The following is a 121,896-nucleotide window of genomic DNA, read 5'->3' as shown; positions in this document are numbered from 1 at the left end:
TATGTATGTGATCATTTCACAAAACAAAAATAACTTTGGTAATATAACGGGAACCATTCTCTATTTGGATGATGTGTGGGCCCCATAGTCGGTTGTGTTCTTGTTTTTTTTCTCTGAAAGTTGTTCTTCCTTATTACTAGGGTCAATGTTGATGTAGTTGTCAAATGGTGACTAACAGTCTGTGTGGTTTTGTCAAATTTTGTCTAGAAGTTGTAATTCCTTGTTAAATTATGCATTCTGAAATAGATTATGAAATTAACTCTTCAAAACATTCTGCATTTGTATAGATTCTATAATAGTGTTTTTTTATTTTGCAAGGTCTACGAGTTTCGCGCACCTATCGTTTGGAATAAGGGTCACGCCGTCCAATATATTCAAGGAAAGCTTGGTGTAGAAGATCCTTTCTCCATATACATTGGAGACGACCAGACAGACGAGGACGCCTTCCAGGTATTCTTTCTGAACAATATGTGTCATTCGATGATATTTTATATAATTTCTCTAATATGTCTTTATAATTTAGGTTCTCCGTGAAAGAAAGAACGGGATTGGGATTCTCGTTTCGGAGGCCAGCAGGACAACCAGGGCCTTCTTTTCACTGAGAGACCCTTCTCAGGTGATATTTCTAATCCATGCACATATATTTGTGACTCTTGTGTTGCATGTCATACTTAACCCCCTCCTTTTTTTTGCTGTCAGGTTATGGAGTTTCTGAAGATGCTCGTGAGCTGGAAGCGTAACTGTTAGGGCCCAGGAGCCGGGCCCAGCTCAGGAGCAGCCGCCGGCCCCGGCATGGATCACGTACCAGCGCAGCGCAGGGGGTGGCGCTCAAGTGGCTAGGGGCCACAATATTGCTTTCCTTTTATGTCATTTAATTTCCCTAGTCTGAGACAATTGTAAGTTAAATACCCGTATACTCTGGTTTGGAAAAGAATAAGGCTGAGGATTAATCTCAGTTGGCCTCACGGGCCATCCCAAACCTTTGCGCCTCCCCTCTCTCTGCCCTCACAAGCTGCCGCCGCCTCTTCACTCACTACAACACATGTGAACTTCTGTGACGTTCCATTTATGTCACTTAAAGTGCTATTTTCATTATATTTCATAATCTATGACGTTTGCGTGACGAAAATCGTTTCGTCGCCTATACCATGTAATAAAAGGTCTTCTGCAACGAAAACAATTTTTTTCGTCATAAATTTTATGATGATTATTCTATCATCACTAATTTGTGACGCTCATTTTTCGTCATAATTAATACCAAGAAACGTTACAAAACTGTATGTTTGGATGACTGTACATGTGCCACGTAGGATTTCATAAAATTTTTATCTCATATGATGTGGCGATGATTAGGATATGATGTTGCATCTTCATTATGACAATTTGATTCATCATAAAATATTTGAAATATTAGATTCTATCCCTTTTTCAATCTTATTATTTGATTTGGGTCGAGATAAACAATATATTCATTCAAAACAGCAAGTCACTTCACATAATATTTATTGCAGCCTAACATAACTTGTCCTCTCCTTGCTTCTTCAAACTTTCAATCTCTCCCCTTTAATTCTCCCTTGCAGCTTCAGATTCCTAGAACTTCAGCTTCAAGTCTTCTAGTCCGCTTTGCTGGTCATCCATTTTCTCTTGATGTGCTGTTGAACGCTGCCCCTCTTATTCTACTTCATCAGAAAAATAATGCAGACAACAAAAATAGCTAATTAAGAAATATTATGTAGGTATATCATATAGAAAAACATGAAATTATGTGCTGCCATCTAAAGCATAATGAACCAAAGAACAAATTTTGCTCTTCAATATAATTATCTAAAAACATAGCAAATAAACATCTAGGATCAATAGAAACAACTGCAGGCACAAGACTGTTGAAATGGACATGTCATTCAAGTTATTGTTTCTTCCAACAAGTACTGATAGCGCCTAATTCATTTTAAGTCATAACACATTAGAAGACTGCCATAATTGTAGAAGACTGTAGAAGACTGTCATTTCAATATCTAGAATATTTGCTAGCAACCAAACTGCAGTGGCTTTGCCATCTTGGAGGCCAAGCATATCCAATATAGATACTTCTGGAAATCTCTTATTGCATTTAGAGAAAGAGCGAGACCATGACCCTTGGGGTTGCTAGCATGGTGTGCTCGAGGTTGTGATGTTTTATACCAATCAGATAACAAGAAGAGGAAGTACCGAAGCTATGAGAAATCTTACCAAAACAGCAAGCCAAGAAATTTAGATTTGTTAGTTCTTCTTTGTTGCCTTGGCACATCATAAGAAGCCATTCATTTTGAATCAATCCTCAACAAACCTGCCACAAAAGCCAACTGATTAATAACTTTATTACTCTAGTGGCTTAAGATCCTCAGCACAATCTTATTGGTGGTCTTGGCCTAAAAATCACAATATTTGTCATATCCCAAAGAGTGCAGCCAATAGACATTTACGATTTGCAGTTATTTTCAGACATTCATGCTGGCATCAAAACAGATAAAGTTATAAATGAATGATAGATCAATCTTACAATCACATAGATATGTTGCATTACCTTCTGGAGGATAGGCTTGGTCTGACTACCATATCCATACCCTTTTTTATACTGAGTTGCATTTTTGCAGAGTGTGCTTCCTGCACACCTTGTTCTTGCAGTTAGTCTCCTTGGTCTTAGGATGTTCACCTGTATAACATGTGAAAAAAAGCACAGGTTAAACAACAATTCCTATCCTTAGCACCTGAAGATTAAACCATACATGAGTTCTCAATATGGCTGTATAAACAAGTTTAATATAAGTTGGAAAGGAAATTGAAAACATAAATCAGAGCTTATAGATCTTCAGAACATGTGCATTATAGTTGCCATCATAATAAGGCTAACTCAGAATTTATGAAAGAAATTATATTCTGGTAACGTAAGAGTTTCAGGGAGTTGTTTTAATAGTGGCAAAACTCCAACTTAACACAAGTGACCATATGATCAATGGGCAATGCCTCAATAGTATTCAAAATATTCTCAGCTTTCAGGCTACCAAGAGACTAGGAGATACTTAAGAAAAGAAAGGGTCCATCTTAAAGGGGTGTTGCCTGACGGGGGGGGGGGGGGGGGGGGGGACCGAGGAAGGCAGCCAGGCAGGAAGCCGGGGTTAGGGGTCAGCTGTAAATCTCCATTTGATTGTGTCAAGTTGGGAAGGTTGGAGGCAAATGGTCTGAAGTTGTGTCCATAGGTGAACAAACTGTGTTAAGGCTTGCTCAATATTAATTTTTCTGAGACCCCTCATCCACCCGCGCTGTTCCAGAGCTTTTGCAACTGACATGTTCTTCCGCCATGCCTACCTGTAACAATCCGGAGCTAAATCTTTAGTTGCCTGTCCATTGAGCCAACGATCTTTCCAAAATTTTGTCATCTCTCCATTTCCGATCGTGATGGTGGCGAAATAATTCCTGTTCATCATGCCTGTCCATGGTCTTGACTGTTCGGTCTATTGGAGCCACGGCCAGCGCATCCGCAGAGCGCGATTGAAACAAGACAGATCCTTGACCCCTAATCCTTCCAATCTTTTTTCTTTGTTCACCTTTTTCCAATTGACCAAGCAGCTGCCTTTCCGTGCATCATCGGCTCTCTTCCAAGGGAAGTTTCTTCGAATTCGGTCAATCCGCTTGATGGCCCATTTAGATAATGGGAAGGATGTCATGTGGAAGGTGGCAGGGTGGCAGCATGAGTTGTGTCGCTTGAAGTGGTCAGTAGTCAATGGAATCTCCAGTCCAGATGTACTGAATTTGACAAACAAGCAAAGTTTATCCCTTCCAAATTAATTAATTAAATGCTTAATTTAGTCTGCAATGCTACTGGAGATCATATAACTCTTCAAACAGTGATGAGCAGGGCGCTATCTATTTTCATGAATACCACGAAGACATATCTGATTTTATTAAACTGTGGTTTGCAGTTTAGTTCAGCACTCTGTCTTTGTTATGCCTACCAGCCTGAATTGTTAAGCCTGAGTATCTTAAACAACTCAAGGGCACCGACCAGAAGCTAGCAATTAGTATCAGCCAACTTTGACTGAGCACATGGGAACCTAACCTTCTTAGCTACTACATTAGTAAGCAATTTTTTAGCACTAACAAATTGCCAAGAGTACGTTATTGAACAGTAGAAGAAAGAATACGGATTACCTGCTGAGGATTTGGGAATCATTTGCGAGGGCGCCAATGATCCATCCAGAAGATGGCTCTGGAACATGGCATCCAGCAGGCCATAGCTGAAATAGAGCAGGAACGAATGGCCCGGCATATCATATCGGTGGAACGAATGGCCCGGCATATCATATCGGTGGCCGTCCTTGAAATCGATACGATACGTTCGACCAATTCGCCATGAGTGTACTTGAGCTGGTTCGCCAAGCCGCCTCCCAAGATTGCCGTTCTAAGGAATCCCCGGATCGGCCAATTCGCCAATTCCTGCGGTTGGCTAAGCACAAGTCGAGGAATCACCCGATGCCGTGCCGGTGGAGCCGAGCATCTGACATTGTTGAAACTGGTAGGTGTAGAAGAAGTTGCTGGCCCATGCGGCGGGGAGGACGAGCCGCATCTTCCAGATGGCCAAGATCTTGAGGATCTCGGCGTCCTCGCCAGCCGCGCCGGTCGTCGCGGCGTCAGAGCGGCTGCAGTTGCAGATACAAATATACAATGCCCCCCTTGGCCGCCTAGTGGCGCGCGGCGCTGGAGCTGAGCATGAACCCCTCCTCGTCGGTATGGGAGCTCCCAGGGAGTGGCGGTGTGGGCGGGTACCTGGCGGCTGGCGCGGAATCCCGGCGGGCCGACGTCGAGCGCGGCCAGGGCCGGGACCACGGGCGGCGTGTCCGGGAGCTGCGGTGGCGGCGGGCGGTGATTGGCTTCGCCGGGTCCCGGCGTCTTCCTGGGCCCTCCCTTGAGCGGCCGAGCTTCAAGGCAAACAAGGTACTGAGCACAAGTACTAGTTCGAGCCGAGCAAATAGAGTCCTTTATATGTACTGTACTAGAACATGATGCGCGCTCTGCGCGCCCCATCATTAATTTCATTTAGTGTCTCTAACATGAATGAATCTAAATTATTTAGAAACGTGATCCGAATTGGCATGGTGCATCAACCAACACTTCAAATATTTGATTCTTTAGTAATGTCATTCATCAAATTGACATTTGAATACATCTATCCTTGAATTCATTTGTTTTCTGCGGTCAAACACAAGCACACGACTCCAACCATTTCGACAGCAATACATTATGCCGGAGACACCATTTATTTTTCTCTCTTGCACCTACAACTTGAGAATACTTATAGGGCTTGGTAGGAAACTGGGCCACAATGAAGAGAACCTCGTCTTTCCTGGGTTGTGCTTTGAAGAAGTTCCTGTTGTCAAACGCCAGGTGCCACTTGCAACCATCTCGTGCCTGTCAGAAAACAAAACAAGATTCTTTCTTCTCACAAGCAACTACATGCTCTGTCAGAAGTGGGGAAAACCAAAAAATCGTCATGATAAAACTGGGAGTTTCAGCCAGTTTTAAAATTCTGAAGCCTCTCATAGCTATTGTGCGATCATTCGTTCTTCCTAGACAATTATTCATTCTAACAGTGAAGTGATGCTCGAGGCACCACTGGCAATCCTAGTTCATCCTCCTGCAGCACATAAGATAAGAACCAAGCAACCCTTAGCACTATTCAACTAAACAAACTTCTACACGATTAAGTGGTTCATGTAAAACAGTTTGTTTTAGTTTTGGCAAACAATCATAAAGCAAACCCTAAAACAATGTTCTGCAAGGCATCAAATTATATAGTGCAAATTCATGGAATACTCAAAATACAATATAATCCAATAAAATTTATTCTTCTCTTCACCCAACCAACTATTGCATCAGATCAAAGATATTTTGAATTGCATGCTGGATTGTTCCCCGGGGAAAAAACATCAGAACAGTAGTAACCTAAGTTGAGAATGTTGTGCAAATAAATCACCTGTCCACCTGCTTCGACTGCTGCAGGCCGGCAGGTAAATTGAGGTCGGTAGTAAAATCAGTTTTTGATTGAAGATATGGCAGCACTGCAGCAGACTCAAACTCCCTATCAGACTCCAAAGCATCCAGCTCTGCAATTTCGAAGCAAAAAAAAATGATAAGCAAATCAAACTGAGAATTCTCTTCTTAAAGTAGACAATAAACATCACTGGCTCAATGGTAAAGAAGAGTTGACATCATTACTATTACGTGTTTCCTAAGACAATTGAGCCTGACAGCAGTTCCTTATGTCGAGCTTGCTGCTATTTCAGATTACCTCACAGTTATTTAGAACAACAACCCGCTAGGCTAATGTGGAACTAATTCCCTCCTTGTTCATCCAATCAGCCAAGGGCCTTTCTCTACAAACCCCACTTGAAAACAAGCAGCGAAAGAGCATCACAAGAAAAACACAGGTTGTTGAATTAAAGCACCAAATGAAAAAGCAGATAACCACAAAGCACAAGCTAATAAGCAGGTACATGCAGGAAATCAATATCCTGTGTTGGCTGACGCGCCTGCCTAAATGTAGATAGCAGATACCAAGAAGCCCTTCGATTAGGTCAAGCTGAGATGTGAGAGTACCTGCACTGTAAATTCAAGGAATTTCTTCAGTAAACTGAGGAATAACATATTGTGGCTAAAGAATGGCACAAAGACTAAACATGGAGTTAGTGTCACATACAAAATGTGTATCCTAAAGTTTCCGATTTGCATGATAATTAGATAAAAAATATTAAAGTATCATTTCATTTAACAAAAAGAGAAATGAAGACTTTGTAGTTTTGAGAAAGGTCAAACCATTAAATATCAACGATACATAGTCCTGTACTGTATTGATCAAATCCAATGTAGCAGTACTGCCAACTGCATTGTCTGAATTTAGCAAAAAAAATTGTAGTTTGAACACCATTGACAAACGACTGTACACAATTGTCATTTTAACAAACAAATGTAGGTAAGTTTCAATTTGTTTCCTCTCAGCTTGCTATTTTTCAGCTAGAATTCAAATCAGATGACCAATATAGGAATATAGGATCACTGAAACTGGTCTGAGTTCCATCTTTACTCCTTATAAACATGTTAAGAATATAAAAAAAGAGGAGGTAAAAGGTCATACCTCAAAGCCTTGTGATCCTTGATGGAGCAAAGAGGCCTAGCCTGATACTCCTGGACCTTGTCGACGTCTCACCAATTCCGGCATCCACTCCATCCTTGCCAGTGATTTGCTTGAGCTCCAATAGAGGTGTTCATCGTATGAGCTGAAGAAATCATGAACACAAACAATTAATCTGTCATCGCTTGAGCTCCATCAGAGGTGCCAACCAAAGCAAGCAGCCTAGCTTATAAGATAAACTAGCATAATTCGAGTGCCACACAGATCATAAGGTAGCATAACTCCAGCGCCACTCAGATCAACAATAACATGTAACCTTTCCACACTCCATTAGCTACCAGAGTAAACAACAATCCATGCCAGAGTCGTTGCAATAAACCAAAACCAAAACCAGAGCACACAGACTATGATGCACATTGACACACTGATTTCTTTAAGAAATACCATGATATGAAACTAAGATGGACATTGACACACTGATTTCTTCCATCAGTCGATTTCCAAGTACCTAGGTTTGAGAACTGAGGATCTTTCAATTATTTTACACAAGGTTTAATGTATTTTTTAGAATAACTAATCACAGGTTTTTCTTCATAAAACTAATCACAGGTTATACAGTGTTAGCAAATCCCACTCCCGCAACGAATGGTAAGAAAGGGGTGAGAGGTCAGGGCCTCAGGGGTGGGTTCGGACCTGAGGAAGGTGTCGACGTCGGTGGAGGATGAGCCGACATCATCGACCTCCGGCCTCGAACTGGAGCTCTTCCATGTCCAGCTCCAGGATCTGGTCGATCTGCCTCTGCTCCCTCTCCAAGATCCAGTTCAGCTCCGCCATTTCGCTGCCGCCGCAGGACGCGCGAGGTTAGAAGCGGGTTGCAGGGGAAGCTCGGCAGGAATCGGGGGCAAAGGAGAAAAGTGTGAGGGAGGGGAGAAGAGGAGCACGATGCGGCACGTCGATCTGGTCTCGATGCCGCGTTTCTCGCAGACCGCCAAGGAGGACGCGGTGGACCGGGACCTGGTCCTCGCAGGCGCCGAGGCCGCGCGCCACCGGACGCAGCCGCGGGCCGAGGATCCTGGGTGGTGCGCCTTCGCGACCGCCGGGCGCCGAGGCCGGCACATGCGGGGCCGCGGGACGCCGACGTCGGCCATGCTGGGCCGCGTGGCCGCGTGCCCAGGCCGGCCGCGCCAGATCTGGATGCCTTGGGAGCGAGTGGGTCTGCGGCGGCAGCGGCGGCGATGGAGAGCAGCGGTGGAGGCAGACGGGGAGGTAGAGGGGGAGGCGGCGGCGGTGGAGAGCTGGGAGAGAGAGACGGGGAGGAGGGTGAGGGGGTAGGGTTCGGGTTGCGGGGGGGTTTTCTGGAAAACTGCTTTGCGGGGGTTATTGTAAAATTAACAACGGTCTCGAATTTTTTTTGTTCTTCGCAACAAAATAAAGTTTAAGACGAGGTCATATATGCAAAATAATATAACGGGATTACTATGGGACTTGGACGAGCTGGACTTCGATGTGATTCTAAGAAAATTGAAGGACTTTTTTGTAAAATGGCTAGAGCGGGCAGAGCATGCACACTCGCTGCGCCCTCCCACACGGAGAGGCCACATCGACAAGAAGGACGCCCGAAACGCGGAGGCGCGAGGGATGTCGAGCTCTCATTAAGAAACCCGATACGCTTATGTAAGGCTTTGTTTAGTTGCCGTTTGAAAATTTTGTTTAGTTGCCGTTTGAAAATTTTTGAAAGGAATTTTTTTTACATTTGAAGTACTAAATATAAACTAATCACAAAATTAATTACAGAATTCGTCTGTAAATCGCGAGATAAATTTAATGAGCCTAATTAATCCGTCATTAGAGGTTGTTACTATAGCAATTTAGCGTCTAATCACAGTCTAATTAGGTTTATTAAATTCATCTTGCGATTTATAGGCAAACTGTGCAATGTGTTTTTTATTTCGTTTAGATTTAATTCTCCATGCAGGTGCCGGATTTTTTTTTGGAATTTTGAACTTTGTAATAAGTTGATCGTTACGTGTATGGTCTAAAAAATTCGATAGCACGAGTATACTCTCATCCAAACTTTTGGTTATCTTTGCCGTCCATATTCCGTACCTTGACATATGGGACCAACTGATGAAAATGACGCCTCTCGAACTCTCTCCTTTCCTCTGCTACAGTTGGGAGAGGTGAAAAGGAGGCCGCCCGTGCTCCCGCCGGCGAGGCCGTTGATCTCCCCCGCCTCCGGTGGCCTTTTAGGCCTTGGATGTGAGGGGGATCTCCGGTTCTCAGCCCGGTGGTGTAGATTAGGTACTAGCTTGTCTAGGTTTGTGTTTCCAGGTAGGTGTCCAAGCGGCGTCGGCGAGGTGATGACGGCGGCGTCGGCAAGGCGATGACGGCGGCGGCGCGATGGAATAAGTCCCTCCAGCTCCTTCATCGTCTCGGCGATGTTTCCTCCGGCATCGGCGAGGGGCTAGTGAGGGTGGGGTCCCATGGAGCGGGGTGCCTCGTTGACGCGAGGTTTCTTCTGGTCCTTCGTGATTCCAAGGTAGGAGTTGGCTTCCAGATGTTCCAGCAAGGTACGTCTGTGAAGCTCTGGAGGGGGATGGCTGCTGGTTTGTTGGTTACGTGGTGGGTGGATCTGGACTTGTTCTTTGCTATTCGTCGGCGAGGAGGGCAGATCCACGGTCAAAGGAGCTTGGGGTGCGTCCCCGGCCAATGCGCTTTCTTCGTTCTCTTCTATTGCGGCTCGATTCAAAGCTTTGCAGCGATGGAGTTCCTTTTGACCTCGGTGTTCACGTCGTCTTCTTTTGGCCCTGACCATGGGCACGGCGGAGGACGGCGGCGGCGGCGGCGGCGGCGACAGCGTGTGCAAAAGATCTGCTGGACCTAGTTGTAATTTTCTCTTTTGTCAAGGTCTTTTGTGCAAATGTATGTGGACAGCTGTTTCCTCTCTATGGTTCTAGTAGGTGCCTGTATGGTCCTGGTCTTGTACACGTATGATGTTGGTTTAATACAGGTACTGTTTTATCAAAAAAAAAAACTGATAAAATGACCATATTGCCCCCCCATGCATTGCTGGCTTCTCCTTCCTCTCTCGTTCTCACACAAAGTACACGAAAGCCAACCGCTCCCTCTTCGTAACCTAGCAGATCCGCGCCGCCGGTGTACAGCGGGGTTTTTATATTTTTACCATTATAACAGATGAAGCTTATCAGATTATCACTCTTAGAATAACACCTACAACTATACCATCGGAGAGAAGTTTTAGTTATATTTTTACCACATTTGCTGATGTGGCACGCCATGTCAGCCCCACACGTTGGCACCCTGTCAATAGACTCAGGTGAAATGTCCTTCCTGCCCATGATCTACTCCTCTCTTCCCCTCTCCGATAGTTGGGTTCCGCAGCTCATCTCACTTACATGTGGACCCACATGTAAGTTTTGTCTCCTACCTCTGGCGCTTGAAGATCGGGCGAATGGCTGCTTGAGGCGGCGCAGCTGGCCGGGCCGCGGGCGAACTCGGGCAGAGCGGACGCACGCGACCCGATGTGTGCGCCCGTGCGCCAAGCCCCCCCCGGCCGCCCTACCACTCTGCCGGCGCGTGGCTTTTGCTCGGGCGGTGGGCGGCACGTGGAGTTCCCCCAAGGGGCGTGCGACTTGGGATGGGGTTTCCACCACATGTGCTGCGGCCAGCGCGGGCCACGACTTCATGGCCATAAAACCCGCTTGCCAAGTGCCACCCTCTCCTCTCCATAACAAGCGACGCCCAGCTCCGCCCGGCACTGGCTCGCTCGCTTCGCGCTTGCCGCCCGCCTCCCCTATGGCCCAACGTGCTCCTCGTAGTTCGCCCGGCCACCTACACCGCCTGGCGAAGCTCGCCGGCCCGGGCTTCAGGCGGCCATTGGCCTTCGGTCTTCAGGTGCCGGAGGTAGGAGACGGAACTTACATGTGGGGCCCAGATGGAAGTGAGATGAGTTGCGGGACCCAGCTGTCGGAGAGGGAGCTAGAGGAGGGCAGGAAGGACATTTCACCTGAGCCTATTGACAAGGTGCCAGCGTGTGGGGCTGACATGGCGTGCCACATCAGTAAATGTGGTAAAAATATAACTCAAACTTCTCTCTACTGGTATAGTTATAGGTGTCATTCTAAGAGTGATAATTTGATGAGCGCCATCCGTTATAACATAATGGTAAAAATGTAAAAAAACCCGTGTACAGCAGGGCGCCACCGCCGGTCGCTGGGAGGTCCCGCCCGAGGGCACGCGCAGGGCGCCACCGCCGGCCGCTGGGAGCTCCCGCGGTGAGTAGGAGCGCCGAGCTCGGTGCGCCCCTCCACGCATTCCGCGCGGCGCTAGCGGCCGAGCGCGAGGCCGCTTCAGCCTCCGTGCCGTCCGGCACGGGCGAGGAGGGAGGGGGAGATGGCGGCGTAGGAGATCTGGGCGTTGGCCCTAGTGCCCGCTGCGCGGGATGCCGATGGTCTCGGCGAAAAAAAAGAGAAGAGAGGGGAGGGGGAAAAAGGGGAAAAGATAGGCTTGCTGGGTTCGAACCGCGGGCGCTGCGGCGTCGCACGCGGGAGGGAGGCGGGGGAGCGGGGGGACGCGTTGAAGCCGGCGCGGATCCTTAAAACACAGATTGTTGGATGGTGTTGAAGCTTTCCAGGCTGAGATCTGGACCATCAATTTTCATAGAGGCAATTTTTTTAGGGACGAATTCGTGGGTGCACAAAGACGCAGCTCCTCAGTGGGGTAGATTTTCTAAGTGGCCTTAGCAAAAGAGACTTAGTGCTTTAGGGGATGGATATGTACAGAGATTATTTTATTTGTCATTCCTAATAAATGCATGCCATGCAAGTTAAAAGATTATTTTATTTTTAACATTTCACACGTCTCATGTGACAGCTGATAGACTCTCCTTTTGTCTGGAACCAGCAACAACCTAGTGTAGGCACGACTTCAGCTTTTCGAGATCATCGCTGTCAAATTTGTGAGCGCGTTCTCTTTCCCTCCTCCTGTTGTGCTGATGCACTAGATTTTAGGAAATGCTTTTTGGTTAATCCTCATGTATGCTCAGGCATGTTTTGAGATTGTATTTTTTTGTTGCTATCAGTTGGATGTATGCTATCATTTGGATGGATGAAAAATTGGCTATCATTTTTTTGCTATCAGTTGGCATATGCTATCAACATATCATTTTTTTTCAAAGTTACTGAAACTTATTGTAGAGTAGCACTTGTTGACTGATGAAAAATCGTGCACTTCTTCCTCTTTGCCTGAGTGCCCCTTAGCTAGCTTTTTCTCTCTTTTTTGCCATTTAACTTTTGATCTTGGTGGATTGTTTTGACTGCATCCCGACGTCATCTTCATCAATGTGGGCGATTCTGGGCTTTTCGATTCAGGTGCTCTTCCTTTGTTTGGGGTTTAATCTGGGGTGGGTGGGTTGTATATTCATGTTGCTATTAATTTGGGTTTCAGGAATGGAGCTTCGGTTCGGCTCCTGAATGTGAAATGATTGTCTCGTTCTTTTTCACATCATAATAAGCATTTCAATACTTTTCAGTAGTTCCCTATACAGAATTATATCAATTACTAGAAAACATTTTATGAAGCATTTCAGTACTTTCCAGTAGGCAAATACATCAAAAACTAGAAGTATTTTCAGAACTAGGCAATAATATTATTAGGAATTGGGCAATGATATTATTCTTCATAGGCAATAATATGGATTACAATAGGTATTGTTTCTGCAGAAGGTTACATGCTGCTTTTTGCATGCTCAGTCGCAGAAGCTGATGAATCATCATGTGGCAATTGTTGTAGCATAAAGTACAGCAGTGTGGATTGTTGATGCATATGTACAGAGCAGCTGCATCAGCACAAATTGTTGTGCTTGCGCCACAGCTGCAACATCATTAGATGCTAAATGAACTAGCAAATTATTCATTCTAGTGTTGTCTATCAATGTCTAAAATCTGATGTTCACCATGCCCATCTTGTGATTTGTACATGTTCGCTATGCATTATATTCTTTTCTTAAAAGCATTGGTCATGGCGTGGTCACAAAGGGAAGCAAATGTGGATGTAGTGCAAATGCACAAATATCATATTATAGTATGCATACTAGAATTAATTGTTTCCAAGATCCGAATTAGTTATGATCATTGCATTTGCGGTTCATATGGTTGTGTCCAGAGAATACAAATATTTGAAATTGCTCATTTTTAGTTTAGCATTTGTGTTCTCATCTAGCATTTATTATGTTCAGATAATAAATTGCCCGCCTCGGGAGAGGCAACGAACCCGCAGGTGGGGCCACTACTGTGAGCAACTTGGCTGCTTCTGGCACCCAGTGGTGCGCGCCGCAAGGGTCTTGTCCTGCATCGTCCATCCTTTGGGTCACCTGCTGCGTCATCACGTTTGGACCTGCACATGACTCACGGTAGATGCTTAGTAGCGTGCCCACGGGTCCCAAATCCTGTTGGTTGTAATCCTTTGAGATAGACAGCTAGGTTCAGTGAACGGAGCTCAAGGGGCCGGCCTTTAGGTTAAGAGAAAGTCCGGACCTCCAGGTTCCTAGTCCTAGGTACTACGGCACTCATTCACAGGAGGTGGTGCGTGCAGGCTTAGGGTACGGAACCAGGCTAAGCGGCTACACGGCTCCGGACCTCCCCGGAGAATGAGTGCGCTTCCCTGAACCTACAGGTTCCAGGGGTCCGAACCCCTCTATTACATGAGGGGTCTCGAGCTAAGTCACTAACTAGCCAACTCAATTCGGACCACAATCACCGCACAAGAGTAAGAAGCCACGTGGGGGTTAGCGCAAACAGAATGCGTAGATTGAAATTGGAATGTAACATCCTTAGAGGCGAACTGAGAATAAACTTTTCCTTTATAACTAGATGTACATGAGATGTGCGATGTAAGCCAGAACACGGGTTTATGAGGCCGGAGCTGTCCGGACCTCCGGGCCCCCAGTCTTAGGTACTACGGTACTCGCCCTAGGGAGGTAGAGCATGCAGGCTTAGGGTACGGAACCAGGCTAAGCGGCTACACGGCTCCGGACCTCCCCGGAGGGTGAATACGCTTCCCTGAACCTGGTTCGCAGAGGTCCGGACCCCTCCACGGGGGAGGCTCACCGGACTGGACCACACGGAAGTACTACCTAGTTACAAAGGAAAAGACTTTATTCCCTGCTGGGCCTCTAAGGGTAGAACTTACAGAGATGTAGAGTCGGGGGTGCGACCGGAATCGGCTTTCCGCCGGAGCGGGATTGGTGCGACCGGAGTCGGCTTTCCGCCGGAGCGGGCTTGGTGCGACCGGAGTCGGCTTTCCGCCGGAGCGGGCTTGGTGCGACCGGAGTCGGCTTTCCGCCGGAGCGGGCTTCCTCACATGAGTGAGGTATGCTGCGAGCTAGGATTTGTCTCTCCGCCGCTCGCAGCTTGTGAGGGGGCCCTTGATGGGCGCCCTGACTCTTGCCGGCGAGCAGCGCTTGGAGCAGGAAGGCGAGAGGCGTGTGGCGCGGATGATGCCACACCCACTGTCATCTCCACGTCGTCCACACGAACCATGGAGACGAGGAAGAGATGAACTGCGACCAGCTAAATACCCCTACCTGGCGCGCCAAATGTCGTGGTGCTGCAAACCACAGCCGGGTGGCGGAAGGCACCCGCCCTAACCCAGAGGGTGTGTACTCGGGGGTTAGCTAGTCCTAGTTAAATCTCTCTCAAGAACACGATGAACACAGCAAGATTTAGAGTGGTTCGGGCCGCCGGAGCGTAATACCCTACGTCCACTGTGTGTTGTATTGCCTCCCCACGAGAGTGTGAGAGCTGCGAGAGCTTGTGTGTCCGGAGAGCTTGTTTGAGAGATCTCTCCCTGCTAGAAGGAGGGCGTGCTCTCCCTTTTATATGTCCAAGGGGAGCACGTACACTGAGCGGGGCCCCGACATGTGGACCCGGCGATGTATTATAAACTACACTTTGGCCTTCAATGCCTCAGATCCGGAGATCTTGTCGTCGGCTTCCGTGCGTAGCTTTTGACCAGGGATGGTCTTGAGCTGTCCTGTCAGAGTAGAGTCTAGCCTCTGCAGCCGCGCGTCGAGATCATGATGAAGCGCCGAACTACTGACTCAGTCCACTGTAGCAACGTGCACTGTTACTCCTAGTTAGTAGCTGGTCATCATGACTCGTCGCTCATGCGCGCGGCGCTGAGTCTTTAATGCTTACCTTGGTAACTGACGAGCCGCCTCGGTAACTGGCGATCCACAATGTGGACTGACAAAAACTGCCCCATGCCCAGCGGCAGCAGAGCACGCCTCAACCACTCGCACTTAATGCGGGTGGGTGAGGGAGCTTCCAGCGGAAGGCTTGCGCCCGCGTCTGCGTGGCCCGCGTCTGCGTGACACGTGGCGGCTCCGGACCCCTCCCGGGCAGCTAGCTGAGCCGAGAGCTCACGGGGGTCCGGATAGGCACGTGAGGTCCCGGACCCATCTGCGGGAGTCCGGATGGCACGTGGAGGTCCCGGACCCACGTGCGGGGGTCCGGGTCCGCGGCAATAGGAACTGAGTATTTCCACCTCTGGGACACGTGGTGACACCGGACCCGTCCCCGAGTGGGAAGCGGGTCCGGGACCGTTGGTCCGGTGAGATGGAGTCGGACCCCAGGGGTCCGGCTGCTCAGCTCCTTAGGGCGTAGTTACGGATAACTACGCGAGTCTTGGCACAGTAGGAGTGGGTACCCCAGTTGCAGGGTACCGACAATTGCATTTGCGGTTCATATGGTTGTGTCCAGAGAATACAAATATTTGAAATTGCTCATTTTTAGTTTAGCATTTGTGTTCTCATCTAGCATTTATTATGTTCAGATTACCTGCCACCTCTTATTTCTACTGATTCAATTCTTGCTTCATTCTGATTATAGGGGAGGCCTGAAGACATGTTTCCTATAGTTTAGATGACAGTCCCTTCATTGTTCAAAATGCATTATTTTTTGCCTGCAAGTTTCCTCATGGAATCACCAACGTAACATGCTCTTTACCTTGGTGTTTGGTGGCCTAAAAGTTCATTAGATGACAATCGGTACATCTCCCAGACTTGATTCTATGTGTCTTGATCGTGAACCTAGTTGTTGTGATCTCATGAACTTATTTTGTTGTAACTTCGTTGATTGTGGTGTACTTTCTTGGAATAATAATGACATGTCATTTGTTCTATGATGAAATGGGTCTGCATGAACGTCCAACATGTAATGGACATATGTAACATCCAGGTTTCAGACACGTTGTGGTCCGAGACTGACATGCTGGAGAACTAGAAATGGACATGTGGTCCCCAATAAGATTCGGGACACGTGTATAAATTGTAACGGGCACGTGGCTCAACATGAAAATGACACGTGGCAAAGCCTAAGAAGGGCATGCTGCCAGTAAAAAAATGACATGTGTGAGAACGAGGATGCGACATGTGGTCGAGCGAGAGTGGCATGCGGGCTAGCTTGAAGATGCCATGTGTCAAAACCATGAAGAGACATGTGGCCAAATCAGAAAGGGACATGTGGACAAAACAACAAGCCCCGTGTAACAAGCGAGTCGTCACGTGGTTGAATAAGAAAGTGACATGTGGATAAGCTGCAAGATGCCACGTCTCTCAACCCGAAGGCACCACTTGGCCGAACAGGAAAATGGCGCATGGACATGTGGCGAAACATCTAGGAGGGGACATGTGGCGGAACAAGAACGTGCCACGAGGACATGGAGGAAGGCACCATGTGTTCGAACCTAGATGCGACACGTGGCCCAATAGCGAACATGACATGTGGACAAGTAAAAAAAATGACACATGTCAGAATCAGGATGACACGTGAAACATGAAAGTGAAACGTGGGCAAGCCGGAACACGACACGTGGTCGCCTGGTGGCTCCTGAATTTCGGCACGTGGCTTTTCCCTAGCTCGCCACGTGTCCGTCTACTAGCAAAACATGCTTCCGGCACGGAGCCTAATGGTGTTAACGGCGTGCCATGCGACTTGCCAGCGCGGACGGAGATACGTGGATTCGGATGTCCGGTGATATTTTTACTACGCATTACAGGAGCAAAAACGGTTCGGTGATGAAAGTGGCTTCGTCATAAGAAAAAATAGTTCCGTGACGTTAATGTTAGAGGGCAATACGTCGCGGCACACCTAACTTGACGCGGCTACTCTGAAGAATCAGAATTTGTCATTAAATCGTCATTAAATGTTTTCTACGACATATTTGGCTTGTACGGTGACGACGACTGTTTGTCATTGAAGCAACTATTTCCTCTAGTGTTAGACCTAAATTTTAGTTCGTGGATAAAATAAAGATGAATTATGCTCTAAAAACAAATGAAGGTAGTAGTCTCGTACATATGTAAGATCCAGCAAATTATTGTGAGTAGGAATCAAAATTTTTTTGCATGCTATTTAATTACTAGCTCCAAAAGAATGCGATATTGACCATTGCAAAACAAATCATAAAATTTAATTCCTCCGATAGCAATATATAGAAGCAATGAACTGACCCAAATTCCCTCTCTACTTTTTTGGGCGAGATATAAAGTTGTGATCGTTTAGTAGGTATTACAGAGCGCATATTTATTCGTATTAATTGTATTACATTAAGCGAATATTTATTCGTATTAATTGTATTTCATTAATTCGTACGATATTTTCCTGGAGTTCATGCACTCCCTTCAAGTATATATTGCATCCACCTAGTACATTTTTCTAACCATTACAATACATCACATAATACTCAAAAGTAACCTATTTCATTCATCAGCAACACATCTATGGCGAAAGCTACTAAGCTGTTCCTCAGCAGTGTGATCCTTCTTCTCTATACTGGCCTCTTCATCCAAGGTTTGTATTATCATCTCAATAGAAGGAAATAAATATTCATAGTCAAGAGGAGGAAAACTATTTTACCATGTTGTAAAAAAAATCAAGTTTTCATATATACGTCATGGGAAAATGTTCATTATAATACATGCATGTCAACGAGTAAAGTAAAAGTGATATGTGTTTTCCTTAAAATTATTTCACAAGCATATGCACGAATTTGAATTACCATGGTGTAAGCATGTAGAGTTACACACACAGAGATGTATCAACTGTCAATTACCACCTGATTTCATACAAAAAATTTACATATAAAGTATTTGCGACAAACAGGTGCAAGTGAGTATGGTGATGTCATGGAACACATCCCTGTCCGGTCCATGAAGACACTCGATCCACGGGTTTCTTTGGCTAGCACTAGGAAAATTTGTGGACCATGCAATTGTTGCCCGGGGAATTCTAACTGCTATTCTGCAAAATGTTGTTATTTGAGTACATGTAACGGGGGTGGACCAACTGGGGGTTGCATAACAAGGATCCTAGCTTGCAACTGTAATAATTGCGTGTAACCTATGCTTTCATTTTTACCATGATATATGGATGCCAATAAATAGAAAATATTGAGGTGATCCTCTACATGTCACCGCTGCTGTTCTTGTCGAACCTAGAGAGACCTTCTGCAATATATTGGTAAGAACACTTTAATGTTTTATCGAGCACATACAAAAATAGATTTTCCAATTATCCAACATGTAGATGATAGGATTGCTAATAACTTTGGCAGATAAAGGGAATTGACGTGCCTAAAGGGATTATTGCAAATATATAGAACATGAATAGATCTATTAAGGCTATGACTGTTGGAGCATCTCCACATATGCCTAAACAAATTTCAAAAATTAAAATTTGGAACTCAATCAATAAACATTTTCTTCAACAGTGACCCAATCACGGTGCTAAAATTCACGAACGGTGCCTAGTCGGATTGGTTTGGAGGCCTCAGTAGCACTTTCTAGGTCTTGAGTTCATCTTCCGGTGCGAGGGAATTTCTGTCTGAGGTTTAAAAAAATTATCTCACCTACCTACACATTAAAGCACATAGAAACATGTCTCTACTCACCCCTGTCCATTCTCACACAGCTTACTATATGGGTTGCAGCACCCGTGTAAAGGTAGGGCAGAGGTACATTTTCGGTCTTCTTTTTACTCGCTTGCCCCAGTAGGATCAAGTTTTTTACGGTGCCAAAATTCTAGGCCAATTTTCCGCCGAAGGGGTGCGCTCCCGATCAGTACGGTACTGTGGAGATGCGGTGCAATAGGTCCTGGCAGCGATGCTAGCACCCACCCGTAGCTGCATCTCGCGGTCGTCGCAGTGTCCGATGCTAGCACTCGTTTTTTTTTTGGAGAAACCATAGCTTTCATTCATTAAACAGGAGGGTTACAATCACTCTACAAAGAGGATAAAAGAAAGCTAGGAGGGTGATCCTGCCATAAAAGACTAGGCCTAGACTGAGACACTTGCTTAGCACAGAGATGGGCAACATTGTTGGCCGATCTCATTACATGAGCAAAACAAAAGGAAGCGGCTGCACCATCTCCTCTATGTCCTGTAGAATGACAGCAATCTCCGATAGTTGTTGTCGACGCGAATTCCACAGAGAAACAAGCTGCAGCGAGTCCGTCTCCATGATCAAATCTCTGATCTCGCCCATGTTAAGAGCCAAGCGTAGGCCATCGCGACACGCTTCAGCTTCTGTGACCAAGGCTGAGGATGTAGAAGGCAACCATCTAGCTGAAGCGGCGAGAAAAGAATCATCAGAAGTTCTCAACACAGCGCCCGTTGATCCTTTCATTTCTGCTGCTTGAAAACCACCATCACAGTTGAGCTTCACTACACCTTCTGGTGGGGGTTGCCAGTTATCTGCACTGGTGGTTGGCCCCCTTCGAGTATTTTGCTGCACTATTAATAGGTAATAACACGCATCCATTGCCAGTCAATCGCTAATGCAGGGTTAATTGGATTCTTCCCATGATGGTAATCATTGCGTGTGTTCCACAGGGACCACGTGCCAGAAGAACTATTCCGTCATCCTCTCGGATGCTAGCACCCGGTTCGGACACACGGTCTAACATTTATCTATACTTCCGACCCTGTTCCATTCCACCGGCGCGGTTCCCTGTCCCTAGCGGCGATTCGGTTCACCGGCGGTGCGGCACGCACGGCGCCTTGCTGCAGGATGGGCAGCAGATGCCTCCGCGGCTCGTGGCTCGCCCTACGATCGTCCTGTAGGATAAGGGATGGCAGGCGGCTGTCACCCAGAGCCCACGCTCGTCGGCGGGTACTCATCAGTTCGCCGGATTGAGCTTCAGGCCTGTGTCTGCTGCCTCTGATGATGATGATGAAAGCTTCTATGGAAAGAAGACGGTCGTCGCGAGCCGTGGCCCCCTCTTCGAATCGAGACCCGGTACCCTCGAATCTCTGATTCCCCTCCGCCGCCCTGCCCAAAGCCGGCCTCGGGTCGGGAAGGGGTTGGACGAGGGGACTGCGGGCCGCCCGTTCCACGAGCGCCGCCGATCTCGGGTTGGACGAGGTGCTCAACTTCGGTGGCTTCGGCGGCGGGGGTGAAGGGGAGGAGGCTGGTGGGGGCGACGGCCAGCCGGCGACGACGTAGTACAAGTCCAAGAACCTTTAGGCCGAGCGGAGGCGCCGCGGCAGCCTAACAGCCACATCCTCGCGGTCAGGGCCGTCGTGCCCAACATCACCAAGGTACCATATTAGGCTCATCGTGGCGATGCTTCTCCTTTCACTCATCCGCATGCACACATTCAGCCAATGGACATTAACTTCGATTTCTTCTTCTTTTCGAACAACGACATCCACTGAAGATGAACTTATTTTTTTGAATTTGGAATAATAATGATGCAAAATTTCATTTATTCTGCTACACTTGAGTTCAGGTGCCCTGACCCTTTTCCCTTTTGTTCCGATGAGCAAGGAGTCCACCCTGTCGGATGCGATCGACCGCATAAAGAAGCTCCAGAACCAGGTCCTTGAACTCCTTGGACATGAGTTTTTCTGTCATGTGCTTAGATTCTTGAGGTTATCCTGGTCTGGGCCCTAGGCTTGTAGGCTGTTGGTCACTTGGTCCTGTGTGCGGCAATTCTGTGTAGCAAAGCTTTAGTTCCTTTGACCTTTTACTAGTGGATATGAGCTTCTGTGACACTATGTGGTTATTAGTAATGGCCGTTAAAACATTCACAGGTCAATTCTGTGAGTGACCCTTGCTTTTGTTTACTCCTTTTTCATTTGGATCTTGATGATGACCTGAGCAATGTGTCACTGTGTTTAATCTTTTAAGGAAGCCAATCTGTTATAAGCTCTTTTTATATGCTTTTGTGAGAGTTCATGTAGTCACGTGATATGTCAAAGTTGGTTCTGCTTCATGCATTAGAAATAATTTCAGATTTCTCACAGTAAATGTTTTTGCAAATAATAGGCTTATCCAATGACCTTTTGTCTTGGTTTTTCTTCTTCTTCTGTGGCAGATTATGTGATGAAGCAACAAGTGCTCTTGATAGGACTACTGAAGCCTCAATTTTGAATTCTCTGAAATCTTTATCCGTTGGCCGAGCATCAACTTTTATTGCTCATCAACTCACAACTGCAATGCAGTGTGATCAGGTATGCTTTTGCAACTTCTCAAGATTCAAGAAACCTCAGTACTCTTTGAACTCATCTATTTTCCAGACTATATATAACTACAAAGCTTCCCAGTACACTCTAGAGTGGCAACTGCTTGTTGATTTCATCTTTTCTCTGATATTTTGATGAGTCCTGTTTCAAGTTTGAACTTAAAGATAATTGTTTCGGAGAATGGGAATTTAATAGAACAAGGACCCCATGATGCTCTTCTGTCAAAGGTTGGGCGATATGCGGAATTGTGTTTTCATTAGGACAGCAGTGATGCCATTGACCCTGCTGTAGTTAACCTAGAGGTTTGATTGACAGTGTATACTTTTCCTTTCTGCAAGGGAAAGTCTCGTACCTGAGAGGGGAGCAGGTTTCAACTTATCTGCGCCTTGTAAATGGAGTAGGATTTTAGATATGTGGGGACGTAATTCTTTTTCCCCTTCGAGATTATATAGACAATCCCGGCTGTTTTTTTCATGGCAATGTAACATTTCTTTAGCACAAGGAATAAGACTAGTAAATATTTATTTGTCTTGGCTCAATTATCATTTTGGTACAGATGCTATTACTGTGTAAATGTATTACCATTTTGCTTGCCATGCGGTCAAATTCAGCCAATAATTGGCTGGGCGTTGTTATCAGCATGTTCTGGCATCGTTCATGTTTTCAGTTCCTCAAGCATGGCTTCCACACGCCTATACAAGTAGACATTGTTACAGTTTTCTCTCTTTTTCTCAAGCATGGCTTCCACACGCCTATACAAGTAGAAATTGTTACAGTTTTCTCCTTTTTTAGAGAGAACTGTTGCAGTTTTTCTCGCTAACATATCGAGCTTTCTTTGGATTTCCAAAAGTGTGCAGGTTCATTCCGCTTGCAGCCTTGCACCAGCAAAAGCTGCAAAGTCAGCACTGCAGCAGAACGTGTTGCAATACTACACAGATGGCAACTCTATATGATGGTCTAGGCCTCTTAATTTGAGTTAAACCAGACCATAACCTGCAGCAACACCTTAGTGCACAGCTGTTTGTGTGCTGTTGCCACGTGGCCCAATATTTCTTTTTTTTCGCGAATGTGCCTGAGAATGTATTTCGTTAAGAGGAATTACAAACTTTAATAGACAGGGGCTATTAAGATGGAAACAGAGCATCACCAAGCAAGTGGTGAGCGACCCGAACAACAACGGGAGGGCGCTCGAAGAGCCAACGGTGGGCGGATGATGATGGCGAGGAGCCCGCCGATGACCACTCCACAACCTATCTAGGCATGTACAACAGTCCAGACAGCTGCTGTCTGTTTGACACACACAGACAGCGAAACAGACAGCTTGTACAATGGGTTGTCTATTTAGCTGTCTGCAAAGTATTTAATTAACTCTTTGACACATGAATCATGGTGATCCAATACAGAATTTGATCTTTGTAGCTATTGTGTTGCATATATGAGTGAATACACAATATATCAAATAATTCATATGGCTCTTATATTAATCATGTATATAATATATGTTTATATGTAAATGAATACATGACATGATATAATAATAAAGTCATTGCCCGTCTTGGACATGTTGCTCTAGTTTCCCCTTCACACGGCATACATGTAGCCACTACACATGAATGGTTCACACGGCATCCACTATATGGCATTAGTTCACACAACATCAGTTCAAACCGAGCTCAGCCTGACAGTTCAGTTCAAAACCGAACTGGCTAATCCAGAATGTTGCTTCAGGATTGTCGGTGCCCTGACCCGGCGGTCCGGACCCAACCAGTAATGATGCTGCGTGTTCCTCGTCCCAGATGTTGATGCAAGAGGCAATACAGTAACGCACGGGTTTATCCTGGTTCCGGCCGTGGGGCCGTACGTCTAGCAAAGGGGTGTGCGAGAGCACTGTACTATCTTGCACCGGGGGTGCCTGTAGTAGGGGTACAAGCAAGGCGAGAGAGGGAGGGAAGCTCCCAAGTCTCTGCTATAGGAGGAGTTGATTGAGGCGAGTGCCAATATCGGGGTTCAAAGGAGCGTATGTGCTCTGCTAGTAGTGCGAGGCGTTCTTTTTCGCGCCCTTTTTTCTACCGAGTGGGCCGACCCCCCTTTTATAGACACAAGGATGGACGGTGTACATGCACAGGGGATCATGGAAGTCGTCGTCTTCTCCCCAAATCGCGGGGATGCAGTGATCGAGTACTGTGAGAAGCACACTGTGGGGTATGGCGCCGGTCATGGCAGTCGTCCTGGGCATCGTCCTTGACTCCATCTCACCGGACCAACGGTCCCGGACCCGCTTCCCGCTCGGGGACGGGTCCGGTGTCACCACGTGTCCCAGAGGTGGAAAATACTCAGCACCTGTGGCCGCGGACCCGGACCCCCGCAGGTGGGTCCGGGACCTCCACGTGCTATCCGGACTCCCGCGGATGGGCCCGGGACCTCCACATGCCTATCCGGACCCACGTGAGCTCTCGGCTCAGCTAGCTGCTCGGGAGGGGTCCGGAGGCGCCGCGTGTCACGCAGACGCGGGCGCGGGCGGCGTGGTCGTTACTGTGGGAGGTACCGTCGTCCAGGCGTGGCGTGGCGGCGTCCCGAGGGTCCTACAGGCCGGGGTCTTGTCCCGGTCAAGACCGGAGCCGCTTCCGAGGGTCGTGCCCATACCATTCGAGGGCTCCGCGGAAGGGAAAGTACGAAGGAGGTATGAGGAGTTGGCAGTATAGTAGCTGGAGCAGTGCCGAGCACGTCTTGTACTGCGTCGCAGGTTCCCACAGTATAGTAGCTGGAGCAGTGCCGAGCACGTCTTGTACTGCGTCGCAGGTTCCCACAGTGTCGCCACAGTATCCGGAATGGCGGAGCAGTGACCGGAGTTGGCGGATGTGACTCCGGTCACCGCCACTGTGGGGAATGGCGGCCTGACGCCATCTGACCCAGGCGCTGTGGAGGAGTGCTTGTCCTGCATTTTGGAGGAACAAATTTATGAATAGAACGAAAGTGTAAATAAACCAGAATGTTAAAGTAACATCATGACATGCCACGGTTCATATATGTTGTATAGCCTGTTTGTCCTGCATTTTGGAGGAACAAATTCATGAATAGAACTTAAGTTCTATTACTGCATACTTATATAAGTTTGAACATGTTATCTTAGGTATATATATAGTAAATTAGAAAATGCATACATAATTTTCCATTTATGTATTTGTTAGGCCCTAAATCCCTGATAGCTTCCTTTGCAGTATAGCACAATTCAAATAGGTAGTACAATCGTAATGCACAGTTTAGCAAAGTATAGCACAAGTAGATCACAAGCAGCTATTTAAATATGAATTCCATGAAAAAATTAGTTCAATACATAAGTGATGCAAGTAGCAAAGACCAACCTCGAGATTGGGCATCATGTGGAGTATTGTGAACTGCTGGTCAGGCAAACAAGAACACAAATGTTTCCTGCAGAAAAATCCTATTTCAATTTACCCTAAAACTTATGGAAGAACACCATAACCCGAACAAATCCATCTTGCTTGTTTCCTGAAAATAAGAATAGGCATTGGTCGATGGATTTTAATATCAGGCATATATGCACAGCATTTCACCACAAAGTAAACAACTCTGCAAGACTTCCCTAGCCAATTAAAAACTGAGCATGGGGTTGGACCTCGGCGTATCCTGCAGAGCTCCTTCATTTCTAGGCCTTCCTTCTTTGCCCATGTGGAAGGCTGCAGCACATGGGAACGTTTTGTTAGTGCCACAACACATGATCCTAATCCATGATTGAATCTGAATTAAGACACGATACATATATATTTACTGAAAATCACTAATCAAATTAGAACATAGAAAACTATACAGATAAATTTGTATAGAAAACTAATCAAACCAGCTTCACAGGATTGCAAAGGATGTGCCGAAATTTAAAGTCATGCTTTCTAAGATAATTTTGTAATTAGCAAAATGACCTTGTGCTTGACCCAAAACTCAGCCATGTGGTCTGTTCAAGTGAGAAACCAAGAGGTAGATCCAGCAAACAGTAGAGTCGCCATTAGGAGTGGCAAGAGCACAACCTGCTACAAGCAGCACAACTGGTACATCACTTGCCTGATAACCACCCTTGCCAATGTTGTATGGATCCACCCTTGCCGAAAAAAAGTCTGTGGCACATTCATTTCAAAGCGGCTGATATAATATCAAATGTATCAAAGAATTACTTAAACTATGACAATTCACAGAGCTGCAACCAGCATAACGCATGAGTCAAAGAAATGAGATAAGCCATGAATCAAAGAACTCAGCACAAACTGCAAGCTTTTTTAAATAATATGTATGAAAACAATTATAAATAATGCATAGCACTGCAGCTTACATCTGACTCTGAGCTAGCCTTGACATCAACTGTCAACTTCTTGTTCTTAATCTGGGTTTGAAGCTCGCTAAATATGGAATCATTTTTTCTTGTTCCTGCAGCTGTGATTGCCTGTATGCAAAATCAATATCACCACCACAAAGAAAAAAATTATAAGTGCTATATGAAGATGCGCTGATCCAACACTGTATTCTAGTGCTACATACTACATTAATCTACTTGGTAAGCAGTCCCTAACTCACAAGCATTTACTAAAGTTTTGTTTCATTCATCTACCTGGGCACCGTTCAAGAGCAAGAATCTCTACTAATAAATACTATCGACGGAGGCCCACTATCAGCAGGAAACAAGAAATCCTATGCTTGATGAATAACCAAGATCCTTCATTGGTTGTCTGATCAGGAGGAGAGGAATCAAAATTCACAGGAAGATAATCTCACCTCGCCCCAACTCAAGTTGCAGGGCGCGCAGCTGGAGACGATGCCGTCGTGAGGGCAGGCCACAGAAGTCGCCGAGGGCGTCGCGAGTGCGCCACAGATGGATGCAGGGGGCAGGGCACCACAGGAGTTCCTAGGGTTTCCGCCACCCGCCGCGATTCGTATCCGAGAGGAGGGTCCGGGACCTTGGGCCGGCGACGCGTCGAGGAAGGGGGGGGTGACGGCGGTCGGGGAAGGAGAAGGAGAAGGGGGCCAGTAGGAATTTGAGAAGGGGAAGGGCCTGCGGCGGCAAGCGGCGAGGAGGAGCGCCGAGCTCGGCGCGCCCCTCCACGCGTTCCGCGCGGCGCTAGCGGCCGAGTGCGAGGCTGCTTCAGCCTCCGTGCTGCCCGGCACGGGCGAGAGGCGCCCGCCGCGGGTATGCTGGAGCGCGCGGTGGCGGCTGGCGCGGCGAGGGCGGCTGCGGTGAGTGGCGCGAGCAAGCGACTCGGGCGGGCGAGGAGGGAGGGGGAGATGGCGGCGTAGGAGATCTGGGCGTTGGCCCTAGCGCCCGCTGCGCGGGATGCCGATGGTCTCGGTGAAAAAAAAAAGAGAAGAGAGGGGAGGGGAAAAAGGGAAAAAGAGAGGCTTGCTGGGTTCGAACCGCGGGCGCTGCGGCGTCGCGCGCGGGAGGGAGGCGGGGAGCGGGGGGACGCGTTGAAGCCGGCGCGGATCCTTAAAACACAGATCGTTGGATGGCGTTGAAGCTTTCCAGGCTGAGATCTGGACCATCAATTTTCATAGAGGCAATTTTTTTAGGGACAAATTCGTGGGTGCACAAAGACGCAGCTCCTCAGTGGGGCAGATTTTCTAAGTGGCATTAGCAAAAGAAACTTCGTGCTTTAGGGGATGGATATGTACAGAGATTATTTCATTTTTCATTCCTAATAAATGCATGCCATGCAAGTTAAAAGATTATTTTATTTTTAACATTTCACACGTCTCATGTGACAGCTGATAGACTCTCCTTTTGTCTGGAACCAGCAACAACTAGTGTAGGCACGACTTCAGCTTTTCGAGATCATCGCTGTCAAATTTGTGAGCGCATTCTCTTCCCCTCCTCCTGTTGTGCTGATGCACTAGATTTTAGGAAATGCTTTTTGGTTAATCCTCATGTATGCTCAGGCATGTTTTGAGATTGTATTTTTTTGTTGCTATCAGTTGGATGTATGCTATCATTTGGATGGATGAAAAATTGGCTATCATTTTTTTGCTATCAGTTGGCATATGCTATCAACATATCATTTTTTTTCAAAGTTACTGAAACTTATTGTAGAGTAGCACTTGTTGACTGATGAAAAATCGTGCACTTCTTCCTCTTTGCCTGAGTGCACCTTAGCTAGCTTTTTCTCTCTTTTTTGCCATTTAACTTTTGATCTTGGTGGATTGTTTTGACTGCATCCCGACGTCATCTTCATCAATGTGGGCGATTCTGGGCTTTTCGATTCAGTTGCTCTTCCTTTGTTTGGGGTTTAATCTGGGGTGGGTGGGTTGTATATTCATGTTGCTATTAATTTGGGTTTCAGGAATGGAGCTTCAGTTCGGCTCCTGAATGTGAAATGATTGTCTCGTTCTTTTTCACATCATAATAAGCATTTCAATACTTTTCAGCAGTTCCCTATACATAATTATATCAATTACTAGAAAACATTTTATGAAGCATTTCAGTACTTTCCAATAGGCAAATACATAAAAAACTAGAAGTATTTTCAGAACTAGGCAATAATATTGGTAGGAACTGGGCAATGATATTATTCTTCATAGGCAATAATATGGATTACAATATGTATTGTTTCTGCAGAAGGTTACATGCTGCTTTTTGCATGCTCAGTTGCAGAAGCTGATGAATCATCATGTGGCAATTGTTGTAGCATAAAGGACTGCAGTGTGGATTGTTGATGCATATGTACAGAGCAGCTGCATCAGCAAAAATTGTTGTGCTTGTGCCACAGCTGCAACATCATTAGATGCTAAATCAACTAGCAAATTATTCATTCTAGTGTTATGTCTATCAATGTCTAAAATTTGATGTTCACCAGGCCCATCTTGTGATTTGTACATGTTCGCTATGCATTATATTCTTTTCTTAAAAGCATTGGTCATGGCGTGGTCACGAAGGGAAGCAAATGTGGATGTAGTGCAAATGCACAAATATCATATTATAGTATGCATACTAGAATTAATTGTTTCCAAGATCCGAATTAGTTATGATCATTGCTGTCGTGGTGCTGCAAACCACAGCCGGGTGGCGGAAGGCACCCGCCCTAGCCCAGAGGGTGTGTACTCGGGGTTAGCTAGTCCTAGTTAAATCTCTCTCAAGAACACGATGAACACAACAAGATTTAGAGTGGTTCGGGCCGCCGGAGCGTAATACCCTACGTCCACTGTGTGTTGTATTGCCTCCCCACGAGAGTGTGAGAGCTGCGAGAGCTTGTGTGTCCGGAGAGTTTGTTCGAGAGATCTCTCCCTGCTAGAAGGAGGGCGTGCTCTCCCTTTTATATGTCCAAGGGGAGCACGTACACTGAGCGGGGCCCCGACATGTGGACCCGGCGATGTATTATAAACTACACTTTGGCCTTCAATGCCTCAGATCCGGAGATCTTGTCGTCGGCTTCCGTGCGTAGCTTCTGACCAGGGATGGTCTTGAGCTGTCCTGTCAGAGTAGAGTCTAGCCTCTGCAGCCGCGCGTCGAGATCATGATGAAGCGCCGAACAACTGACTCAGTCCACTGTAGCAACGTGCACTGTTACTCTTAGTCAGTAGCTGGTCATCATGACTCGTCGCTCATGCGCGCGGCGCTGAGTCTTTAATGCTTGCCTTGGTAACTGACGAGCCGCCTCGGTAACGGGCGATCCACAATGTGGACTGACAAAAGCTGCCCCGTGCCCAGCGGCAGCAGAGCACGCCTCAACCACTCGCACTTAATGCGGGTGGGTGAGGGAGCTTCCAGCGGAAGGCTTGCGCCCGCGTCTGCGTGGCCCGCGTCTGCGTGACACGTGGCGGCTCCGGACCCCTCCCGGGCAGCTAGCTGAGCCGAAAGCTCACGGGGGTCCGAATAGGCACGTGGAGGTCCCGGACCCATCTGCGGGAGTCCGGATGGCACGTGGAGGTCCCGGACCCACGTGCGGGGGTCCGGGTCCGCGGCAATAGGAACTGAGTATTTCCACCTCTGGGACACGTGGTGACACCGGACCCGTCCCCGAGTGGGAAGCGGGTCCGGGACCGTTGGTCCGGTGAGATGGAGTCGGACCCCAGGGGTCCGGCTGCTCAGCTCCTTAGGGCGTAGTTACGGATAACTACGCGAGTCTTGGCACAGTAGGAGTGGGTACCCTAGTTGCAGGGTACTGACAGAGGCCCCCGGGCCCGCCTCGGGAGAGGCAACGAACCCGCAGGTGGGGCCACTACTGTGAGCAACTTGGCTGCTTCTGGCGCCCAGTGGTGCGCGCCGCAAGGGTCTTGTCCTGCGTCGTCCATCCTTTGGGTCACCTGCTACGTCATCACGTTTGGACCTGCACATGACTCACGGTAGATGCTTAGTAGCGTGCCCACGGGTCCCAAATCCTGTTGGTTGTAATCCTTTGAGATAGACAGCTAGGTTCAGTGAACGGAGCTCAAGGGGCCGGCCTTTAGGTTAAGAGAAAGTCCGGACCTCCAGGTTCCTAGTCCTAGGTACTACGGCACTCATTCACAGGAGGTGGTGCGTGCAGGCTTAGGGTACGGAACCAGGCTAAGCGGCTACACGGCTCCGGACCTCCCCGGAGAATGAGTGCGCTTCCCTGAACCTACAGGTTCCAGGGGTCCGAACCCCTCTATTACATGAGGGGTCTCGAGCTAAGTCACTAACTAGCCAACTCAATTCGGACCACAATCACCGCACAAGAGTAAGAAGCCACGTGGGGGTTAGCGCAAACAGAATGCGTAGATTGAAATTGGAATGTAACATCCTTAGAGGCGAACTGAGAATAAACTTTTCCTTTATAACTAGATGTACATGAGATGTGCGATGTAAGCCAGAACACGGGTTTATGAGGCCGGAGCTGTCCGGACCTCCGGGCCCCCAGTCTTAGGTACTACGGTACTCGCCCTAGGGAGGTAGAGCATGCAGGCTTAGGGTACGGAACCAGGCTAAGCGGCTACACGGCTCCGGACCTCCCCGGAGGGTGAATACGCTTCCCTGAACCTGGTTCGCAGAGGTCCGGACCCCTCCACGGGGGAGGCTCACCGGACTGGACCACACGGAAGTACTACCTAGTTACAAAGGAAAAGACTTTATTCCCTGCTGGGCCTCTAAGGGTAGAACTTACAGAGATGTAGAGTCGGGGGTGCGACCGGAATCGGCTTTCCGCCGGAGCGGGATTGGTGCGACCGGAGTCGGCTTTCCGCCGGAGCGGGCTTGGTGCGACCGGAGTCGGCTTTCCGCCGGAGCGGGCTTGGTGCGACCGGAGTCGGCTTTCCGCCGGAGCGGGCTTCCTCACATGAGTGAGGTATGCTGCGAGCTAGGATTTGTCTCTCCGCCGCTCGCAGCTTGTGAGGGGGCCCTTGATGGGCGCCCTGACTCTTGCCGGCGAGCAGCGCTTGGAGCAGGAAGGCGAGAGGCGTGTGGCGCGGATGATGCCACACCCACTGTCATCTCCACGTCGTCCACACGAACCATGGAGACGAGGAAGAGATGAACTGCGACCAGCTAAATACCCCTACCTGGCGCGCCAAATGTCGTGGTGCTGCAAACCACAGCCGGGTGGCGGAAGGCACCCGCCCTAACCCAGAGGGTGTGTACTCGGGGGTTAGCTAGTCCTAGTTAAATCTCTCTCAAGAACACGATGAACACAGCAAGATTTAGAGTGGTTCGGGCCGCCGGAGCGTAATACCCTACGTCCACTGTGTGTTGTATTGCCTCCCCACGAGAGTGTGAGAGCTGCGAGAGCTTGTGTGTCCGGAGAGCTTGTTTGAGAGATCTCTCCCTGCTAGAAGGAGGGCGTGCTCTCCCTTTTATATGTCCAAGGGGAGCACGTACACTGAGCGGGGCCCCGACATGTGGACCCGGCGATGTATTATAAACTACACTTTGGCCTTCAATGCCTCAGATCCGGAGATCTTGTCGTCGGCTTCCGTGCGTAGCTTTTGACCAGGGATGGTCTTGAGCTGTCCTGTCAGAGTAGAGTCTAGCCTCTGCAGCCGCGCGTCGAGATCATGATGAAGCGCCGAACTACTGACTCAGTCCACTGTAGCAACGTGCACTGTTACTCCTAGTTAGTAGCTGGTCATCATGACTCGTCGCTCATGCGCGCGGCGCTGAGTCTTTAATGCTTACCTTGGTAACTGACGAGCCGCCTCGGTAACTGGCGATCCACAATGTGGACTGACAAAAACTGCCCCATGCCCAGCGGCAGCAGAGCACGCCTCAACCACTCGCACTTAATGCGGGTGGGTGAGGGAGCTTCCAGCGGAAGGCTTGCGCCCGCGTCTGCGTGGCCCGCGTCTGCGTGACACGTGGCGGCTCCGGACCCCTCCCGGGCAGCTAGCTGAGCCGAGAGCTCACGGGGGTCCGGATAGGCACGTGAGGTCCCGGACCCATCTGCGGGAGTCCGGATGGCACGTGGAGGTCCCGGACCCACGTGCGGGGGTCCGGGTCCGCGGCAATAGGAACTGAGTATTTCCACCTCTGGGACACGTGGTGACACCGGACCCGTCCCCGAGTGGGAAGCGGGTCCGGGACCGTTGGTCCGGTGAGATGGAGTCGGACCCCAGGGGTCCGGCTGCTCAGCTCCTTAGGGCGTAGTTACGGATAACTACGCGAGTCTTGGCACAGTAGGAGTGGGTACCCCAGTTGCAGGGTACCGACAATTGCATTTGCGGTTCATATGGTTGTGTCCAGAGAATACAAATATTTGAAATTGCTCATTTTTAGTTTAGCATTTGTGTTCTCATCTAGCATTTATTATGTTCAGATTACCTGCCACCACTTATTTCTACTGATTCAATTCTTGCTTCATTCTGATTATAGGGGAGGCCTGAAGACATGTTTCCTATAGTTTAGATGACAGTCCCTTCATTGTTCAAAATGCATTATTTTTTGCCTGCAAGTTTCCTCATGGAATCACCAACGTAACATGCTCTTTACCTTGGTGTTTGGTGGCCTAAAAGTTCATTAGATGACAATCGGTACATCTCCCAGACTTGATTCTATGTGTCTTGATCGTGAACCTAGTTGTTGTGATCTCATGAACTTATTTTGTTGTAACTTCGTTGATTGTGGTGTACTTTCTTGGAATAATAATGACATGTCATTTGTTCTATGATGAAATGGGTCTGCATGAACGTCCAACATGTAATGGACATATGTAACATCCAGGTTTCAGACACGTTGTGGTCCGAGACTGACATGCTGGAGAACTAGAAATGGACATGTGGTCCCCAATAAGATTCGGGACACGTGTATAAATTGTAACGGGCACGTGGCTCAACATGAAAATGACACGTGGCAAAGCCTAAGAAGGGCATGCTGCCAGTAAAAAAATGACATGTGTGAGAACGAGGATGCGACATGTGGTCGAGCGAGAGTGGCATGCGGGCTAGCTTGAAGATGCCATGTGTCAAAACCATGAGGAGACATGTGGCCAAATCAGAAAGGGACATGTGGACAAAACAACAAGCCCCGTGTAACAAGCGAGTCGTCACGTGGTTGAATAAGAAAGTGACATGTGGATAAGCTGCAAGATGCCACGTCTCTCAACCCGAAGGCACCACTTGGCCGAACAGGAAAATGGTGCATGGACATGTGGCGAAACATCTAGGAGGGGACATGTGGCGGAACAAGAACGTGCCACGAGGACATGGAGGAAGGCACCATGTGTTCGAACCTAGATGCGACACGTGGCCCAATAGCGAACATGACATGTGGACAAGTAAAAAAAATGACACATGTCAGAATCAGGATGACACGTGAAACATGAAAGTGAAACGTGGGCAAGCCGGAACACGACACGTGGTCGCCTGGTGGCTCCTGAATTTCGGCACGTGGCTTTTCCCTAGCTCGCCACGTGTCCGTCTACTAGCGAAACATGCTTCCGGCACGGAGCCTAATGGTGTTAACGGCGTGCCATGCGACTTGCCAACGCGGACGGAGATACGTGGATTCGGATGTCCGGTGATATTTTTACTACGCATTACAGGAGCAAAAACGGTTCGGTGATGAAAGTGGCTTCGTCATAAGAAAAAATAGTTCCGTGACGTTAATGTTAGAGGGCAATACGTCGCGGCACACCTAACTTGACGCGGCTACTCTGAAGAATCAGAATTTGTCATTAAATCGTCATTAAATGTTTTCTACGACATATTTGGCTTGTACGGTGACGACGACTGTTTGTCATTGAAGCAACTATTTCCTCTAGTGTTAGACCTAAATTTTAGTTCGTGGATAAAATAAAGATGAATTATGCTCTAAAAACAAATGAAGGTAGTAGTCTCGTACATATGTAAGATCCAGCAAATTATTGTGAGTAGGAATCAAAATTTTTTTGCATGCTATTTAATTACTAGCTCCAAAAGAATGCGATATTGACCATTGCAAAACAAATCATAAAATTTAATTCCTCCGATAGCAATATATAGAAGCAATGAACTGACCCAAATTCCCTCTCTACTTTTTTGGGCGAGATATAAAGTTGTGATCGTTTAGTAGGTATTACAGAGCGCATATTTATTCGTATTAATTGTATTACATTAAGCGAATATTTATTCGTATTAATTGTATTTCATTAATTCGTACGATATTTTCCTGGAGTTCATGCACTCCCTTCAAGTATATATTGCATCCACCTAGTACATTTTTCTAACCATTACAATACATCACATAATACTCAAAAGTAACCTATTTCATTCATCAGCAACACATCTATGGCGAAAGCTACAAAGCTGTTCCTCAGCAGTGTGATCCTTCTTCTCTATACTGGCCTCTTCATCCAAGGTTTGTATTATCATCTCAATAGAAGGAAATAAATATTCATAGTCAAGAGGAGGAAAACTATTTTACCATGTTGTAAAAAAAATCAAGTTTTCATATATACGTCATGGGAAAATGTTCATTATAATACATGCATGTCAACGAGTAAAGTAAAAGTGATATGTGTTTTCCTTAAAATTATTTCACAAGCATATGCACGAATTTGAATTACCATGGTGTAAGCATGTAGAGTTACACACACAGAGATGTATCAACTGTCAATTACCACCTGATTTCATACAAAAAATTTACATATAAAGTATTTGCGACAAACAGGTGCAAGTGAGTATGGTGATGTCATGGAACACATCCCTGTCCGGTCCATGAAGACACTCGATCCACGGGTTTCTTTGGCTAGCACTAGGAAAATTTGTGGACCATGCAATTGTTGCCCGGGGAATTCTAACTGCTATTCTGCAAAATGTTGTTATTTGAGTACATGTAACGGGGGTGGACCAACTGGGGGTTGCATAACAAGGATCCTAGCTTGCAACTGTAATAATTGCGTGTAACCTATGCTTTCATTTTTACCATGATATATGGATGCCAATAAATAGAAAATATTGAGGTGATCCTCTACATGTCACCGCTGCTGTTCTTGTCGAACCTAGAGAGACCTTCTGCAATATATTGGTAAGAACACTTTAATGTTTTATCGAGCACATACAAAAATAGATTTTCCAATTATCCAACATGTAGATGATAGGATTGCTAATAACTTTGGCAGATAAAGGGAATTGACGTGCCTAAAGGGATTATTGCAAATATATAGAACATGAATAGATCTATTAAGGCTATGACTGTTGGAGCATCTCCACATATGCCTAAACAAATTTCAAAAATTAAAATTTGGAACTCAATCAATAAACATTTTCTTCAACAGTGACCCAATCACGGTGCTAAAATTCACGAACGGTGCCTAGTCGGATTGGTTTGGAGGCCTCAGTAGCACTTTCTAGGTCTTGAGTTCATCTTCCGGTGCGAGGGAATTTCTGTCTGAGGTTTAAAAAAATTATCTCACCTACCTACACATTAAAGCACATAGAAATATGTCTCTACTCACCCCTGTCCATTCTCACACAGCTTACTATATGGGTTGCAGCACCCGTGTAAAGGTAGGGCAGAGGTACATTTTCGGTCTTCTTTTTACTCGCTTGCCCCAGTAGGATCAAGTTTTTTACGGTGCCAAAATTCTAGGCCAATTTTCCGCCGAAGGGGTGCGCTCCCGATCAGTACGGTACTGTGGAGATGCGGTGCAATAGGTCCTGGCAGCGATGCTAGCACCCACCCGTAGCTGCATCTCGCGGTCGTCGCAGTGTCCGATGCTAGCACTCGTTTTTTTTTGGAGAAACCATAGCTTTCATTCATTAAACAGGAGGGTTACAATCACTCTACAAAGAGGATAAAAGAAAGCTAGGAGGGTGATCCTACCATAAAAGACTAGGCCTAGACTGAGACGCCTGCTTAGCACAGAGATGGGCAGCATTGTTGGCCGATCTCGTTACATGAGCAAAACAAAAGGAAGTAAGCGGCTGCACCATCTCCTCTATGTCCTGTAGAATGACAGCAATCTCCGATAGTTGTTGTCGACGCGAATTCCACAGAGAAACAAGCTGCAGCGAGTCCGTCTCCATGATCAAATCTCTGATCTCGCCCATGTTAAGAGCCAAGCGTAGGCCATCGCGACACGCTTCAGCTTCTATGACCAAGGCTGAGGATGTAGAAGGCAACCATCTAGCTGAAGCGGCGAGGAAAGAACCATCAAAAGTTCTCAACACAGCGCCCATTGATCCTTTCATTTCTGCTGCTTGAAAACCACCATCACAGTTGAGCTTCACTACACCTTCTGGTGGGGGTTGCCAGCTATCTGCCCTGGTGGTTGGCCCCCTTCGAGTATTTTGCTGCATTATTAATAGGTGATAACACGCATCCATTGCCCAGGCAATCGCTAATGCAGGATTAATTGGTTTCTTTCCATGATGGTAATCATTGCGTGTGTTCCCTTTCCACAGCGACCACATGCCACATAGAAGAACTATTCTGTCATCCTCTCAGATGCTAGCACCCGGTCCGGACACACGGTCTAACATTTATCTATACTTCCGACTCTGTTCCATTCCACCGGCGCGGTTCCCTGTCCCTAGCGGCGATTCGGTTCACCGGCGGTGCGGCACGCACGGCGCCTTGCTGCAGGATGGGCAGCAGATGCCTCCGCGGCTCGTGGCTCGCCCTATGATCGTCCTGTAGGATAAGGGATGGCAGGCGGCTGTCACCCAGAGCCCACGCTCGTCGGCGGGTACTCATCCGTTCGCCGGATTGAGCCCCCCCCTGCTCGACTACTTGACGACAACGGCCCTCGCGAGTCGTGGCCCCCTCTTCGAATCGAGACCCGGTACCCTCGAATCTCTGATTCCCCTCCGCCGCCCTGCCCAAAGACGGCCTCGGGTCGGGATGGGGTTGGACGAGGGGGCTGCGGGCCGCCCGTTCCACAAGCGCCGCCGATCTCGGGTTGGACAAGGTGCTCAACTTCGGTGTCTTCGGCGGCGGGGGTGAAGGGGAGGAGGCTGGTGGGGGCGACGGCCAGCCGGCGACGGCGTAGTACAAGTCCAAGGCCGAGCGGAGGCGCCGTGGCAGCCTAACAGCCACATCCTCGCGGTCAGGGCCGTCGTGCCCAACATCACCAAGGTACCATATTAGGCTCATCGTGGCGATGCTTCTCCTTTCACTCATCCGCATGCACATATTCAGCCAATGGACATTAACTTCGATTTCTTCTTCTTTTCGAACAACGACATCCACTGAAGATGAACTTACTTTTCTGAATTTGGAATAATAATGATGCAAAATTTCATTTATTCTGCTACACTTGGAGTTCAGGTGCCCTGACCCTTTTCCCTTTTGTTCCGATGAGCAAGGAGTCCACCCTGTCGGATGCGATCGACCGCATAAAGAAGCTCCAGAACCAGGTCCTTGAACTCCTTGGACATGAGTTTTTCTGTCATGTGCTTAGATTCTTGAGGTTATCCTGGTCTGGGCCCTAGGCTTGTAGGCTGTTGGTCACTTGGTCCTGTGTGCGGCAATTCTGTGTAGCAAAGCTTTAGTTCCTTTGACCTTTTACTAGTGGATATGAGCTTCTGTGACACTATGTGGTTATTAGTAATGGCCGTTAAAACATTCACAGGTCAATTCTGTGAGTGACCCTTGCTTTTGTTTACTCCTTTTTCATTTGGATCTTGATGATGACCTGAGCAATGTGTCACTGTGTTTAATCTTTTAAGGAAGCCAATCTGTTATAAGCTCTTTTTATATGCTTTTGTGAGAGTTCATGTAGTCACGTGATATGTCAAAGTTGGTTCTGCTTCATGCATTAGAAATAATTTCAGATTTCTCACAGTAAATGTTTTTGCAAATAATAGGCTTATCCAATGACCTTTTGTCTTGGTTTTTCTTCTTCTTCTGTGGCAGATTATGTGATGAAGCAACAAGTGCTCTTGATAGGACTACTGAAGCCTCAATTTTGAATTCTCTGAAATCTTTATCTGTTGGCCGAGCATCAACTTTTATTGCTCATCAACTCACAACTGCAATGCAGTGTGATCAGGTATGCTTTTGCAACTTCTCAAGATTCAAGAAACCTCAGTACTCTTTGAACTCATCTATTTTCCAGACTATATATAACTACAAAGCTTCCCAGTACACTCTAGAGTGGCAACTGCTTGTTGATTTCATCTTTTCTCTGATATTTTGATGAGTCCTGTTTCAAGTTTGAACTTAAAGATAATTGTTTCGGAGAATGGGAATTTAATAGAACAAGGACCCCATGATGCTCTTCTGTCAAAGGTTGGGCGATATGCGGAATTGTGTTTTCATTAGGACAGCAGTGATGCCATTGACCCTGCTGTAGTTAACCTAGAGGTTTGATTGACAGTGTATACTTTTCCTTTCTGCAAGGGAAACAGTCTCGTACCTGAGAGGGGAGCAGGTTTCAACTTATCTGCGCCTTGTAAATGGAGTAGGATTTTAGATATGTGGGGACGTAATTCTTTTTCCCCTTCGAGATTATATAGACAATCCCGGCTGTTTTTTTCATGGCAATGTAACATTTCTTTAGCACAAGGAATAAGACTAGTAAATATTTATTTGTCTTGGCCCAATTATCATTTTGGTACAGATGCTATTACTGTGTAAATGTATTACCATTTTGCTTGCCATGCGGTCAATTTCAGCCAATAATTGGCTGGGCGTTGTTATCAGCATGTTCTGGCATCGTTCATGTTTTCAGTTCCTCAAGCATGGCTTCCACACGCCTATACAAGTAGACATTGTTACAGTTTTCTCTTTTTTTCTCAAGCATGGCTTCCACACGCCTATACAAGTAGAAATTGTTACAGTTTTCTCCTTTTTTAGAGAGAGAACTGTTGCAGTTTTTCTCGCTAACATATCGTGCTTTCTTTGGATTTCCAAAAGTGTGCAGGTTCATTCCGCTTGCAGCCTTGCACCAGCAAAAGCTGCAAAGTCAGCACTGCAGCAGAACGTGTTGCAATACTACACAGATGGCAACTCTATATGATGGTCTAGGGCCTCTTAATTTGAGTTAAACCAGACCATAACCTGCAGCAACACCTTAGCGCACAGCTGTTTGTGTGCTGTTGCCACGTGGCCCAATATTTCTTTTTTTCGCGAACGTGCCTGAGAATGTATTTCATTAAGAGGAATTACAAACTTTAATAGATAGGGGCTATTAAGATGGAAACAGAGCATCACCAAGCAAGTGGTGAGCGACCCGAACAACAACGGGAGGGCGCTCGAAGAGCCAACGGTGGGCGGATGATGACGGCGAGGAGCCCGCCGATGACCACTCCACAACCTATCTGGGCATGTACAACAGTCCAGACAGCTACTGTCTGTTTGACACATAAACAGCTTGTACAATGGGTTGTCTATTTAGCTGTCTGCAAAGTATTTAATTCACTCTTTGACACATGAATCATGGTGATCCAATACAGAATTTGATCTTTGTAGCTATTGTGTTGCATATATGAGAGAATACACAATATATCAAATAATTCATATGACTCTTATATTAATCATGTATATAATATATGTTTATATGTATATGAATACATGACATGATATAATAATAAAGTCATTGCCCGTCTTGGACATGTTGCTCTAGTTTCCCCTTCACACGGCATACATGTAGCCACTACACATGAATGGTTCACACGGCATCCACTATATGGCATTAGTTCACACAACATCAGTTCAAACCGAGCTCAGCCTGACAGTTCCGTTCAAAACCGAACTGGCTAATCCAGAATGTTGCTTCAGGATTGTCGGTGCCCTGACCCGGCGGTCCGGACCCAACCAGTAATGATGCTGCGTGTTTCTCGTCCCAGATGTTGATGCAAGATGCAATACAGTAACGCACGGGTTTATCCTGGTTCCGGCCGTGGCACCGTACGTCCAGCAAAGGGGTGTGCGAGAGCACTATACTATCTTGCACCGGGGGTGCCTGTAGTAGGGGTACAAGCGAGGTGAGAGAGGGAGGAAAGCTCACAAGTCTCTACTAGAGGAAGAGTTGATTGAGGCGAGTGCCAATATCGGGGTTCAAAGGAGCGTATGTGCTCTACTAGTAGTGTGAGACATTCTTTTTCGCGTCCTTTTTTCTACTGAGTGGGCCGACCCCCCCTTTTATAGACACAAGGAGGGACGGTGTACATGCACAGGGGATCATGGAAGTCATCGTCTTCTCCCCGAATCGCGGGGGTGCAGTGATCGAGTACTGTGAGAAGTACACTGTGGGTATGGCGCCGGTCGTGGCAGTTGTCCTGAGCATCGTCCTTGACTCCATCTCACTGGACCAACGGTCCCGGACCCGCTTCCCGCTCGGGTACGGGTCCGGTGTCACCACGTGTCCCAGAGGTGGAAAATGCTCAGCACCTGTGACCGCGGACCTGGACCCCCGCAGGTGGGTCCGGGACCTCCACGTGCTATCCGGACTCCCGCGGATGGGCCCGGGACCTCCACATGCCTATCCGGACTCCCGCGGATGGGCCCGGGACCTCCACATGGCTATCCGGACCCCCCGTGAGCTCTCGGCTCAGCTAGATGCTCGGGAGGGGTCCGGAGGCGCTGCGTGTCACGCAGACGCGGGCGCGGGCGATGTGGTCGTTACTGTGGGAGGTACCGTCCTCCAGGCGTGGCGTGGCGGCGTCCCAAGGGTCCTACAAGCCGGGGTCTTGTCCCGGTCAAGGCCGGAGCCGCTTCCGAGGGTCGTGCCCATGCCGTTCGAGGGCTCCGCGGAAGGGAAAGTACGAAGGAGGTATGGGGAGTTGGCAGTATAGTAGCTGGAGCAGTGCCGAGCACGTCTTGTACTGCGTCGCAGGATCCCACAGTGTCGTCACATCGTCCGGAATGGCGGAGCAGTGACCGGAGTTGGCGGACAAGACTCCGGTCACCGCCACTGTGGGGAATGGCAGCCTGACGCCATCTGACCCGGGCGTTGTGGAGGAGTGGTTGACATTGATGCCTCCGTACGGCGGGCGGGTGAGCGGAAGGGCCGTTTGTCCCTTCCGCCGAAGGGTGGCCTCGAGCGAGGCGGAGACGATCCGCTCTCTCGAGAGCAGGCTCGCTGCCCTCGAGCGAGGCGGAGACGTGGGGCGCGGTCGAGGGCTCCGGCGGAGAGCCCTCGAGCAAGGCGGTGATCACCCCACGAGTCCGAGGGGGGTACGGATGGGCCGTACTGCGTACGTGAGCCGCGTGCTGGGCTTCTTTGAGTCCTTTCCTTTCTTCCAGATTGGAAGGAGGCTGCAGGCCTTTGTGGGCCCGGTTGCCCAGCATGCGTTTGCATTTTTAGGGCGATTTTAGTCCCCTGATTAGGGTGCCCCTAATCATGGTACCGACAAGGATGTTCCTACTCCCTAAGTCCCGTAAATTGAGCCATAGTGATAAAAATTGAGACCAACTGCCTAGATTTTACACCAAAAAATCATTGTCACATCGAGCTGCTGTCGAAGAAGCCGCCGGCATCGTCGAAGAACCAGCTCCTGTCGGTGAAGGAAATCGGAGGATTAGCTGCACCATGTCCACTTCACTCGCTCCGTTCTGCTCCGGCACATAGGCTGACTATATAACTAGTTTTCTCGTCATGTTTCACAAGGGCTGACTTTATAACTTGAATCTCCCACAAAAAAGAGCAAAAAGGTGAAGCCTTTTTCTATTTCAACTCCCTGGAAACAAATCAGAGTAAGATGAACAGCAGCACTAATAATTTGAAAAGATCAGAGTAGTCATTGCAGAATAAGTTGTTGTGTACAAAAAATGCATAGTTCATTTAAAAAAAACAAGTACAAACACATGTGAACTAAAAAGAAGGCCAAAACTACAACAACAATCTTCAGAAACAAGGAGAGACATGAAAACTACAGCATGACAGTGATTCAGTACTTAAACATAGTATAACAGATCTGAGCTCATGATATAGTCATTCAAGTCTAAAATAATTAGTAAGCTCAACCGCAACCATCCATCCAATGCAACTAGCCTAGCGATAATTGCATAACAAATTCTTTCATTATCTAGGAAAAGCTATTTTGAAAATTGGGACTCGATCGAACAAAATGAACATACATTACTGCATAAAATTTAAATATTTGCATATTCTTTGCTAATTCAGTTACCATTGCACATGGCCATACCATGTTCGCCACAGGTTCAGACATCCAGTCTTTCAAAGCATTATGGCAGTTGTCAGGTTTAGTAATTCTCAATCACAGTGCCATATAATTCAGACTAGCATCACAAGTTCAAACTTCAGAGCAGCGGTACAAGGAAAACAATCACCATACATAACAGTTTTCATGTTTAGTCTTTGAAAGACTAAGAGCAATAGAGCATTATAGGTTCGTATGTTCATGTCACGTTAGTCTGTCACACCAAAGCATTATGGTTCAGAGTTTAAATTACAAGTTCAGACAGACTTTCATAGCATCACTACACGGCAACAGCAGTCTACCAGGAAAAAAGTTTGGTCAAGCATATAAGTGAAGCATCATACCTAGCTTTTTGGCATTTGGTCGAACAGGTTGCTGGCGTCGCGGATGGACTCCTTGCCGCTGGAGCTTGGGACTGCAATGTCTGCCAAAGTTGGACTCCTTGTCGGGAACTCAAGCAATTTGGCTGACCTGTACACGGTCGTGCTCGCAGCGAGTCCCTCTTGGATGTATGCTCGTCCTGGAGGAGGTGCAGAGGAGGGCACTATGCGTTGTAGTGTCTGCTCCCTCGTGCTCTGCCGCCGCACGCCTCAATCCCCACTGCTCCGGCACCGCAGCACCGCCGCCGGTCTTCCCAGCCGGCGCTGCCGCTTCCTTTCGCCGCGCCGAGCGTCCTCTCCGTGTCGCCGCCGCAGCGGCTCTCCGCTCTCGAGCCGCCGCCAATTTCTCATCCTCCCATGCTAGGGTTTGCGCTGCGCCACATGTTAGGGTGGGAAATGATTCAGGATCTAGAAGGAAGGGGGCAGGGGCATACAGGGAGAAGGAAGCGCGCTCGATTTTGCCGCGAAAATGGATTCGGCGCGCGCGCCCCTGCCCGCGCACGGGATCCTGGTGGTCGTCGACGACTCGCCTCCGCTGCTACAACGCGTGCTCGGTGCCGTCGACCATCGGAGCACGAGCCCCCGCTGTCGACGAAGGAGGCGACGGCTCTGCTCTCTCTCCACATTCAATCGGCTGACGAACTGCGTATTTTGCTGCGTTCGATGTAAGACGACGGCATCGGCTCACCGTTGTACATGCCCTCTGGATGTCGCTTGTCGCCCACCGAAGCCACCCCGCCGCGCGCCCAGCTTGTTATGGACACGGGCCTTGGCCGTGCCGACGCTGGGCGGCATGGTTCGAGGCGAAGACGGAGGAAGCGCAGCCGGCCGCGCCCGCAGCTTGTGCACGGCTTGCCGGCTCGGCCAGTGGAAGGGCGCGTTCCTGCTCGTCAACACCTTGGTCGCCGCGAGCGGGTCTTCGCCCCTAATGCCGTTGCGACGGAGCGGCGCAACCAACGCCGAGGGCCACACCGCACGCCGGTGCACCTGTAGAAAATGGTGGAACAGACACCTGATTCTCAGGTGCTGGGTTACGTGTTAATATAAAGCTAGGAACAGCCCCTAGCGTGGCTTGTACAAGAAGAAGGTATAAAGACTTGACTTGTAAGTCAAGAACAACAACAAAATAGAAACATATCTATCCGAACTACCTGAATACATGCGTGGTGTATCTTAACACCCTCCCTCAATCACAACTGCTCCTGAAGATTGAGATTGTTCCTGAATAAGTTCAATTGTCGAACAGCTAGTGCTTTAGTGAAACCATCAGTCACCTGATCAGCAGTGCTAATGAATCGAACATCCAGCTGTTTCAAATTAACTTGTTCTCTGACAAAATGATAATCAATTTCAATGTGCTTTGTCCGAGCATGGAACACATGATTCTCAGATAAATATTTGGCACCAATATTATCACACCAAAGACATGCTGCTTTAGGATGTGGAATTCCTAATTCATCATGCAACTTGTGGACCCACATTACCTCAGCTGTAGCATTAGCCATGGCCTTATACTCAGCCTCAGTGCTTGATCGAGACACTGTGGCTTGTTTCCGTGCGCTCCAGGACATGAGATTACTACCAAGGAAGATCACAAAGCCTCCTGTGGAACGACGACCATCAAGACATCCTGCCCAATCAGCATCAGAAAATGCACTGACCAACATAGACTTTGATCGACCAATCTTCAAGCCTAGATGGATTGTTCTTTTTACATATCTGATAATTCTTTTGACTGCAGCCCAATGCACAGTCGTCGGTGAGTGAAGGAATTGGCAAACCTTATTAACAGAGAAAGAGATATCAGATAGTGTTAATGTGAGGTACTGGAGTGCGCCCACAACACTTCTGTATCTGGTAGAGTCATCCGGACCGAGTGAATCCCCCTCACGAACCGATAGTTTCTCTGTCGTGGATAGAGGTGAGGAAATAGGTTTACACAATTCCATCCCAACCTTCTCAAGAATACTAGTAGCATCGCGTTCCTGAGTAAGCAATAGTTCACCATTCGAGCGCTTGACCTCAATGCCAAGAAAATAATGAAGATCCCCCAAATCTTTAATGGCAAACTCTTGTTCCAACTCGCGAAGAAGAGCAACTGCAATATCATTAGAAGAACTGGCAACAATGATGTCATCCACATAAACCAATATAAAGACTGTGTGTTGCCCTTTGCGAAAGTAAAACAGGGATGTGTCTGCCTTAGAAGGTAGAAACCCCATGGACTACAGCTTAGTGCTCAGCCGAGAGTACCAGGCACGGGGAGCTTGTTTCAATCCATAAAGAGACTTATCAAGTTTGCAGACATGATAAGGAAACTGTCTATATCTTGATACCTTGGAGGCTGACGCATATACACCCCTTCTTCAAGAAAACCATGTAAGAAGGAATTCTGTACATCCAGTTGCCGAAGAGACCACCCCTGAGAAACAGCAATAAAAAGCACAAGGCGAATAGTAGCCGCCTTAACAACTGGACTAAATGTATCCTCATAATCAATGCCGTAGTGCTGCTTGAAATCTTTAGCAACAAGTCGTGCCTTATAACGGTCGATGGAACCATCAGCCTTCTTTTTGACTTTATACACCCACTTGCAATCTATGACATTCCGCCCTTTCTGAGGTGGAACAAGGTGCCAAGTCTTATTTTTAAGAAGTACATCAAACTCAACATCCATAGCAAGTTTCCAATGCTTGTTAGCCAAAGCAGCTTGAAGGTTAGATGGTTCATCATCAACAGTAGCCAGATGAGCATAGCGAATGGTTCCATCAGTATAAGTCTTAGGCTTGCGAATACCTCGTGAAAGACGTGTAGCAGGTCGCTGAGGCACAGGGGATGAACCAGAATCCGGCGCCGCAGAGGATCCAGGGCGATCAGATGAACTCAGCGCCTGATCCGAGGAGGATCGCTGCAGCACATCCGCTTGCTGGGCCGGCGCAGGCTGAGACGGCCCACCAGACTGTGGAGCCGGGCCAGATGGCGCACAAGGAGTAGACACAGGTGGATCGGGCGCAGAGGCAGGCGACACGATGGGCGTCGGGCCGCCAGGTGTCGCTCCCTAGTTGGCCGCCACGGATGCTGCGATGTCGGGCGCGACAGCAGCAGGATCAGGGGGCGATCCCGGAGTCGATTCGCGCGGAGGAGCTGCAGGCGAACCAACTCCGTATCCAGTGCCGTTGTTGTTTCCTGATAAAAGGAAATAGCGGTGATCCATATCCATATGTGTACCAAACAAAGGATCTACCGGCCCTGCTTGATCTCCGATGACCCCTATAGACTCAAAGCCATTGTTAGACTCAGGAAATAAGATCAAATCAGAATCACAGTTGTTGCACCCTGGATTAACAAGATTTTCAGGGAGAAGGAGGATTTCCGAGCATAGGCGAGCACCGGCTTTAGGATGCATAGATGCAAACGGAAAGATTGTTTCATCAAAAACCACATCCCGAGAAATGTACACGTGGCCTTCCTTTACATCTAGACACTTAAACCACCCTTATGCGGGTTGCTATAACCAAGAAACACACACTGTGTTGAACGAAACTGAAGTTTCCGAGAATTATATGGGCGTAGATTAGGCTAGCACGCACACCCAAACGTACGGAGCATAGTGTAGTCAGGTGTTTGATTATGGAGGTGCTCAAGAGGAGTGTCATTGTTGATGACTTTGGATGGAAGTCTGTTAATAAGATATGTGGCCGTAATGAATGCCTCATCCCAAAACTTGAGAGGCATGGAACTGTGAGCAAGGAGTGAAAGACCAACTTCAACAATGTGACGATGCTTGCGTTCAGCGGAGCCATTCTGTTGATGCGCATATGGACAAGACACATGATGTGAGATGCCAATGCGCTGGAAAAAAGAATTTAGTTTTTGGTATTCCCCTCCCCAATCAGTTTGCATGGCCACAATTTTTCGATCAAACATACATTCAACAAGGTTTTGGAAGTCATGGAATTGCTGAAAGACTTCGGATTTATGGCGCAACAAGTAAATCCGAAGTGGAAGCTGGTCCCCATACATCCGAAAAGACTAGTTCTAGAGGAGCACTAGAGACACTAGTGGATTTCGGATATGGAAGCTGGTGACTCTTGCCTTTTTGACAAGCATCACAAACGGAGTCGTTATTTAGTTCAGGAACAAAAGGAACTTTATTCTTGTTCGGCACTTGGCGAACAAAGACCGCAGAGGGATGACCTAGGCGAGAGTGCCACCGGGAGGCCGGCAACTTGGTGACACCATGCGCTTGTTTATTGTAGAACGGCTTCAAGGGATAGAGGCCCACTTCGCACCTCCCTCTAAGTAGAACCTTCTTCGTTGTGTGGTCCTTGATAAGAAAATAAGATGGATGAAACTCAAAGAAGGCATCATTATCGCGGGCAAGCTTGTGAACAGAGACAAGATTTTTGCTTGCTTGAGGAACATAAAGAACATTATTAAGAACAAGATTCTTGCTAGGGGTGCGAACAAGACTGCGACCAATTTGATCTATCTCCATACCTGAGCCGTTGGCGGTGTGGACTTGATCGCCACCATGGTACTTGTCCCTCACGGACAGCTTCTCCAGATCGCCCGTGATGTGATCAGTCGAACCGGAATCAGAATACCAGTTTGTGTCGATGCCATACGAAGAAGTGGTCGCAGCAGACGCAGACTTGGCGTTAGATGGCCCCTGGTATGAAGCATCAAAGCGCTTGTAGCAGCGCAGAACCGTGTGGCCCTCCTTGCCACACAGTTGACAGACAGGGCGCTCAGATGAATCTGAGCCACGCCCTCCGGATCCACGACCGCAGCCACGACCACTACGGCCACGGCCACGGTTGTTGCCAGTGCCACGGCCACCACGAGAAGCAAGATTTGCAGATGATCCTGAGCCATGACCGAAGAGAAGAGCACAGCGTTGTTCAAAGGATGAAAGCTGTGTAAACAACTCACCAAGAGTGATTGGCTCAGTACGGTCTGCAACAGCCGACACCACAGGATTGTACTCGATGTCGAGGCCCGATAGGATGTACGACGCGACTTCTTCATCATCAAGTCGCTTCCCAGCAGATGCCATGTCATCTGCCAGGGACTTCATCTTGGTGAAGTATTCCGCGATGGAGGAGGAGCCCTTGTGCGCATTGGCTAAAGCCATGCGGGTGTTGATGACCCGAGCACGAGATTGGGATGCAAACATCCCCTCGATGGACTCCCAGACGGCGGCGGCAGTTGGGAGCGCCGCCACTTGCGCGAGAATGTCGCGTGACAGCTAGGAGAGCAGATAGTTGAGAATCTGCTGGTCCTTCGCGACCCAGACGTCGTAGTCGGGGTTGGGGATCTTGTCGTCGGGCTTCTCAGGAGTCTTGGCAATGGTCTTGGGAGGAACGGTCGTCGCCGAGCTGAGGAAGTGCGTGACTTGGGCGCCCTTGAGCGCAGAGAGGACCTGAGCCTTCCACAGTGTGTGATTGTTGCGGGTGAGTTTCTCGGTCACGGGATAACCGAGAGAGGGAACAAAAGCAAGCACAGAGGAGGAAGAACTCGCCATGGATCAGGTCGAAAAAAGAACCGAGCTCTGATTACCATGTAGAAAATGGTGGAACGAGACACCTTCTAAGGTGCTCGGTTACGTGTTAATATAAAGCTAGGAACAGCCCCTAGCGTGGCTTGTACAAGAAGAAGGTACAAAGACTTGACTTGTAAGTCAAGAACAACAACAAAATAGAAACCTATCTATTCGAACTACCTAAATACATGCGTGGTGTATCTTAACAGCACCAACACCACGGCCCTAGGGTGATGGAGCACCCGGCTCCGCACCGCCGTCCCCACTGCTTCTCATCTCCTAATGCTGACGGGTGGCGTGAGGTCCTACCCCGGCGGACGGATGACTACAGTGCCGATGCCGGGCGCCACCCCGCCCACCAGCCGCCTCCGCGTTGAGCTCTTCCGGCGGAGCTGAGCGGCTGATGCCTGAACTATCTCTCTTACAAACACCACCGTGCAGATTGCAGGCTACCAACAAGGTGTCTCCGCTGCCTCGGGCTCCGGCATATTGCTCGCAACTGCAAATGGCCGCGTTCACCACGAACCAGCAACTCGGTTGCCCGTGGCCACGACGGCCCATCGTCGGCTATCGCTGCACATGCTGGTGGCGGGCGACGACGACGTCGTTCGAGACACCTGAGGCGGACTAGGGACAGCAACTCGGGTGCCCCAATCGGCTCGTCTGGTGATGCGGCAGCTCAGGCCGCTCACGGTGACCAGGTCTTGGGGCCATGGCTGCTCGCGACCATTCTGTTGTGGCCTCGTGACACACCCACCAGTCGCTACACCACGGATGACCTGATGCTAGAGGAGTTCGCTGCTTCATTCTTGTGCCTGGGTGCTGCTCTGGCAGCCGCTCGGCTCGAGGATGAGCCACCGGCGGAGGTGTCCTACACCATCGGCCTTCCTGTAAGGCAGCAGATGCCGCCCCAGCACACGCCGATTTGGTGCTGCAGACGCCACCACCGCGCCCCACTTTGTGGATTGCGGACTCGCCTCCGGGGGTCATCTCTGCAGGAGCACACACGTGTCGGTGCTGCATCGGGGCATGATGGGGACTGCCCGCCGGTGGACGTTGTTCCTCCCGGTACACCGTTGGTGGATGCCCACCTGATCATGGACCACGATGCTGCCTCCGCCAACCGCCTCGAGCCCTTCATCAACAAAGTGACGAGTAAGATTGCCTCCCTGCTGATCCGTGAACCGCCCAAGCAAGCGCCTGCAAAGGTCGTACTACTGCGGCGAAGCAAGCGCCAGGCGGCTCAAAGCCTCTCTCGGGTGCCTGTTTCTAAGCAAGGTGAGATCCTAGTCATGCGGCGTCTGGGTTTGGTCACCGTGGGGGCAACGCCAAATGCCTCAGCAGTGAAGGCCTATGAGGATCTCTACAAGCCCGATGCTTCCAACGTCAAGGCGCTAGTAGCAATCTTCAACAACGACGTCGGGATTGAGTCGTGCCGGCAGCGGCGGAAGCGCAAGCTAGCTTCCTAGGCTGATTCGCTGCCTTCTCTGATTGTTTATCACTTGTGTAATATCGAACTCTAGTTTCTCTCGCTAGGATTGTCCAGCCCACGGCGGTAATCCTGTAGACCATATCCTAGAGCGCTCGTTTGAAGCGCGTTGTCTGTAACAAACCTTTCTACCTTAACACAAAGATGCACAAGTCTTTTGTGCATTTGATAAAAAAATAATTGATTTCTTAAGAACATTTTTTGCGAATTGTTGGATGGAGAGTTTGTTTTTTCTCTTCCAAAAAGTTTTTAGCGAGGTTCCGTAACTAGCTTGAACTGGCATAGTAGACAATAGACATATGGCATGGCAAAAATAGAATAGAATAAATAATATCCTTTTATTCTTATTAATGCGTCCAAATTCCTCAAATGTCCATGAGACCATGAGTAGTATGTGTACAGATATACGTGTATAGCTATAGCTGGACAGAGGGATTGCAGATAGATAGATATGTACTCCAGTATACAGCTAGGATAGAGATAGATATCCTAGAGATATATTTTTAATTTATTAAATTTTATGAATGAAAATTCGACATACAGGTTGCTTGTACGTTGTATGTATACGTAGAATAAAAAATAATTAAAAATTAAGCCAGCCAGCCCGGCAAACCCGGTGACACGTTTAATTTCCAGTGGGCGCGCTGCATGACAAACGTGGGCACATGCTGGGCCCGCACGTCAGCCGCGCTCTCTCCGTTCCACTGGCTGGCAAAAGGAAACGTGGGAGAGCGCAGTGCCCAGAGCAGAGCAGCCGACGAGGAGCCTCCATCTTTCCGTTTCCTGACCCCCGCCTCGCCGCCGCCGCAAAACTCGCCCTCCTGTCCTCTCCCCGTCGCGCTCAGATCCACCAGAGACCTCGTCGTCCAGACACGCCGGGCAGCTCTCTCTCCCGCCGCCGCTGCCGCCCATTTCCGTCGTCGTTCTGCGCCGCGTGCGCGCGCGTCGTGGGAGGCGGCTCCGGGTTTGTTTCGCGGAGTGTTTAGCTAGCTCGCGCGGGCCGGCCGGCTCCGTTCGCCGCTCCGGAGGGGATGAGCAGCTGGAAGATGCTCGGGGGCGAACCGCCGGAGGTCGCCGACGAGTGTTGCTACGTGTGCAAGGACGGCGGCGACGACCTCCGCCCCTGCGACTTCAGGTGAGCCCTCGCGAGGATTGTCTCGACTGCCGTCGTCGTGTGTCGCGCGCTGATGAATTGAACATGCATGTTTATTCCGTGATCGTCCGCGCTGCATGCAGCTCTGATCTGTCATGCAGCATGGCGTCCGAGCTCCGATCCGAGCGCAGCGCATGGAACGGCGAGAGGAGGAAGAAGCGTGAAGCGTTAGCTGGGCTGGCGGAGCGTTAAGGCCTTATGGGCCTGTATCTGTCATTCTAGGCCGCGCTCAGTTTTCAGGCCCGTTCGTTGGGAGAGCAAGTGGCGCCGGGCCGGTCATGCCGAGGCGCCGAGCCGGCGGCCGGCGCTGCCAGCCAGGATGGGTGAGGAGGCCGCCGTGCCGTCGGATCTCGGGTCACGCCGTCGGGGAGGTGGCGGCGGCGGCGCGCTCGGTGTCGAAACCATACGAGACGAGAGGGAGGGGCTCGGAAGAGAGGCCACGGGTTCATTTCCCGCCGTTGCGTGACGTGACGCGCCACGCGCGTGCGACGCGACCTGTTCGGTCGGGTTTTCCCGCGTTTCCGCGCCGCCGCCGGACAGGGGGGACACCGGTCGCGTGGGCGGAGGAGCGAAACGAAACCGGCGAGGGACGAGCCGCGGCCCGTGGGCCGTGGACGCCTGGACGGAGGAGGCAGGGAGCGGCGCTGCGGCGGTGGCCGTACGTCAGCGCGTCCAGTCGTCCACGCCCAAGTGTGCGAAGGCAAGGCCAATGCCAAAATGAGACGTGCGGGCTGCAATTCTATTTTTCTACATGAAAAAAATGCTGTGAAATTACAGCCGTTTGTTTTCTTATATGCCTTGATGAATTGCTTGTGTATGAACTCCTTCAGTTTTGAATCTTGATTATTTCTACATCTTTGCTGGCTTGGGAATGAATGTCACCTCGTCAATTTGGCTCATCATCAGTTTCGTTTGATCCAGTCGCTGCCAACAGATCCTCACTTTTCCTCGTGATGCTTTCCAGGAACTGCCCGAAGGCGTACCATCCGCACTGTTGGGAGGACAAACATGGCTCTTTTCCTAGTCACGGCGAGCAACTCATTTGTGGTATGCACTCTTGTGATGCCCTCTTTACTTTTCCTGGCATGAATGCATAGATTCTCAAGGTTTCCTTTTACCTTCATTAAACAACGAGATGTTGCTTTGGATCGTGAATTTTTGTTTGTCCTGGGTTTTACCTAGCTCTGCAATGCTCCAATCTATGGGCTTACGACTTACAGACTGCGTATTATTAGCTTCTATATGGAGCGACCCCTAATGGTATTGATACTTGGGCCTAATTTTTGATATGTACAGATTGGCACATATGTTTCAACTGCAGACGGAGTTCTCATTTTCAGTGTCTGTGCTGTCCTATATCGGTTTGCCATGACTGCCTTGGCAAAGTTGGATTTGTTGAGTTGAGAATGCAGAAAAAAGGATTTTGTACCAGCTGTTTGAACAAGGCTATCTTGATTGAGAAGAATACTGATCCTGATCCTCATTGGGTGAGTGTATGCATATACCATTTTTTTTCTATTGGGTTTCCATTAGCCAATTCTGCAAAGAATTTCACTGTATGTATATTTGTTAGTTATCCCCCCGTGTAATCCATGCTGTCTTTTTAGGAAGGATGCTAGGGTTGTTTGGAATTCATAGCAAAATTCGATTTCACTGCTCCAATATAATTTCTCATTGTGCTCTCTGACAAATTTCATGTTTATCTCTAGGTACGGAGTGATTTCAGCAAGGCAGAGATCGATGAAATTTTGTTTAAAGACTACTGGGAAGATGTTAAAGACAGAGAACATTTGAATTTGGTTTACCTGGAAGAAGCTCATGTTATTCTTAATAGAAAGCTTGACCGTAATAGAACAGATTCAGAGAAATTTCCAGATGAAGATAACACGTCAGATACACATATGTTTGCTGAAAATGCTTCCGTTGAGAAAACTATTTCTTTCGACTCTAAGGGCAAACAGAATAAAGCGAACACATCACTAAAGAAGGGCAAGACGAACAAGAAAACATATATTGGTTGGGGTTCTGAAGAGCTAATGCAATTCTTGTCAAGTTTTGGAGAAGACACATCGAAATCTCTTGATGAAGCTGAAATCATTGGAGTTATCATGGCCTACATCAAAAACAAGAATTTGTTCAAGAATAATAAGAAGTCTTTCCTATGTGATGATAAGTTGCACCTTTTGTTTGGGAGAAGAAAAGTGAGTTGCAAAAGTATCCGTAGGTTGCTAGCAGTTCATCTAGCTGCAAATGATGTTTCAGAGGATGAAACTTTGTATGATTCTGAAGATGATGATGTTGCAATTACGAAAAATAAACCTCATTTCGACGGTTCTGAACATGATGATGGTCGAATTATGAAAAAGAAACCTCGGAATAGTCTGGAATTGAAGATTGCTGATAGAGTTTCAGAAAGAAACAAGAGATGTTTTGCCTCTCTTAATGAGAATAACATAAAACTTATTTATCTGAGAAGATCTTTAGTTATTAATCTTTTGGATCATCCAGACACATTTGATCAGAAAGTTGTTGGCTGTTTTGTTAGAGTGAAGAATGCCCCCAAGGCCCACATCTACGAAATGCCTAAAAAGCCATATCAGCTTGGGCTAGTGACAGGTAAAAAAGGTCAATTGCAAGCATTCTTTCTCTTTTTTTTTTGAAAACTGCAAGCATTCTTTCTTACCCTGATGGTCTAGCTTCTTTAATTTGTTAAGCATGCACGGAATGTTTATATTAGTAAAAGCACGATTCATATTTAATATTTTGCAAACATCTCTCTAACCTGTTCCTGGAATATGTCATTACAGGCATTAAGAAATCTTCAGAAGAATACAAGATGAAAGACACATGTACCAATATTCTCTTATGTGTTACTGGTTTGTGGGATGATGTCAGGATCTCCATGCTTTCAGACGAGGACTTTGCAGAGGTATTATTTTCATAGTCCACTGGGTTAATTGTTATTGACGGAAACAAATTAGTACTACCTCAGTTTTAGAGTAGGTTATATCATTATTAAATAGAGTAGTTTGGAGGGCATTTGTTCATCTATTGTCTATATTTCTTCACTTGTAAAGATGTGGTGAAATAAGTATGCTTTTTTCCCTCTGTAACTAACAGGAGGAATGTGATGATCTTGTTTCTTTGGTAAAGAAGGGACTTCTAGAAAGGCCTACCATTGTAAGATCGCATTCTGAAACCTTTGTTCTCCTTAATTCAATGCTTTACCATGTGATTTACTGGATGAGTGGAGTTGTTGAAATACAATATTTCTTTTAGCTATCATATTTACTACAATGAGGGTATTTTCTTTATCTGCATGTGTTGCATGTATGTATCCATTTATTGTGTCCATGCTATCAAATTCACTTGGCCAATTACTAACGCTACTCTATGACTTTCAAAACAATCACCAGTTCCTCTAGCATATTCCAATTTTAATGTAAAATGATATTTGATAAACAAGTACATCAGGAAGATTTATGCTCCTTGTGCTCTATGTGTAATTAGATTGCCATTTCCATTTCTTTTGCTGCTCTTCTCTTGGACATTTAAACCCGTGTAAATACTGAGGAGTTTGGAGGAAGAACAAACCAGGATATTTAGAGAAATGAAATTTAATAGTCCCTATGCTACCTGGAATACCCATACATCTTTTCAACAGAAGGGTATAAAATGTTGAGTTTTGCATAAATGTTACTTTGTTTATTTTTACTAAGGGTTGTCTATTAAGTTGTCTCAAGGTTGCTTGTTGTGCCTAAGACCACCTATAAGATGGCACCAAAGTACTTGCCCTAATGTGCATATGCTAGGTTCCTATTTCAGTGCTCTGAGTTCCCTCTTTTTGACAGGCTGCACTGGAGGAGAAGGTGGCAACTGTACATACAGACATAGTAAATCATGTAAGTGCACTCAGAAATCAATAGATACCACTGGTTCAATACATGCATATTGATAAATGAGAAAAAAACTTAGTTAGTAATTGGTTATCCAGATCAATCAAAAGTAGTGACTTTGTAACTTCTACGGGAGGCCATAGAACACCAAGTTCAAAAGATTCCTGACTTTTTTTTAGGAGTGTCCACACCAACCTTAGTTTGCTTTGAAACTTGTTGACGTAATTTATTAATGCTCTTTCTTTTTTGAAACTTCATTATCTATACACTTCCATTGTCCTGTAGCTGGCAAACATAATTTTGGAAGTTCTATATAGGTCCTAGTGGGCATGGTGCTTACAAAATATATTAACATTTTTTTGCACTATTAGATAGCATTTGAAGTCTGAAAGGAAAATTGTGAGGTTTCAAAACTTCTTTAGTCTTACCATTTTAGTAATCTACCCTTGCTTTCCATATGTATTTTCATGTATCCATTCCAATTGACCAAATTTCCATTTTTCAGTGGATTGACAGAGAACTTGTGAGACTGGAAAGAGCGATTGATAGAGCAAATATAAAAGGGTGGAGACAGGAATATCCTTTGCAGATTGATTGTCGTGCTCATATATTAATAAACTTATATTTTAATTCTAGGATGTCATTTTGCTTTCCTGTAGTACATTTTCTTGGACTACTTAAGAAACTTCCTCAAGGTTTCTTCCTTGACTGATATTTCTGTTACATTTGAGGAACTAATGCACCAGAAGGAGCTGCTAAGCACAGAAGCTGAAAGGATGCGCCGCCTTGAAGAGGTTCCAGAAATTACTGCAGAGACAGAACCGGACGGAAATGAAACGGAACATGAAGTTGCAGCAAGCAACTCTCCTCAAGATAATAGAGGTGCAAATTAAATTCATGAAATTTTTCTTCTTAAAAACTGTTTCTATCTATATGTTTTACGTTCATAATACCTAAGTTGTTACTACTTGATCAAACATCTCACAAGGGAATACCAGACACGTTTAGTTTAGGTGAAATGTAGCTATTTTACTTTGTCAGTGCATCATTTTCATGGTGAAGTAGCAATGGAAATCCTTTGTTACAGTTTCTTTAGCTTTGTAAAATTATGAAAAAGCTTGATAAATATTAAATGTAATGTCATTCCTGGAAATATCCCATTTTTCCATTTAACAGTACTTGTAATGTACTATTCAGGTGAGCGTATTTGGCAAGGTTATGCCTAATCCACACTGCACCTTTTCTTATCGGATATGAGGCGCATAGTTTAGAAGCCAAGTAAAAAAAATATTTATAGTATTTTCATTGCGCTGTTCAAAATATAAAAAGTAACAAAAAATAATAATTTATGTATTTTATTGTACTGATGTGGGGTTAAGCTTTTTCTTTGGGCATGTTTTGCCTCTTTAAAATTTAAATAGCATTTAAAAATGCTCCATTTATAGCTCTATTTGTTTCCCATAGATGGTTAACTATTAAGTCAACTGATGAAAAGTTTGTTTGATTTCTAGTTCTAGGTAATACAAATACCTCCTTACGTCCCTTGTCTCTAGGAGCAAAACAGCAAGTAGCTAATTCTTTGACTGATTTTCAAGAGCATACCAATTGTACTGTATTAAATGTTCTTCTCCACCACTATATTTCTAGCTTGCATAGTTCCTATTCTACACCTTACTTCCATATTACATATAACTAATGGTGGGTTTGCATCTGCAGGTGCAGCAGAGGATCTAGGTAATACAAACACCTTCTTACCACCCTTGTCTCTGGGAGTAAAAGAAGTAGTAGCTAATTTTGTACGTGATCATCAAGAGGAGTCACCTAAAGGTGAATTGAAACTATGACATGAGTTTTACTAATTTATTTTGTTTAGTTGCTATTTTAGACCTTAATTTCGTATTGGATCTAATTAATGGTCTATTTCTATCTCCTGGTGCAGTAGAGAACGTACTCAAAAGTTTCAAATGTTTAAGAGTCCATGAGGAGAAATTGATTGAAGGTTTGTATTTATTTTTTATGAAGAAAATGTATGAAATTTACTAAATACATTTTAGAAATGTTCATACTATCCATGTGTTATATATGTTTCCGTCAAAAGAATATGTGTCTTTACATATCAATATAATACATATTAGACAATTTATGTGTTATGAATTTTAAGACATCTCTAATGTGCCATCATGGATACTCTCCGTACTCAATATTTCCTCGTAGTTTCATAGTATGGTTTGCTTTTCTACAGATGTTGCTAAAACCTTTTCTTTTGATATGGTTTGCCCCTTAAAGTTCCGCTAGCATCTAGCAACTCAAAATTCTAACCTCTAATTGTTTTCCCTAAATGATTATGACTAGCTATTCACAACTTTATTACAAGATTTTTCTGATCTCTAGGTAATATAAACACCTTATTACTACCCTTTTCACCTGGAGTAATGGAAGGAGCTAGTTCTTCAAATGATCTTCAAGTGCAACCAACGAAAGGTGAATTAAATCGATCATGTTATTTTTACTATGTTACACCCCTTGTTCAATTGCGATTCAAGACCTTAATTTGGTATTATATCTAAAAAATAGTGTGTTTGTGTCTCCAGGTGCAACAGGGGATGTAGCTGAATCTTTAAGAGTCCATAAGGAGAAACCAACCAAAGGTTCGTCTTCAGTTGTTAGGGACAAAATATCTAATCCTTATGAGAGGAGCGACAGAATGTTTAGGATTACATATAAGAGGCGTAGAAATAAGAAGCTGAATGCGTCGGGATCAATGAACAAATCAGCTTCAGTTGAGCCTATGGTTGGCTGAGATATACATATTAGTATCCCTAGCTAGCATAGTGCAGTTAGTACATTGGTTTGTTAGTCTATTTCAGTTATATTATCTAGTTTATCTAGTCTGGCACTCCTTATATAGACATAGCCAAGTCTTATTTTATGAAGTACAAAATACTATATTATAGGGCTTTTGCCCGTTGAATCAGTTTGATTAGAGCACCAGGTAATTAGAGGGCAATTGGCCTTTATCCAGTTAACCCTGATTGCTTGCCCAATAATTGGTAAGTAGCTGCGATGTTAATTTTTAGATTTTAATTAGAAAAATTTGGTTGATCGTAACTGCTTTTTGTTTGATTTCCTTTTTATAGTTTAGAATTTAAGATCTATGCTACAGTTCTAACTAGTGTGTTTAAAGACTTTATGCAACCTTATATCTTGAACACATGTTAATGCGCATTATGCAATATTTTTCTATTTTGCACCACGGCCTCGCCCGCAACTCAAATGACAACCTCGATGGCATTGAAATGCTTAGCAAGGGTGCCCTTGCTACCGCCAGCATCTTCTAACACAACAGTTGTCACATCGGCTACACCAGTTGTTGCATTGGCATCAACACAGTCCCAATGGTTACACCAGTTGTTGCATTGTGTTGGAATATAAGTGAATTGCCCATCTCTTCCCATCAGTTTAATCTTTTAGGTTGAACTAGTCGGTGCATGCAACTCAATATGGTATCAAAGCCAGAGGTCTCGAGTTCGAATCTTGGTTAGCGCAATTAAATAAAATAATTGTTGATCGCTCCTATTCCACATCTGAGGCTTGAGGGAGCCTCCACGTGAGGGGGAGTGTTAGAATATAAGTGAATTGCCCACCTCTCCCCATCAGTTTAAGTTTTTGGGTTGAGCTCGTCGGTCCACTGGAGATGGTGGTTGGATCTCATCAGCCTTTATGGCATGCTGCCTTTTGCCTCTTCTTGCTAGGCCATGCCTGGGTGGGCCATGCAAACTCAAGCTTGGACTTGGGACTACTATAATGCTTGACAAGGTTATATGTACCACCTTCACCAACCTTCGCCAACATCGACCTCTGGCAGCATTCTTCAATATTTTACTACGTACGCAAGAGATATCAAATCTATTTCATCAAATCACCTTTCGCTATGTGCATCATCATAGCTTGAGGACGAGCTATCTTGAAGCGGTGGTCTTGTGTTATGGTAGTGGGTCTGGCTCTAGGTATGGACCCATTAGTCTAATGTAGCGCAAATGGTAGGAATGTAGTTTAACATAGCACATGAAGAATACCCTAGATTGGATTAGTTGGTTTATTAGGATAGAGATAAGTTAGATGAGTCGGTTTAGAGCCCCCAAGGGAGTTGAATTGGTTTATCTTGCCCTAGTTCTACTTACCATATCAAGTGCACTATTAGATGTTTAGTAATATAGATTTTACCATGGAAGGATACCAAGTATCCATAGTTGCCTCTACTTAGCATTTACCTTTCCATCTCACCCCAGATTTGTTGGCACCTCCTCATCTTTTATGTAAGATATAATATTGACACATAGAATTTATCCCCTCTAGATCTTTTCATTGAAATAGACTGCGTTATGGTAAGAGTGGGCCTTCTAACAACTATGGTGCCATCTAAAGGAGAAGAGAATCACACTTTAGGTGCTAAGAATGCCGTTGCTGATATCCTACTCTAATTTAAAGGGAACTACATGCTCAGATCTTCTCAAGCTATCGAGCCCGTGGGCTAAGTCTCCTTTCTTTTCTTCTCGAGCATGCATGAGTTGCATATCATTATTTTGCAGAAGAAGAAAAGGGTAGGAAAATCCTTACAGGCATACACAAGAACATAAGCCAACACCCCCCCAAAGTACTAAAGATACATGTGTGCCTTTTAGTTTCACAACAACGGAATGACCTCGCCCTAAGTAAGCCGCTAATCTCCCCTGGCACTAGGATCATCAGGTAAGAAAGATCTCGAGCCCCAGCCGTTCATAGTTCTAAAGGCGTCGCAGGCATCGCCTAGGCGTTCAGGCATATACCCAGCTCGCCTTGGGTCGCCTTGGCGCCTTTAAAACATTGCAGTCGTTACACTAAACTAAATCTCCTTTATAATGAACAACGAAGCTCCTGCTAGTTTAGCAAGCCCCATAAACCACACATGGGTTATGATTTTGCTCGGTCTTCTTTGGTTGCCTATGGGTAATATAATTTTTGAATTAAAGCCCTCGTCAGATGCAAGGAGAGTGTATTTGACATTTATAGCATTACATACAGAAGGGGTACAAAGTAGAAGAGCACAAAATGGCACCAACCACATCTCTCAACCAGGCATCATTGGTGATGATAATGTTTAGGTTGTGATGTTGTTGGCACCAACCACATCTCTCAACCTTGTGTGTGTCCACCAATATGTTGTTGGCTTCATACAAGTTACTGAAAGTAGGAAGTAGCTACAATGTTTAGTAGGGAAGGGGATTGGATGTGATTTGTAAGGATTAAGCCGTGGGCATTTTGGTTCATATAAATAGCAGCAAGTACAAAATTTAGGCAGAACAGCAATTTACCAATCGGAGGCCATTGTGAATGCCATATAAGTAAATTGCATTTCAAGGCAGTAGAAATCTGAACTCGTGAACTTTTGATTGTATATAGCCAATTTTTCCTTTTTTGAACTATATGCAACGGTGGATTGTATAACGTGAATTTAATGCTAAACATGCTTATGCTACCTGCCTCTAGATGCACAAGATCAAGTAACTGGTTTATCAAGCATTCCAATTGAAGAATCATCGGATGTTCCGTTTTAGTTATCATTGCTAATGTTTAGTTAAACTATTCTACCTTTTCATTTGACTTCCTTACATTTCACACTTCACGCCGAAAATTCTCATAAAATCCAGGAGCAGGAAGGAATTTTATGTAGCTTGGACATAATTAAGTTCTTAACTATTTTACATTGAATACTTAAGCTCTTCAATAATCCCTTTTGAACTAGCACATGGATATTGCTTTATAAAAAAAGTAGAATTGAACAGATAGTAGGATACTGTTTTCTGGAAACCTTACTAATAGTAAATTGATTGATTAGCCTCGTTGACTTAACATTGGTACATAATTAAAGTTCATACGTTCTTGTTGTAGTTTCATATAATTTAGTGCTATAGTACCATTGAAAATGTTGTTATTAATCAGTATGATTGTAATAAACCAATGTATCTAGCATGGAGAAACTGATGGCCCTGATGGCGCGGTGTCCTGGCGGCCCCACAGTTTCCTTTGCAGCCGCGCACTTGCGCTCAGGTTAGTGGTGTTGCGGCGCTGGTAGGAGGGGGGCACCTGGACGTTGCGTGGAAGGGGCAATGGGTCCTGATGCGGAGCCCAAGGAGCGACGACACGGAGGCAGGGCAGGCCCGGCGGCGGACCCATGGATCCGATCGGCCACGATGGAGGAACGCCTACTGCTACTGCTTGACCACCACGGCACGTCGAATCAGAGCGATCCACCGTGCATCCTATGAGGGCGCTGCCCCTGATGGAGATTGATCTCCCCGGTAGCAGCGCGACGGTGGTGGCAGTAGAAGCCTAGTTAGTTCACAAGATCGTTGTAGCAGCACCGTCCAAATTAAACCGGCTTAAATGCACTAACCATCATCTTCTTACTTAATCCAGTTACTGTGCACTTAAAACGGTGTAACCTGACAGGCTGTCGGGTAAAATCCCGATTAAACTACTGTACTCCAGGATCACAATTGCACTTAGACCCGTACGAAGACGAGCACAGGTGTTACCAGCATACAGAAATCTTCAAATTAATTTACAACACAGATTTTACATAAAAGTCTTAAATACAAACAACAGAGTTCAAACGCACAGCGGAAGTTTAAAACTGAGTTCGAAATACAATACGATAGCTACGACGACGATAAAAGGTGAGCTCCACATCCTGCCCACCGATGTGACGCCAACCTGCCCAATCTTCACGGGGAAGACGGGGCCCACTCGACGGTCCAACCTGGAGGAAGCGGCTGTCCAATCCAGGACGCACAGATCTCCTCGAAGTCCGCCGGGACACAACCTGCTCAGAGGGGTTACAACAACAACCCTGAGTATACTAATACTCAGCAAGGCTTACCCGACTCTGGGTATACTTAGCCCATTAACTAGGCATGCAAAGCTTTTTGGCTCTGAAGTTCTTTTGCTGAAAAGCTGCTAGAAGTGAATCCTTACTTTCAATATTTTAGCTCCGTTTAGTATACCAAGTATTACTAAGTTCGCCTATTCATCTAAAACACACATGGTGGAACAGATTATCTTTTAGAACAACAAATACAACATTCCATCGCTACCTTTCAATACTTATTTCACTTCTTACTACGATGTGACGCAGTGACCAAGGTTCTCTTAACCGAGAGAGACGGCGAATCGATCCGATTTAACCTTGCAAGGTGGACCTAACTCACACGACACATGTAAGCCCCGTCGGGCCATGCGCGTCAACTGTTCCCACATTACCACGACATCTGAACTACGCCTGCTAAAACCCAGGTGATGGGCCCCTCGCGGTGAACTCCCGGAGAACCCGGAGGCGGCATCCTATCCAACACCCGCCAACTCCCACGCCCAGCGTAGCATGGCGGAATTCAAATCACCGCTGTAATGTGGTACACAGCTTACCGGTTTCGACTACCTCCTACTTCCGGTATGTGGTTAGTACTGTTCAAACTCGGTCATCAGGGCCAACAACGGTACGGTCCTCAATCGACACAGGCGGGAGTCCATTTTCTCACATAAACCAACTCATTCCCGCCCGGTCTCCAATTCTTTTTACTCAACAACGTATTTCCAAGCCAAAGCTAAGGGATCAAGATCCTAAACTCGCGAGTGACAGCAATCACTCGACTTCTACCGAAATCCTATTTAGCAAAGCATTTCTATCGACACCTGCATACTAGTATAGGCCCACGGTACCTAGGGAAAACATGCATACTATGGTTCCATTCAACTCCTAGAACATAAATGCACAATACTTAAATAAACATTGAATAATTTTAAATTATGGTTATGCTCCGGGGCTTGCCTTGCAGGTCAGCGGGGTTAACAAAGTCTGCTGGAGCGTGCTCAACGACGACCTCCTGCTGCTCTCCTGCTCGTGGCTCCTGGACCGGCTCAGCAACTAGCTCGTGGACAGCGTCGGTCGTGGCGTCTACACGAATAAAATATGTCATGCAACAGATAGGACACAGAGCAATGCATAAGAGCTTACGATGTGATAACAAGGTTTAAACATTTAGCCTGAAGTGTTTCCTTCGAAAACAACTACTAAAACGACTTAGGTTAGCATGGATTAACAGGAATTTGCTTTGCATGCACGAAACAATTAACCAGATCAACGCGAAAGCAGTAGGCATGCCTCACAAAATTTTCCAACATAAGCTACTGCTATCAAAGCAATTAACTAACCCTAGCCAGGAAAAAGAACATAAATAGCTCTACCCAAAAGTGTACACCACTAGCACCTGAAATTTTTACAGTGGATTACACATACCAAGAGTGAGCCACTGCAAATTTTTCATAATTTTTAGAGCTATAGAATAAGTGGTACAAAATAAACTAGTTTAAACACAAATTGAATTTTCACCAGAGCAAAAGTGATAAAACGCATGCTTAAGCATTTTTCCTCTGCAGATCATGATTTTAGAAAGCTAACAAAATTTACTTTGTATTTTTTGGATTTTTCTTCATTTTTCTACAAACTCTAGAAGTTTTCAGCCATTAACTAAATGAAAAACACTAAAAAGATAAAAAAGGGGGGGGCTGACAGCCGGGCCCCACTGGACAGTGGGCGCCGGCCCAGCTCGTCCCCCTCCTCTGCTCTGCCCCTCGCGGGCCGGCGCACACCGGGGCGCCCTGGCGCGCTCGCGGCGGCTGCTGGCCGGCCGGCCGGCGGCGCAGCGCTGGCGGGCCGCGCGCGCAGGGGCCCGCGCACCCGCAGCCCGCGCGGAGGCGGCGCGCGGCGGGGCGACGCTGTGGCGGCACACCAGCCCAGGGGCGGCGGCGACTGGCGGCGGCGGCGTGCGGCGTTCCGGCGGCGGCGGCTTGCGGCGGCCGCGGGGTGGGGCGGCTTGAGCTCCGGGGAGGCTAGGCGGCCCTAGGGCGCGCGGCAACGGCGAGCGGCGGCGCGCGGAAAGGTCCGGCGGCGTACGCGCGGAGGCGGCGGCGCGGCCACGGTGGCGCGGCGGCGCTGCGGCGGCGAGGGCGTGGGATTCGGCCGGGGAAAGGGTCAGGAAGGGAGAGGAGAGCGCGGTGGAGCTCACCAGGGGCTCGATTTGGGCGGAGATGGACCGGAAGAGGGAGTTCGACGGCGATGGCGAAGCTCGACGGGAACGGCGACGGTGGACGGCGTCTGTGCTCGATTCGGTCGGGGTAGGGGCTCGTCCGCGCTCGTGGGTGGTCGGAGTGGGTGGACGGCGAGTCTGCGCGGCTCCGGGCGCGACGAATCGAGGCGGAGTGGTGAGCCGTGGCCGGCGCGGCGGACGGCGGCGAGTCTGTGCGATTGGGTCGCCCGAGCTCGAGGAAAGGGAAGGAACGGTTGGAACGGGAAGCTTCCAGTGCGACCGCGAGGATAAGATCGGCGCGCGGACGACGAGGATCACCGGCGGTCGCGACGCGTGGCGACGCTCGCCGACGGCCAGACGCCGGCATGGGCGGCCACAGTGGAAACGCTGTAGCGAACAGTGAACTCGTTTGAACGAAAATTGACCCAGATTGACCCATTGAAAGTCCAAATTCCATATAGAAACCTGAAATTTGGCCAAAATAAAAGTTGTAGAGGATTAAAAGATCTACAACTTTCGTTTTGGGCGAAAGTTGAATTGAGGCTCGGATCAAGGACAAAAACGAGATCGAACACTGCTAACTAGATGTTTGCTAAGCGAACGCGATTAGCGCTAACGACGAATTTGAGGCCATGAATAGCGAGTTAACTCTTGATTAGCGAGACGATTAACACAGGGGTGTTACAGCCTTCCCCCCTTAAAAGAATCTCGTCCCGAGATTCAAGCATGAGAGAATTCAACAGGCGGAAAGGGTTCAAAGATGTAGTACCTGGATGAGCGTTTAAAAACTCCGGATACTTGGATTTCAGGAATTCCTCCTTCTCCCAAGTAGCTTCATCTTCGGAGTGATTACTCCATTGTACTTTGAAGAATCGGTTGGTTGTGCGACGAGTAACTCGATCCTTGCGATCAATAATCTTGATAGGATGCTCAGAATAAGTGAGATCAGACTCTAATTGAATCGAGTCACTTGCCACAGCTTCAGTCGGAATTCTAAGGCACAATCTGAGTTGTGACACATGGAAGATGTTATGAACTGCAGAAAGATTTGCCGGAAGATCCAACCGATAAGCCACAGGACCGTATCGTTCCACAATTTGATATGGACCGATGTAGCGGGGAGCTAACTTCCCTTTTATTCCGAATCTTTGCACGCCTTTCCATGGTGATACTTTCAGATAGACGTGATCACCGACTTTAAAGACGAGTGGATCCCTTCTTTTATCTGCATAGCTCTTCTGTCGAGACTGTGCAATCTTTAAGTTGGCTTGGATAAGGCGGACTTGTTCTTCGGCCTCTTGAACCATGTCGGGCCCAAAGATTGTTCTTTCCCCGGTTTCAGACCAATTCAGAGGTGTACGGCATCGACGACCGTATAAGGCTTCAAATGGAGCCATTTTGATGCTTTCTTGATAACTATTGTTATAAGAAAATTCAGCTAATGGCAAACATTGATCCCATTTCTGTGGATAGGTCAAGACACATGCACGAAGCATATCTTCCAGAATCTAATTAATTCTCTCTGTTTGGCCATCTGTTTGAGGGTGGTAAGCAGAACTGCGAATCACCCGAGTTCCTAAGCAAGTATGCAATTGTTCCCAAAAACGAGCAGTGAATTGGCTACCACGATCAGAGACGATAGTCTTGGGTATACCATGCAGGCATAAGATACGCTCAACATATAACTCAGCATATCTTTTTGTGGAATAACGAGTACTGACTGGAAGAAAATGTGCTGACTTGGTTAGCCTGTCGACCACAACCCAAATAGAATCGTATCCCTTTTGAGTTCGAGGCAGGCCAACTATAAAGTCCATACTAATGTCTTCCCATTTCCATTCAGGAATACTCAAGGGTTGAAGAGTCCCAGCGGGTCTGAGATGACTGGCTTTAACCCTCCGACAGATATCACACTCTGACACATACTTGGCTATTTCCCTTTTCATCCGAGTCCACCAAAATCGTTGCTTCAGGTCTTGGTACATCTTGTTGCTACCCGGATGAATTGATAATCGTGACGTGTGAGCTTCATCAAGTATTTGTTTTCTGAGTTCAAAATTCTTAGGCACCACTAATCGGTTCTTGAACCATAGTACATTCTCAGTATCCTGGTGGAAGCAATTCACTTTAGGGTCTCCTTCTGACAGTCTTCTCTGAATTTCCTTCACCCCTTTATCTTGCTTTTGTGCCGCTATGATGAGGTCGCGAAGAGTAGAGGTAAGCTCTAGATGAGCCAATGTACCATATGGTACAATACTTAAGTTCAGCTTTTCCATTTCAAAGCAAAGAGATTCGCTTAATGGTATAGCTGAGATGCAATGACAGTGAGCTTTGCGACTCAGCGCATCGGCAACTACATTCACCTTGCCAGGATGATAATGCACTTCGAGTTCATAATCTTTAATCAATTCAAGCCATCTTCTTTGACGCATGTTCAAATCAGCTTGAGTGAACAGATATTTGAGACTCTTGTGATCCGTATAGATGTTGCACAATGAACCTAAAAGATAGTGTCGCCAAATCTTCAGTGAATGGACCACAGCTGCTAATTCAAGATCATGAGTGGGATAGTTTTCTTCATGCCTCTTGAGTGATCGAGAAGCATAAGCAATCACTCGGTTCTCCTGCATCAAGACACAGCCGAGTCCTGTGCCCGAGGCATCACAGTAGACATCGAAAGGTTTTGTAGTATCAGGCTGGGCCAAAATTGGAGCAGAAGTGAGAAGTGTTTTCAATTTCTGGAAAGCTTCCTCACATTGATTACTCCAATAGAACTTGACACCCTTTTTCAGAAGTTCAGTCATCGGCTTCGCAATTCTGGAAAACTCTGGGATGAATCGTCGATAATACCCAGCTAAACCCAAGAAACTGCGGATTTCAGGAACTGAAGTGGGGGCTTCCCAATCGAGTACATCCTGTACTTTACTGGGATCCACAGAGATACCTTCAGCAGATATGACATGACCGAGGAATGGCACTTCCTTCAGCCAGAAGTCACACTTGCTGAATTTGGCATAAAGCTGGTGCTCTCTCAGACGCTGAAGTACTATGTGAAGATGATGAGCATGTTCTTCCTCATTCTTGGAGTAGATCAAGATATCATCAATGAAGACCACGACGAACTTATCTAACTCCGGCATGAATACCGAATTCATGAGGTACATGAAATAGGCTGGAGCATTTGTCAATCCAAAGGACATCACCAAATACTCGTATAACCCATAACGAGTAGAGAATGCTGTTTTTGGTATATCCACCGGTCTGATTTTTATCTGATGATAGCCAGATCGAAGATCTATTTTTGAGAATACCTTAGCTCCGGCTAGTTGATCAAAAAGAATATCGATACGAGGAAGTGGATATTTGTTTTTAATGGTCACTGCATTCAGCGGTCGATAATCCACACATAGCCTCAGTCCGTGATCTTTCTTCTTTACGAACAGAGCCGGGCAACCCCAAGGTGAGGTGCTCGGTCGGATATAGCCTTTATCCAGCAACTCTTGTAACTGGATTTTTAATTCAGCTAACTCACTGGGAGTCATTCTATATGGCCTTCGAGATATGGGCGCTGTGCCAGGCTGTAACTCAATGACAAACTCAATATCCCGATCGGGAGGCATGCCTGGCAAGTCCTCCGGAAACACATCGGGGTATTCACAAACCACTGGAATTACCTCTAGGATTTTCCCCTCAAGATGGTATATGACAGTGGCTGGAATTGCATGCTGGGAAAGATGAATTTCCATAGAACCATACATCGAAGAGTTGAACTGAAGGATACGAGAAGAGGTATTGATGATAACGCCATGCTTCTTCATCCAATTCATTCCAAGTATGATATCTATCCCTTGACTTGGAAGAACAATGGGAGTAAGTGGAAAAATTTTCCTACCCAAGTTAAGGGGAACATTTCGAACTACTTGGCCAGCATTTAATCGGGTGCCAGGTGTCTGAATAATGTATGGTCTCTCTAAGCATGTTACTTGTAAGTGAAGTCGTGCCACACATGCTTCACTGATAAAGTTATGAGATGCTCCTGAATCAAATAACACAGTAACAGGGCAGTGATTAACGGAGAACGTACCCGCCATCACTTGAGTGCCCTCCGGGACTTCCTCCAAAGTGGTGTAGTTCACACGACCAGTCTTGGCAGGTACAACCTTCTTTTTCTGATCTTTCTGGCTGGAACCTTGACTCAGCGCAGGAGTCTTGTAGATATTCTGCCGAGGTGGCAGACGGCAGTCACGTGCAAAGTGCCCCAGGTTACCACAGTTGTAACAGGGGTAGTTGTTGGGGCGTGGAGCTGGTAGCATTAGCGGCCTCTGCTGCTGTGTCGGGAAACGAGGTACCCACGGTTGCTGTTGCTGGGGTGGCCTAGCGACCCAACGGCCCTGCTGTGGAGGACGGTTTGAAGCCTGCTGATTCCCTGTCTGAACCAGCTTGTACCTCTGGGGTGCATTGCTGGAGGATCCAGCAGGTGCTTTTCTCTTCTTATCAGCTTTGTGTGCCAGTGTGGCATCTTCCTGAGTGATAGCTTTATTAACCAGATCGGTAAAGTTGTTGCATGTGGTGAGGGCTAGCTTGTCCTGAAGCTTTGTGCTAAGTCCCCTTCTGAAGCAATCTTGCTTCTTCTCATCAGTGTCCACATGAAAACCACCATACTGGGATAGCTGGTTGAAGGTCTGAGCATATTGGAGTACGGTGTTGTTCCCTTGCTTCAGGGCTAGGAACTCTGCCATCTTTCGCCTCATTAAGCTCGTAGGGATGTGGTGAGCTTTAAACGCTGCCACAAACTCATCCCAAGTGAGACGTGTACCAGCGGGAAGTAAAGCCTTATGATTGACCCACCATATTTTCGCAGGTCCTCGCAGCTGTTGCGCTGCAAAGGCGGCTTTGTCCATCTCTGTGCAATTGAGGATGCTGAACTTATCCTCAATGGTGCGAATCCAGGCATCAGCCTCAAGGGGATCATCGGCCTTGTGGAACAGAGGTGGCTGGGTGGCCAGAAAACCGACATAGTCAGTTTCTGCTGGTGCTAGCGGGGGAGCATGTCGACCTCTGCCGGCATTGACTTGGGCTTGCACCAGTTGCCTTATTAACTCCGTCTGCTCGTTGCGGTCAGCGATAAGAGCTGCAACGGCTTGAGCCAAAGAGGGAGGTTGTTGGGGCAGTGCCTCGTGATTGTCATTGTCATGATTATCACCCATCTGCAAAATAGTCATTCCCCTGGTTAGCCATTTCGCTATCAGGACTAATTCATGCAATATAAAGAATGTGCATATATAATATGAACACACGGCATGAATCATTTCTCTCGCGAGATGGTTCACCAAGGGAATTAAATTTACTTGCTTTGGTTGAAAATGTATCAACACAACAAGTTTTCGTCCAGAGTAGTTCTAATGTATGCAAAACTAAACCTCGCTCAACAATGTTTCAGATTCGAAGACGATCAAACACAACTCAAATCTGAAAATTCACACACTGACAGAAAAGATCATTACGGAAGTAAAATTTACAATAAGCAGCCACGCTGCTTCAGCTGGAACAAGGTTCAGTACAACCCAAGCCGTGCTACGGCAACAAACTAACATGGGAGAAGGGTTCACAAACGACCCTACAACACACCACTACGGGGTCTTACACGACCCGGCGACACACCACACTAGGAGGGTTATCCTACATGACTCGAACTACTGAGCCACAAAAGAATTCTCAACCCAAGGTTAGCCTAAAGCTCTATGTTGGTCATCCTACCCAACTATCCTACAGTAAGGCTACACTGCAAGGGGAGAATCAACACTATCCATCCACGTCCTCACGGAGTCCCAGGTCCCGACTCGACTCCAGACACTCCCTCGATCTCCTCAGGGTCCTCTTCCTCTTCTTCTTCTTCTGGCTCCTCCTCTGCTGCATCAGCCTCCATCTCTGCTGCTGCCTGCACCTGAGCCTGGGCATCCTCAATCCACTCCTGGGCCTGCTGAAGCTGCCCCTCAAGGTGCTGCACCATCTGAGTCCTGTTCTCTAACTCCTCCTGCAACTCCTGAATCCTGATCTTCCTTGCTCTAGACTTGGCCTTCAGGGTCTTGATCTTGTCCTGGGTACCAATCATGTGCTGCTCATGGAGGTGAGCCTCTCGAGCCTTGCTCCTGCATATCGCATTTTCCTCGCGAAGCTGCTCATACATGTTGCTCAAAGCTGAGGAGTAGCTGAACGAGAGTGCTGTCCTGACGCTATAGTCGGGCATCATGATGTTCAGGTTGCGGTTCACCCGATCTGTATAGGCCTGAGTAGTCTCATCCCTCAGAGGAAACACACTGTAAGGAGTATCTATCACCTCTGCATTATGCTTCTCTGAGAACTCCTCAATAGCCTTCCTAGCTGCAATCTCCCAGGAGTCTGCCAGCTTCCTACCATAGACAGTGAGCTGCCACGAGTCCCAATCCAAGCGAGCGGGGCAAGCAGGAATCTTCACGATCATCTGACAGCGCTCGGTGCCCAGCAAGCTAGACTCGTGTCCGGAGTACTGTGGGGGCTCAGTGTAGTCAAACGCCCTGAGCATCTGCCACAGCAGACGAGGAAAGTGGCCGGTGTGGAGGGCACTGGAATGCGCCCAACCCTCAGCGTCCACGATCACGTGCGTGAAGCTAGCCATCTGTAAGAACACATAGCGCTGACGTAAGTGACAGTTTTCAAAAGAAACAGGTTTAAACTTGGTAACGCAACACAAATAAATTTTTAAGAACACATAGTAAAAACATGGTGATCCAAATAAATTTTTGTGAAGCGCAACCGAAGGTAACAAAACAAACACACAACTCAGGAATACAAGATGCATGCCACGTTCTAGCGTTTCTCACCCAAACAAGTACCAAAATATGGTATACGAGAGCAATCGGTGGCACAATTACGTTCTCTCCCTATATATAGACTAGTCGTTCCTACGATCAAGGATTTTATAACGCGCTTACGGAGTTAGTTTCCTGCAGAAGAACACAGAGACAGATATAACTATCCATTTCTGGACCCTTCGTGCCAGCACACACGAACGGCCCCCATGTGTCCTACGCCACACGGGTAACGCATATGCAGTTTCCCATATATTCACACATACATTACCATCCACTATAGAGATGGCACCCAGACGTTCGACGCTGAATGGGCAGCGCTGCATACGTCATGACAACGTATTCACTTCCCGTACACTCGCCTTACGGGACATCCAAGGGTAGACGTGTCCCAAGGGTCACGGTCATGGCCAACCGCATGACAGGTTTACATCTCGTAACATTGCCTTACGAAATGGCCGTGATCACAATCACACGACATGAAATCCGCACTCCATATCAGGCGGCAGATAGCGACAGGCTCGTTTGAATCGAGCCTTATCACCTCCTCGTATGCTCAACATACGGGACCCGCGCACGTATGAAACACGTGGGCTATTCTAAGGACTACCAGAATGCTTACCTTGCTTACCTCAGCGTAGGTGCGTCGTTACCGAAATAAGGTTTAACAAAAAGTAAAAGCTGGAAGTGCTGTAATAAAATAGATACTTAGTTGCCACCTAACTTATAAAACATAATTAGGGCATACGAACTATCTATTCTATTCCTTAGCGCATCTAGCGTCAACTTTTCGAAAAACCCAAAATCGTTGCAAGGTAATCACCCCAGTGCAATTTAGAGCTCTGATGCCAGCTGTAGCAGCACCGTCCAAATTAAACCGGCTTAAATGCACTAACCATCATCTTCTTACTTAATCCAGTTACTGTGCACTTAAAACGGTGTAACCTGACAGGCTGTCGGGTAAAATCCCGATTAAACTACTGTACTCCAGGATCACAATTGCACTTAGACCCGTACGAAGACGAGCACAGGTGTTACCAGCATACAGAAATCTTCAAATTAATTTACAACACAGATTTTACATAAAAGTCTTAAATACAAACAACAGAGTTCAAACGCACAGCGGAAGTTTAAAACTGAGTTCGAAATACAATACGATAGCTACGACGACGATAAAAGGTGAGCTCCACATCCTGCCCACCGATGTGACGCCAACCTGCCCAATCTTCACGGGGAAGACGGGGCCCACTCGACGGTCCAACCTGGAGGAAGCGGCTGTCCAATCCAGGACGCACAGATCTCCTCGAAGTCCGCTGGGACACAACCTGCTCAGAGGGGTTACAACAACAACCCTGAGTATACTAATACTCAGCAAGGCTTACCCGACTCTGGGTATACTTAGCCCATTAACTAGACATGCAAAGCTTTTTGGCTCTGAAGTTCTTTTGCTGAAAAGCTGCTAGAAGTGAATCCTTACTTTCAATATTTTAGCTCCGTTTAGTATACCAAGTATTACTAAGTTCGCCTATTCATCTAAAACACACATGGTGGAACAGATTATCTTTTAGAACAACAAATACAACATTCCATCGCTACCTTTCAATACTTATTTCACTTCTTACTACGATGTGACGCAGTGACCAAGGTTCTCTTAACCGAGAGAGACGGCGAATCGATCCGATTTAACCTTGCAAGGTGGACCTAACTCACACGACACATGTAAGCCCCGTCGGGCCATGCGCGTCAACTGTTCCCACATTACCACGACATCTGAACTACGCCTGCTAAAACCCAGGTGATGGGCCCCTCGCGGTGAACTCCCGGAGAACCCGGAGGCGGCATCCTATCCAACACCCGCCAACTCCCACGCCCAGCGTAGCATGGCGGAATTCAAATCACCGCTGTAATGTGGTACACAGCTTACCGGTTTCGACTACCTCCTACTTCCGGTATGTGGTTAGTACTGTTCAAACTCGGTCATCAGGGCCAACAACGGTACGGTCCTCAATCGACACAGGCGGGAGTCCATTTTCTCACATAAACCAACTCATTCCCGCCCGGTCTCCAATTCTTTTTACTCAACAACGTATTTCCAAGCCAAAGCTAAGGGATCAAGATCCTAAACTCGCGAGTGACAGCAATCACTCGACTTCTACCGAAATCCTATTTAGCAAAGCATTTCTATCGACACCTGCATACTAGTATAGGCCCACGGTACCTAGGGAAAACATGCATACTATGGTTCCATTCAACTCCTAGAACATAAATGCACAATACTTAAATAAACATTGAATAATTTTAAATTATGGTTATGCTCCGGGGCTTGCCTTGCAGGTCAGCGGGGTTAACAAAGTCTGCTGGAGCGTGCTCAACGACGACCTCCTGCTGCTCTCCTGCTCGTGGCTCCTGGACCGGCTCAGCAACTAGCTCGTGGACAGCGTCGGTCGTGGCGTCTACACGAATAAAATATGTCATGCAACAGATAGGACACAGAGCAATGCATAAGAGCTTACGATGTGATAACAAGGTTTAAACATTTAGCCTGAAGTGTTTCCTTCGAAAACAACTACTAAAACGACTTAGGTTAGCATGGATTAACAGGAATTTGCTTTGCATGCACGAAACAATTAACCAGATCAACGCGAAAGCAGTAGGCATGCCTCACAAAATTTTCCAACATAAGCTACTGCTATCAAAGCAATTAACTAACCCTAGCCAGGAAAAAGAACATAAATAGCTCTACCCAAAAGTGTACACCACTAGCACCTGAAATTTTTACAGTGGATTACACATACCAAGAGTGAGCCACTGCAAATTTTTCATAATTTTTAGAGCTATAGAATAAGTGGTACAAAATAAACTAGTTTAAACACAAATTGAATTTTCACCAGAGCAAAAGTGATAAAACGCATGCTTAAGCATTTTTCCTCTGCAGATCATGATTTTAGAAAGCTAACAAAATTTACTTTGTATTTTTTGGATTTTTCTTCATTTTTCTACAAACTCTAGAAGTTTTCAGCCATTAACTAAATGAAAAACACTAAAAAGATAAAAAGGGGGGGGGACTGACAGCCGGGCCCCACTGGACAGTGGGCGCCGGCCCAGCTCGTCCCCCTCCTCTGCTCTGCCCCTCGCGGGCCGGCGCACACCGGGGCGCCCTGGCGCGCTCGCGGCGGCTGCTGGCCGGCCGGCCGGCGGCGCAGCGCTGGCGGGCCGCGCGCGCAGGGGCCCGCGCACCCGCAGCCCGCGCGGAGGCGGCGCGAGGCGGGGTGACGCTGTGGCGGCACACCAGCCCAGGGGCGGCGGCGACTGGCGGCGGCGGCGGCTTGCGGCGGCCGCGGGGTGGGGCGGCTTGAGCTCCGGGGAGGCTAGGCGGCCCTAGGGCGCGCGGCAACGGCGAGCGGCGGCGCGCGGAAAGGTCCGGCGGCGTACGCGCGGAGGCGGCGGCGCGGCCACGGTGGCGCGGCGGCGCTGCGGCGGCGAGGGCGTGGGATTCGGCCGGGGAAAGGGTCAGGAAGGGAGAGGAGAGCGCGGTGGAGCTCACCAGGGGCTCGATTTGGGCGGAGATGGACCGGAAGAGGGAGTTCGACGGCGATGGCGAAGCTCGACGGGAACGGCGACGGTGGACGGCGTCTGTGCTCGATTCGGTCGGGGTAGGGGCTCGTCCGCGCTCGTGGGTGGTCGGAGTGGGTGGACGGCGAGTCTGCGCGGCTCCGGGCGCGACGAATCGAGGCGGAGTGGTGAGCCGTGGCCGGCGCGGCGGACGGCGGCGAGTCTGTGCGATTGGGTCGCCCGAGCTCGAGGAAAGGGAAGGAACGGTTGGAACGGGAAGCTTCCAGTGCGACCGCGAGGATAAGATCGGCGCGCGGACGATGAGGATCACCGGCGGTCGCGACGCGTGGCGACGCTCGCCGACGGCCAGACGCCGGCATGGGCGGCCACAGTGGAAACGCTGTAGCGAACAGTGAACTCGTTTGAACGAAAATTGACCCAGATTGACCCATTGAAAGTCCAAATTCCATATAGAAACCTGAAATTTGGCCAAAATAAAAGTTGTAGAGGATTAAAAGATCTACAACTTTCGTTTTGGGCGAAAGTTGAATTGAGGCTCGGATCAAGGACAAAAACGAGATCGAACACTGCTAACTAGATGTTTGCTAAGCGAACGCGATTAGCGCTAACGACGAATTTGAGGCCATGAATAGCGAGTTAACTCTTGATTAGCGAGACGATTAACACAGGGGTGTTACAATCGTGACCCTCTAATCCCATGTTAGATTGGGTATAATGTATGGGATGTATTGCATTGAGCCCCTAGGACGAATATATAGGAGTACATGGCTTGGAGGGCAAGTAGCCTCTCCTAGGGATAAAAAAGGTTATCCAGGGATTACAATCAATCCTAAACTAACCATATTCGGAGTTGCCTAATATACTCTAACAAATTCCGCACCTCGAACCTTCTCCTTCAGTATCTGCTACATGCAATGTTGAACTGATTATCTGCTGAAAATGATAGTGCTGATAATTTTCCTCATCTATCTTTGATACTAAGACATGCTTATCTTGCACGTCTTGAGGTGTCACACTAAAAAAACCTCAAACGGAGGGGTATGATGGCCCCACCTTATTTCATTAAGAGGAAGCAACCAGCTTCCCAGTCAAGAACCACCCCCCCCCCGAACCCTAGCAACGCCAGCGAGGGAGGATTTTTTAACCCCATACTGAAATTCGCTCCCGCGGACAGTCGAACAATCGGCTTCCCAGTCGAGAAAACCCCCCGAACTCTAGCCACGCCAGCGGGGGGGATTTTTTAACTCCAGACTGAAATTTGCTCCCACGGCGAGTCGAACCCAGAATCTGAGGAGTGCTACTGGAGCCACCTAACCAATTCAGCTAGAGTCCCATTCGCGAGGTCGCACACAAGTAGCTGATTATTTGAATGTTCGTAAAAGTGAACCATCAATAGATTTGATTGATTGATCTCTTTTTTGATAATGTTTAGTAAGATATTATTCTAGCCGTATTTACTCCGTTTGCCTTACATGTTTCTTTTTCTTTGGTCAATTTTACATTTTTGACAAAACTGAATGTTCCATCTTGAGCTTTGGTTTGCCCCCTTAATGTTTCGTTCATTTATCCACCATACCTCTAGCTTTTCCTATAATGCAAATGCTATTTAAATTTCAATTTTGTTACTGGATGGCCACTTCCTACTTTATGCCAAGCTCTAGCTTGGTGGTGGTAATACCACCTTGCAGCTAATAATATAAATATATATATTGCGTGTCTAGTACTGCTTGTTTTGGATCTTGATTATTTATCTTTATTGATGTAGCTGATGATGAAGCCCGTCACGGTGGTGTTACTCCTGATTCTGCACTGTATTCTCAAATGCACAATACTCAAGGTTTGCTACTTGGCTAATGTGTTGGACGCTTAAATTAGTTTCTAGAGGTTTAGTATATGTTGCATTTGCTCGGCTCCCATTTTCTATTTCCATTTTTTGTCATGGTGATAGTGTCAAGTAGAATTTAGGTTACTGAGCATCATGAAAGCAAATAGTTTATTGCATTTTTTCATTCAAATACATGGATTGTAATTTCGATTGAATTATATTGGTGTTGATCAGATCCCCCTACAAAAGTAGTTCTGCATTAACAGTTTTGTGAAGCGAATGCACTCTCTATGGCATGTTATTATGAATGTTGTCATTAATCTTCTACCAGTTCTGTCCTTTTCTCCAACCACATGAGAACTTTATTTGTGAATTCAATGCAGATGGAAGCTCTAGTGGAATCATGGACATTGAGAAAGATGAAACTAAACACTCCAGGCACAAGAATCATGGTGGGGCAAATGTTGAAGAAGCTATCAACCTGGACAGTGACGAAGATGTGGATCTTCACATAGCTGAACATAGGACAGAAGACAACATGTCACATGCTCTGAGGGCTACGAATGGTACACATCTTCGTATGGAGCAACCCGAGTCAGCTTCACCTGTACCCTTAGATGCTTCGGGAGCCATGAATGCGGATCTTCACTTGGAGCAGCATGAGGCAGCAGTGTCTGAAGCCATGAATGTGGTGTCACCCCACACACCTCTGTGGAATTATTTAGATCCTCAAGGAAACACAAGAGGGCCATTTCCGCTTACTTATCTTTTTGGTTGGAGGGGCTTCTTTGGCAAGGACTTCAAAGTGTGGAGGACAGGGGAGACTATGGAGCAGGCTATATTGCTTCAAGATGCCTTCCTCATGGATATGTAGCATGCCCTCTCGGTTGAACCTTCCGCTCTTACTTCTGATCTGAACCTGGAACACCTAATTAGGTCATTTGCCAGAGAACAATTGGGTCATGTGTTGACATGCCATGTTGTAATTCAGTTCGGCTTCGGCACATGTATTTGGAGTCGATGGATGCTTCAAAACTTTTTTTTAATACTAGGATGTTTCAAAAGTAATGTTTAGTCTGGTCTGCATGTACTGCTTGTGATGTTATTTTCTCCCAGTACATTGGGTGCACATATATAGACAATCAACTTGGGTGCACATATAGATATAGGGGTTTTTCTGAGATTACATATAGATATAGGTGAAGGGTCGGTGTTGGCTTGAGGAGGGAAATGATTATTTTTTTTTGAAGGGAAGGGGGAAATGATTTGTTGCTCGATGATATCGGTCTGTTCTTGGGTTGCTTGAGTTGGCTTTTCTCTTTACTCTTTTCGAGCCCAATTTTCACAAATTTATAAGGACAAGCTACTGCTGTGTGCTCCTTTGCAGACTCTGGAGATGCCTCCATTTTGTTAAAAAAAATGTTTTTAGATGCGTGCGGGCTTGAACTCAAACCTTCGCAAGGGTTTTGATTCCATTTCCAGCGCGGCCTGGAGCCAGCTCAGCAGCCCGCCGATCGTCGGCTTCCCGGCGGATCGTCTCTCCGCAGGATTACTAATTTCAGAAATCGCTCACGGACAGAACTCCCGGCGGCGGCGAAAACTCCACAAACTAAGACGCATCGAGTCGCCGCCGCCGCCAATCTGCCATTGATCTTCGCGCACTGAAGGAGCAGGCGATCTTCTTCCCTCGCGCCGGCTGACCTGCACCGCCGTCCGCCGCACGGCCTCTGGCGTCAGAGCTTGTCGAGGAAGACGCCTGCCTAGCTGCGCTGAATCCGGGCCGCACAAGTCCAATCGGACGGCTCGTAGCGCCCCTGTGGGTGGACGGTATTTCGATTACCGTCCGCCCCCTGCCTGCCGCTGCATGGAACGCCGCGGCTCGCCGGAGCGCCGCCGCGCTCCGGGTGTCCCCTGTGACCCTCCCCAGCATTACGGCCGCCGTCCCCCACGCCCTTGCATAGAGGAAACGAGCTTCATGCTCGTGGTGGCCGAGTGCCCGGCCGGCCGGAGAGCCGCCGCGCTCCGGCTGTACCTTGAGGCGCCGGTGAACTAACGCCCGGAGATGAGCAGTAGTCAGAGTCTATATGCTCACCTTCATATATACTGTTTATCGAGAATTTTATACCTTCCTACTGTTGGCGGTGATTTATCTTAGGGGACAAAAGATGTATCTTCAGTAATCCTGCTTCCAGGCTTTTTTTTTTTAAAAAAAACACTGACCAGCAAGAGGTAAATTCCTTTTGTGCGTAGTGCTACATTATTGCCCCTTTTGAGCATTTGAGCTGCCTTATGCAACAAAAAGGCAAGGGGGGCTTTGGGTGACAACTGACAAGCATGTTTTGGTAAACTTTTCATCTCTTGTAGCTGAGGTTGTCTTGCATTCTGGAGTTGCTGTCTATGAAAAAAAAAATCACAACCAATTTGCAATTGTTTTTTTGTCAAACTACTAATTTGCAATTTGTGTCCTTCGTGAGAGAGAGAGAGAGAGAGGAATGGTGTGCTGGCTTGCACGCACTGGAACGACAGGCATCAGCATCATACCAAAATGATGAACTCCTTTATTTAATGCTTTGCAATATCATTCTGCTAACTTTGTTGGAATACATTCAGAATTAACTTTTCATGATGCAACTAGTGCCAAACAGTGATGATCAACGGCATTGAGTTAGAGTGCAAGTACATAAAGCTGCACTACTAATCGCAATCAAGGGGATCGGATATTATGCCTGAGTTTAACTAGCACAAAAGGGCAATGCAAATACCGGCACAACATACGTACGCTTCTTGACTGAGGGGGGAAAAGTTGTGATGACGCAACGCTTTGTATATAGGCAACATACGTACGCTTCTTGACTGAGGGGGGAATAGTTATTTTTTTATCTTGCATTGCTCCATAATAAGCAGGGGAGGGTTACATATATATACTTCTACTCCAAAGTCCAAATCAGCAGCAAGAAACTCTCTACTTGATCAACCTGCAGATTTGCCGAAAAGGAGAGAGAGAGAGAGAGAGAGAGAGAGAGAGAGAGAGAGAGAGAGAGAGAGACGGTGGCCCTCTCTCACGTACTGTTAACAAATTAATTAACAAGAGAGTTAATTAATTCATTCATTAAAGACGATTATTAATCGATCAGTCGGAAGTCTTGAACGGCGCGGCGGCCTTGAGGTTGTGCACGATGTCCTGCACGGACCCGATGCTGGCGGCGATGGAGATGAGGAGGCAGACGAAGCTCATGGCCTGCAGCAACCACCACCGGAGCTCGCCGCGGCAGATCTTGAGCCTGGCGACGTGCATGCTGACGGGGAAGTAGACGGAGAGCGGCCAGAATCCCAGCGCGCCGATGAGGCCCAGCACGGCGTTGAAGAAGGGCAGCAGCATCGCCACCAGCGTGGTGAACATGATGAGGATGGTGCGGAGCACGAGCTTGAGCGGCGCGACGGCCACGGTGGTCGGCGGCGACGACGACCGGAGGCACGGCACGCGCACGTAGTAGGTGGCGTTGATGAACTTGGCGTCCGGCCAGCGGCACGCCACGCAGCTCTCCAGCCGCGCGAAGATGGGCTGCGCGAACACCTGGTAGGCGCCGATGAGGTGGACGATGACGCAGATGTTGGCGATGTCGACGAGCCAGAATGGCTCGTAGAAGGCGTAGCCGGTGAGGATGTTGCCGGGCGCGTCGTTGCCGAAGGCGGCGTAGCCGGTGCAGCCGAGCAGGAGGTAGAAGACGGTGGTCATGGCGAGGCCGTAGAAGGAGGCGCGCTTCATGGTCTTGTTCTCGGCGGGCGGCGCGCGCAGCGTGTCCTGGATCTCGATGAGGACGTCGGCGAAGGTGTAGGAGAAGGCGATGTTGCCGAGCGCGAGGAGGACGTTGAAGGCCTTGTCCCGCGGCGCGTCGACGGCGGCGCCGGCCAGGGTGCCCCGGACGTCGCCGTGGGAGGCCCACTTGGCGGCGCAGAGGCCGAGGCTGATGAAGGAGTAGCCCAAGGAGGTGGCGACGGCGACGACGGAGAGCCAGGCGATGTTGTGGAGGCTGGGCAGCTGCGAGAGCAGGAGCTGGAAGAGGCCGAACACCACCATGTAGGTGCTCCCGGAGGGGTTGCAGTCGCCGGCGCCCAAGCCGTGCCGGTGGAAGCAGTTGACGCGCTTCACGGCGCTGCAGTGCAGTACAATTAAAACAAGCTAGAATTGAATTTTATTCACGTCTCAGCTCTACTGTTTGCAGTTTGGAGTTTGGACAAACAACGAACACCATGCATGCATGACCATGGCACTGATGGAGATCTGCAACAAACTTTGCTAGTGGACATTCATGTCACTCATCACACCGGATACGTGCCATCAGGGGATCGATCGGAGCCGTGACGCATGGTCCGTTCTCTCATGCGTGCCGCATGCATCGGCGAAACAGCTCGATCGATCGTCAAGATCCATACATGGGGCCGGCCGGTCGTTGCAACTAACGGATTGCACGTCGCCCTGGTTTCAGGGGTGGTGAAACTGAAAGCCATGTATCCCGGCCGCCACCTTTCCGCTGCCCCCACCCCTGCTGGTTGCTTCCGGCCGGCAGGTGCTACTTCTCTGAGAACGAAGGCCCATGGCACACTAGCTAGCTAAAGCTAACGACCTTACTATTGAGGACTCGTAGTTGTAAGTACAAGAATATAATTTAATGTGCCAAATTAAATAATTGAGACTGATGACACGTACATCATGCTTGTGCTGGCGGTGATGGTGTATCCGACGAGCGTGCCCCAGAGGTTGACGTACTGCGCGCAGCCGCAGAGCAGCACGCTCTTGCGGCCGAGGTAGCAGCGCACGGCGTCGATGTACTCGCGGTTGACGGCGCCGGCGACGGGGTCCGGGTACCGGTAGCAGTCGGCCAGCAGCGCCGACGTGTAGTAGGTGACGCAGGAGAAGCCCACCAGGACGAGGGGCCCCACCACCCACCCCAGCTGCGCCACCGTCCACGCCAGCGCCAGCACGCCGGAGCCCACCACCGCCGCCACGATGTGCGACGTCGCCGTCCACACCGTCCCTGCCCGGCCGCCCGCCCGGTAATATAAGTTGCTTGCTTCATATTATTATTCACAATCGATCGAGAGAATAATAGACTGATGATGAACAACCAATGCAACATACCTTGCCTCTCATGATCGTCGCCGGATTCAGCGTCGTACACCACCGCCGTTCTCTGCCTCTCCATTAATTCTTCTCGATCGATCTCTAACTGAGAAGGGCGGCGAGCGAGTGATCGAGTTGAGTGCGTGCCGAGGCACGAGCCACCAGATATATATAGGCCACCACCACCACCAATATAATCCATGCCATCTTTAATTTTTCTGCTCTGCGGGCGTCACGACAAGCAGCTATAGCCTCACGAAATTGTAGTGAAAATAGAAAGATAAAGCAGCGAATAGTCACCGAAAGGTAAAATTATTTGGGGGCGTATGCGCAGTCTCGATCGATCGATCTACCGGCTTTACTAATTATTGGTTGATCGATCTGGATTGCCTCAATTGTGATGAGTACATACGTGATGATCGACACAATGCAATAAGTCAAGTCGTCTCAGCTGCGCTGGAGAGCATGCAGTTTGCATGATGCATGATCCATCTGCAATGGGGTAGCTAGGTGTGCTCTGATCCTAGGTATTGCATTTAAAACGATCAATGGGTGCTATAGTTGGCCGTTTGGCCCGATGCCCATGGGGGCCTGAGATCCGGCTCAATTTAGCCCGACCCAAGCACGACCCCGGCCCGATTATTATTGGGCTACGGGCGGCACTGCCCGATACCCGGGCTGTGCCTAGGCCTCACTACCGGCCCGTGGACACGTCCAGGCACGGCCCAAAAATAGGCGGCCCGATCGGCCCGATGGGTAGCACGATAGGCCCGTTTAAATACCATGTCATCTCATTATCAAACCATATTTAAGCATTTTCGGGCCGACGGGCTGCCGAACCAAACGGGCCGGCCCGGCCAAATTAAATCAATTTCGGGCCATGCCTGGGCCGGCAGTTCAGCCCATGTGCAGGCACGGCACGGGCCGTTAATAATTTCGTGCCTAAGCGGGCCATGCCTAAACGGGCCGTGCCTAATCGGGCCGTGCCGGGCCGGGCCGCCCGTTTGGCCACCTATAATGGGTGCACTGCACCCATGCATCCATCTAATTTATCATGCAGAATTTTTCCCTCGAAACAACAAGGTAAGGCAAAGTTTAGGGATCTATCACAGACTTATGTGGAGCGGATCAAGAAATTTTTTATTTTTGAGGATTGCATGGACAGAAATTATATAAGGAAACATGCACACAATACTTTTGGGAGGAGATAGAGAAAAAATTCATCCCTTTTAGAAAGGAATTCTTTTTATTTCTACAAGTTTATTAGAATGGGTGGATTCCAGTGGAAAACAACGTGTAGGTTGCCTATTCGGTAAGCTAGGAGCCAAATGCAAAGAAATAAAATAATAAAATAATAAGCCCTCTTGTTTGTGAAAGGTGTAAAATAAACTCAGTTTCAAAATCAGGGATTAATTTTCTTCATCGCTACCAAGCCTATGGGATGCAAGAAGTATGAAAAACTTGAAAACCGATGCAAAGTTTCCTTTCAATTAGTTTTGTAACATCCTTTATCCTCTATATACATGACCGCAGCAGTTTCTACACAGAAACAGCAAATTTGTTTGGCATGTGCTTTAAGGTGCTTTCAATTAGTTTTGTAATATCCTTATCCTCTAACAACTTTAAGGGTTACAAGTATATTATTAACTACAACAAATAAGATGTCTTATCGTCATAAGCACCCAACTATATATAACAACTGCATTGATAAATAAGCGAACTAGGACTAGCTAATCTTTCACGGCGCATATCATAATGTATGGACAGAATCTATTTATCATGGAGTAGCAACAATATATAATAACCTAACATAAAGAGGGAAAATTCCTGAATCACGAACTCTTTGGAGAGATCCTCACAAAAAAAAAGATACACTAGGGAATCTGATATTATATATCATAAAAGAGAATAACTGAGAGAATTTCATGTCTTGTTAGTATAAAGAAGCCTATTATTCGTATCAATCTGAGGATTTGTACAAGAACGATCCTGTCAGGGAAAGAAAGCTTATTATGACATGACCGATGTGCGGTCCACTAAGCAAGGCACTATCTGGGACAAGGGGACAGCAATAGAATCATTAGGAATTATGACATCTTTGCAGAACGTAATAATTGAGTTTTTGATAGCCTGAATTATATTTCGTTGCTTATTTCACTGACTTATATGTGTTTGTTCTCTGCATAACACTATCCATGAACGGGAAAATTTTCTAGGAATTCCAGTGTAAATTTGTGTTAAATGCACATTTTAATTATCATCGAGAGAATGATACTAATTAACAGTGAGTTAGGCAAAGGATTCAAGCTCAAGTCAAGGGTTAGGCAACACATCTATAGAAAAGAATATATATGGCTAATTAAAGAAATTTGATATGACATTGTAGAAATCAGCACTAAAAAGAATCAATTCTTAGCATGAGTGCATAACTGACAGGGAAACCATTTAAGTTAATCCACGTAGACTTGCAATGGTTCAGCTTGCACCCTTATTATCACTATCTTGTAATAATCAAGTTCTCTTCTTTTCCGCCCATATATGACCAGATGATTTTATTTGTAGTATCTGAAAACCATTTAGGTGTATCATCAAATCTGTAACTCGAGCAAAACCTTGCCTTTAGACCTTCAAACTTGAACTTCGGAGTCTGCACTTTGGAAAAGATAGCTAAATTAAACTTGCTTGTAGTAGCCCACTAAATTGTAGTAAAGAAATATTTATGGTGACTGCCTAATAAACGACTAATGTTATTTTTTCCAGAAAATTATTCGCTCTCCTAGGGAATCAGTTTTGTGCAAACCGAATAAAATGCACGCATAACCTATACAAATTATTTTAAAAGGTCAAAATTACCACTCGATCTCATCCCAAACTATCCAATGATGGTTAGCCTCAAATCAATGAAGGCCTTGAAGGGTACATGGAGAAAGGGAGATGCGAGGCATGGTTGGGTGCAGTCCGCGCTGGATACCTATTGGAACAAACACCCTTTTGTGGCAGGCCCTCCACTGCCATATGTTTATTTTTGAGCGACGCCTATTAGTGACCTACAGACTATCATATACACTCACATCACATCACATCACATCACTTTGCTAAAAACAACATAAACATATACATATTTAAAAAAAAAACTAGTAATTGTGGACTTAACACTACTCTGGATGTGGTCTAATTGTATAGTTGAAAACTAAGGATCAATCAGCAGTCTAGTCTCTGTTATTGGCCATCTTATTCATTGGAGGAGTTTAAATTTATATATTTGCAACAAACTACCATATGCACTCACATCATATCGATTTTCTAGAGACAACATAAAAGATTTGGATTATGAAACAAGAGTCATGGTGGAGTTGACTCTGGGAATATGGTCCACTTATATTTTTTGAAAACTCGGGATCAATCAGTGGTCTACTCTCTGTTCTTTATCATCTTATTTCTTCTCTCTGGTTGTGTAGGAAACTTAGTTATATTAGGAAGACTTTGGATTTTTCAAAAAATCTGCAAGACTTTCCTCAACACTTTGCAAGCAAGAGAATTGTCTGTTCATCTGGTCCAGTAACAGAAGACCTTCAGACAGGTTAGTGCTTTGCAAATATATTAGTATCTGCAAAGACTTCTCAAGAAAAGTCAGTCTGCAAAGACTAGCACTCTAGCAGTAGAGTATCAGACAGACAGGTAGGTGCTTTGAGGGGCGTGGAGGGCCCTGGGATGCGCCAATGGGAGACGCGGTCGGCCCACTCTGATCTCGTCTGAAGATTCGTGCTCCTCCTTTATTTTATCCGTATCTCTTTCGCCCTCCTCTCGATTGGACATCGTCTGGTCGCGATTGTGTTTTACCGGCCACTAGCGTCGGTGAGCACAGACGTCAAGGCACTCCTCACTCGGCTTGGCTACTTTGGTGACGTTTTCAGTTGTGACGAGCTGCCATGGATAGGGATGCAGCCCATGCACTGCTGCAAATTAATGCCGCAAGCTCACTCATTCTCCCATGAGGATAAACGACAAGGTTGATCACCATATAATATTGTTGGAACTTATTCGTCCAATTGGCTAGCATAGTAATAAACTCCAGTTAGCTCTGTTATCTTAGAGCAGGGAGTTAAACGGATGAATACAGACGGATATTACAGATATTATATTCGTTTTTATATTTTTGTTCGAATACAGATCAAATACGAATAGTTAGTTTTTGCCGGATAAGAATGTAATGGATATTGACATCATAAAAATATAACTTTTAGTATCCGGATACGGATCGATTATGGATATTGAATATCCGGAATCAGATACGAACGGATAAAAATCGTTCCAAAACAGATCAAATTCGAATACGGTTGAGAAATATCCGTACCATTTACATCCCTATCTTAGAGGGGGAAAACAATTAGATCTGTGGGTAAACGAAAAGTGTATATATATACTCAATCTTATTACTGTGAAATATTTACTCCTAGGTTAGGGCTAGGGCAAATTATAGTTCATGGTTTCTCTTGGTTATATCATTCATTTTGTAGGGGAGATTCGAGATTTCAGAAATTGCTAATAATGGTCGGATGAGCGTAAATGTACTCCCTCCATTCCAAATTATAATTCGTTTGATTTTTTGTCTTAAATTTGACCACTCATCTTATTCAAAAAATCAGTACAAATATATTCATACTTAAGTCATTCTTGAAGAACTTTTATTAATAATGCAAGCCACAAAAAAGAAAGTAATATTTTGTATAAAATTTTTTAATAAGACAAGTGGTCAAACTTAAGGTCTTAAAAAGTCAAACATATTATAATATGGAACGAATGGAGTAGAGTAACTTCTCCATCTCACCCATGATGGGGTCCACAATGCATCCATCTCTAAATTAGTGAGTGTGGTATCATGAATCGTTGATCAACGATACGCCTTAGGACACAATAATGCATTGCATTGCATCTAGCAAATTATTAGCCCACTCAACCACTGCTGCACTTTGTCCTCCTCGTTTCTTTCTCAAGAAGCACCACCTGTCAACTAACTAGGGCTCTTCCTCCCTCGAGCCTCTTTCTCAGCTCTCATGCTTTATGGGCTTTAATTCCCTTTTCTCTCCAGAACAGGCAATGTCTTCATACTGACTTTATATATGCAGACAGATGACTCATGCATGAGTCATGGTTTTATGCACGATTATGCATCTCTGAATTTACTTGTAAAACTGCAGTTGCAGCAACTTAAATACAGGGTAGCTAGGGGCATTAAGAAGTCATGTCGAGCCGTCCAAGTAGCAGCTCGGCCTGGCCAACCAATGCAGGTCACCGACGCAAAATTCACAGTCGCCGAGTAACGCGTGTAGGCTTTGTGTAGGGCTATGAGCCGACGTGGCAGCTACACAGATCGCAATCTCCTGATGATACGGAAAGGAACCTGACATGCTTGCACCGTGCCTTGTCTCCCCCGAAAGCAAAGAACGATCGAGCTCGGGGAGAAAATGGCGGAAAGCAACCTGGTAGACTCACGCCATGACATGCCTTTCCCCAAAGCACGGGCTCGGCGCCTCATGGCTGCCTTGACAAGCCTCCCTGGGGCCTGCCAGTGTGCTCTCTTTTCTGGGCAAACTTCTTTAAGTATTGACAAGAGTCCTCTTTGTTTGCACATTACATAGGACCAAGCCACCAAGGGGCGCCGCACAGTCAGAAATGAAGGGTGCAATAGATAAAAGACGAATGCATTGTGCTGGTTATGTCTGGGGAATACATCAGAATAAGGAACTGAATAAAGAAAAAGGTACATGCTATCGATAAACAACGAATGCATTGTGCTGGTTATATTTGGGGAATGCATCAGAATAAGGAACTGAATAAAGAAAGAAAGGTAGATCACACTGTTGCAACTGCAAGGCACAATCCATAAGGTCAGCTGTGGCAACTACCACTACCATCATCTCCAATTTTACAAACAGTGCATCAGAATTCAGAACTAGGAATTATCGGGACCTGTTACTGGCTAAATGCCCAGATGTATGGAACACTTTAACCTTCTAAAGCATGTACACAAAATGTAAACACCCGATCATCTGCATACATAGCAAAAACTGCGAGAATAAAGCAGGTCCTTTTTGTATGTTGTTTTTCAATTCATGACGATTCAAGAGCCTCATCCTGGAGAGAGGAATAAAATGTATAAATTTTTATGCATGCTCAACACACGGTAATTTTTAAGCCTCCACTAGTAGTAGCGCATATTTTGGCTACTTATATATCAACCAGATAGTAAGGAGGAAACCAGGCGATAAATTTCCGATTATCAGTCCAACATTACAGTGTCACCCCAAAGTAAACAAGTGAAACAAACTGAACTTGAAAGACAGGATATTTGAACTTAATTAACTTAAAATGAAGCAAGCTATTTAGTTCGCAGAGAAAACTAGTCTACGTTTGCGATGGACATGCAAACTTCAATGCAAAAAAAATCAGACAATAAAAACAGCTTTGGTGAGTAGATGCATATAATTCCTCATCAGACTGGACAATACCCCGCAGGTCCCCAGCATAGTGTATCAAGTAAACAATCCTCCTTCATCAGGCTAAAGCTTATATTAGAGGCCATATTTGGGTTGCTTATTTGCCCTACACGGAGGCTTGGAAGAGTCATCCATGTGTACTACTCATGAAAGATATGGATTCAGGCATACCTTTGATAGCCAAAAGCTGACAAAACTTGGAGGCACAGCAACAGAAGCCATGTGATAAATTTATCTTCAAACACTCAGGTCGTATTTCACGTTAGCAAGGTACAGACCACAAGCAGGTGCCATAGGAGGTGCAGCTGTCACTGTCTTTGCATTCAAAATTCTCTCAACTGCATCAAAGGTAATATTCACTTAAATGCACCATGCATGAATCACAAAAGCAAAAAAGGTACATTGTGAAAGTTGAAGAACATTAGACCAGACCATCTGCAGTTGTTAGATCGCCCGTCCCAACAGATTTTAGAAGACCGACCATCAACCTTACCTGCATTGGATATGACATCAGAAAACTAAACTAAATAGCAAAATAATAACAAATGACACGGTGTGCAGATTTCAGTCCCGCTGTTAGACTGATAATCAAGTAACAACATAGTAACCATGACTAAGGGTGCGAGCTGCCAGTGTCAATGGTACAAGTGATATTAATATATTCATCAATGCTCGATGGTCCTCAAATACAAATACTATGTTATCAGCTATTGAGGGAGACATGCATGGTAACCTTGAGACACAACCTGATGATTTCCCAGTTACTAGAAGTAAAAGAGAGATTACATTACAATTGACAATTGACCCATTATCTAATAGACAGATATTTAGTAACTTCAGTATCGGCATCGAACACAACACATCTCAGCAGTGCTGAAGGAGGAAAATCAACCCAACGTTGCACCTTTACTACCAAATGCAAATAACTCATCATCCAATACAAGTGGTACTAATCATACAAGATTTGTTCTTAATGAATGCCAAAAATCAAAGAACAAACATGGGAAGAGTAACTAACAAATGGCTGAACTTCAAGGAAAGCAAATTGACCTGATGGTAAAGAAAAGATCGTGCCCTTGCAGTAACAACAAAGCAACGGTGCCTTAATCTTGACCCAAATTCTTTTCTGTTCTCAGTTTCTGATTTCCCACTGCTAGAACAGGAACCATCGGATTCTTTCCCAGATGATTCCAAGGCTGGTGTCCTCGAATAAACAAGAGACCCATCTGATGATTCCATCTCTGATCGTTCTATGCTTGAAGGAAAATACATGAAAGGGAATACTTCTGTAACAGTAAGTTCATCCAGAGTTCTCATTGGTGAGTTTGCCTGCAAGCAGTATTGCTAACAAAGGATCAATAACATGCAAACACAGTGTTTTAACCTAAGACAACGTTTGAGAAAGTAAGATTTTTTATTCTTTTACACTCATTAAAAAGCCACCACCTAGCCTGCCTAACTGCCAGTTGCACCTAGCCACTACCCCATAGGCTGCCTAGAGCCTATTGCTTTTTTTAAACTTTGTTTGTCCTATACATGAGTAGCAAAAACAAAAAGGCAAAGACAAATTATGTAATTAAAAGCAACTTTATTTGTAAAGGAAATTTTAATAAAAGTGTAGTTTGCAACTTTGCATTCTTAAAGGTCCATATGGTTTATCAATGTGGTTGCTGTGGAAAGGTGAAATGTACCTACTGTAGGGTGTCTCCTAAGTCCTAGGTCCAAACCTAACACATACAACATGCCTGCGCCTAACACAGACTTCTAACTCCATGCAATTTAGAAAGATAACACAATGTGCTCACAATAGTTAAGAAGGATATTATCACCTGACATCCAGCTGCCCGAAAGGAACTGAAATCATGATGCCCAACAAGTATGCTGCATGCTTTCTGAACAAGGCCACCATCAGTAAACCATCAGCAGAATTTTACATCAACAAACAAATAAAATATGGGAACAGGCTTCACCTTCATTGCCTGAATATCCAAATCCTCAGATATGTGCCAAGCAGAGCTTTTCTCAAATACTGATGTTGACTCAGGTCCAGAAAGCAAACGGTAATGATATCTTCACAAAAATGAGCAAAACAGTGCTGTAAGCATTTTCACAATTTAAGAAGGCGAGTCACCTATAAGCTAGCTTAGCTCTTATGTTTTAGTACATAGCATGTAACCACCTTTATAGTGGCAACCCTTTCTAAATACTGGACATAAGACTCGAATGGGTACAGAACAAGATTAATTTTAAGCATGCTCAGATTGTATTGTATACTCTGATACATACGTGCGCTCTAGAGCTTTGTATCTAGCATGAAAATCTGGTGCAACACAGCGAACATCAGTCACCATTATGTCACCTTCATTCCTCTGCAACGACAAAAAAGTTGACCAAAGATGAATATCAATAGCAGGAGACCAGTTATTAATGAATATAAAAGCCTAGTAAAATAAATTAAACCAGCAAACCTTTTTTGTCAAGAAAACGTAAACAAATTTATGTTTATTCCTAAGTAACACAGACCATTCAACCAAATGAAAATAAAATTTCAGTGTGATGAACATTGAAGGTAATGCATAATGTCAATATATCATGTGCAACCAAAATGGTGCGATTAACTTCCCTTGAAAAAAAAAAGATGTAATTTTACAACCCAGCTTCTACTAGAGTAATACCAAATCAACAAAAGAAATTTCGAAAATGATGATATCGCCTACAGTGTTATAATAATTTTGATGTCAGAATCAAACGTATTATGAAAAATGTGTGTTGTGGACAGTAAAATTCACCTGATGTTTTCCATGAGTAAATAGAACTACAACTTCATTTAGTCCGAAACCTACCTGTAGAAAGTGGTTCACAGCACGTTTTACAACTCCAGGCTCATGAGGTGTTAACTGCAGATATGGAAGGGCTTGTCAGCAGGTAGAGGTTAAAAAAGGTGCTGCTGTTCTTGAAAACATTTTCCTATTTAGATGATAAAGCACATTTCTGTGAGGTTTATGGTAAAAATTAAGGTCGTAATCTGACATCACAGCACTTAATATGTGTGCGCGCCTTATATCTAGGGACAGTGGATGTAATAAATTTTGCGTACAGACCACTTCACCAGGCTTCCTTTTACTTATCCGCTCCACATCGACATGGCAAACATTTGATAAAGCATGAACACCTGCATCCTGAAAAAACAAACGTTATCCAACACATAAAAATATATATCCAGCGAAGTATATAACCAGTACAAGAAGAAAGTAACGCAGAAAACTATACGCCACTAATCATTGAATAACATATGCTAATCAGATCATAGTACTATAGCCACAATCTAATAAACTCAATGTGAGCAGTAATGTAGATATGGCACTAAGGAATTGATATATAAAGCCTCATATAGAATCCCAAGCAAGATGTAATTAATTAAAGGTATGATCATGGTTGACATCTAGTATGAAAAGTACCGCCTCTCTTTCTCTTTTCCTTGTTATTTTGACACCAGCATGGTCTCCAGTGTACACCTTTGAACATTTATATGTGAGCAAAGATTTTTAAAATACAATGATGCAAAAGCAAATCTGGTGCCATATCTACTAGTATCATTTTATTGTAATATTTGTGCTTGCAGTATACATTCTAGGAGTAAAACAAGCATTTAGGATATCTCAGAACAGATATAGTAATAAAGAATCATGAGTTCAAAGCAAAAAAGAAAAAAGAAAAAAAATCAACAGTGCTATAAAAGACTGCTAAATCTATTGCAGTCACAAAAAAAATGTGTATTCAAACAGTTCAGAAACACATGCGATAAAGACACATGCTGAACTAGAAGACACTTTTTAAAAAATTGTATTAAAGCAAGTTCTCATACCGTTCGGCTAGAACAGAATATCGAAACCGGCTGCCCAATGAATTTGTGAAATGCCTCCTGAAATAATAGAAGGGAAAAGAATAAACTGTTAACTACATCTAACATCCACTCTTGAGCTCCTATTGCTAAACAAACGCTATAGAAATACTGAAGTAGATGAGGAAGAGGCAGTGGTTCTGAAAGTAAGTATGATTAAATATTTTGGAGATGATGATATTAAGGAACATAGAGAAGACTTGTTGCTACAATGTTAATAGATTGGTAGTGGCAACATTAGGCACTAGTATCTCCACTATAGTACCATGTTAGAGCTTATAGAGATTAGAGAAGACTTACTGGTTTGTAGGCCAATGTACATAGGATAGGACATGGGAAGACAAAAGAAAAACAGGAGCACTGATCCTAACATATCTCTGAAATGAGTTCTATAGATAACACACAGGGCTCTCTAGTGCCCTGGAGATTGTGGAAGGTGGCATAGAATGAAATTTCCTTCCCTTCGAGCCAAACCCAAATATTGGTTTTTGGCATGTCCATTTGACCCAATTCCTCCAGTGTTATCCAAACAAGGCGGCTACTGCACATCCTATTAGCAAGTAATTTCAGACCAGAAGTTGACCTTCGTCCCTGCAATGTTATCCTATCAACCTCAGGGGAATCTCCAAGGGCGCTCGGGCCTCGGCATTTCAACAACAGTAATTCCGGAATTGCATTTGCACTACAGTACCATCTTCGGTTATCACTCTGATCTCACATCTCATTCTAGAAGCAAGGGCCTCACCTCGAGAACGCCGACTACGGTCCGCTGGTTGGGCTGCTGCTGGGAGCCGGAGAAGCGGGTGCCGACGTACTCCACCGCAACCAGGTACCGCTGCGCCCGAGGGTTCCGTGTACCGGCCATCGCCTCGCTATCCACTCCCGTCGCCTCGCCGCCGTCGGTGGCACCGTCTGGGTTCCCGGCCGGCGCGGGGTCCGGCGGGTCTGAGGATCGCTGGAGCTTGGCCGGTGGCGTGGGGTCGGCGTGGGAGGGATCACAGGGGCGCTTGGTTGAGACGGCGGCGGCGGGGTTGCTGGTGCTCATGGCGATTGCGGGCTTGCGGCATGGGTGGGAGAGGAGGCAAGGGTTTTGGGAGGGGTCTGCGAGTCAAAAGGTAATTTGAGGGGGGCAAAGGGTAAAATCGACTAGGATTAAGTAAATTTCAGAAATCCAACATTTTGTAAAAAGATGTTGCAAAACATGTTACGATATTGAAATTTATTCTCCTACAGTCCTACTTTGCTTGAATTTGATATTTTTCCAAAAAACAAAAATAATTCTTAATGTCTCTGTCTATGTTTGTAGTAACAATTAATTTGATAAAAAACATTTGACGAGTTTTCTAATAAAAAGTTACTAATGTTGTACTCGAGGGTTCTTCGCATAAATACGGAGGCAACCGCTCCCCTTCCTCCTCTTTCGAGGACACCTCACAGCGACGCCGCCTCCCGCCGCCGAACTCGCCTACGGCTCCGCCCGCGCCGGCAGCGCCTTCGCCTCGTCCCCTCTCTGCTTCAGCACCAGGTAGAACCGTGAGAAGGCCTTCTCTCTTGGTTTGTTTCGGAGTCCGATTCATTCTCTTGGTGGAGAATATGTTGAAAAAGAGCATTTTTCTTGAAGGCAAGAGCAACCATGGAGCACGGGTCGCTGGAGGATTCGAGTGCATCGACGTTCTCCATCATGGAGGAGGACCACACCCTCGCCAACTCCGTCAGATTCGTTCTCAACCAGGAGTGAGTTACAGTTTCTCCTCTCCCCTTACGTGTTCCCATTAGGAGTTTTATTTCTTACATTTGATGGTACATGTGCCAATTGGCACTCGTCCACTAGCTTTATAGTGCACTTCCACACATTCTGGTCTCGATTATTAGAGAACGCAGTGGAAAATGATGTTGAATTGGTCTTATGATGATGAATTGGGGACAGTGACACTGGGGTTTTAAGTTTCATGCATTGCAATCTGGTTGGTAAGTTGCTAAACTAGAGCGATTGGGGTTTGGATTATGGTTGCAACTATGGGGATGAAATGCAGTGAGGAAAACCAAAACTATTCAGACCCCTCATTTTTCTGTTAACGCAACTGGAGAAATTGCCTGTTTTCTTTACAGATCTTTATGTTGGCTTAATGTGGATTGAAATCACTACATCTAGAGCCAGAACAAGCATTACAAGCCTGGAATCAAATTGAAATGTACATTTGACATTAGTTCTTCTATTGTTAAACCTCGTTCAGTTATTGTGAGGATAGATGTCTGCACTCCTGTGGGTCTATTTAATTTATTTATGGAGAATATGCAGAGAAGATGGCATTTTTGTTTAAGGTTGTTTGACCATGCTTTGGACCAATGTTTAAGGTTGTTTGACCATGCTTTGATTGTTGTCAGCAGAAGAAATCATTGGTCATCTTTAGCATGCAATGATGTTGTTTTGAGATGACTACCAAGGCGAATATCTTATTGCTTATGGAAATGTGTGTGTTTTCATAATTTAGTGCATTCTGTTGGTTAAAGATGTTAGCTGATAATGTCTTACAGTTTTTTTTTGGGGGGTCGGATAATGTCTTACAGTTAGAATGCAACAATTCAGTTTTCTGTTGATTTGATGACAATATCTGGAACTCCTAAGAAATGTTGGTTGTATTTGTCCAACCATTAAGAATTATGGGTCAGATCATGTGAACTATATATTGGACTGGTTCAGATGATGAAATTATAATTTCCGTGATCAACTGTATTTTTATCAACTTATATGCTTTTGGGCCAAACTTCTCAAGTGTTTGCATTCTGTATATGCAGTGTATAAGGTTATAGGAGCATTTCTCATTAAATATATTTCTGCTATGTTACAGCCCAAGGGTGGCATTTTGTGGATACAGCATCCCTCATCCTTCTGAAAACAAAGTTAACATAAGGCTTCAGACTACAGGTACTCCCAAATTCCCTTTTCATAGTAATTAATCCACATTGAGCTGAAGTCTATGTTACAGATTTCCTTTCTAACATTTCTTGCCTAAAGTTTAAGAATTTGAAATAACATGCCTTTTGCTTCATTACTATCAAAATAATACAGAAATTCTATTCTGTAAAAAATATACACGTTTTTGTGGTATCTGCCATCTGGTCAGTAGTAATAACCGACACTAAATGTCAAGAGGTTATCTGGTTCCTGCTTCTACAATACAAATAGTAGTTGCCCTGAGCTAAAATAATTGATCCTCTCCTGATGTGTATGTTGATGGATATGTTCGCAGGAGATCCAGCCAAGGATGTTCTGAAAGATTCGTTGCAGGACCTGATGGTAATGTGCCAGCATATAAGGGGGACGTTTGACACTGCAGTGGCTGATTTCCGGGGGAACAAACCAGCAGACGCCATGGACATTGATTTGAACAAAAAGTAGAAGGTTCTAGATGATTGTTAGCCAGGTAGCAGAAATGCACAGATGTTTAATGTGCAACTGAATTATAAACTACTCTAGTTATATGGGATGTAGTCCTTAAACCCAAAGTGTGAAATGTCATTGGCATTAGGGTTCTTGACAGTGTGACTTCAGATTTCTTTGCCAATATATGGCACTCGATCTTGTTTGGAGAAAAAATTAATCAAATGCAATGACCATAATTTCTATTTGTGCAGTTCTGAGTACAGCTAATTGGAAGTTTTAGGCATTCTATTTGTGCCATATCAGAATCACATGTGGCAACAAATGTGTAGAAAATATATTTTCTTTCACAAGAAGTATCTTCAGCTTAATTTTTGCATGTACAACATTGCAAATGATCGAACCAGAAAGAATAGACATAATAAGCCATGAAAAATCGTAGCAATTGTGAACGCATAGATGAGTACACAGCATTATTAACACCACATTAGATAGATGATGATCGGACATACTCAATCAGTCTCAAAGGACTTGCAACGAATTGTTGAAACCAACACATGTAAAGCACACGCAGAAATTTGGAAGTTAAATTAACTTCTTGCATGAATTACTGTACTTTGTTATCAAGATGCAAGAACACGTACACCATTTACCACTCAAATAAATGCGAGAACCTGAGCATCCAGTATCTTGTTCTGCATATCACAAATGAATTGGAACTGAATTACAACGCTTTGACCTCACTAGCTTATTGAACATGCTGGCACAACAGCTCTAGGATGTGGCATTAACCAAAAGATGACCAGCTCACATTCCATTCATATGCCAAGCTAACTAATACAAGCACCACATGGTGCCTAAACTCAAGAACAGAATCAACTAAAAAAAGGAATGAATTAGAACCTTAGTGTTCTAACTTCAAACTTATACAAAGGATCCATGAAAGGCATCAATCTGCGTATAGACCCTAAACACCTCCGACTGGTCAAGCGTCAACAATGGACAGGAGCTAAGGATGACCATCAGGTGCGCACTCTGAAAGAACTAATATTGGATCCACAGTTATTAACCTTTCCAGCTTTATTCACCATGGGATGTGATTCCAGGTTCACTGTTGCTGCTCCTCTCTTGATGCAACAGCCACAAAGAGTGGTGTAACAAGGGAAGCAAGATGTGAAGCTCAGAGAACCAAGCTGGAAAAAATAATCTTAAATGCGAAGGCCAGAGACAGCATCACGCCCAGAATTGGGATCGCTGTGTTTCAGAGACAGGTTTGCGAATTGTGAATCAAGGTCTCTGCTGTTACTGCGGCTGTGAGTAGGAGCCTGCTGCTGTGGTACATGCTGCTGCTGCTGCTGTTGCTGGAACAATGATCTAAGCCGACCAATTTCCCGCTCAAACATCTCTTGCTGATCTGCAGCATTGGAGAAGAAATACACATATAACTTAGTTAACTGTTTCCAATAGAACAATTTCTTAATGCTTTGTGAAGTGCATCTATGCAGCTATCCCGTATAACTTAAAGAGGAAATCATTCAGATCATCTCATTACTTCATCATTGCGGTAATACTGTGTAAAAATCAATACAGCAATGTTTTGCCTACGGTCACTGCCTGTTAATTGTTTTGCACAGCAACAGCACGAGATGTTGAACCTTTGATATGATACATAGGATAATTTTTTTTAGAAATGGCCACATAGGACAATTTAATCTGGTAAAAAAAATTGGTAGTTAACACCTATATAATTTGAATAGACCCCCTGTGTATTTCATCATAATTTCAGGAAATTAAAGAAGATCGACATCCTATAACATGAGCAAGAAAATGACGAATACATATCCCTCTCCATTTCTTAACTTGAACTAGAACATTATTGGAACTAGCCAACTGTATGCATAATTGTAAGCACTTAGTTTACTAAAAAAGCATGATTTCACAGGTTCATCTAATATCTATAGGTCAACATCAACCTAAAAAATAATTAAAATGGTATTATTAACAAATAGAACCTGTTCAAACAAATATTTTAAAATGATATTCACCAAACTCAGGGATATGAAACCGGATTGCTACTCAACGAAAATAAGATATCATACAAAAGTTACAACCAAGAAAACAAGTAGCCAAAAGAAACACCGAGGTACAAGGTACTCACATATGGGGGGAAAGAGGAATACTTACAGCGTTTAATAAGATGCTCTTGAGATAGACTCTCAAGCCGTTGCTTCAAGGCTTTATTTTCCAGGTCTAACATGATATTTTGCTGACCAAGAAAATCCATTTCAGCAGTAACTTCTATCCCCTCTGTCTGCAAAGTATAAAATTAAATATTTTAGGTGATGTTTCCTAAATTGTACAAGAAATAATGGATATGTTTTGCTTCAAAAACGGTTACCTGCAAGGACTGAACTCTTCTCTCAAGCTCTGCAATATACTGGAGCTTCCGGACACGAGATCTCTGAGCATATTGTCTGCAATTGACATGAAAAATAATGAAATTAAATAGGTACAGTTCATTCAAGGTCTATCAGCATCAATCATCATGAACACTTGACATGGAGCATGCATCTCCTTTTGATGGAGGCATAATTCAAGTTTGTATATATTGGCAACAAAGGGAGGTCCAATGTACATGAAGATGTGCACCTATATTGTGTTCGAGGACTTCTAAATTTAAAGACGTCCAACATTGACAGATGTATGCCACATGTACAATCCATCTGATTAAAGCCTTCAACATCTTAATGGAGATAGAGAACTTTATACAGAATCTGTTAGGACAAGACATCTCTAATGTAAAATAATTATTTTGCTCTGAGATTATCTAGTCGGTACCAATTTAGGGAAATTCCACTCTGTTCAGCCCACTCCAAGTTGTAGTCATGTGGACTTGCCGCAGGAAATGCACCAATAAAATGTCTATCCAGATAACAAATATATAGACAAGACATTCATCAGAAAAGCATTTGTCCTATCCTATTCAATAACATTTAAAAGTTAAACACTGACACATCATAGAGAAATCAATCTAATATGCAACATATAGTAAAACCATGCTCCGACCTATCAGGCTCAAAGAACATAACAAATTAGAATGCAGGCTTCACTATGGTGTTTGCAATTAGTAGAAAGAAGCATGCCATCAGCATTCTTCAATCACACTCATTAGCAGTTTAGCACTAATATACTTGATGAACAAAATTCTACAAACTGAACATAATTCTTTAAAGCAAGTGCAACGATAAAATCAAACCAACTCACTGTTTGGCTCGCTTGGTGTCCGCCTCCGACTGCGAGTGCCTCAGGCCCTCCTTCCTCTCTGCTCCAATCCTCTGGTCATGAGCTGCATCACCATGGCCTTTCCTGTCCACCCCATTGGGCACATGACCATGCTCAAGATCACCAAATGAGCTGGACGGACCATGGCGCCCTCCATTCTTCTCTCTCCCTGGAATCGGCATGCCACCACCCTGCCGGTACATCTGCCTTGACTCCCACGGCCTGCCCTGAGGTCGCCCAAACGAGGTGGGCTCCGGGAAGAACTCGGGCGCGCCAGCCCAAGAAGCCAACTGTCCTCCGCCTCCTCCCCTCATGCCATCGAGCACATTGTCGTGTATGCCCGCCGCGGCGCCGCCGCCGCCTTCGAAGAGCGCGAACGAGTCACTGGACGACCTGCGGTGGCCGGGCCGGCCATGCGCCCGCGCCGGCGTCTCGGGCTCGTCCAGCAGGTCGTCGAGCCACGACGGCTGCTCGTCGGCGAGGAAGCTCTCAGACGACGTGCGCTGGTGGCCGTGGCGGTGGTGCGCGTCCCGCGGCCGCGCGATCGGGCCGAGCTCGGCGTGCGGCGCCGCAGCCGCCGCTGCAGGGAATGGGCTCCGCGGCGGCAGCAACGCCTGCTTTTGGAGCCTCCCGTTCGCCATCATGGCGTTCTCACCCAAGCTGCACGGAGAAATTGTGGACAAGAAATGGTGAGAAACATATAAAGATTTGAGAAATCTTAGCACTTCAACCACATCGCCGAAAAGATGAAATTCATGCGGGATTCCTGCGGCTCCGGGCACAGATCTCGTCTAGGAATCACCGCATGCTCCACAAAACTTCGAAAATTTACGGAGAATTCGCATCAAGGAGACGCCATGTCTACGGGGGACGAAGCATTGAGAAACGCCAAGATTTCCGAGAAATGGAAACGAGAAAAATCAACGGCGGTGAGCAGACAAATCCAGAATATATATATATATTTCAACGAAATTGGCACAAAAAATGGGTTGAGAAAAGGGAATCCAGTGGAATTGCGCGAATTGGACCGGATCAAGACTGGGGCAAATCCGTACAAGAACTTGTAACAACAAATTGACCAGCAAAAAAAATAGGGGACAAAACAAGCGTACCAATTCGGCCGGGACTCCAGCGCGTGGCGCCTTCGATTCCTGCACCAGAATCCAAATCCTAAATCCGAATCTCGGGCTGCTGTCCCTCCTAATCTTGGGAGGGATTGGCGTGGCGAGCACGAGGAGAGGAGAGGAGAGGGGGCAGCGGATAAATGGCGAGATGGAGGACCGGAAGAGAAAAGTCAAATAAGAACGGGTGCTATTTATAACGCCAGAAAAATCCAGGGTTTCAACGGCTGGGATCGCAGGGACGTGCCCAGATCGAGCGATCCTGGCCGTTGCTTGCAACGCCCGACGAGAGGGTAAATGCGGCCGGTAATAAAATGCTTTGGATACTCGTGCTGACTGGGTGAAGGTTAAAAACTCTAGATGCACAGTACAATTGCATGTTCGAACATGCATCACATGGTGCACAACTTTTGGTTGGAATAGACTATAGTTTTATCCACTAGCAAGATGAGTTTTTTTTTTTTGAAAAGAAGCAAGATGAGCTAAGAAATGTGAGATAAATACACAACATCAAACCAAAGTAGTAGTGGTAGATCTGCAAATGTGAAATGGTCGAGAAATGATCGTTTCGTCTGTTGGTGGCCGGTCAAATTGTAAGCTCTGAAATCCCTACGGAAAATGGCAGTTGGATTAGTCGAGCAACAATCCTGCGCCTCAGAAAATTGAAACACTCTTTCTCTTGCTTTGAATGCAAATCCGTCTGAACTTTTTTCCAATAGAATGTTCAGACGGACTCGCTCTGACTTTGAGGAAACTAGACTCGAAATGCATGTCAGCGTCAGATCAGATTTATGAGAGCCGCCTGAGGAAATACGCATCGCTAGCTCAGAAAAAAAAAAGAGATATTTTTATGATCCGGCCGGGACGCATATGCAGATGAGATGCATGTGCGAGGAGGCTGTTGGAGTGCTGGTCGGAGCGGCCATGTCGGCCTGTCTGCCTGCTGCAGCGGCGAGTGGTGGAGGGGCAGGCACGGCGAGGTATGAATGAAGGGGAAAGGGATCCGCTGCAGTTCGGCAGCCTGCAGTTGGGCCACTGACAAGTAGGCCTGCATGTGTAGGGTCCACATGTCAGGGACACCACTATAGGGCACTCAACTGCAGCGGATCTCGTTCCGAATGAAGGGGGTGGCCTGATGGCCAGCCGGAAACGAAAAGGAAACAGCGGCGCGCCAACACAAGGACAGCGAGATCCAGCTGCGCGTCGCCGCCCCACTGGGTACCTGCACGTGTGCTGCATCTTCTCTTGTTTTCTTCTTATTATTTTTGCTGTGTTTTTTCTGTTATGCTGTGCATTTGTTCTTTGGATTTATTGTTGTCAGTTGTGCATGAGGCTGGAAGTCATAGGATGGATGGATCATGGAAGAGACACGATTGTTGGGACTTGGGATGTGAGGATGTCCTTTCCTGCTTTACATATGGCAGGATGGGAGAAGTAGACTTCAGGTTTAACATTTATCTTCTCCGTCCATTTGAAAATCTAACGGTTATTTCGCTTTCTTACAGGGCAATCTTCTGTTAAGCGCTACTCTGCTAATATATAATGTTATAATCGAAAGTTGGTGCTGTGATCATAAAAATATATTCGATATTAACTGTATGTGTCATGTAATCGATGAAGGCAGTACATATAGCTGACGAACCTTCTATTTTTTAGGAACAATTGGTTTCAGGATTTTTTAAGGACTTTTTAACTTAACCAGATAATTTTGTTTCGATTATCAGTCACCATTTTATCCAATCATCATGGTTAACTTTCAGGTAAAACATGACATTCAATCCGAGAATATTAACATACCTATTCCCTTGGTTTGAACTTGTGAAGGGTTATTTCGTTGCTTTTGACCAAAAAAATGCTTTATTAATACATCACTTTTGATTTAATAGCTCACATTTGATGATTTGAGTCTGCCAAGCTCAACGGAACTAACTGCTGATGTCATTGTTCATCCTCCGGCGTTAATATAATGTCGTCAGCGGACCATTTGACGGGTAGTTTATATTTTGGCCTCCTCTTCAACTGTATAACCTCTCTGCATCTGAACAGGAAGGTATTGTCTCTTTTTTTAAAAAAAAAATAATGGCCTGTTCATACTGCTCCATGGGGATAAAACTACCTAGCCCCTAATCACCAGCAGGCCCAAGTTATTGTCGGGCCTGTTAACCCTTTCTGTTTTGCAGGCCTGAGCCCAACCGGACGATAAAATCCAGACAAGCCAAGAACGTGTTATTCTATGCGCGAGTTTTCAAAAGTTTGCCGGTTACAAAGCCACGGCAGTTTGAATTCCTCAGCAGAGTCTGATGTCACGCCGTTAGTGTGTCACTTGCGTCAGAATTTATCCACCTGGCGTCAGTTAGACTAAGAAAGTGTTCTCGCACTGACATATAATTATATTTGTATGTTATAGTACTCTGAATTGTTTTAGGTTTTACTTTCTCATACTCCCTCCATCTAAGTATGAAAGATATATTTCTATATGGTACAATAACCAATGGCACCAAACGTGCTTATCCATCTCATAAATGCAACATAGACTTTTTGTTGGTCCTCCAATATTTTAACTAGAAACTCCTCATTTATATTGTTATTTATTGCCACAACCCATGCCAATAGCAAATATAGCTATCATATTTGAACATTTGAAGTTTTGAAATATAGCTATCAAAAATGGATGCCAGGAGTATATAATTAATCGTATAGCCCGCGCATTTGTGCGGCTAGTATTGAAAATTCAAAAACTTGTATGTCATTATATCCTTATTTAAAGATTATATTATTTTTTACCATACATCACCATGTTCATTATCGTAAATTATGTCTTATTGTTGGTTAAAAAAATTCAAACATGATCTACCTATAATAACAATTTGATTTGTTGAGATTTAATAATATTATGCATATAATTATTCTTATTTTCATGTTATTTTTATTGATTATTGTTAGCTTTAGTTTTTATTAATAGTATATGTATGAAACAGATACATAGCTAAATGGTATTTTATATTTAATTTTTTATAATGATATTGGTGGGTGATTTTAATTAGGCACGGGTATTTTAGGCTAATTTTTATCATAATGGTAGTGGTGGGTAATTTTTATTTTTTTATTTTTTCTTCGATTAACGTGAGAATTTCTAGGTCTTGAGAGCGAATGTGGAGACTTCGTTTGTTGTCCAAATAATAAGATAATAGATCACAACCTTGTACGTACAAAATGACGTAACAATACTCCTACTTAACCTAGAAAGGAAAAAAGCCTAATTTTTGCTTAAGATGACTGCCTTTATATTCTATAAGTTGTCTGCCCAGATACTCAGCATCTCAACATGTGATTTTTTGAACGTGTTCGGAAGAAGAAAGGAAACCTGTGAATAGTTATACTACTTCACCGCAGCTGCGTATGTAGTGGAGAAATCAGGTTGTTTGGATGCATTCAAAATTTCAAAACTTTACAAGATTTTCCATCGCATCAAATTTTTGAACGCATATATGAAGTATTAAATATAACTAAATAAAATATCTAATTACACAGTTTGATTATAATTTGCGAGACGAATTTTTTAAGCCTAGTTAACTCATGACGGGATAATAATTACTAAATACAAACAAAAATGCTATAGTACTTTACACCCAAAATTTTTAGCAATGTCACAAAGACAAAGCAAGAGGTACTGAGGTAGGCAGAGTGTGGACTCGTCTGGTTGGGGGTATTTAACTTTTTATCATTATACCGGTTGTCACCTCCTCAGATGACACTCTTAAAATTGAAATTACAGAAAGAGCAGAAGAGAGAGAAAATCCATAATCTTTTACCACTTTTGCTTGCGTGGACGCCAACTCGTCTCTCCAGCAGGGATCCACATCATCAGTGCGGGTCGTTGCCTCCCCCGTACCCTAAATGGCCGGCCCGCGCGCCCAAACCCGGCCCGCCCACACTCTTCTCCCCCTCCCTCTGCTCTGCTCCCCGCGACGCACTCCTCTGTAGGATCAAGAACACCGACTAGAGGGGGATGAATAGGCGGTTTAAAACTAAAAACACCAACACTAGAGAAATTTAATTAGTAACAAAAGAAAGCACTATGTCATGTACTACTATCTCTAGTTTGGGTTTACAACCTAGGGTGACAAGATACAATTCTAGCTCTAGTAAAGTAAATTACTCAAAATAAATGCAAGAATTGAAATGAGCAAGAGAAATAACCGAGCTTGACACAAGAGTTTATCCCGTGGTGTCGATGACTTGCCGGTCACCACTAATCCACGTTGAGGTGGATTCCAAGAATCAACCGCTCCACTATCAAGAACTCTCTTGATCTTGAGCCGGCTTGAATCAAGGAACCGCTCCACACCTCGATTCCACTAGAGTTTCTCTTCACCACTCCGGTGAGGTGAGCACAAGACCTCTCACAACCAAAATCGGGGCTCCTCAACAATCTCCTTGGAGGAGCTCCACGAAATTCACTTCTTCAAGCCGTCTAGGGAGCGGCAACTCCCAAGAGTAACAAGTCGATGACGCTTGCTTGAAGTCTCCCTAGTGCCACAAAGCTCAAACTCTTGATGCAATGCACTAGGATGCTCTCACACTCTCAAAAATGCAGTCTCTAAGCAAGTGTGTGTGAGAGAGGGATGGCTCAGCTCTAATGTGTCAAGAAAGTGATCCAAATGGCCAAGAGAGCCTCCCAATGGCCGGGCATTGGGTATATATAGACATTCCCTCAAAAACTAGCCGTTACACTCTTTTCTGCGAAAATTTGGACCATCTACGGTTCAAAAACCGGACTGTCCGCCGTTATAAACCAGTGAGTCAGTGCAATGATTGTGTGTCAGAACTAGCCGTTGGAGCCCTGGCGGACCGTCCGCGCCCTAGGGGCGGACCATCCGCGGTTCAAAGTTCCACACCACCAGAGACAAAAATCGTCTCTAGTACAATTTGAAAATGACCGGCAGACCGTTCGCGCCCCAGAGGCGGACCGTCCGCCGTTCAACCATCAAGCCTAACCAGAGATGCAACTTCTCTGGTACAAATCTCTAAATGACCAGCGGACCGTCCGCACCCCAGGGGCGGACCGTCCGCCGTTGAACTTTCTTTTCCACCAGAGACGACACATGTCTCTGATACAATTTGAGTTAGAGGGGCGGACCGTCCGCGCCCCTTGGGAGGACCGTCCGCCCTTCATTTTTCAGCCCACACCAGAGGCAACAGTCTCTCTGGTACAAAACCAAAGTGAGTGGCGGACCGTCCGCGCCCTAGGGGCGGACTGTCCGCACTTAGACAGTCAGCACTCAAACTTGTCCCATTTTTCAGATTTTTCAAAATGTCGTTAGCCCTTATGCATGCATCTAGACATTTTGAGCAAAATGGCACTAAAGACCCGTCAAGCACGAGTACACGACCCCTCTTGATAGTATGGCTATCTATCCAACAAATCCGATCACTTTTCATCCACTAATCGCCTTGTGACCGGTAAAATGCAAAAGCCCTATTTGATACCTTTGCCTTGAGCCCGAGCTTTGCACATCATCTCCAAAATGTCATACGATCACAATCAAATCCCTTTCATCCGTGGATCAATCTACTGCTCATTATCTCAAATGAAATCGTTAATCCACAAACCATTGTCATTAATTACCTAAACTCGAATAAGGGGCCTAGATGCTTTCATCCCCCCCCCCCCCCCCGCTCTGCTCCCACACCGCCGATGCCGCCACCGCTGCCAGCACGCCACCATGTCGGACTACGCCGAATCGGTTAGAGATGCTAGGGAAGATTCAGGCTTCAAGGTGCCAGGAGCGGCCGCATTGCGCCCGACATGGCAGATCCAGTAGGTGAGCTAAGCGGCTTCCCGCTGATCCCATGCCCGGAGTGCGGCTTGACTCGGGTGGTTGAGGGGCGGACGAAGAAGGAAGGAGCGAACCATGGTCGCCTGTTCTTCAAGTCTCCCAAAATAAGGGTAGGTTTCTAGCCTTTGAGCATGTTCTTCGGCTTGAATGAACAGTTAGGGTTCTAAGCCTTCTTTGATTTTTCAGTATCCAAAGTTGTGTGGCTACTATAAGTTCGAGAAGGGATACTTCCAGCAGTTGAAGGATGATGGCATCATCGTTGTTGGCTCGTCAAACTGGGAACAGGCTGTGGAGCAGGAAGAACGTTCAGTGCATAGTCCTAATGGAGATAGGATTAAGAATGAACTGGAGAAGAAGATGGAGTCACGGATCTGGAAGATGAACATGTTGTTTGTGTGCGTTCTAGTTTGATGTGTGATCATGTATGCTATGATGAAGTGAGGTGTAATGTACTGACCTTAATGAAATGATATTGTTCTTTGCCAAGATGTGAGCATGACAGAAATAGGTGATGTACATACTGAACTAAACTTAAATGAACTCAACTTAACAGAATTGAACAGAAATATTTGAGGCCAAGACCAATTGAGCAGACCATCAACATTACAATATTGTTCAGGCCACAAACATGACAATAGTACCAACATAAATATTGTTCATGCCACATACAGTACCAACATCACAATGGTTCATGCCACAAACAGTACCAACATAACTAGAGTTCATGCCAACCAAAAGACAAAAGGTGCCAAATCAACAATTGGTCTCATTTTTCCCCCTTGCTGGTTTCTTTTTCGGTGGGGTCTTCTTTATCTTGGTTGCCAGATGCTTCTTCTTGGGGGTGAACTTCCTAGCTGCCGGTGGTCCAACATCTAGCACATCTGATGGTTCTGGACTAAACACAAGTTGGAGAGCAAGGCAAAGATTCCTGTAATTCAATAACACATTATTAGAATGGAAATAATTATTGATGCAGCAGGGCTTGTGTAGCTTTGTTTACCTTTTAGCTCTAGGAGGGGATGCAAGCTTGAAAGGCCCTTGTTTGGTTTTGGTAATTGAGTGACAACTTAGGTGGACTAATAAGTATTCATGTTGAGATACACAGGTGATTAGTCCACACAAAGACACTAGTATGAGCAACATATGCCATGGAGGAGAAATGGCTAAGTGTTGAAGCTATGCTCATATAGTGTGATGGAGGAACTCATTGCATATGAGTCATGACATGGAGTCATGTGACCAAGGTGGTGAAGATCAAGACAAGGCTTGGCTTGATGGACCAGTTGCAATGGAGAAGGGCAAGTCAAGGTTTTGAAGCGATGGACCGCGTGGCGGTGAAGCTTGGGCAAGACTTGGCGCCGATGGATCGAGGCAACGGTAAAGAGCGGGCAAGGTCAAGATCGATGGACCAAAGAGGTCATGTGATGATATGGAGTGGATCATATCATTCATGATTGTGTTGGTGCATTGGTTGCATCGACACTTGTAGGATGGAGTTGATGAATGGAGATGAAATGGAATGCGCAAGGTAAAAGTATGATTTGTAGGACATTTCATTTCACCGGTCAAAGATTGTGTAGAGAAGTACATGACCGGATTTAGGATAGATGGCCGTACTATCAAGAGGGCCAAACTTGTTTGCATATCGGTCATCTAGTGCCACTTGAGCGATCATTGCGATGTTGCTAGGATTGAGTGGCGTGGTGAGATCAAGTGAAAATCCTTTGAAAATGATTGTGAAATGCTAACACACATGCACGTGGTGTTGTTCACGTGGTGGTGTTGGCACATTTGCAAAGGAGAAAGTGTTGGAGTTGATGTTGATCAACTTGTGGGAAAAAGAAATAACGGGCGGACGGTCCGGCCCTGTTGTGCGGACGGTCTGCTAGTATAATTTAATTTTGTCCAGAGAGGTTGCAGCTCTGTTTGGGCTTGAAGGTTGTATTGCGGACGGTCCGCCCCTGGGGTCCAGACAGTCCGCAGGTGTTTTAAAGAAATCGTCCAGAGAGGTTGTTTCTCTGGCTTGAGCTGAAAGGTTGGACTGCGGACGGTCCGGCCCAGGGGCGCGGACGGTACGCAGGTCACTTAACAAATTGACCAGAGACGTGTTGGGTCTCTGGTGGGATTTAAGAGTGAAGGGCGGACGGTCCGCCCCTGGGGAGAGGACGGTCCGCCGGTTAGTTGAGAAAATAACCAGAGACGTTTTCGCTTCTGGTGGGTTGCACGATGCGAAGGGCGGACGGTCCGCCCAAGGGGTGCGAACGGTCCGCCCCTCAAACTTTAAGTTTGTCCAGAGACGCTGTCTCTCTGAGTGTTCGGAGTGTCTGAACGGCAGACGGTCCGCCAATAGGGCGCGGACTGTCCGCGAAGGGCTCTAACGGTCGACTCTGACACATAATCAATATAGATCCAACCATTGGGTTTGAATGGCGGATAGTCTGGTTTTTGTGAGGCGGACAGTCCGCGAGTGCTCTGTTTCGATGGGGATTTGAGGTAACGGCTAGTTTGGGGTCTCCCTCTATAAATAGAAGGTGTGGCCGGCCATTTGAGGTTCCTGAGCACCTTGGGGACTTGGTGTCCTTGTGTGAGAGTGCTTGAGAGCCCTCTACTCACTCTAACTTGATAGTAATCATCCGATCGAGTGAGAGAGCGATTCTAGTGCGATTGCTTTGAGAGATTGCATCGAGTGGCACTAGGTGATCGTGTTGCAAGCCGGTGTGCTTGTTACTCTTGGAGGTTGCCACCTCCTAGACGGCTTAGTGGCAAGAGGCTCCATTGAAGCCCGCAAGAAGATTGTGCGGTGCTCCGGAGAAGAGATTGTGAGGGGTATTGTGCTCACCCTGCAGGAGCCGCGAAGAGCAACTCTAGTTGAGCGAGACGTGAAGAGCAACAAGTGGTCCGGCCGGATCATGTGCTAGAGCTCGGTGTGAGCACTCCACGTGGGAGAATGTGACTTGAGAGTCACCACTAGCAAGTGGATTGGCGGCAACCATAGAGCTTGTCTCAACGGGGATTAGCTTGGTGGCAACCAAGTGAACCTCGGGATAAAAAAATTATTGTGTCAACGTGTTCATCTCTTCTCGGTGGTTTGCATTCTCCAAATCACAAGCCTTGTATTTACATTCGTATATACCTTGTGCTTGTGTTGTTGCTCTCTAGTGATTAGTTAGCTTGTGTAGCTTGCTAATCATCTTCTTGCTTGTGTAGCTAGAAGTAGAGATCCTAGTGTAACTAGTTAGCTTGTGTAGCTTAATTAGTTACTCTTGCTTAGATTGTGTAGCTAAGCAAGTTGAGCTCTTGGGTTTGGATTATGTATCCTTGTCTTTGAGCATCTAGTGAGCTTAGGTTTGGTTTTGTGCTTTTGCTCATTAGAATTGTGTAGGAGCTCCCCGGTTTGTGAAGTACTAGTGCTTAGGCTTGTGTGGCTTGGCATTAAAATTGTTAGGAGAGCTCTTGCTAGTTTGGCACTCTATTTGCTTTGTGTAGGATCTTTTTGGAGGTGCCTTAGAGTCATAGTTAGAGGTGTGAAGTCTTGACTAAGCGAATAGTTTCAATTCCGCATAAGTTTCGTTTAGCCGGCGCAATTAGGTTTAGAAAGGACTATTCACCCCGCCTCTAGTCCGCCATCTCAACCCTTCAAGTGGTATCAGAGCCGAGGTCTCTCATTTGTGGTCCTTACCGACCCGAGAGGATGGCGACTTATGGGCTAGATGTTGAGTGTCCACACATTTTTTATGGCACACACTTTGCACAGTGGAAAAATTGGATGATATGTAATTTTAAGTTTATTTGCCCTCAAATGTGGTGGATGGTGGATGTAGGTTTTTCTCATGTGTTGGATGAAGGAAATCTAACTCAAACACAAGAGAAATGTCTAGATCTAGACATTCAAGCTACTAATATATTATTTAGATCTTTGCATGATTGCATACTTGGTGAGATCATGGATATGAAAACCGCCCACGAGATTTGGAGTTATCTCAATGAGAAATATGGGGCGGCCTCCGATGATGATGATAATTTTAAGGCCAAGGAGGAAGTGCATGAGGATGGTGAGCACATCCACGACATGGTGGTTGTGGAAGATTGTTCCACCTCATGGTCAAGTGATGATGATGATGATGATCAATCTACAATAAGCTCACTTGACATGATTGATGATGTTAATTCAAGTGGTGCAAGTGATGATTCTACTCCAAGCACACTTGATGATCAAGTTGGTTCATGCATGGATGATATTGCTACCTCAAGCTCATCTTTATCACCACATTACTTCATGTCACAAGGTGACACAAAGATATCAAATTGCAATGTGATTGATTTTAATTCATATGATGAGCTCTTGAGTAGATATGCTAGCATGAACAAATTATTTGAGAATGTGTTAGCCAAAACAATCAAATTGGAAAAAGAAAACTCTTTTCTCAAAGACACATGTGAACAACAAAATCATCTACTTTATGTTATAAGTTGTTCACATGAGGAGCTAAAATTGACTCATGAGGATCTTAGTGTTGCTCATGAGAATTTGGTACTAGACCATGTTTTACTCACTAACATGCTTTCTAGTAAAGGAATTAAAACTAGTGAGAGCTCATCACATGGGTCAAAAGATCAATTGCAAAATGTTGCTAACCCTTGTAATGTAGACAAGAAGCATGTATCCACCTCATGTGATGATTTATTATCTATGCCATGTTCTTCACAATTAGATGCTTGTTCTACTTCTATGTCTTGTGAGACTAAACTCTTGAAGGAGAACAATGAATTTAAAAATAAAGTGAAGTATTTGAGCAACAAGATAGAGAGGTGGACAAAATTAAAGTCACCCTTGAAAGCATAATCAAAAATCAAAGAAGCTTCGGTGACATGAGTGGCATTGGTTCCAACAAGAGCAAAGTCAAATGCAAGAAATGGGGCAAGAATAAATATAATAAGAAGATGAAGAAACAAGAAGAAATAAATCTATCTCATTTCATGTGCTTTTAATGCCATGAGATGGGACATCTTGCAAATGGTTGCCCCAACAAAGAAAAGCTCAAGTTGAAGAAGGAAGAAGAGAAGCTTAAACATGTCAAATGCTTCAAGTGCCGAACTTGGGGTCACCTCACCTCAATGTGCCCAACCAAGCAATTGGTGAAGCAACAAGAACCTCAACCAAAGCCACAAGTTGAGCAAGAGAAGGCACCCAAGATCAAGTCAAGATCAACCATGAAAATCAAGTTGATGACTTGAAGATGAAGAAGAAGAGAACGAGAAGGGGTGGAAAAAGAGCAAGGCATCAAATGCATATCCAAGATGCCAAGATGATGAGCAAGAACAAGATTCAAGAAAAGATGAAGGAAGTTGCTCACATCAAATGCCATAGTTGTGCAACATTGGGCCACCTAGCTTCGGGTTGCCCAAACAAGTTTGAGAAGAAGGCTCAAGCAAACAATGAGAAGCAAGAAAATGAGAAGCATCAAATGAGCAAGGAAGAAAAGGCTCAACAAAAGTGAAGATGCTACTTATGCCGGGAAAGGAGACACATGGCTAATTCATGTCCCCTAAGTAACAATTCTAAGCCAATTTCAATTGATGCAAATATTATGCTTAGAAAGTTTGGTAATTGTACCTCATTGGTTGCTATTGCAAAACATCCCGCTATTCATACTAAGGCATTGCCTAAGTATGTTGCTTATAACTTGAGAGGACCCAACCTAGTTTGGGTACCATCAAAACGTGGATGAATGTGTGTAGGTACCAAAGGCATTGGAGGCTTGATTCAAATAAAATTCATATTTTTGATCTTATGATTGAATCAAGAAATTGAAGCTTTTTGCGTATATACAACCCAATGCCATGACAAGCTAATGAAGTCCAAAGTACTTTCAACATACAAGTGCAATTATCTCGTTGTGGGTGATTCATTGGATATATTTGATGGCTTGCAATTATTTGCATTGAACTTTGCTTTTGGATGAAAAATCATTTTGCTAATTGAAAAATGAGTTAAATGTCATTTACTTCTCAAATGTGGCTTGAAAACTAGTACATATGGCATTTGGTTCTTATGTGCACTCTTTGTTTCAAGTTTCTGAATTTTCGAGACATTTTTGGGCTATTTATGAGTTTTCTTGTTTTCACTCAATTTATTTTTTATTTCTCGTTCTTACTCACTCATATGGGTCTTTGGATGGTATTCATGCTAGTTTTGAGATTTTTGGAATTTTATATGAGCAATGATCCCAATTTGAAGTTGGATTTGAGAAAATTCACAAGATTCTGGACAGACTGAACTTTGGAAGAGCGGACAGTCCGCATGTAAGAGACGGATGGTCCGCCATTCATGAAGTTTATCACCAGAGGCTCTGATCAGCAGAAAATTGTAGCGCGGACAGTCCGCCTATGGACCGCGTACGGTTCGCCAGATGCACCGGTAAGCTTCGGTTACACCGATAATATGTCCACTAAGCAAGCGCGGACGGTCCATCAAGGATCCGCGGATGGTCCGGGAGGCATCGGAAGGTCCGAACAGCTTCGGTCAGTCCGACGCCTGTGCATCGGAGTAATTGGATGACATGTGATGCAGGTGCGGACGGTCCGCAAGTAGTCCGCGGACGGTCCGCCTGAGATAAGTTGAATCTACCCAGAAACAATCTTAGCTCTGTCAAAATCAAATCATGTACTTCAAAGGTATATCTCTAATTGATCAAATTCATCTGGATGCATATGAGATGTTTGGATTTGAAATATATGCTTATATTACTTGCTATGAGATGATTGAATGGATTCAATGATTAGCAATCTAATTTAAGTTAGTTTGAATGGATATGATTAGTTTGAATGGATATGATCATGAGGTGACATTTAGTTTGTGGTATGAATGGATATATGTCTTTTGATAGTATTCAAACAAGTTAGCATCAAGTTTGATTCATATTTGATGAAGTATAGCTCAATTGCTCAAAATCTGTCCTTTATTGAAAATCTGAGTAAGCTGAGAAGAAAGCCATAGTTGGATGATCAAATCTATTTGGATTGGCTTGAAATTTGGTACGCATATCCTACACTTATGGTACTAGTTGCTGTACAAGTTTCATGAGAATATGATGAGGGATACTTCGGTTTTGGAGTGGATCTTGTCAATGCATGTGCAGCAGTTTTCAGCATATACCCATGTGTGAAGATGTGAAATCTGGTAGCAATTTAGAAATGTTTCGAAGCTCAAGTTTTTATGGCTGCTATATGACTTTGTGTCACACATCTCCACAAAATTTCATGGCAATTCAACTTGTACTCTGAGAGATATGATGTATTCTTTGAGAGATACAAAATCTGCCAGAAAAGTGACAAATATTGGATTGATCTTGAGTTACTTAAATTAAAATGTCATCAAGTTGGAATCATCTTTATAAGTGGTTGAGGAACCTAGGTTTGGTTTTGAGAAGAGCTAGAAGCATAACAAGTATTAGGTACAAGGCCATTTGATTGTGGTGTGTACTTGGCACACATTTGGCACTCAATTGGAAGATCAAGACCAAACTCAAGTAAAAAGAAAAGAACTTAAAGAAAGATTTGAAGATTTCTCATCATGACAAGTCTACAATTTGATCAATCAATCAACGTCATTCAAGTGAGTGTCAAGAATGGTTCTTGGAGAGATCACTTCTCCCTGGAGAGGGGCCGGGCCGCCCAAGAGTGGGATGGACAAGCAAGGTGCTTGGAAGGCCGACATGGAAGTGGTAATCTAGAGTCATTGGAGATGCTTAGTTGAAGCTATCAAATGGGTTGATCAAGAAAAACAAGCAACACCCAACATAGAGAGATTCATGATTGTTCAAGTATATTCAAGTGGTATTCTCTCAAGCAAGCAAAGATCAAAAAGAAAAAGCAAGCCAACTACAACAAGATAGTGCACTTGATCATAAATAATTCTCAATTCATATGGGTAAAAGCATGGTACTCATATTGGCATTCTTTGTCTTCACCAAGCTATTATAATTGGACTTCATAATGCTAGTTAGAGAGCTAAATTGGAATCTAATGACTATCCTCTTGTTGGCGCTCCTTAAGTATCCATTTTATCCCCTGTTTAACTTTGATAATGGCATGAATTTAATATCAAAATCACTAACCATCCTAACCTCGGGCCAATTATTGGTCGTTTTCACGTTTGCACATATATTTTGGAGGTACTTCGTTTTTGCAGGTTTTTGACCAATTTTGGAGCATGAAATGGCGAGGCCCACGATCATGCGATGACACGAAGAATGATGAAGGCCAAAGCCCGAACAAAGGATCAAAAGGCCATGATGATTAGAGGCCCATTCATGCACATCCACCCTCCAATGAAGCCCAAAAGACAAAGCCCACAAGATAAGATTGAGATACTTCGGAGCTAAGCAAAGCAAAGAGATATTTAAGGAAGGATTTTCCATCCTATCCTTCTCCTCGAAGAAATCTCGAAGATAACAACGTCTAAAGGGGTGCAATCGTGAAAGACATAAACTCTAGAAGATTCCAGGAGACTTGGGGAGAAAGTTGAGCACCAGCCGACGAAGGAAAGACCCAGGCCGGCCAGCCTAGGCTCATTGGGCCGGCCGGCCCAGGCCTTTTTTAGGTCGGTTCGACCTTCCCTTTGACCGAGGGTTCCCTGAGGCTATTTAAAGACCTATTCCCAAGGTTCACGCAGAGAGCAATTTAGAAGATGACGCCAAGGAGCAGAGAAGATAGAGGGACACCTCTCGGAGAGCCGAGGGTCGTGCTAGTTGTCTAGGGTTTGCCCTAGCCGACGTGGGAACCTTGCAAGGAAGACCACGTCGGAGTTCTAGAGCTAGGATCATCAAGATCAAGGTAGGGCCCCGGTTGTGATCTTGTGATGTACTATCATTCATGGTGAAGTTATTTGTGTTTCCGAATGTTTAGCGACCATGTTCTCCTCTTTCGATTTCGTTCTTTTCTTTGGGTTCGCTTCATCTTAGATCTATTATCGAGATAGATCACTTAGCATGATCTTGTAGTCATGGTGGCTAGAGGTTCATGGCGGAACTACCAAAGTGAGTTCGACTTGCTTCAGGGTATCCCGTTGAAAAGGGGGGCGTCGTGACAGGCCGTCTCCACAGAGTAGGTTGGGTATCGAGGGATCGGATTGGAGATTTTGGGTTTAAAGAGGCTTTTCATTGAGATTCATATCTATCTTACTTCACTTTATCTAGCTGGAACTACAACATATGCATGATCTAGGTGATCTAGATTGGTTATCTCTAACTTTCTCTTGCTACCTTCGGTGTTTGTCGTGTTTTTAGTAGATTAGATTCGTTTTCACCATCTCACACAAAGGAATCTCTATGCTAGTAGATTGTTTCTTGTCTCTTTGGTTCCGTGGATTGATAAACCTTGGGGGAATACTCTAAGGGAAAAGCTACACGAAACCGTGTGCTTGCGGTATATAAATCGGGTGCGCTAAGGAGCGTCAACAAGCTTTTCTGGTGCCGTTGCCGGGGAACCATCGATTTAAGATCCAATCTTACTTTCATTCGTAAATATTTCTTGATTTTTCTTTTTGACCTTTTTAGATCTCTTATTTTTCTGAGCTAACAAAAAAAACGGATCTATTCCACGAAAATCAATCTAATCTAGAGTTTGTTTTATTTTTCCTTTATGTTTTAGATCTTGTATATTCATCTTTTAGATCTCGTATATATTTTTCTTTTTTTTACTAACCCCTAACAGGAGATGGACGGGAGACTCTCCAACAAACCCGAAAATTTTGTGGATGATCCAGAAAAAATTTACAGGCAAAGGAGATGAGAAGCACGATCAAAGAAGCCGGAACTAGTAGATCCAGAAGTTGAAGCCGACGATTCATCGTCTTCACCTCAAGCAACTCCACCAACAAGTCCAAAGGAGGCGCCACTTCACCAAGGGATGGCGCTACCGGAGCCAGAGCGTACGATCGGAGAGCTATGCACTCCGGACGTTCGGGACTTGCCGATCCAAAATCTCGACAACATCGGAGTTCCGTTCGAGATCAAGACTTCAATCATAAGGATGGTGCAAAGCTCGCCCTTCACTGGAAAAGAAGACACTAATCTACATCTTCAAGCATTCCTCCAACTATGCCGCACCTTCGACATGCAAGGGATGACTCAAGATCAAATAAGAGCGAGGCTCTTTCCATTCTCTCTACTTGGGAGAGCGCTGCAATGGTTTCATTCTCTACCACCGCACACGGTGCAAAATTGGGAGTCCTTGATGAAAGAATTCATGACGGAGTTCTACCCGCCGGGCAAGACCCAGATTCTGCGCAACAAGATTGCAACATTCGCGCAAGCCCCGACAGAGACTATTGCAGAAGCCTATGAGCGCTTTAACGACTACATCCGCGCCGTACCTCATCACAAGTTCTCAAGGGAGGATGTGGTCCAGAAGTTCTATCAAGGCCTCACTACTGCATCAAGGGGGATCATTGACGCATCGGCCGGAGGTTCTATCATTGAGCTCACGCCTACTCAAGTTTTCAAACTATTCAAGAAGGTGGCGGACAATGACGCATGGGCATCATCGGGGCGCCTGCAACCACTCCAAGCCGTGGGCGCCGCGAAGAGTGTATTACAAGTGGAACGCGAAGAAGTGCTAGAAGGGAAGATCGACTCGCTCATGAGAAGGTTGGAGAAGATGGAAGTGGAAAAGAGAGAAGCCCAAGCTATCGATTTGAAGGCGGCCGAAGCAAGGTCTACATGTGAAGAATGTGGAGAGTACAGCCATGTGCAAAAGAATTGCCCGGAGGAAGCCAAGATGCTCGATTACATGAAGAAGGGAGAATGGATTCCGCCGACCAACTTCCGCTACGGGCAAGGTAGACCCCAATTTAATGCAAGCTCTTCCATTCAAAACTCGGTGCCTCTTCGTATACAATTGAAGGAGTTTATGGAGGAGCAAGGCAAGATCAACAAGGACACCGTCACCAAGTTCAAGGCTATGGACAAGATCTTGGAGAATATTGATGGCAAGGTGACAGAGGTCGGGAGCTCTAACCTTCAAGTACTCAACATGATGAAGATGCTAGAAACACAAGTAGCCCAGCTCGCCGGACGCCTATCTAGCAACGAAGGAAAATTGCCCGGGCAACCTCAAAGTCCGGAGACGGCTAAGGCAATTCAAACTCGCTCGGGAAAGGAGACCGAAGAACCCGAACATGCAGCGGGAGCAAGGAAGCCTAAGCCAAGAGTTGAAGTGGAGACCATCATCAAGGAGAAGGCACCTACTCCTATGCCAGAGATAGTCACCGAAGAGCCGGAGTTTGAGCTAGATGATATAGACACCAAGATTCTACCGCCAAGGCCACGATACTGCAAAGGTAAACACGAAGATGAGTAATTCAACAAATTTGTTGAGATGGTACGCAGGTTGAGCATCAATATGCCGCTCTTGGACGCTCTACAAGTTCCGACGTATTCTCGCTACTTCAAAGACATCATGGGAAACAAGCGCGAGATACCACCAAGCACTGTCAAGCTAACCGAGGAATGTAGCGCGACAATCGCTAATGAAGCTCCTGAAAAGAAGAGGGACCCCGGATGTCCTACCATCCCATGTTCCATTCGATCTCTTATGTTCGAAAGAGCACTTTGTGATCTCGGTGCAAGTGTGAGCGTCATGCCCAAGAATGTGTTCGAGAAGCTACGCTTACCGGAGCCGGAGCCCACCGCCATGTGCCTAGAGTTAGCGGACAATTTCGTTCGTTATCCTTTGGGAATCGCTGAAGACGTGCCCGTGAAGATTGGAGAACACTTAGTCCCCGTTGACTTTGGGATTCTCGATATGGGAGAAGGGAGCAAGGCGCCTCTCATACTTGGGAGGCCTTTCCTCAAGACTGCAAGGGCAAACATCGATGTTGGCAAGGGGGAGATAAAGTTCGACATCAATGGCACCACAAGCGAATTCAAGTTTCGTCCACGCCTCGAGGTATGCAACATGATTAATGTTAAATATGTTTCGCCTCACCGCCGTGTCACAGAGGAGAAGCCAAAGAAAGAAGAGGAGCCGAACAAGAAGGAAGCGAAGAAGGAGATAGAAGTCGTCGCGTCCATCGCGACAAAGAAGATCGTTGCACCTGTCAAGAAGAAAGCTAAAAGCCCGCCTGTGAAGACCAAAAAGACGACTAACGTAGAAGACAAACCCGCACCAAGGATTGTGCGGAAGTGGGTACCCAAGACTGCAGCGCCATCACCGAGCGTTGGTCCGAAGTGAAGAAGAAGAAAGTCTAGCTATAGACTATAAACGAAGCGCTTTGCGGGAGGCAACCCGTTCGTCGAGTCAAGAATAAAGCTGCCGGGAGTGCAACCCGTTCGTCGAGTCAAGAATAAAGCTGCTGGGAGTTCAACCCGTTCGTCGAGTCAAGAATAAGCTGCCGGGAGGACAACCCATGAAAAGTTTAGGTAAGTGAGTCGAGAATTTTGCTACGCAAGGACATGATATACTTTTGAACAATTGGTCGTTCGGTCGAACAATTCAATTTGGATTTTATTCGCTTGGTCATTCCAATGTTATTTCTTATTTTAAACCAATGACATGAGCCATCCTAAGATTTATTTGCTTCTTCTTGAGAAAGCCACATCCAAAATTCCATACCTATTTTTGGCGACCGTCCTCTCCATGACGGCCGGACCAAGTTGAGTTAAAACACACGAGTAGAGCCGCGCTATGTTACTTAAATTCTTGATGCGTAGGTTCACACAAACATAGAGAGAATTTTCAGTTTCATTACCATAGGACTAGAATTTTCCTAACCTTAATTATTCTCTTTTTCAAAATTCTCTCTCTCATTTAGGCAAAAATTAGAACCTAAACCCAAGACCCACGGTTGAATTCGAGATTGTTCGCTATCGATTCATGAAAGTGAACGGTTCCGGTGCAACCAAAATAAATGTAGTCGGGAAATATTTTTCGACTTACAAATGTAAAGATGTTTCAATTCCCCTCTAATTATTCATTTAAACTCATTGCATGCTTTGAGTCAATTCTGAAATTTCGAAGTTAGAGGAGGATTGAACATCTAAGCATCATTTGGAAAGGGTTTATGTGTTTGATTAACATCCATTGATCAAAGTGAGTTCACGGGAAAGAGTTGTGCTCTCTACCTACCACCACATGCAAATGATTCAAAGGAGGGGGCAGCCATGCATGGGAAGGACAAGTGATTTTCAGCAAAGATGGCACCATGTGATGAATGATTAAGCATGGGACAAGGTGAATGACACAAAGTGGAGAAATAATGTTGCAAGTGGACATCAAAGGCAAAGAAGGAGTGGTTCACATGATTTGGGCGGTGCAAAGCATACAAGATGTACTGGACAGAAGCAAATAATTGCACCAGGAAGCCACCAGAGAAAATTGAAGTGGAAAAGAGGGAAAAACACCCTAGGCCGGCCGGCCCCAAGGCCCTAGGCCGGCCGGCCTGGCCCCTATTTATGCCCTCTGGTGCTCCCCTTTGGCAGGTATGCTCCTCACTCATTTCCTTGCTTATGTTCTTCAAGTTCTTTGCCCAGAAACATCAGTTAGAGCCCTGAAAAATTCGTCCACCAAAATCTACTCCAAAAATCTCAGAAAATTCACCACAATTCCCAGTTTGTTCCACTCTTCGATATATTGTTCTCCCGCCGGCAAGAAACCCCCGGTGTGTTTATTTTTGAGTGTGTACAGCAAGGAGTCACCATGAGTGGCCTCATGAAGTTCATCGCCGGGAGGAGAAGGACACGTTCATCAACATCCGACGCATCGGCAAGTTCTTCGCGGAGGCACTCGGTCTCTGAGTCTCCGCGGAGCATGGAGGAAGACAACCCCGCACCGAGGAGCGACATGTTGCTCCTTGGTGGGATGAGAGACCTGAGAAGCTCCTCCATGAGATTCACCGAAGGGATGCCACCTCCTCCACAGCGTTCAACAAGGTCATCCGCACCACCACCATACAAGCCCAAGAATTCAGAATATGGGTTTATTATCTTGTCGAAGGAAGAAGAAGAAAGGCTCAAGTTCATGAAGGGAAGACTACGAGCAAATTATGATTTTGATGATGAAGCATTGGTGAAGCTGGGATTTCATCATGACATCTGAGCTATTGGAGAACATCGGTTGGAAGTTATTTTCAGATGGTGTCACGGTTGATATGCAAGAAGAAGTGGCTCTTGAGATGTTCATGACATTAGAAAAATCAACGGAAATGGTGGATGGTGAAGAAGTTTCATGTCTGAAATTTAGGCTCAAGAATGAAGAGAAAGTAATCACCTATGGTGAAATAGGAAGCTTGCTCGGATTCAAAAATAATGCATATGAAATGGTGCAAGTTGAAGATGGAGAGCTTGATGAATTTTGGACAAAAATAGCAAAAGATGTCAACCACCAAAGAAAGAATATAAGTAATGTTACCCTCCAAATATTCCACTCTTGGTTGAGCAAAAGAATTCTCGGGAGGATGAGAGAATCAAAGGTCACCGACCAGGAATTAAGTTGGATGTATGCTGCATTGGTGAAGAAGCAAGTAATTGATCCCACCAACATCATGGTTGAAAGGTGGCTTTGTGAAGCATCATCCGGTACGGGAGAAGTTGGTTCGGGATGTTATCTCACAATGATAGCCCGAGCAATGAATCCGAGGTTACGAGTGATCCAAAAATTTTATGTCCCGGGAAGAGATATTGGGATTGATCATTTGAGGCAAGGCCATTATATCGGAGGAGATGAAAAGAAGGGATTTACTATTTCTGAGATGGATATTTCCCTCCCCGATCAAAGACTGAAATTATTTGCAAGAGGGAGGACTGATTGGCGAGTTGAAAATATTGGAAAAAAGGTGAAGAAATCAAAAAGAGGAAGGTTAATTGAAGGGACATCGGCATCGGCACATCAAGAAGACTTGGAAGTAAATCTTCCACCGCCAAGTTCTGTTTATTGGAGAAATGAATTTCAAGGTGCATCAAGTGGACAGGGATACCCGCAAGGATGGACGAGTCAATGGGAAGGAAGCCAAGAACAAGCATGGGGGCACGCTGCGGCGGCATCCCCACCATTTAGCAACTACGGATGCCCACCCTCGTCATATCAAGGTGAGATGCTCGACCCGTCATTTGGAGCACAATATTTTGACCTCCCTCAACCAGAACAAGGAATGAGAATTATGGGTGCTTATGCGAGAAGAAACATGGAAGATATAGATGTCATCCGGAGGCATACAACCCAACTAGAAGATGGAACTGCAGGAATTGCATATCAAATGGGACTTCTAGGTCTGGCGCCACCGGAACAATTTAATGGAGGAACATTTCAGCAGTATTATGATCAAGAATACAACGCAAGAGCCAATCAAGGAGATTGATCGACAGGCATAACCAAGAATAAAATGCTCGCACGTGTGGTTTGGATTTTTCTACTTCTTTTCATTTATTTTCAGCATGTGTGCAAGCTTGTGTGTGCGTAGCAATTTTCTGTTTTATTTATTTCAGCATGTGTGCAATTTGTTTTATTTTGTCTTCATCACCATGATAAATAAATGCATCACCTACGCTTTAATGTTATGGGTAGTAATGATGATAGAAAGTTTGTGCCATGTTAAAATATGATGATCGTTGCCGCTTTGTCTACTTTCTTGTGCTTGGTCTATGCATGATTAAACTAATGCTCTCTTTAACATGATCTGAAAATTAATTAAATACCGGCTAATTCAATTATGGAGGTTTTGATAAATTAGGACCCATATCTTTTACTCTTGCTCTCTTACTTAAGCTTGTCAAGAAAAATTTAATTTGGATTTAATTTTGAGCTAACCTTGTCAATGATACCTTTTGCAATTGCTCTACCCTTCTACAAGCCTAAATGCTATATCATAACAAAGCATAGAGCAAGAATTATTTTCAAGTGAATTAATTCAGAATTTATCTTCTTTGGTACGAGACTAAGAAGTTGACCATTCCGTATTTTTGCGTACCTATCTTTTGCTAGCCATTCTATCCATGCATTGTGAGTTTCTATACCGGGAACATCGCAAACCTCGCTGGATATCCACCCTTAACCAAAAACATCTTTTTGTGAAACACCTCCTTGACCACAACCTATATATTGAGTATATATATTTATTTCGACGGCAAAACAGTGGAATCAAGAGCAAAATTCAGTAAAACATAAGCTTGGGAAGCATCAAAGAGTTCGCAGAAGAAAAATCCGAAGAAGTGGAGGCCTATAGGCAGTAGGCCGGCCGGCTCAACACCCCTAGGCCGGCCGGCTTGCCCCTTTTCCTCCTTTGTTGGCTTCAATCTTTCACGAGGAGATGCTCCCCTGAATTCCAAAGTTATGTCCAGAGAATTGATAAAGGTTTTGTGCACTCACTCCATCAAGTTATCATCACTTCATTGCTTGAGGACAAGCAAAAGTTCAAGCATGGGGGGAGGTGGAGTAAGTGCATTGTGTTGCCAGTGGTTCTGAGGAGCAAAAAGAATATATAAAAAAAGAGAAAGAAAGAAAAAAAAATGAAATAAATAATGATGAAAAGCTCCTCGGTTCCGTTTGCTTCATTAAACTCCGGGTACTTTGAAGATTATTCTATACTCAATTATTCCAAACATGTGCAATCCGATAACAAGGACTTCAGTCGTGCCTTGGGATCAATCGTTGCCATTTGCACATGTCCACCATCTAAAGTGTGT

General features: G+C 45.7%; 6 protein-coding genes, 5 long non-coding RNA genes and 1 other non-coding gene across 32 annotated transcripts; 5 read left to right on the top strand and 7 right to left on the bottom strand.

Moving 5' to 3' along the window:
* Positions 1 to 1,399: 1,399 nt before the first annotated feature.
* LOC120666630 lies at positions 1,400 to 8,501 on the bottom strand. 8 transcript variants are annotated; one of them, XR_005671823.1, is made up of 8 exons: positions 7,859 to 8,501; positions 7,169 to 7,310; positions 6,326 to 6,638; positions 6,011 to 6,140; positions 4,189 to 5,671; positions 2,564 to 2,692; positions 2,230 to 2,326; positions 1,400 to 1,676 (listed from the first exon to the last, which is right to left on the bottom strand). It is a non-coding gene; the product is annotated as an uncharacterized LOC120666630 (long non-coding RNA). The 8 variants fall into 8 exon arrangements; XR_005671821.1 differs by having other exon boundaries at positions 6,259 to 6,638; positions 7,859 to 8,499; XR_005671824.1 differs by having other exon boundaries at positions 4,189 to 5,445; positions 7,859 to 8,497.
* Positions 8,502 to 12,095: 3,594 nt separating this feature from the next.
* Positions 12,096 to 16,374, top strand: LOC120666629. The gene is made up of 2 exons (XR_005671816.1): positions 12,096 to 12,143; positions 16,075 to 16,374. It is a non-coding gene; the product is annotated as an uncharacterized LOC120666629 (long non-coding RNA).
* Positions 16,375 to 19,602: 3,228 nt separating this feature from the next.
* Positions 19,603 to 22,303, top strand: LOC120666628. 3 transcript variants are annotated; one of them, XR_005671814.1, is made up of 4 exons: positions 19,603 to 19,985; positions 20,075 to 20,782; positions 20,974 to 21,062; positions 21,562 to 22,303. It is a non-coding gene; the product is annotated as an uncharacterized LOC120666628 (long non-coding RNA). The 3 variants fall into 3 exon arrangements; XR_005671815.1 differs by having other exon boundaries at positions 19,603 to 20,782; positions 21,012 to 21,062; XR_005671813.1 differs by having other exon boundaries at positions 19,603 to 20,782.
* A 2,644-nt stretch (positions 22,304 to 24,947) lies between these two features.
* Positions 24,948 to 32,545, bottom strand: LOC120667078. Its single transcript, XM_039947098.1, has 5 exons — positions 32,478 to 32,545; positions 26,492 to 26,945; positions 26,052 to 26,162; positions 25,347 to 25,407; positions 24,948 to 25,219 (listed from the first exon to the last, which is right to left on the bottom strand). Exons 1-5 carry the CDS (start codon positions 32,543 to 32,545, stop codon positions 25,167 to 25,169), a joined length of 747 nt encoding a protein of 248 aa, XP_039803032.1. The 3' UTR covers positions 24,948 to 25,166.
* A 4,029-nt stretch (positions 32,546 to 36,574) lies between these two features.
* LOC120666627 lies at positions 36,575 to 38,693 on the top strand. Of its 3 annotated transcripts, none has more exons than XR_005671812.1 (3): positions 36,575 to 37,211; positions 37,404 to 37,492; positions 37,992 to 38,693. It is a non-coding gene; the product is annotated as an uncharacterized LOC120666627 (long non-coding RNA). The 3 variants fall into 3 exon arrangements; XR_005671811.1 differs by having other exon boundaries at positions 36,580 to 37,211; positions 37,442 to 37,492; XR_005671810.1 differs by lacking the exon at positions 36,575 to 37,211 and having other exon boundaries at positions 37,218 to 37,492.
* A 2,744-nt stretch (positions 38,694 to 41,437) lies between these two features.
* LOC120666626 lies at positions 41,438 to 43,642 on the bottom strand. Of its 3 annotated transcripts, none has more exons than XR_005671807.1 (3): positions 43,310 to 43,642; positions 42,586 to 43,230; positions 41,438 to 41,758 (listed from the first exon to the last, which is right to left on the bottom strand). It is a non-coding gene; the product is annotated as an uncharacterized LOC120666626 (long non-coding RNA). The 3 variants fall into 3 exon arrangements; XR_005671808.1 differs by having other exon boundaries at positions 42,586 to 42,993; positions 43,056 to 43,634; XR_005671806.1 differs by having other exon boundaries at positions 42,586 to 43,624.
* Positions 43,643 to 47,523: 3,881 nt separating this feature from the next.
* On the bottom strand, positions 47,524 to 47,662 carry LOC120668257. The gene has a single exon (XR_005672353.1). It is a non-coding gene; the product is annotated as a small nucleolar RNA Z247 (small nucleolar RNA).
* A 3,421-nt stretch (positions 47,663 to 51,083) lies between these two features.
* Positions 51,084 to 77,146, top strand: LOC120666625 (zinc finger CCCH domain-containing protein 19-like). 3 transcript variants are annotated; one of them, XM_039946510.1, is made up of 15 exons: positions 51,084 to 51,508; positions 51,773 to 51,855; positions 52,105 to 52,295; positions 52,518 to 53,424; positions 53,616 to 53,737; positions 53,929 to 53,988; positions 54,660 to 54,710; positions 55,210 to 55,280; positions 55,429 to 55,586; positions 56,421 to 56,531; positions 56,644 to 56,703; positions 57,096 to 57,185; positions 57,296 to 57,352; positions 76,013 to 76,084; positions 76,456 to 77,146. In XM_039946510.1, exons 1-15 carry the CDS (start codon positions 51,087 to 51,089, stop codon positions 76,944 to 76,946), a joined length of 2,946 nt encoding a protein of 981 aa, XP_039802444.1. In that variant the 5' UTR covers positions 51,084 to 51,086; the 3' UTR covers positions 76,947 to 77,146. The 3 variants fall into 3 exon arrangements, with proteins under 3 accessions (XP_039802444.1, XP_039802443.1, XP_039802442.1); XM_039946509.1 differs by having other exon boundaries at positions 51,084 to 51,532; positions 56,647 to 56,703; XM_039946508.1 differs by having other exon boundaries at positions 51,084 to 51,532.
* A 1,780-nt stretch (positions 77,147 to 78,926) lies between these two features.
* Positions 78,927 to 81,372, bottom strand: LOC120666624 (amino acid permease 6-like). Its single transcript, XM_039946507.1, has 3 exons — positions 81,213 to 81,372; positions 80,781 to 81,108; positions 78,927 to 80,226 (listed from the first exon to the last, which is right to left on the bottom strand). Exons 1-3 carry the CDS (start codon positions 81,274 to 81,276, stop codon positions 79,203 to 79,205), a joined length of 1,416 nt encoding a protein of 471 aa, XP_039802441.1. The 5' UTR covers positions 81,277 to 81,372; the 3' UTR covers positions 78,927 to 79,202.
* Positions 81,373 to 86,969: 5,597 nt separating this feature from the next.
* LOC120666621 (tRNA pseudouridine synthase A-like) lies at positions 86,970 to 92,709 on the bottom strand. 5 transcript variants are annotated; one of them, XR_005671801.1, is made up of 11 exons: positions 92,338 to 92,708; positions 91,557 to 91,613; positions 90,793 to 90,870; positions 90,535 to 90,588; positions 89,978 to 90,060; positions 89,662 to 89,761; positions 89,521 to 89,583; positions 88,742 to 89,020; positions 88,124 to 88,184; positions 87,863 to 88,029; positions 86,970 to 87,329 (listed from the first exon to the last, which is right to left on the bottom strand). XR_005671801.1 is itself a non-coding variant. In XM_039946504.1 (10 exons), the coding sequence occupies exons 1-10, from the start codon at positions 92,635 to 92,637 to the stop codon at positions 87,929 to 87,931; spliced, it is 1,176 nt and encodes a 391-aa protein (XP_039802438.1). In that variant the 5' UTR covers positions 92,638 to 92,709; the 3' UTR covers positions 87,380 to 87,928. The 5 variants fall into 5 exon arrangements, 1 of the variants encoding a protein (XP_039802438.1); XR_005671803.1 differs by lacking the exon at positions 86,970 to 87,329 and adding an exon at positions 87,380 to 87,808 and having other exon boundaries at positions 92,338 to 92,709; XR_005671802.1 differs by lacking the exon at positions 86,970 to 87,329 and adding an exon at positions 87,380 to 87,797 and having other exon boundaries at positions 92,338 to 92,709.
* LOC120666623 (DNA-directed RNA polymerases I and III subunit RPAC2-like) lies at positions 92,600 to 95,227 on the top strand. 2 transcript variants are annotated; one of them, XM_039946505.1, is made up of 5 exons: positions 92,600 to 92,707; positions 92,967 to 93,125; positions 93,214 to 93,326; positions 94,442 to 94,518; positions 94,844 to 95,227. In XM_039946505.1, the coding sequence occupies exons 1-5, from the start codon at positions 92,636 to 92,638 to the stop codon at positions 94,990 to 94,992; spliced, it is 570 nt and encodes a 189-aa protein (XP_039802439.1). In that variant the 5' UTR covers positions 92,600 to 92,635; the 3' UTR covers positions 94,993 to 95,227. The 2 variants fall into 2 exon arrangements, with proteins under 2 accessions (XP_039802439.1, XP_039802440.1); XM_039946506.1 differs by having other exon boundaries at positions 92,643 to 92,707; positions 92,967 to 93,117.
* Positions 95,228 to 95,551: 324 nt separating this feature from the next.
* LOC120666620 (uncharacterized protein At4g06598-like) lies at positions 95,552 to 99,553 on the bottom strand. The gene is made up of 5 exons (XM_039946503.1): positions 99,369 to 99,553; positions 98,239 to 98,916; positions 97,373 to 97,448; positions 97,159 to 97,285; positions 95,552 to 96,388 (listed from the first exon to the last, which is right to left on the bottom strand). Exons 2-5 carry the CDS (start codon positions 98,898 to 98,900, stop codon positions 96,183 to 96,185), a joined length of 1,071 nt encoding a protein of 356 aa, XP_039802437.1. The 5' UTR covers positions 98,901 to 98,916; positions 99,369 to 99,553; the 3' UTR covers positions 95,552 to 96,182.
* Between the last annotated feature and the right edge of the window lie 22,343 nt (positions 99,554 to 121,896).

Source organism: Panicum virgatum, chromosome 3N, assembly GCF_016808335.1.
Source record: "Panicum virgatum strain AP13 chromosome 3N, P.virgatum_v5, whole genome shotgun sequence".
NCBI classification, from domain to species: Eukaryota; Viridiplantae; Streptophyta; class Magnoliopsida; order Poales; family Poaceae; genus Panicum; species Panicum virgatum.
This window is presented reverse-complemented; position numbering and strand designations above follow the sequence as displayed.

What these genes read in the sequence shown, in the direction of transcription:
- LOC120667078 (XM_039947098.1), bottom strand. Translation starts at nt 32,545, where the DNA reads ATGTCTTCAGGCCTCCCCTATAATCAGAATGAAGCAAGAATTGAATCA. An exon ending in GTAGAAATAAGTGGTGGCAG is followed by an intron (nt 26,946 to 32,477) that starts GTAATCTGAACA and finishes CACTCACCGCAG; the next exon opens with CCGCCCTCGCCGCGCCAGCC. An exon ending in GCTCTGCAGGATACGCCGAG is followed by an intron (nt 25,220 to 25,346) that starts GTCCAACCCCAT and finishes TCTTATTTTCAG; the next exon opens with GAAACAAGCAAGATGGATTT.
- LOC120666625 (XM_039946508.1), top strand. Translation starts at nt 51,087, where the DNA reads ATGCCGAGGCGCCGAGCCGGCGGCCGGCGCTGCCAGCCAGGATGGGTG. An exon ending in CTCTCCTCAAGATAATAGAG is followed by an intron (nt 55,587 to 56,420) that starts GTGCAAATTAAA and finishes TTGCATCTGCAG; the next exon opens with GTGCAGCAGAGGATCTAGGT. An exon ending in TCAAGTGCAACCAACGAAAG is followed by an intron (nt 57,186 to 57,295) that starts GTGAATTAAATC and finishes TTGTGTCTCCAG; the next exon opens with GTGCAACAGGGGATGTAGCT.
- LOC120666624 (XM_039946507.1), bottom strand. Translation starts at nt 81,276, where the DNA reads ATGGAGAGGCAGAGAACGGCGGTGGTGTACGACGCTGAATCCGGCGAC. An exon ending in CGACGATCATGAGAGGCAAG is followed by an intron (nt 81,109 to 81,212) that starts GTATGTTGCATT and finishes GCGGCCGGGCAG; the next exon opens with GGACGGTGTGGACGGCGACG. An exon ending in ACCGCCAGCACAAGCATGAT is followed by an intron (nt 80,227 to 80,780) that starts GTACGTGTCATC and finishes ACTGCACTGCAG; the next exon opens with CGCCGTGAAGCGCGTCAACT.
- LOC120666623 (XM_039946505.1), top strand. Translation starts at nt 92,636, where the DNA reads ATGGCGATTGCGGGCTTGCGGCATGGGTGGGAGAGGAGGCAAGGGTTT. An exon ending in AGGGGTCTGCGAGTCAAAAG is followed by an intron (nt 92,708 to 92,966) that starts GTAATTTGAGGG and finishes GTTGTACTCGAG; the next exon opens with GGTTCTTCGCATAAATACGG. An exon ending in CATAAGGCTTCAGACTACAG is followed by an intron (nt 94,519 to 94,843) that starts GTACTCCCAAAT and finishes ATATGTTCGCAG; the next exon opens with GAGATCCAGCCAAGGATGTT.
- LOC120666621 (XM_039946504.1), bottom strand. Translation starts at nt 92,637, where the DNA reads ATGAGCACCAGCAACCCCGCCGCCGCCGTCTCAACCAAGCGCCCCTGT. An exon ending in TACAAAGCTCTAGAGCGCAC is followed by an intron (nt 89,762 to 89,977) that starts GTATGTATCAGA and finishes ATTTTTGTGAAG; the next exon opens with ATATCATTACCGTTTGCTTT. An exon ending in GATCTTTTCTTTACCATCAG is followed by an intron (nt 88,185 to 88,741) that starts GTCAATTTGCTT and finishes TATCCAATGCAG; the next exon opens with GTAAGGTTGATGGTCGGTCT.
- LOC120666620 (XM_039946503.1), bottom strand. Translation starts at nt 98,900, where the DNA reads ATGATGGCGAACGGGAGGCTCCAAAAGCAGGCGTTGCTGCCGCCGCGG. An exon ending in GACACCAAGCGAGCCAAACA is followed by an intron (nt 97,449 to 98,238) that starts GTGAGTTGGTTT and finishes TGTCAATTGCAG; the next exon opens with ACAATATGCTCAGAGATCTC. An exon ending in GAAGAGTTCAGTCCTTGCAG is followed by an intron (nt 97,286 to 97,372) that starts GTAACCGTTTTT and finishes TATACTTTGCAG; the next exon opens with ACAGAGGGGATAGAAGTTAC.